Source organism: Musa acuminata, chromosome BXJ3-7 (genome assembly GCF_036884655.1).
Source record: "Musa acuminata AAA Group cultivar baxijiao chromosome BXJ3-7, Cavendish_Baxijiao_AAA, whole genome shotgun sequence".
NCBI lineage: Eukaryota > Viridiplantae > Streptophyta > Magnoliopsida > Zingiberales > Musaceae > Musa > Musa acuminata.
In genome coordinates, this window is record NC_088355.1 from 39856526 (window position 1) to 39971204 (window position 114679).

Genomic DNA, 114679 nt, shown 5'->3' on the forward strand with positions numbered 1-114679 from the left:
CCACTAGGACTATGGAATCGCTGTCTGACAATAAGGCATCATCAACCATCCAGCATTCCGTAAGCGGATCAATCAGTGAACTCATTCTCCAATGAGCACCTGTACTGTATCCCTAGTGTCCCTACACGAGCAGCTATGAGACCAGCTGCATCCATCATATGGACGGGTATACAGCACACCAGTCTATCCGGTTATCACGATGTCCCTCTCGAGTAACCTATGACCGGGATTATTTAGGATATGTATTTAAAGGTGAATCGATCTCATTATCGTGATCTCATCACGATCCGATTCCCATTGCACAAATCCAAGGACATCACAATATATATGCATTTATGCAATAGTTATAAAGTGATATACGCCAAAATATAATAAGCAAAAAGATTCTGTATCAAGTCACACGTGCCATCACTCACGTGATTGGCTTGCTGGGCACCTATGACTAGCAAGCTCGAGGCCGGCCATCCTCGAAAAAGGCCAAGGTTGCTGCCTCGAAGAAACCGACTCCCCCGAGGGCTTGGGCGTGTGAAGTGGCAGCGGAGCCGGGCTCGCGCGACCGGCGAAGGGGGCATGGCCGGGGCGAGGCCGGTCCGAGCAACGAGGGGGCGGGGAAAGCGCCCAGGGAGCCCTCAATTCGGGACTTGTGTCGTTTGCCCGCGGGGGCGTCGAACAAATCCTACCAGGCGCGCCTGATGGGCGAGCTTTCGGAGGGCCAACTCTCCGATCGGTTGGTGGCCCGTTGGGGGGGCTGACCCGCGAGACCCGGGTATGGGCTGACAGGGAAACTGTAGCCGCATTCATCCGAGGAGGGCTTCATCCAGATATGGCTCGCGAGCTGTACACCATGCCCTCGGATGTCTTGCTTGGTAAATCCATGAAGTCATTGCTGTGGGTAAGCGTCTCGCTATTGAATCCCGACTTCCAGTTTGTCCAAGAGTGGTCCTGACCTTTCTTCTGCAGGGCCAACACTATGCGATGGCGTTGGTGGATCGCGTGCGTGATGCGGGTCAGGCCCTAGGCATCCTGTGCGACCGGAATGCTGAGCTGGGCAAGCAGCTCGAGGAGGTCCGCGCGGGGGCAGCTCCGGAGGCGGTTGTAGCGGCCGAGCAGCGCTCTTCGGAGCTCGAGGCGGAGGTGATGCGCCTCCTCCAATCTGAGGCGGGGGCGATCGATCAGCGTATGTCGGCGCTGGAGGCTGAAGTCCTTCGCTTGAAGTCTAAGGCGAAGGCGGCTGAGGAGGAGAAGGAGGGTCTCCAGGGGCTCCTAAGGGTGACACAGAACGAGGCTCGCCTGGCCCGGAGCGAGGCGGTCACCCTGACTCAGAAGTTGGAGGGGGTCCTAGCTGAGGCGAAGGGGGCCTCAGAGGCTCTGGCTGTCGACCGGGATCGGCGGTCAGAAAAGGACAAAGAAATAATTGAAGCCTATAAGCAATCCTCAGGCTTCCAGCTCGGGCTGGTCCGGTCAGGGCAGGTCACCTATGAGTACGGGTACCGGATCGCCCTAGGTCGGTTCTAGACGCGCCATCCTGGGCTGGAAGTCGAGGTGGATCCTTTTTCCTCGCATCCCGAGGATTTAGACGTAGATATGCCGAATGAGGTTCCCTTCGAAGATAGCGTCGGGGGTTCCGACGGTTAGGGTAGAATTTTGAGGTCAGCTCGGCTGAGCTGGGGTCGAGTCCTGTAATCTATTTTTTGTAATCCTCGAGTCCTGTTACAGTCGAGTCTTGTAATTCCCTGTTTCTGAAATAAAGAAGACTTTTCTTCTCATACGTTGTTTAGCTTCAAAAAGCGAAAAGCTCCATACTCGGACGACAAACTTCCTCTTCTTTAGACGAAAAACTTCTTCCCTTAGGCGAAAAACTTCTTCTTTCTCAGACGAAAAACTTCTTAAGGTTCTGGACGTTCCATGTTCTCGGCAAAGAAGAACCGTTCATTGTCGCGAGCCTGTATGTACCCGGTCGGATTACCTCGACGGCCCGATAAGGTCCCTCCCATTTGGGGGCCAGCTTCCCCGTTGCTCGGGTCGGGTCGCTTACCTCGGTCTTGCGCAAGACTAGGTCGCTTAACTTGATTGGTCGGGGTCGTACCTTCCTGTTGTAGACCTTTGCGACGACCCTTTTATAAGAGAGGGCTTTTAAGTGTGCGTCGGCACGCTGCTCCTCCAGCAGGTCGAGGGCGGCTCGAAGTCCTTCGTTCGAGACTTCCTCGTCATAGCCTCCTATCCGAAGGGTGGCAATGGCTACCTCGGGCGGAAGGACAGCTTCGGTTCCGAACGTGAGGCTGTAGGGGAACTCTCCAGTCACGGTCTTCGGAGTGGTGCGTAGCAACCATAAGACGCTCGGGAGTTCGTCCGTCCAAGTCGATCGGGCTGCGGACACTCTTCTTTTGGGCCCGTCTAGAATGGACTGATTGGTCACCTCTGCTAGCCCGTTCGCCTGAGGGTAAGCCACCGAGCTGAACCTTAGCTGGATTCCGTGGTTCGCGCAGAACTCCCGGAACCTTCTACCGGCGAACTAGGGCCCGTTGTCTGTGATGATGGTTTTGGGCAAGCCAAACCGAGTCACCAGGTTCTTCCATACGAACTTTTCTATTTGTCGTTCCGTGATCGTCGCCAGTGGTTCAGCCTCGACCCACTTTGTGAAGTAATCCACGCCCACGACGATGTATTTTCGTTGTCCCGAGGCTGGGGGAAAAGGGCCGAGCAGGTCCAGACCCCATTGCGCGAATGACCATGCGCAGTCGATGGGGGTGAGCGGGACCGCGGGATGCCGGGCTGCGCGGGCATGTTCTTGGCACGAACTGCACCGTTGCACGTGGGCTTTCGCGTCCTGGCACATGGTCGGCCAGTAGTAACCTTGACGAAGTATTTTGTGTGCCAGGGTTCGCCCGCCGATGTGTTCCCCGCAGATTCCCTCATGGATCTCAGCCAGAACTGTTCGAGCTTCGTCGGGCTCCAAACACCGTAGGAGGGAGTATGTGAAGGACCGCTTGTAGAGCCGTCCACTCACCTCGGTATATCACGCGTATGTGCGACGCAAGTGCCGAGCCGCCGCTTCGTCGGGCGGAAGAGTCCCGTCCCGTTTGAAGCGCAGTAATTCTTGTACCCAGGTGGAAGGTGTGCTGCCCGAGGTTGCCGCTACGACTTCGATGGCACGGGCAGGGAGCTCCTCTACCTCGGGCCCGACTTCGGGGGCTGGCTTCGATGCTAGCTTAGCTAGCGTGTCGACTCGCTCGTTTTCTCCCCTCGGGACGTTGGATTACGTAAAATAAGGGAACTTGGCGGTCAGGTTCTTTACCTGTGCCAAGTACTTGGCCATGGTCGGGTCCCGAGTTTCGTATCCGCCGCTGAGTTGCTCGGCTACCAGCTGCAAGTCGGTGAGGACGCGGATGGCGACCACCTGCATCTCGAGGGCCAACCGGAGTCCTGCAAGAAGCACCTCGTATTCCGCCTCGTTGTTAGTGGCCTGGAACCCGAAGCGGAGGGAACGTTCGAACGACCGTCCGTCGGGAGATTGCAGCACCAGCCCCGCGCCGGCGCCTTTTGAGTTGGCTGATCCGTCGACGTGCAGGACCCAGGCCTCGGGAGGTTGTTCGGGATCCTCGTCTCCGACCTGGGTTAATTCTGCGATGAAGTCGGCCACTGATTGGGCTTTGATAGCGGTCCTGGGTACGTATTGTATGTCATGCTCGTCGAGCTCCACCGCTCATTTGAGGAGGCGTCCTGCAACATTATAAGATCTAACGAAGCAGCTGGTCAGTAATGACCTCCACCGGGTGAGCCTGGAAGTAGGGGCGTAGCTTCCGGGCTGACAGCACGAGCGCAAGCGCCAGCTTCTCGATTGGGGGGTATCGTTCCTCTGGCCCAGTCAGGACGTGGCTGGCGTAGTAGACCGGGAGCTGTTCGCCGGAATCTTCCTTGACCAGGACGGAACTGACTGCATGCTGGGAGGCAGTCAGGTAGAGGCCCAGCTTCTCCCTAGGAGAGACTGAGGCAAGTCGGGGGAGGTTGGCCAAGTGTTGCTTCACTTGCTTGAGGGCTTCATCGCACTCTGTCGTCCATTGAAAGTTCTTCGGGTTCTTCAACGCCCTGAAGAAGGGGAGGCAGCGATCACCTGATCTGGCAAGGAAACGGGACATGGCGACAAGTCTCCCGTTAAGGCGTTGTAGGTCTTTGATCGTCCGGGGTGGCTGCATATTGATGATCGCCCGGACTTTCTCCGGGTTGGCGTCGATTCCTCTTTCGTGTATGATGAACCCGAGGAACTTTCCTGAGATAACGCCGAAGGTGCACTTCGCGGGGTTAAGACTCATGCCGTACTTGCGCAGCGTGGCGAACGCCTCGGCCAGGTCGGCCAGGTGGGCACCCACCTCTTGGCTTTTGACAATCATGTCGTCGACGTAAACTTCCATGTTCCGCCTGATCTGGTGGGCGAACATCTTGTTTACTGTTCTCTGGTATGTGGCCTCGGCGTTCTTCAATCCGAAGGGCATTACCTTGTAGAAGTAGACCCCTTGATCGGTGAGGAAGGCCGTATGCTCTTGGTCTTCGGGTGCCATTCTGATCTGGTTGTACCCCGAGAAGGCATCCATAAACGAGAGGAGGGCGTGTCCGGCCGTAGCGTCGACTAACTGGTCGACTTTTGGAAGGGGGTAGCAATCCTTCGGGCATGCATTGTTGAGACTGGTGTAATCAACGCACATCCTCCAGCGTCCATTAGCTTTCTTGACGAGGACTACAATAGATAGCCATTGTGGGTATCTGGCTTCTTCTATGAAGTCCGCCTCTAGGAGCCGACCCACTTCTTCTCGTATGGCCAACTGTCGATCAGGGGCGTGTCGCCTGGGTTTTTGCTTTACTGGGCGGGCGTCGGGTGAAATACTGAGGTGATGCTGTGCGACCTCCGGGTCGACGCCCGTCATGTCAGATGGCGACCAGGCGAAGACGTCAACATTCTGCTGTAGGAGGCCGACGAGCTGTTTTCGTTTTTGCTCGGGTAGTTCCGACCCGATCTTAACCGTCTGCTCCGGCCGATCCTCTAGCAGCGGCACGTCGATGGTGGACCCCCTCGGCTCGGGATGGGGGGCTGGCTTCTTCGCCTCCCGGGGGTCTGCCAACGGTGGTTCGATCCTGGCCTTCTTGTGTAACGAAACGGCGGCCAGGTAGCAGCGCCTGGATTCTCGGGGACTTCCTGCGACCTCTCCGGTCCCAGCGTGGATCGGGAACTTCACAGTTTGGTACTAGGTCGAGACAACAGCTCTGATTTTGTTGAGGGTCGGGTGACCGAGAATGGCGTTATATGCAGCGGGAAGGTCGATCACCAGGAAGGTAGTCATCACCGTCTTCGACCTCGGCGGGGCTCCCAGGGTCAACGGTAAAGTGATCGCCCCCAGCGGCAAGATTGAGTCACCGGTAAATCCGGTGAGCGACGAGAATATTGGCTTCATGCTATCTCCGGGTAAGCCGAGCTTTTGGAAGGCGTCGAAGTAGAGGATGTCGGCCGAGCTCCCGGTATCGACCGTGATCCTCCTTACTTGTGCATTAGCTATTCTGGCCGATATCACGAGCGCGTCGTCGTGCTCGGTTTGTTCGGATGCCTCAGCCGGGAAGGTGACATTAGGCTCGGGCCCGTGCCTGGGAGCTTCGGCCGGAGCGGCTTTGGCGTATGCCTTTTGATAGGGGTAAAAACAGATTTGACGTAACACACCGGATTTGACGTAATTCACCACGACGTCAGCCACCCCTAGATGGCACACTACCCCAGGGGGCGAGCATTAACACCAGCGTAATGTGCACCCTCACTCACCGTACCCAGACGACCTCATCGTCTGGCCTCGCACAACCGGCCGAGGCAGGGGAAGGCGTCGACTGAGGCTCACCATACCCTGCGGTAGCTCGACCTTCCACGCAACGCCCACGACGACGGCAGACGCCATCAGAAGTACGACCCTGCCCCGACAGGATGGCACATCAAGTAACATCAAACTCACCTATAAATACCCGCTGGCTCCCAACGAATAGAGGAGACCACTTGATCCGAAAACTCCTCTCCGAATCACTGACTTGATCATCGGAGGGGTCAGGCCGAACCACCGACCCGACCTTTGTGCAGATACTCGACCGAAGCCGACCCTACCCGGCGCAGTGGACCTTTCCAGCCAAATCCCCCGCAATCGGCCGCCACAAGATCTCGTTAGGAGCCACGCCTGATCCCAGCCATCCGGACCCCCGAACCAGCCGCGTCGACCCCGAGGTCACGGCTAAAAAAGTTACTTACCGTAACACCTTTCTTCTGGTCATGGAATCCCCGCCAGATGCGGGGCCGTCAGCTATTACGTCGATGTGTCGTTCAATGGGACCCTCCGGGCGCGGTGAAAGTTCCTTGTCCGGTCGAAGGTACTGACCGAGGTGTCCCCTTCGAATGAGCTCCTCGATTTGCCTCTTAAGCTCCCGACACTGTTCAGTGTCATGCCCATGTTGCCAGTGGAAGCGGCAATACTTCGATTGGTCCGCTAGCGCCCGCGGATTCCTCATCGGGTAAGGTTCTTTGAGCAGTCCCTTTTCCCTTATGTGAAGGAATATTTCCGTTCGGGATGAGTTCAAGGTCGGGAGTGGGGACCTCGATGTTGGCGGGTCGGATCTGTCCAACCTACGTCGAGACGCAGCGGGCTGTTGCTGCCGGGGGGGCTCCGGCTTGATCCTCTTGTGCTCCTCGCGTCTCCCGACCATCCACTGTTAGGATCAAGAGCACTAAGAGGGGGGGGGGGGGGGGGGGGGGGGGGGGGTGAATTAGTGCAGCGGAAATTTTTCAGCGATTAAAACGAAAGCTGCGTTCGTTCGATAAAAACGATTTCGATGTGAAAGCCGATTCTAAGATTACTTTAACTTGAGATTAAGCGAGAAGACGTTAAAGTAGATCTACGAAGGCAGTTTGCAGTTTATGATGGAAAGCAGAATACAAGCGCAAACTAAAAAGCGACGTTTATACGATAAAAGCCGATTTACGTCTAAACGCAGATTTGGAAAGTTCTGAACTTAGAAACTTGTTCGTAAGATCGCAGAAGGCAGTAAACAATTATGATTGAAATCAAAACGTAAACGTAAACTGAAATATGATGATCGTACAGAAAAACGATTTACGTCTAAACGCATATTCGGAAAGTTCTGAACTTAGAAACTGGTTCGTAAAATCGCAGAAGGCAGTAAGCTATTGAGAAGTTTGCAGTGAAGGTAAAATGCTCAAAGGAAATGCAAACCGAGATTTAGAGTGGTTCGGTCAATCTTGACCTACTTCACTTTTGGCTTCGTCCATCAACGAGGTCATCGACGTCAACTAGAGGCCTTCCTTCAATAGGCGAAGGCCAACCACCCTTTAACAGATTCACTCCTTTTGACGGGCTTAGGAGACAACCCTTACAGAAGTTTTCTCTCCTCTCTTTACAACTCAAACTTTGAAGAACAGAAGGAGGAGAACTTTTGGTCTTTACAACAGTTCTGAGCTCTAAGAATCACAGAAAGATATCAAGATTTCGAGTGTAAGTTGCTACCTTTCAGTGCTGAATGGGTGGGGTATTTATAGGCCCCAACCCAGTTCAAATTTGGAGCTCAAAACTGTCAATTCCCGGAATTCCGGGATCAGGCGGTTGCACCTCCTGACTGGGGCGGTTGCACCGCCTGGCAGAGCTCGAAGACTGAGCCTCTGGGCGGTGCCACCTCTGTTAGGGGCGGTTGCACCTCTCTGCCAGAGCTCAAAGACCGAGCTCAGGCGGTTGCACCTCCTGACTGGGGCGGTTGCACCGCCTGGCAGAGCTCGAAACTTGAGCTCAGGCGGTGCCACCTCTTGTCAGGAGAGGTTGCACCGCCCAGTCTCGCTCGGAGACTGAGCCCAGGCGGTTGCACCTCCTGGCTGGGGCGATTGCACTGCCCAGTCTCCCTGTGAGACTTAGCCCAGGCGGTTGCACCTCCTGGCTTGGGCGGTTGCACCTCCCACAGTAACCAGGGTCCGAATGGGTTGATCCATTCGGCCCAATTTGGGTTTTTCAGGGGCCCAATTGCCCCAAGATTAAGCTAATGGGATCACCTCCCATTTTCAACTTAATCATTAGTGCTAACTACGATGAATCCTAAGACAATTTCTGCAGCTTGCTCCGGTGCGTCAATCGCATCTTCCGGCGAGTTTCCAGCGAACTTCCGTCGATCATCCGATGAACCCTTGGTGATTCTCCTGCGGACTTCCGGCAAACTCCTGGACTTGCGACGATCCACTTGGCAAGTTCCGACGAGCTTCTTTGGCAAGCTTCTGGACTCTTCTCGGATTTGTTCCCGCAGAACCTCCGACGACTGTCCGAACTTCCGTTGAGCTCTCGAACTCCCAACGTAATCATTGTCATGACTCCGGCGCAACTCCTGCTGCATGTCTTACTTTCATCGTAGTTAATCCTGCACACTTATCTCAACACAGATTAGACAACAAATGACAATTGACTTCATCATCAAAATCCGAGATTCAACATCCACGTCTCCGCGGCGACGAACTGGCTCGCCCGTTGGAGCATCTCGGGTACCGACGTGGGAGGTCGTTCCACCAAAGACTAGAAGAACCTGGAGGGCCGCAGGGCTATCATGAATGCCTGCATCAATAGAGAAGGGTGAGCGTCCGAGAGCCCTCGGATCTGCGTCGTAAAACGGTTCACGAAGTGGGAGAGGGTTCGCCAGAGTGGATCTACTGATCGCTCGACATTCGGGGCCCTCCTTCTAGCGCCAAAATGTTGTGGGAAACAACTGTAAGCCGTGGCCTCGGGGCTGACGCGACTTGGTTCGGGTCTGAATGCACGGGGATCCGGCGCGGCGCTCCTCGGGGCAGCCGGGGTGGCCAATCGCGGTGGCCCGGATGGAATGTGGAGTCGGGGAGGTGCGACCTCGCCTTCGTTCCTGCACGCAGGTCGGGTTGGAAGCTCGGTCCGACCCCTCCGATAATCAAGTCAGATGATGTGGAAGGGAGTTTTTCTAGTGAAGAAGTGTCCCCTCTTTTCGTTTAGAACTCGAGGGTATTTATAGAGTAGTTTAGCGTTACCTGATGTGCCTGCCTGCGGGAGGCAGGATCGTGCCTCTGATGTCGTCTAACATTGCTATTGACGTTGCGTGGAGAACCGAAGTGTCGCAGGGTATGGGCGAGGGTCGGTCGTCGTCCTCTTTTGCCTCGGTCAAGCGCGCGGGGTCAAACAACGATGAAGTCGTTGTCTGAGAGCGGGTGACGTCAGCGCATGTCGAGTCAGCATTATTGCCCTCCTCCTCGGACAGAGTGGCGCCTAGGTGAGGCCGACGTCGTGACACGTCATGTCGCCATTATTACCCCTATCAAGCATGATTAGAATACTATATTATCTCTTGAAGGATTGTTCTGTAGACTTCCAAATATGCATATTTTGATTCTAAAAAAAGATACATGATCATGGAGGAAGCCAATGCAAAATTGTTTTGCATATTAAACATGCTTTTAGATTCTAAATTACTGGCTGAGTCTAATGATCAGATGAGTCAGAGATCTGATTTCTTGGCCAGATCCCACAATATAATTAATTGGGACATTTGAATAGTTTATCCTAATAGATTATATTACATGCGATATTATTTTATAATTGTAGTGCCTCCAAATTCAAGATCCTGTTTAATATGGTGTCATGAATCTAAAACCATGTACATATAATACGCCATCGACCTAAGACGTTCGATGACACCTCCATAATGTACATTAACAAATAGTACGTAGGTCAGAGCCTTTTCCTTCCCCAGTAGTGCCCTCCGCCCACCTCCGAGCCGGATTTGGCGTCTCCTCCGAGACGCCAATCAGGAAAGAGCGCGTTTCCATTGGCTACGGAGGCTTGCTCGGCCAATGGGAAGGCAACCTTCGCTGATCGATGGCTCGGCCGACACAGATGAGCCGCACAGTAGACACCCGCGAGAACGGAGCGAGCTTGGCCGTCAGTCATCGCTCACCGACCCGCCTCGAACGGGGCAACCGCCGCGGTGCGGTGTGCGAGGAGGGGGAGAAGGAATAGAAAATGGGGATGCGGGCGTCTTAGACCCGTCTCTGCCGCCCCATTGCTTCCGTCTCAAACAGCTGGCCCTGGGAAAAAGGAGAAGTAGAGGGAAAGCCGCGGCATGGGAAACTTCACGCTCATCCTTCTCCTACACCTATTGAGCTCGAGTCAGTAACCATGTGCTCGACGCCACCGTCCCTATAAGATCTCGTCGTCCCCCTCTTCCTTCCTTAGAACCAACCAATGCTTGCTCTCTCCCTCTCCTGATCGAGAATTTCTTGAGCTGTTCATCTGTTCTTGTTCTTTGGGACGATGTGTAGGTAGAGATAAGATATCGGTCTGATAGCAGACTTTGTTTGCATCTTCTTCCATCTTCGGCACCGAGAGGAGGAGATGGGTAGCATGGATGACTACCCGAGGAAGCCGAGCCAGAGCCAGAGTCCGACGCGGTCCAAGCTCAAGATCCTGCTGGTGCTGGTGTTGACCAACCTCCTCTCCATCTACTTGTTCTCCGGCTCCTCCGGCCGCATCAATTGGCTGCCGCCGGCTACCCACCTCTGGGACTCCGGCGCGCTGCTCCGCGAGCTGAACGAGACCCAGGGTCTGCTCTCGGCCAGCCAGGCCGAGGTAATGCTGCTCAGCAGGCGGCTGTCCACCACCAACACCCTGCTCGAGACCCTCCTCACCGACGTCGGCAAGGCCCGGCGCGACGAGGCGGCGGAACAGGACCTGGAGGGGTGGGCGCACCAGCTCACCGGGGAGCTCAAGCTGGCGGTGGGGCCCCACAAGCTACCCCTAGGCTATACCCCCAACCTCGGCGCCGACGAGCTCTACCCGACGCTCGGCACGGCTTGCCGACGCTACCAGGAGGAGCTGACCCAGTACATGAGCTACGAGGTGGGCGGGGAGTGCCCGTCCGACGAGGCATTCGCGCAGCGGCTGATGCTGAAGGGGTGCGAGCCGCTCCCCCGACGCCGGTGCCACCCGAAGTCCCCGGTGGGCTACGTCGAGCCCACTCCGTTCCCGCAGAGCCTCTGGTCCATCCCGCCCGACGCCAGCATCACCTGGGACGCGTACACCTGCAAGAACTACGCGTGCTTGGTCCACCGCAAGATGGAGAGGGGGACCTACGACTGCAAGGACTGCTTCGACCTGAGCGGGCGGGAGAAGGACCGGTGGCTGTACGACAACGGAGAGCTGGACTACGGGATCGACGAGGTCCTGGAGGCGAAGCACGGCAGCGTCCGCATTGGGCTCGACATCGGCGGCGGCACGGGGTCGTTCGCGGCCAGGATGAGGGAGCGCAACGTGACCATCGTGACGAGCTCCATGAACTTCGACGGGCCCTTCAACAACTTCATCGCCTCGCGGGGGCTGCTGCCGCTGCACATCAGCGTCGCCCATCGCCTTCCCTTCTTCGACAACACCCTCGACATCGTCCACTCCATGCACGTCCTCAGCAACTGGATCCCGGACTCCATGCTGGAGTTCGCGCTCTTCGACATCCACCGCGTGCTGCGCCCCGGCGGTCTCTTCTGGCTCGACCACTTCTTCTGCCTCGGCACGCAGCTCAACGCCACCTACGTGCCCATGTTCCAACGCATCGGCTTCAAGAAGCTCCGATGGAGCGCCGGCCGCAAGCTGGACCGCGGTCTCGATAAGAACGAGTGGTACCTCTCTGCTCTGCTGGAGAAGCCCACGACATAGACCAGAGTCGACGAGCTGATGCCACAGTGCTTACCATGTGTTGCTTTCGACTGACATCCTTCATCTTGTTCTTGCATTGCTCCTCTTCATACATACATTATCTCTTCCTTTTGGCCCCCCTCGTCCGCATTCCTATCTCCATTCCTCTTAAATCTTGGTGACAAAAATGACATCCAGTTAGATCATAAGATTCCAAAAGATTAATGCACCAGAATAAATCTACGAACGATGAAACAAACAAGATCTTGCTCAAAGAATCTAGTCTAAATCATACGAACGATGAAACAAACAAGACTGTAACTCATGTGATGAAACCACTGGAAACATACAATGGCTTGACAATTGATTTCTTTGAATGTTAAATTAAAATATGTGACCAACTGAATCGATCTATACTGAACAACAGACACAATTGATCTACAACAAAATTCCAAAAAAATCAACTTTGTGATGTTGTTGAGAGAGAGAGAGAGAGAGAACAACAGGGACTTAAGAAGCTACTGCTATTTCCATATTCAGTATCCTCTCTGCCAACAAAAGATCATCTGGGGTTGTAACCTGCATCAAATACACGAAAAAGCACAGGCTTATAAGTCCATTTGCACATCTGAAGTGGAATCAGACGCTGTCACAAGCCACAATTTGCTTAAAAAACGCAATGTCAGAGAGCTGCCTTCATTGCCGGTTCAGATTAAGACACCTTATATTGAGAGCTATATGTCTGCACTGGACCAGTGTAGTAGCAGACTATTTTGTATCACAAACAAGCAAAGAGAACAAGTAAGCTACCTTGATGTTTGTATATGAACCTTCTGTTATAAAGACCGGATGCTGAAGGTGTTCCACGATGGAGACATCATCAGTGACTTCAAGACCATCCCTGTTTTGCGGTTACAAATTGCAAACAAAGGTCTATCAGTATCTGATTTATAGATACTCTTTTAGTGATTGCCAGCACTCACTAGCAATTCTTATAGAAAGACATCATGCATGCCAAATGCAATATTGATCTTGTACAGCGTCGACCCTGGTTCTATGACTATTCCGAACTAGGTTATTTCAAATACGCAAAACTAGGTAATATGACACAGATCAAGTGAAGAACTTGTGAGCCAAAATGGATATTTAAGTTCTTTGTTAAATATCTTATAAGAAAACACATGTTCGGAAGAGTTAAAGATATGTGAAAAAATTGTTGTTACTTTAATGCACTAAACACAGAAGAACATCAAATTCTAGTTACAAGAGCAGGCATGAAAACACTTGTCTATTCCTCATTTTTTCATTTTATCAACCAGTTAATATAAGTCCATCGGTACTACGATACTGGTACCTGTTCACAACCTCAAAGCCGCTTCTGAGCAATTCAGGCTTGATAACCTACAAAAGCAACAAAGATCTTCAGGAACAATCCAACTCGTATGTTAATATTTTTAACATTAACCAAGCTACCTGCGGAGTTTGCATTTCCCAGAGGGTTTTTCTATCAAGTGTTTTCACCACAAAGGAATCCTTGTTTGCCTGAAAATCATTTCATAAGGACCACAAAAACACTTATTCTGAAATAAGACTAGTTTCATGCCATGCACTCACCAACATTACAAAACAAATGAAAAAGAAAACATTTTTTCGGCAGCATATCATGCGATCATAGTTTCTGATACAGTCACAGGTTGAGAGAAAAGTAAAATACATAAACAATGAAATATGACAAGACAGCAGGGCCTGCAATCTCTACCTATTGCATCAGCACCACAAAACTTCAAGTCTTCACAGTTCTACATTGACAAATGTCTGCTGATTCAAAGGAGAATCTGGTGGCATATACCACTATACTTTTTATGAATGTATCGCTCGATTTTGGCAATATATGTCTACATTGCCATATGTTTGTAATATTATTAACACATAATTATCAATGTATTATACCCTTATTTACAAGCATCAAAAGGTATTGAAGCCTCAAACCAATATAAAAATTTCTGTACTCAGAAGGAACTTGAACAATCTTTCCTATAATCTTCTATTGAGTACAAGCTTTATGGTACCTCTTTTATGGTAGCTTTTACAGGAACTCCAAGAACAGCTGCACCTACCACCCAAGCATCTTGTACAACCTAGCAATTAGCAAAATACATCTTTAACTACGGCATTAGGCATAGACTTCTGTGGAAGAAAAAGCTGCAAGAGAATATTCAGTCAAAGACATCACAGTTTTAGCAAGTTACGTTGATGATGGCAAATAAGACCCAAAACATAAACTCCAGATGGTAATTTAAACTGGAATACTCCATGGCTTAACCAAACAGAATGAATCACAAAAATTTAAGATGCTCATTTAACCATGTAAATATTGAAGAAAAATCGTGTTACAGCATTACCCTCCAAATATGTCCTCTGTATGACTTGTGAAGTAGTAGAAGCTATAATTATGGCTTTTAGTTTGCAAATTCACTAAATAGAAGAAAATTTTTCTGCAGATAAGATTCCAAATACATACTTACATACCCTTTGGATTCCAAATACTCATTTCCTATTAGCCTTTGAGTTAAAGAGAAAGGTCATGACTCATGTCAATCAATGAAATTTTGGGAAATATGGCAGGCCTCTCTCATTATCAATTACCCAGAACTCTTATTCCACACTATAATCCTGTTTGTCAACACCGTAGATCAATGGTATCACAAGAAATGTACATCATGAAATAATATTCCACGTGGTCATGAGATCCAAGACAATTTCAATGAAACCTGGCTAAAATATTATATGGTTATAGTACTCATTCGAAGCGAGAAACCCTTTATTCGCACCATTCGTGTGTCCTGTTTCTTTTTCTAGGGATACCCTCTATTCCCTATTAGAAGTCCTTCATCCATGACAACGAACATGTCTTCAAACACTGCTAGCAACAGCTTTGACTTCTTATCGACCGCTGCCCCTGATCACTATCTGGGAGGAAGGGAGATTACATGAATGGAAGAAGCACGGAACAGTGGATTTCTGTACCACTTTTCAAACTGTAATAGTAACAGAAAAGGGTACTAGGATATTAAATTGGTTAGCAAGGCATACAAACAAAACATATAATGACTAACGTATCTTAGCATCCCAGATTGTACAGAAAAGATATGAAAACCTTCTTGATATCTCCAGATGAAACAAGTGGCCTAGCTGAATCATGTATGCAGACAAGTTCTGAACTTCCGTCAATTTCCTGTAAATTGCCAGAATCACTCTATAAATGAATATAAAACATAACACCTACAAAAACAAGCTGTTGATCATAGCAGATGGCTGACTATGTTTTAACTTTTAAAGTAATTATTTGACAAAGAATAATTAAACAAAGTGCAGCTTTCCAATTTAATGAAATTATAGTTATGAAGGAGAATGGCAGGACATGAAGAATCACTTTCTGATCTGAATGTTATAGTGGCTGGTAAAAAAGAACTGCAGTAAGATGATAAGAGAAGAAAAAAATAGTCTCTGATCTAAAAGGAGATGCTGTTATTTCAAATCTAAAAGGAGGCCTTCATTGGAAGTATAAAGATGAGATACGTAGCTACACACTGTATTTTAGCAGTCTAAAAGGAGACCTTCATTGGAAGTATAAAGATGAGATACATAGCTAAACACTGTATTTTAGCAGTATAATGACAGTAAAGAGATAGAAACTGCTTTCTGTGCTTCTAAAACCAAAAGACAGAACTAAGTCGGTGTATACCTGAAAACCACTGAAAACAGAATCTTGTCTCTCCTTCCCTGGAAGTGCAAACTTAAGATCTATGTTTAATTTTTCGCTAGCATCTGAAATAAAGAATAGCATTAATTTCCATTGCTCCCCAAAATGGGCATCAGAGTAGCTTATATCAAACTCAAAAGGTTTCAAAGTTTAAGAAGGGTGCCACGAGACTTTCAAACCTTCAAATACATCTTTGTATGATGGATCACACACTACAACTATTTCCTTAACTTCGGTCATCTGGGAGAAAGTATAGAAACTGAGAAAGAAAAAAGGCCACAGCTTGCTCATGTACCAGTAGGTAAGTGTAGAATTTGTATAAAAAACTACAAAGAAATTTCAAATGTAATGAACATAGTGTGGAACCTGTACAGTGCAATTGGTTGCCCTAAGAGGGGAAGGTATTGCTTTGGCATGCTTGCCTGTGGAATAAACAGAAAAGGGAAAAGATATCTATGTGACAAGCAAATCAAAGAATATAAATTACTTGGGATTCTATTCAAAGCATCACTTTAATTACAACAACAATAACAACATGGAATCTAGAACTTTATGATCAGCACCTAATCACGAAGCCTACTGACAGGGCCGATGACAGATTTCCTGATTAAGGCTGCTTGGAAAGTTTAGAAAATGTGTGAAATGCAATATGATGGTGAAATCACCTCTGGCACATGAATAAAAATAAATTTAATTGAATGATCCGATTGATCCTGTTATTTCTGGAATTCTTTTCTTCACCATGAATATGTTGCTGGAACCATCTAGATCATTTTATTAATGTGCAACATTCTATTTATTGCATTAAAAAATTCACTCGCATTATATACTTGTCAATATTGATGAGGCTTACACCAGTCTATCAGTCAATGACATGATCAGGTACACAAAATTGACAAGTCTATTTCATGACCAAGATCAGAATAGCAGCAGTATATAGTTCATAGAAAGTTGAATACAATGGTAATACATAAGTAGATGGCTAGTTTTCAGATAAATCATAAATTTATAACCGACTACTGATATCTGGGCATCCTTTTTGATGTTAATAAAGTTGAGAGTAAAAAAAAAAAGGTGAAAAGAAGGAAAATTTACTCCCATCCTCTTCCCCTGTCCTCCTGCCAAAAGAACCACTGAGACGCTCCTCTCTTTCACAGCTTCATTCTACCAGAAACAATTGCTTGAATCAAAACTCTAACACTAAACTGGGAAAAAGAACCAGATACCAAGAATTACTCCTTTTCAAGTTGGTAAACAGACTTGGCTTCTTCCATCGCCCTCTGCAATGCAATTAATCCGGCTTCGATTCAGGTCCTTGTTGAACCCGGCCTCTACGCCTGAAGAAAACGTGAGAAAGAAACGAAAGAAAGGATCTTTTCACCAAACCTTCACTCAGAGAACAAGCTTGGACAAAAAGAGGGCTCGCCTGCAACACGACGGCGGGTAGACCGAGGGGGCATCGAAATCGCCGGAAACGGAGGCGGTGGATTGGGTTTCGGGGATGAAGGGAGGCTGGCGAGGCGGCGGCAGAGCGGGATGTCGAATCGAAGCGCCATCTTGCTAGGGTTCCTGCAGCTCCGGATTGGCTCAAAGAATCGGGGGGAGACGCGGAAGCCCGAGCTTGAGCGAGCGAGAGAGGATGAGTCGGGGAGGAAGAACACTGTTGGGTGAGTGCATTCGGACGGTCTCATCTCCCAAACGAATCCGAGCCGTCCGTTGGCATCATTTGTCGTGACTGTTGACTGCTTGACCAGCTCTCGGCGTGGACGAGTACAAAATTATTTCGACACGTCCAAGTTACACTCAAAACACTTTCGTACCCTTCGAATTGCCAACCAGTGTGGTAGGACCGGACAATAAAGAAGAGACATTAGCCACAAAAAGGCGGGTAATGCAACGGGTATCACTTTAAAGTATCTGAAAGAACAGTGAGAATTAGATCGACTTCATGAACTCAACATCCACATAGTTACAGCTCAAGAGCTTTCGGAAATGCAAGAGTGATCGCTGCAACAAGTTATAGATAGCGTGTATGATACATAAACGAACACATAAGTAGCTCGATGCAGGAGGCTAATTTCCTGCATTGATCAGTTGACCCTGCGGCAGTCCCGGCGGACCTCTCCCCGACCGCCCTCCTTGACGTCGAGCAACCCCATCTTGAGAATGGCCTGCTGGAAGTCGAGGAAGAACATGGCGTCGTTCATGGCATAGGCGTTGACGACGGGCCGCGTGCGGGGGTCGGCGAAGAGGGCCTGGTCGGAGGAGAGCAGGCCCAGCCCCCGCCGCAATGCGTTGAAGTAGCCGCTGTCGAAGGTGTAGCTGCTGCGGTCGAACGGCACTCGGGATCCGTCCCCGGCGGCGCATGCCCTCCACAGCGTCCTGGCCATGTCGGTGTCCAGCGTCGGGTCCACGCCGTTGTCGGAGTCGAAATTGCTCAGCCTGTTCTTGAACGATGCGCAGCTTGCAGCCCCCAACGTGTGTGCCCCTCCAACACCCCCACATCATAAATTCTCAGATACTGACTGAGAATTATTATTATTATTATTATTACTGCATACCTGACAAAGCCACCAGCTCCTGTGCATCAAATCCATGCTGACCAAACATCTTGACGAGGACTGTGACGTTGAGGGTGGGTGCAGGAAGGTTGACGGTGTCTTCTATTTTGGATCTCCTGCCGTCCTTTCTGCCCTTTGGTATCTCATAAAATGGACCTCCGGCCTAAGAACCAAACGCGGTGTCAATGGCAGAGATGTTGGATGCTGGAGAAGACATGATGGTTATATTACCCAGAAGACGGCATCTCGAGCGGCCATCGCGACGATGTCGGCGCATGAAACAACTCCCGGACACTGATCCTCGATCAGCTGCTTGGCTCGATCGATGACCTCGTAACCACGTAAGCTCAGGTTTGCAGGAGAGTCCTTCTCCGCGGTGTTGTCCTCTGTGGAATCGATGAGAACCGACGCATCGCATCCCTGCATGCGTGCAGCCAGAAAAGCAAGTCAGGCTAATAAAGTGTGTTACGTTGGGTTATCGATCGAAGAGCAGTCTGTAAGAAACCTGGACGAAGCAATCATGGAAGTGCAACCTCAGAAGCGCCGCAGCAAGTGTGGGATCTCTGCGCAGGGCTTGATACACTGTGCTCCTCACCATCTGATCCATGAAGGGGCAGCTCATCATGTAGTAATCCATGCTCAAGGCATCTGCACCAAGCTTAGCTCCACACCTGAGCAACGCAATCAGCAAGAGCAACTTCGCCACATAAGAAGCAACCATCTTCTCTGATCCGGATTTCTAGCCACGAGAGCGGGAGGAGAACAGCAAGGAGCTACTGCAACTTCTGTGAACGAATGATCTGGGTGCGTGTATATATCTGCAACTTCTCCCCCAAGAGATCAATGCCGATATTGGGGATGAAGAAACCATACTCCACCAGAGGTCAACAGTGGTGCCACACTTCATCGGGCAGCCAACTTTGTGCGCACTCCACTTGTTTGCTCTCGACATGATCCAAGTAGAGTACCAGTAGCAGCGGTAGTGGGTACCAGCAAGACCACCAGAACTACATGACGCATTCTAGAATGGAGCACATCTGATATACGGGAAGCTTTTGGGATGAAGAACTTTAATAAAGAAAGGTTGCAGAGGGTTGAGTCGGCCCAAAAGTCAACATAAGTGGGGCAGCTGCTGCAGCTGGTTCCCATGTTCCCAATGCTCTTTTTCTCTCACCTTCTTTCTCATCGTCCTCTAAGGTATTGGAGTCACTCTTGTGAGCACCACAGGGGCCATGGCGATGCGTAATGATGACCAAACAGCAACTTGGAAGGCATGCCCACATATGAGTTCTGAACTCAGAGTTGCACTGTAGTCTTCACACTAAGCATGACATGCTTTATTACATCACACGAGAGGAGACTATATACCAGCAGACTTCGTTGCATGCTGTATAACCACAGCATGATGTAGCTTGTGAATGATGAGGAGATTTGGCATCGACCTTTTCGACCAGGAAAAAGGGAAACAGTATTCAGCTCATGCATCTTAGCATACTAAATCACCAGAACAACGATTAAAGAGTGAAACGATGGGGTAGTAGCCACTGGTTCGATACCTTTTATTGGCACAGTACAAATAGAGAAGCGTCTACGTACATTACAGAGTCAAGTAACAGCTCTCACACAGTCCTCTTAGGATTAAGCACGCGCAGGGTTACTAGCTACAGTCGTCACGAACCAGACATGCTCATATCATGTTCTTTGCAGCAGAACTGTCCTTCATTTCGTAACCAAGATGGAGGGCTGTCTGATCTTGATGGTGAGAGTAGTGGGACGCTGCCTCCAACATGTTGTTGACATGGTAATAGTTCCTCGAATCATAAGTTGGAAGAGCATCGAATTCGGCTCCGGTCGACACGATAACTTCTTGCTGCGCCCGCTCATTCTCTGCTACCTGAGAATTCCCAAAGTAAAAGATAGAAGACTGAATGGTACTCTCTGAAACTTAGGAAGAAGTGAGGGGGAGTTTCTAGGGTTCTTCTGCCGATGTTACCTTGGCTCTGAGGTAGATGTTGTCATTTTGAAGCTCGACTTCCTGCATTCCAGTGGGAGAAGCAATTAACAAGAGATCGAACGATTGGAATAACCGATAAGATCGCAAGAGCCTTTTACCCTTTTCTGCATGTACTCGATCTCTGCAAACAGCAGCTCATGCTGGGAAGAAAACTTGAACTCGTTAGGACAATAGAGAAGCTGCACTGAATGTTTGGCAGACAGATGGTTTACCTTCTTTGATCTGATCCTTGTGATGCCTCTTTCGAGTCTATTCTCCAGCTGCTTGAGCTCTTTCACGCTCAGAGAGCTCAGGGATTCACCCATCAAGTGCCTGAGGGTAAACATTTTATAGTCCATTTAGCCGCAAGCTTGAGATTGTAAGGCAGATATGAGGGTTTGAGTCAGACGACTCACTTGTTTGCATTTTGTAGAATCTGTATCTGGTGGCGCAGCTTTGCTGCTTCTTGCTGGTAGTATTGCTGCAATCACAGTCAAATTAAAGGGAAAGCAATGATGATTTCACTTGTGGTGACTCCACTGATGCAGTTAACAAAGATGAGGTATTCTTCTTCTTTTTTCCTTTCACTTTATCTTTTTGTTTTGCTTTTCTCTTTACTTCTCTGCTGGGGATTTCTGTACCATTCTGAAGCTATTGAAATGCATGAGCTTCTTCTTCTTTCTCAGGAAAAAGAGAGAGAAAAAAATGTGGAGGATCTACAGCTATCTTGTTTGCTGTGTTTTATGAGAGCTACTACAGTTTACATGATATATAAACACTAACAAGTTATAGTCTATTTGACTTTAAAAACAATTGAAATATCCTCAACTCTTCATTTATTGCCAAAGATATTTAAATTTTTTAAGGATATTTGAGTCTCTTTATTATAAAGGAGAAAAGAGAATGAAACTCAAATATATAAATATATTTTATTCTCACATATTCTCACATATTTGGTTCGATTCTAAATAGGATAACATGTCTGATCAAATGTAAATAGGTCAATTCAGACAAGTAGTACATATTGCTAAAAGCATACATATGTTCATGGGATATTGTCTTAAAAGAACTGATTGATAACTGAGGTGAAGTTGGAACTACATACCTGTGAATTGGTGTCTATAGTGCAGCTTGAATTGGAAGTGTTGGCATATGCTTTCTTGTACCTCTCGATGGTCGATTTAATGCTAAGCAGCAGCAGTTCAAAGATGGAGAGAGTTAGAATCTGATGATAGAGCTTCAGCATGATAGTATGAAACCATGAAATAGTAGGTGTTCAACATGAGAGAGAGTTTGGAAAGAGCTAAAAACCAACAACTTGCATTGTTGTCAAACCATGTTTTTTTATGTGCAAACTGACTCCTTTAATCACAAGACATGCAATCATAAACTTTTTCTAACATTTCAATGTGAGGCAATTTCAAGATATTACAATCTGTCATGACTGAAGCTCTAAAATGGATAAAAGTGCATGGTGGAATTTTTGAGAGAGAGTTTCTAACACTTGCATGTGGAATTTTGCTTTCCCTTTTGATCTTTCTAATATAATCAGCTGCTTGTACTCCTTTGGTTCATCTTTAATAAAATCTTCTATTTATTTATTTATTTATTTTTCTTAAATATTGAGATGAAAGATATAACACCTTTAAAACAAGGATGATAGAATGCCTCCAAAATGACCCGATGCTAAATAAATATATAATAAAGTCTTTATGTACCTAATAAGAGTGTAAAAGCAATAATAGGCTCCAAGTAATAAACTCGGATATTTCAAGTAAGAAGTAATTTCCGCGAGCCATCCACTATTATGTTCATATAACCCAAAGATTTGTGTTTTCGAGCATGATTCTTCATTCTAAAAATCCACAAAAAGAAACAAATACCACAAATATGTGTTCTATTCAATGGAATTACAAATGGTGCTAATCCATCAAATCAATTCTCATGGCAAAATGAGTTCCTTTTACATATTGCCATTCCATAAATCCATACAAGTATGTGCATGCACATCCCCACATCCAAGTTTAATCAGAATGCTACTTGCTAATGCAAATGTATGATGGGCTATGATATTGAGAAATCACAATCTGTGTAAAATGAAACATTGTAGTCATGTGTAATAACAAAGCAAATGTCCTCCATAAGGTAAAAACTTTATATTTTGTGTTCTTCAATTCCATTTACCTTTTAGAACATAGTGCAGATTGAGCAAGTCAGGATCAGAACTAAAATTAGCCTTTAAAAATATAAATATATGGGATTGGATTGGATTGGATATGCTAGAACGAATCGGCTCGGACGATCATCCGAAAAGAATCATGAGGCATTACTAGAGATCAAATAAGCAAACAAGAGTGAACATGATATTGAGGTCATGAAATAAATGAATGTTTAGATAGTGTGATGTGAAGATAGCATTAATGATTTTTTATATAGCATGAACGAAAACAAAAAATAAATTATTCTATAAGAACTGTGAAAATTGATATGCTTTGCTTGGAAATGATTAAATAGATGTGCTAGCATTATTAGTAACACATCTAACATCGCATCCGAATGCTTCATAAACTACTAAACAAGCGATCTCCCATGCTTGGTCGATTGAAATTATGAAACACTTTCAGTTTGCAAAGCATTTGCATTGCATCTAACATACCTAGATTAGACGTAACTTATTACTGTAATTAGTTTGCAACATGAGTTGTCTTCATAAAAATGAAAAGATACGCGTTTATACAAAATCATGTGGTTCATGCAAATTAGTAGACCCTAAATTCGCGTCGAGTCGTTGCTTAAGCATCAAATTTTAGGTATACATAACTTTATTAGATCAAGTGAATCCATAGATAGGATTTTTATTACAAGATAAAAAAAATTTATATTTTTTAATTATTAGTAATATTAACAAATTCTTTGTAGAGTCTTTAGTTTCCCTACCAAAAAATCGACATAGTTTAAAGACCATTTTTCACAATATTTTACATGCTCTTCTTGATATAAGACCAAATTTATTTGCAACATAAGTTGGTATTATTTTCTTCACTTTGTCAATCAACCAACTTCCAAATCTTAAAATGATTCCATAAAGTTTGATCCCAACCAAAGGTATTCCACATGATGGATGGCTTCCTAAACAACACAGTGTCATGTATAAATGCTGGATTGCAGGGAGGGAGATAGATAGCCGGCAGTTAAGTCGCATCAAAGGGCAGAATCTTTGAGTTGCTGACAAAGCATACATGGGAAGAAGACAAGACATGCTGGACACTGAAGCTAGAGGTAGCTTCTTGTTGTGGAAGTACAGAAAATTATGGTGTCCCTCTGGACCTGCCCAGATTCATGCTAAAAAATAAATTAGATGATGAAATTTCCAGCTCAGTGAGAAGAAAGCTTTTTTGCTCATCATGTTGGAGACAAGGATGAGAGAAAGCCTCGGAGGAAGTTTCAGGCAAACCTGATGATGTCAGGTGATCGAAAATAAAATAAAAAGGAGATCTTGGAACTGAGGCGAATGGATTGAACTAGTGTTCATAATGAAGCAAACATCTTAAAAGTAATAATAGTAATCATCATCATCATCATCATCATCATGCACACATGTCCCACTGGTGGCAAGCTAACTTCAATCAGGAAGGAGAACTTCAGGTTGGCAGCAATTTAACATCAAATAGGAATCAGGCAGGGAAAGGCCGTAGTTCCCATCCTACTGTCAGATGATGTTTAAAGGGAGTTCTTGGTCTCTCTCTCTCTCTCTCTCTCTATGTATATATATATGAACAGGTGATGTAAAGATAAGTTCCCCCTGGCAGAAACTAACACAAGAAAGAGGAGGCAAAGAGGCAGGAAAGGGAAGAAGAAAACCCTAAATCCGTCACACCCTAAGAAATGCCCTTTTTCGTTGGGCAAAAGATCATACCATGGCTCATCAGCAGGTCACCACTGGATTTTGTTGAAGACGGATATGCTGCTGCATGCAGAATGAGAATGGAGGAAGGACAACGTCAACTGGCAGGTTGAAAATGGAACGGGCATATAGGTCAACAAGGATGACTTTTCTATCAGGAGAATAATGAAAGAGTTGAGAGTTCATACTAGAAATTCTATATCATCGTGAAAAAGGAAGGGAGAAAAAGAGGGTGTATGCTTAGTTTGTCCCCTTGAATGATCCCTGTCAAATGATGTTGTGAATGAAGTTGTGTGCATGTACTGCCATCCACGAACGAGGTAGAAGGAAGACGAGAAAGATGCGTAGTTGCGTAATGGTGGAGAAAGAGGGGTGGGTGGGTTAACCGGAAAGAGACCTGTTGTTGGAGTACTCGTAGAGGCGGCCACGACTGGAGAAGACGATGAGCGCGATCTCGGCGTCGCAGAGGACGGACAATTCATAGGCTTTCTTGAGCAACCCGTTCCGGCGCTTGCAGAAGGTGACCTGGCGGCTCGTGTTGTTCTCGATCCGCTTGATCTCGATCTTTCCTCTCCCCATGTTTCCCTTCCTCTCCTTGCATCAACAAGAACCAACAGGGATGCATCAGCGAGGGTTACTCGATCTTTCTCTTAAGCTCAGATTAAACCCCACAATGTTAGGGTTAGAAGACAGCACACCGAGAAGAACAAGGGAAACCCTGCAGAGATTTGTTTCCGAGAAGAGTGCATAGATGTTCTGAGGTTCAAGAACACACGGCTACCTAATCCGTGTTGTAACAACAACTGCGGTCTGAGCTTCGCTTTCTCTTACTGAGAGTCCAGCTTCTTCCGTCGAATAACCAAGCATGCGCAACTCCACCAAGGAAAAGCCAGAAAGAAACAGATGTAGGGCAGAAGAAATGGGAAGAAACCATCAGAAAGTTCCCTTCTTTGCCTCAAAACAACGAGAGATTCGTAGCACAAGAAGCTGTTTTGCAAATCCAAGAACCGAAGAGCGCAGGCGACTTCAGATATCTTGCGGATCTACTTCAGACAAAGGAGGAAGGAAGTCCACGAAGACAGACCTGCAAGAAATAATCGGAAAAAGAAGGCAAGAAATCGGATTGTAGCATTACCACAGGCTGAGATCACCGGCAACGACGGGAAAAGACTCGCGAGTTCCGAGGCAACGAAGGGGGAAGGAAGGGGAGAGCTTGAGCTGGTGAGAACAATGGGAGAAGGAAATGGGCACTGCATGCGGTTGGCATCGGATCTTGTGGCTTTCCTCTTAAAGAAGCGGGCTCTCTGTTACCTTATCCCTGCGGATCTCCTTTATCACCGACCGCGCGCGGGTCTCCGCCCCCGCCCTGGGCGTAGAAGCCAAAAACGGAGCACGTTAGCCGCGGAAGAGGGCGATGGAGCGGATGCTTGTGACATCATCCCCGCCTCCTGTGACCTTTCGCACGTGACTTCGGTAAGAAGCGGGCTCTCCGTTAACTTATCCCCGCGGATCGCTTTTACCATCAACTGCGTGGTGGGTCTCCGCCGTGCTGTGACTGTCGAAAACAGCAGACCCATGGCGGGAACACGTTACGCCCGGACGAGGGCGACGGAGTGGATGCTTGTCAGATGGACCCCGCCTCCTCACACCTTTTGCACGTGACCTATTTCATGTGCTCAAATCTAATTCCAAGACCATTATATAGTAGCATGTTTTAATAAGCTATTATCAGTAATATATATATATATATATATATATATATATTAAAAATTAATGAAATTAATTATCTATCCTCTTAATGTTTTTTTTACAAGAATGGGTTCACAAAAACCACCAATCAATTGGGAAAAAAATTACTTATAATGCTTGCTAAATATATAAAAGGATATTTGTATTAGAACAAAGAGCTCATGACATTTTACTTTTACTTTAAGATCCACAAATTACAGCATATTTGTGTGACTAAAACTGTTTTGGACATGCATCTGATTTTTTTTAAAGAATACTATAACAATATCTTTGCATTATTATTATTATTTTTTGTTTACATTACTGGATGACACATATTGTAAAAATACAATATAATAGTGTACAGTGAGTTTATAATTGAGTCCTGAGTACAGTATGAGCTGTGGTGAAACATTGAGGTATATTGGAGTATTCTTGCATCATATTCTAACCATGCTCATCATATATGTATAAATTGACACAATATGTGAGCAAAGAGAAGCAAACAATCACTACCAACAAAATTCTCCAATTGCATTTTTATTTGCTGCAAATCTGAATATTCTTCAATTACCAAATACTATCCAAATATTTTTATACAATCTCTATGATCATACATAATTTCATATATAATCTTGTGAAGCATGAAATGTCATCTCTAAAATTCATTGAATGTCATAATAACATTAGAAATATTATGCATATACTTCCAAAGTTCATGTAAATATTCATATAAAAGGGGGGTGGGGAGGGGAGAAGGATGGATGATACAAAGAAGAAGTATGTGAAGAAGAATCCAATAACATCAACCGTGAACAAGCATCAAGTCATTGCCCAACTACATGACAACAATTATGTGCAGTGGTTCTTCCATCCCTATCAAGAACAGGACCACACCACCCATTTACCCATTTTGATGGACCACACACCCATTGCATTGGATGATGAGTAGGTGAACTGATATGTTGGGGTATGGGAATAAATCCACATGTTCCAACCATCCCAAACATAGTAGCAATTCCTATTTTTGGATGATGATCTATCTATGAACAATTTGGGGGACCAAAAGATTTGATCTCTCATGCAATGAAGCTTTTTTACACCAACCCAAAACTTGTAAACATGGATTTAGGGATTATGATATCATTCATTGACTCTGCAGTCTAGATGTCATTATACATATTATATATATATCTTGATGTTGATCAAAGTCATAATACATAAAACATAATTGGTCTTGACTTATTACTTTAAATTCTTTACTAACTAAGTTAGTTGTTGATTAATATATATGATTCCCCCACCATTAGCATTTAATGGAGATTGATGTAATCTACATTTCTAAACTCTTATGCTTACATGAATTAAAATCTTATGTTACAAAATCAAGAATCCATGCCAAATTATCAGTATAAACCTTGATTAAGGTTTCACATGATATTTATCTTTTCTGTCAAATAAAAAGATATAATTTTATCATCCTCATATTAAGTAAGCACCATGGGTTTAAATAAGATACATGAAAAATGACTCATAAAAATAATACAATCAAATTTTTTTTCCAAGTATAAACAAGTATAATACAAGTATTTGAGGACATATATATTTATAGGCAATTTTTTACCCCCAAGTCATGTGTAGATCAACCAAATTACTCCTTTCATGTTCCATGATACCATCTCTTTCTATTTAGGTTTGTGTGGGGGAGAAGCCCACAGACTATAAGTGGAAGTTAACCTTTGGGTGATGCAAGTCTCTTTTGTACAAGAGATCAAAAGGATCGAACCATGTGAAATGTTGTTTGGTTATGGTAAAGATCCAACTGTGTGAAATATTCTTTACTTGGTTACCACATTAGAAATATACCTTCCCATTTTCCAATTGACATTTGAGAGGCAAGTGATATTATTATAGATTTTTCTTCTTCTTTGTTTTTCTTTTCTCCAACAACTCTGTCCTTTAAAAATAATTTTGTATTGTTTTTTTTTTCTCTCTCCCTTCAATTCAAATAAGTCTGCACTTGGTTTATGTTGCATAATTTTGTCTCATTTAATTCAGATTTCATGCTAACATTGCCATTGTTGAAGAAATCAGCTACATCAAGCTTCTGCATTTGAAAAAAATTTAAGCATCTTGACCAAAATGTGGTACATTGGGCATGATTTATTTGAAACAAACCTTCATTCTGGTACATGGCAAATTTCACATATGTTCTGTTTTGTCATGTATTCAATCAAGCTACTGAACATGAGGTAAATATGAAGATGTCACAAGTCAAAAACATAGGAACCTCTTGCAGGCACAAGGCACAAGATCAAGTCAAAAATACAGGAAAGGAATTATACTTTCTTAACAGCAATCCATAAAAAAAATCAAGGTACAGGAACAGGAAGGATCTTGTGAATGAGAAATTCTCAATACAACATTTGATACAATAATAAGTTAGCAGGGTTTTCCGGTTCTTCCGTTTTCTTAGTCTGCCGACCATCTTTGGTTACATAAGTACAAGTGAAATGCTTCAATAGTAGCATGTTAGGTGATACCATCTACCTCTCATTTACATCATGACATGGATGGATCAAGTACATTGCTTCAGTATCCATCATGTGTCTACTTCAAAATGGCACAATCCTCTCTTATCGCACCTTTAATTAGAATCATCTAGCGATGACACTGGCTTAGGTTTCTACGGCACCTGCACATATCCAACCAGATTAAACAGGATTAGAGTACCTACCATTCAGGTTTTTGACGAGTGTGAATTGAAAAATAGGTATCCGAGTTGGATTTGAATTTGGAAACAGGTTGGTGAAGTTTATATCTCAGCTCCAACTTGGATACCTATTTTTCCATCTCAACTCATCGCAAACCTATTTAACGAATATTCTGATCATGCTTAAGCAGGTCGGGTAGGAGCAGGTACCTGAAAAGATATGGTCTGGTGCCATCCCTGAGAAAGAAAGATCAGATAGAAGAAGTGCAACACCAACAGGTTTAACATCCAACTCAGAACTCCCAACTCCATCCAGCATAGCAGGGGTTCATGTGTAGCACAATCAATGGAATAGATATTGGTAACAGCTGAAGCCATCCACCACCTGCAGGCAGTGAAAAGCTTGTTGTTGCAAGTCGACCTCAAGTTTCCAGGTTTACCAGTGCAGCAAATGCATCAGGCATGGGGCCATGGAGACCACAAAACCCAAAGAATGGCAAAAAGGCAGTTGTGATCATAAAAAGGATATTAATTGAAAGGGTAGTAGTGCCACTGGGACATGGACAGAGCCTCCCAAGCTGGAGAATGAAGACAGTGTGTTAGATTCCATGTGAGGTTACCATGGAAAATTTTCAGAGTACTGCCCTCCAATACAAGCAGCTTGACAAGTGCAGTCTGACTGTGCATTGATGAGGGATCTAAGAACACATGACAAAACCAGAAGAATTGTTATACGCTCTCCGCATATAAATCTGCAAAATTTAATGGATTACTGACCTGAAGAATGGTGATGGTGATCTCACCCGCTGACCTTATCCAACAGAATCAACCGGGTCTCAGGTGTTTGAAGAACTGGATCACAGATTTCGAGATTGACAGCGAGGAAAGAAAAACCATGAATTTTAAGTTTCATGGAGTTCAAGGTTCTTTAGTCACAAACTCTTGGACATGCATAGTGAGCAGAGAGGTATAGTCGTTCCCTACATCATCCAAGCTAAAACCATACAGCATAGAGTTATTTAAGGTGCATCTTTGTGAAATGATACAATGTTGAACTAAAATTAACCATGTACCATGGAGCCACTTTAATTATTTACTAAAATTAGGAAATTTTTTAAGGAGCAATAATTTATGTTATGCTTAAAGAACACTGTCCCAAAATACTTAATTCCCAGTTAATATAAAAGATTTATCCAACCTCATAAACCAACCAAATTCTCCTTCTGTATCTGATACGGAGATAAAGTAGATGTTGGATTTCCTCTTAGGATAAACTGTATAATCATAGTTTCTTAAATTCCTTCTTATCTTTTTTTGTATTAATAAAGAGATAGCTTAATACTAAAATTAATTAACCTAAAGTTTGCATAAATCCACTGTTCCTTGATTGTCGAATAAGGATTTGGTGAACACCTCCAAGGCAGTGCCTTTATAATGCAGAAGGCCACTTGCCTTTTTATTGAGCTGAGTGATATCATAGTTCAACAGAAAAAAAAAGTACTTATCAGACTCCAGATTCATATGATCTTCCATATGAAGGTCAGAGAAAGACTCTGTGCATTATCAGAAGTTCACAAGGAGAGAGGCACCATATTAGGTGATTGATATGAAATATTCTTATAAACTCCAAACCTAAATGGAGATAACCTAAAGAGTGAAGAAGTTCATGGAGATCAATGTTTCCCTTTACTCCTGAGCAATCATAACAGCACAAATGCAGGAGACCCTATCATAAGATTTCCTTCTAAATTTCAGCTGCGATATTTCCCTAAAAACTTCTTCTATAATATGCACTTTGAACCGGTTTCCTCCATTTCTTTAGATCTTGTGACCTCTTAAGTGTTTTGCCTTGGGGTTCAAGCAATTTCCTGGTTTTGGTTGGAAGGCTTTTGGAGCACCCTATAGATGTTGACAACTTGCTCCCTCCACCCTCAATTTGCAAAAAGAAGTTGGAACTCTATTGATGCACAGTGATACTATCTTTTGTTGAATGGTCCATAGCCATGGATGGAATCTCCCACAGTGGCAGGGCAGTGGGTTCTCAGTCCTGGAACAATCGATATGCCCCTTTTTCAGCTTCTTTTCTCCGTCTCTTAGAACTCGTCCACTTGTCCCAGCACATGATATAGTCAAAAAATTCTATCAGCAGAATTAGAATGGAGCATTATAAGAGTGTCTTTCATGCTACCTACAAAAGGAACTTGCATGTGGAATCCAACAGTTCTCCTACATGAACACACAAAAAAACATATGATGTGCTGTCAAAAATATGGCATCCATGTCTCATAGACATGAACATCATGCAGCAGAAGAGAATTCTGAAATTAATCTATTGTGAGATAACTGTGTTACATGTGCATCATGTACTCCTCCATTTGTGCATCAAAGACGGTATATGTTGACAGTGTATACAACATTTCTGGGTGACCCAAGTAAACACTTTAGGTTAATCTCAGTTTTTCACCATGGTTTTGATGATTTGCCAAAGCTTTGAGCAGGTCCATGGATCTAAACCAGTAGCCTGCAAATGAGTGATAGGCTAATCAACTGTCCATATATTAATCAAAGCTATGAATCACTCGAAGTGCTCAAATACTGGGATTAACTAAAAGATGCACCAACAAAGTTTGTTCCCTGAAACTGGACATAGGAATTATAGCTACAATTTTATTATAAAAGATATGTAACAAAGGAAATGAACTTCTCCAAATAACTACTTTCCAGGCAAGTTTCACTCTGTTAAGTAGGTTCAACATGCACCATACAAAGCAGCCTGACGGAATATCAGTTCCATTAATTTCCTTTGATTTCCCGTAGATGAGCATATACGTCACAAAATAAGGGAAAACATAGACAGGTAGGAAAAAATGGATGACTTCAGCAACAATTAGGAAGTAAATTTCTTCAGACCCAGCACACCTATTAGTCAGTACAAGCATAAGATAAACTAACAAAGCATAGAAAATGCAGGAAAGAAACAGAAAGTCAAAGTTTTGGACATCTGGTTCCAGGTAGATGCTTATACATGGCTCTATATATTACCCCATGTTCTATATCCAAATTTAGGGAAACCTTAAAAAGTTCTCTTATGGATGCATAAAAGATGATCATGCATGACAAACATATGAGGCGTCCTTGAGATCAACTTTTCGATATAACTGCAGGTCACATTGCATCCATTTGCCAAGAACTTTCATGTATTCATAAAATATCTCGCATGCATCAAGGACACAAATGTAACCAACACATTATAGTTGATCCAAGCCTTCTAAGACACCCATATTTCGAAATCCTGATATTAGAGTCTGTTTGCACCATGCATCTGATAAAGTCATAATGGAGTTCACTCACTCTTTTGACATATTAAACATATCTGTAAAGTCATGTCACCTATCAATCATAACAACAGCATCAACAAACAAACCATAATGCATCTAGAAATTATAAATTATCCAAAACCCGGGTAGCATATTGCATTGAACTTTTTAGCATTTCGTAGAAGATGTAGAACATAATGGTGAGAAAATGATAAAACACAGAAACAGTTCTCTAATCTTCCGACTTTGACCCAATACTGGTACTGATTCAGGCAAATTGGGCCAGATTTATAAATCTAGTCAACCTTGAGTCAGACCAAATGCAAGTCAGTTCAAATGCGGAAAAAATGAAAACTAGTAACCAACCCACTTAACTTGGTTATCTCAGTTCCACTTGCCTAAATCTTAATGCTGATAAAAAATACAAATGGCTAATTAAGGTCTTGTTTGTTCTTTGTAGCTATAATAAAAAAATAATGAACAACCGAAAAAGAACACACATTTAAAGATATAATATTGACAAGTAAATACTTGAAAGAAAGTTCAAACAAAAAGTAGAGAAAACAAACGAAATTTCATGATGTTTATACTTGGTATATGGAAACTAATCTGATTTCAAATCCCAGATATATTAATCTATACTATTTGAGCACCTTTATTATTGACTAATGAAATGATATATAAATTTGTTTTTTTTTTCGTTTTCAGTGAAAATGATGTCAGACAAAAAGTAAACAAATATATTACCAAGTAACAATCCTCAAAGTAACATATGCGAAAGAATATTATTAGCCTTTTCAAGTACTTTATCTAAAACAAAATAAGCCGACAAAAGCATCCTCTTTTCATTGCATCATTTCCCCGTTCCTCTCTTCACCTATGTTTACTCTTCTTTCTTTTTCTAGAACCCTTAAGCCTCCTATATATCTTCCCTTTTCTACATCCACACTCTCCCTTCAATTTTGTCCTGTTTTACACACCTACGACTCGGGAAGAGAGTGATTTCCTCTAACATGCAGACAAAACGCACCATTTACTGCACTACGACATCCTTAACACATTCCTTCTGCATATGCCACATTGACAAAACCAATCTATAGATTCCCAACCGAACAATCCAGCGTCGAAAGAAACGAAAACCTATGCAGTAATTAAGCATAGTAGAGATGTGACACAAAGGGGGCACCGATTATCGGCATCCGAACAAATCCCCCGCGACACGATATAATCAGATAAAATAGAGGAGAAATCATCAATCGCAATCGTCGAAGAAGAAAAGATCGGATCTTTACTTGTTTCCGAACCCATATTACGGAAGCATTCCAAGAGAACGATTAGAACAAGAACAAGACCAACAATCCCGGACCAAAAAAGCGAATAAGAATCGGACGAACAGAGACCGAGTAAAACCTGGGGGCCTCAGAACGGATCGAAGGCGTCGAACACTTCGACGTCGTCGTCGGTCCACATTCCTGCAGTGGTGAAAGAAGGCAAAGTTGCTCGTCGTGCCTTCCCAAGATCCCCATTCGACGACGAATCCGAGCCCTCCGCCGCCACCCCATTCCCACCCTCGTTGGATCTCCTCGTTGACGCGATGAACGACTAGAATACCATACCATTTGATGTCGGTGAAACCCACCGGTGGGGGCCACGGGAGTGAGCCGGTAAATATCGAAACCAAAAAATTCGGCCATATACAGTAAAATACGTGTAATTTCCAATTGGGATAAATATTAGGTTGAAAGATTTGGGTTATTAAATGTGAGTCATCATTAGGTTGTAGCGGTGTGGGGGTACGTAAGAGTAGCAGTGACCACCATGGCATTAAATGCACAACCTTCCTTAGAGATTGTATTGTTCTTTCTTATCGTTTTAATATATAATGACATAAGTACATCTCTTGATGATAGTAGAAAGGTCTGAATCAAGACATTCTCGTGCCTCTTATTCCAATCCTTCTCTGTCTCATATCCCACGTAATTAAACCTCTCTCTCTCTCTCTCTCTCTCTCTCTCTCTCTCTGTCCTCACCATCGATTTGTGAGTATATATCTTGCTGCTGCTTTGTTCCCACATGCTTCTCCTGCCTTCTGCATCAGCAGCGTGAGACAAATCTGAGAAAGGAAGGTAAGCTTTGTTACATCGCGTGCATGATCTCCTCCTTCCATACTATTACATGAGTCATCCTAGATCTGTCGACAACGAGAAGAAGAAAAGGAAGAAGAAGAAACCAAAGAACACAAAAGTTCTTTTGGTGTTGTCGTGCAGCTCGTTCTAGCAGTCTTGTCCTTCCCTGATTGCGCTTCTATGTGTGTCTTCTGCTGCATCTAAAAGCACTGAAAAGATCCGATCGTTTCATTTCCTTTTGTTAGAGCTTGGAAGAAGATATCGATCGGAGATGGTTTCAGTAGCGGCGTCGTCTTCACCGTCGACTGCAAGCTCGCCATGCGCGGCCTGCAAGTTCCTGCGGCGCAAGTGTCAGCCGGACTGCGTGTTCGCGCCCTACTTCCCGCCGGACCAGCCGCAGAAGTTCGTGCAGGTGCACCGCGTGTTCGGCGCCAGCAACGTCACGAAGCTGCTCAACGAGGTGAACCCCTACCAGCGCGAGGACGCCGTCAACTCCCTCGCCTACGAGGCCGACATGCGTCTTCGCGACCCCGTCTACGGCTGCGCCGGCGTCATCTCCGTCCTCCAGCACCAGCTCCGCCAGCTCCAGCTGGACCTCGCCTTCGCCATGTCCGAGCTCTCCAAGTACCAGTCCGCCGCAGCCGCCGCCGTCGGGCATAGATTCACGGATGTCAACCTCCCGATCGGGGCGGCGGGGTTAGGGTTCGGACTCGAACACTTCCTCCCGGTTACTACTCGGGACGCAAACCACCATCGACATACGATGGTGAGGAACTGCGACGCAGATACTTCGGTAGCGAAGCTGCGCGCAAGTGGTGGATACGTCGCAGGGCGTGCAGCGGCTTGGACTGCGTCCGCCTCGAGTCTCATGCCGCTTAATGGGCAGTCCACGAAGCCAAGCACGGCCGGCGTCGATGAGAGGCCGGCCATTGCGCCTCTGTAAGACTCCTTCTCGGTATACACCATTCTTGTTTCGATTACTACACCAATATTTGCTACAAAATCATCAAAACTAGAAACTCGTTCGCTAGCCTTCACCTATTCTAGCAGTGATCTTTCCATACTGTGTGTGTGTGTATATATATATATATATATATATATATATACGAGAGAGAGAGAGAGAGAGAGATCTTGTTACTGCATCCAGGTACGTGGTGCCTTCGTTGCTGAATGCTCTCCTCTTTCATGGGACTGCAGGTTAAGATTTGGAGAGTAGCTGACCGCAGAAGAAGAAAACAAGCTACAAAGAAGAGACTTGTGATCAATGTAATCCCAGTTCCTGGCTTTCTGTTTCTGTCGTGGCATTGTTCTTTTGCTGAAGTCGATCGATGGATGGGATCATGCCCTTGAATCCCTGGAGCTTGATATGCAGCAGTCCTTCCGGTTTCTGTCATTCCTGTAGACTCTTTACAGCAACTCACAAGCCTTGCTATTGAGCTTTGAGTTCTTGTTGTTCTATGGTCATCCTTTCAACAAAGAAAGAGAGAAGAGAAGCCAGACTACTCTTTTGTCAGCCTTTGGTGGCATCAATCTTAGTCTTTATCATGTTTGTTCCTTCAGGAATTAAATGGACCGCTTTACATGTTGATATAGGTGTGTTTAGTTGCATTTCATCATGTAAAACTGCAGCCTTTATCTACTAAATCCATTGGCTTGTGAGTCTGGACATTTGCTGTTGGAACCACAGAAGGTTAAGATATATAGCCTGGCAAAGCTGCAAAACATTTATGTAGAAAGCCTCTGATATTGATTGTATACTGCAACCCGTGGATCCTACTTTTGTAGCTGACCATCTTAGTGCAGTATTCTGTACAAGAAATTGGTGCAAACATTTGGTATTTATGGTCAAAACTCTCTCTCTCTCTCTCTCTCTCTCTCTCACGCGCAGGCACAGGAGTTTGGATTTGTTGTGACATGGGAGGTTGAGGAGGCAAAAGACATGTTGCAGAGGATTGCAGAAAGCAAGTCATCAGAGCCAATCGCCTTCTCAGTGAGCCATTAATGAAAGGGACCATCAAACATAACTCAAAATGCTAGAGAGAGAGAGAGTGTGTGTGTGTGTGTGTTTGTATTCAGCATTGAAACCATCAAAGCACAAAGGAAGAGAGCATTGCATCTCCCCCTTTCTGGTTCTCTGCAGGCTCAAGACGCAGTAAAAAACGCAACATGCCAATGGCAATGATGGCGTTCCTCAGCGGCGATGGCCCCGTCCTTAAATGCGTTCCTCTGCCCACATCTCCTCCTCTCTACCTCCACCCCCTCCGTATTCATGGATAAGTCCGTCTTCGACCTCATCTCTCTGTCTCCGTGCGCCCCATCAATAATGTCGACAATGCATGCACGGCTGGCTAAAGCTCTGTGGACTTGATGTAGGATTAGTGCTAGTGATGCAGATTTTACGAAGCCAATCGATCCAACAACGACCAGAGAGAAATCGGGGCCGTGTGTGCAGTGAAGAGAATTTCTCACTCTGCTAATGATCTGTAACATCACCATCGCACAACAATGGCAGCGTAGGGGAGACATAGTTCATGCATAAGAATCAAGTATAACAATGGTGTATCTTCATCTCTAAAGCAACATGGCCAAAAAATACACAAGTCGAGCATGCATAAGATCAATTCACCAACCATGGTTCGTGTCTTGAGCTTAGAGATGAGCTACTTCACTATTGAGATGTAGCCCTTTCAAGTGCAGCAACTGTAAGTTTTGCACAGCATATGGCTCCTAAAGAGCATACATCTTCTTGTACTCGCTGTTCAGTAACTCGGAGTCGGAGACCACCGACAAAGACCATGACCGTGACCTGCTCCCGGAGTTCCTCCTGATGTTCCTCAAGTTATTGGCTTCAATCCGGTGAACAATCACACAGTAGCACATCGATCCTAAAGTGGTCAGCATGATGGTGGTCCCAATGGCCATCGTTGCCCATGCAAGCCACCACTCGTGCCGGCCCACAACAACATATGTTAGGGAGATGAAGGACACGGAGATGAAGAGGCAAGCCAGCCACATCAGCTTGTTCATCACAAAAACCATCCTCCTCTTGGCTTTCTGCTCGACCACGATCAAGGAAGTCTGGACTACCACCACCGCCAGCGAGATGAACAAAGCCAGAGAGTCGAAGACCAAAAAGATGATGAATGCTGCGTTCCTTGCGATGTAGGCTTGTCCGGGACTATATCCATCCTGAGGGAGGTCAACGTACTGCCCGGGCAATTGGAATATGGCTGCAAAGGCGACGGTGGCTATGAGCACGGCCACCACGGTGTTGGAATTGATGGCATTGTTGAGACCTCCGATGTGGAGCTTCTGAAGTCGCTTCTTGATCTTCTGGACCTTCATTTCTGTTTGTCGGGTTTGTTTGAGTTGGGATTGAACATCATGTTTTATGTCACTGACTGTTTTCTTCAGTTGCTTGGCAGCAGTCATCGAATTTGCAGGTTCTTTCGCGACGACTGCACCAAATTCTCTTAGAATGGAAGCGATCTCTTCATTTGCAAATTTTTCCGCAATGCTGAGGGCAGTTTCTCCTGCTTTATTCACTGCATTGATATCGATTCCTCCCACCGATAACAAAGCCTGCAAAATCTGCAATGCCAAAAGTTGGAAAAGACATCAATCAACAGGAACGATACAGATGATGCATGCATTCCTATGATCAAGAAAGACTATGCCAAACCATGATGTGCTTCAGGCAGGAGCTACTTCATGCTAAAGGATAATAGAAGATAAAACTACAACTTATATGGCTTATTAGGATGATTCTGCAAACAACAGATGACAAATACAATGATGGCAAACAGGAAGTCACCGATAAACTTTACAAAGCAGCACACACCAAAGTTCATGTCGGAGAGGTGACTTGAGGCATGACTTATAAGAGCGACTTCCGATAGAGCAAAAAGGATATTTGAAACAATTCAGCTCATATTTGGCAAATAATGAGATCTAGCATTTGAATTATAGAAGTTGCTGAACCAGAAGATTATAGTTTAGTCGACAGAGTAAAGAAGTTGTCTTTTAAGAAATTTTGACTTGCCTTTGGATTGCCCTTCCTAGTAGCAATATGCAATGGTCTGTTCCCCTTACTATCTTCTAGATTGATGATTGATACATCAGGTTTCAGCAATTCCAGCACCATCTCCACATTTTGGCCCTTTACAGCCATGTGAAATGCTGTTTGCCCCTTCTTATCGGTCCTTAAACCAATGCTGGGATCCTGATCTAATAGGGATTTCACCACTTCGACATGGCCCATTCTTGCTGCCGAATGTAGAACAGTTTTACCATTATTCCTTGCAATTTTAGCAAGGCTTGCATCCGTTTCTAGCAGTAGATTGACTATTTCGATGTGACCTTGAGTTGCAGCAGTATCCAAGGCTGTAGAATTTAATGAGTTTGTAGTCATAGCCAATGCAGGGAAAGAATGCAAGAGGTCCTTCAGCACTTCTGCATATCCCGAGATAAAAAGCAAAGGCAAATTAGTTCTCTGTTAACTGAACCAGACATTTCATTAGAGAAGAACAAAATCTAACCAGCAATCTAACACAAGATCGAACACAAATGAATGAGTCAATCAGATGGAGAAAAAAAAAGTTTTTGTTCTGCTTACAGGACATGCATTAACAAGTAAACCCTTCTCTGTTTTTGTTCCATTCTTTCAAGGAATTCCTCATCGATATTTCTTATGAACGCCATGACTAACTGAGTCTTATGAATGATCACATCCCAGTAAAGAATTTAACTTCTTACTAAGTTTGGGATTGGCTATATAGATCTTTTTGCCACCATTGACCTCCATAGAAAAACCGTGTCTTTAGTTAAATCAAGACTCATCGAATCCTTATTTATAATTTCTAATAAATTCTTTTCATGTCTCCCTCGATCTCTCCTAATACTGACTGTTTCATCACTTCAAAACCACACCTAACTGTTCAGCTGCGAGCGGACCACTGGAAATAAGATAAAGGAGCCTTCTGATATTAAGCTACATTTCCATTGCTACTTCCTCCTAATTATCGAACTTGAAACTCGTGATTACTTACTGAAAAAAAATAATGCTTTTGGTCAAACAAGTCTATGCATTAATTCATGACATATCATTAATCCATGACCTACTAATCTCAAGAAGCTGAAAGGCATAGAAATCTAGTTTAACTGAAACAACACGAGTTTAGGTGGCACAAAATTCTTCTCTGGAAGTACAATTCATGATGAAGCGAAGAATCAACGCCATCTAAACGCACTTTTCCTATCAAAGAATGCACAAAGTAGTCATCTAAATTCCTGTTCTAATCAATAGGCTACATAAGAACAACAACACCGGTAACAAAAAACATGTTCAGCAGTGATCGAAAGCTGCTCACCGAGGTGGCCCTGCTTAGCGGCAATATGGAATGCATCGTAGCTGTTATGGGCCTTGATGGCTGCCGATTGAACGTCGGAAACTTTCAGTATCTCTGGAACAGCCGCCACATGACCCATTTCTGCAGCAACATACAAGGCTGTCTCCCCATCCTGGTTCTGCTTGCAGACCAAATCCTTCAGCTCGCTCTCGCTGCTGCACTCTGAGACTATCTTGCGTATGTGCGCCGCGTTGCCAGCCCTGGCGGCGAGATGGAGCTCTGTATCCCCTCGTTTGCCAGGGCTCTCTTTGTTCTTCCTTTCCTTGAAGCTTTGCTGTCCGCCTCCCAGTCGAAAGCTCCTTTGCTTATCCATCCGAAAGCTCTTCTGCTTCTCCATCACCCCCAGCCGAAAGCTATGCAGCTTCTCCAAGGCGGCTCCCATTCGAGAGCCTTGCTGTTTCTCCATTTCTCCTGCTCAAGCTATAAATTCCGCTCTCCAGAAAAAAAGAAGTGACCCTCCCTCCTCGTTCTTCTATTTCTCGGCCGACAACATCACTGACATTGAGAATTCTTCTCCAAAAAGAATCGAAATCCAGATGTCGGAACAAGGAAAGAACTCACCAGATCACTCGGCTCATACAAAGATATCAGAAAATTTTCCTCGACCTTCCCGAATCAGGACCTGAAATCGGCGTCTTTTACAGCAACAGATTCCGGGAACCCCTCATTCGATCACAGAAAGGGGAAAAACTCTTGTTTTGGATCAAACCAGATAAAAAAACGCATCCTTTCTTCCGAACGCAGGACTTCGAAGATAAGCCCCAGAAGAAGGCACCTCTTCACCGCTTATCTAGCGAGTTCCAATCTCAGGAGAGCAGCCACCCACCACCACAAAAAAAACCCGACACACTCAACAAGCTAAGCCGAGCATCTTCGGGCAAGGAGAGACCTTTATGTATGCAATTCGTAGAACCAACCTAATCGGAGCCAAAAATCCAATCTTTTTCCGGATTTCTAGCAGAAAAAAGCACGCTGTCCTCTCAGCAGCCAGAAAGCTGAAGCAGGAGGTGCGAGGAAGACTCGCGGTGGGGCATCCAAAACCTCTTTATTCCAGAAGCTCCGGGACCACCGAGATGCCTTCCGATCCATCCTTGCGTTCAACGAGCAAAACGATTGCTTTGCTTTGTGCCTAATAATTACGCACGACGGCCGCGAGGTTCGTGCCACCACTCGGGTAAAGTGGAATTTGAGCCTGTGCGTGGATAGACAAGAGTTCAGACGATGGCGGCCGTGGCCGTCAACATCAGGGAGTGGGAAGATGGATTGGGTGTGGGTGGGAACCTTGCGGACGCAACACTCCAAAGCACGCAGCGGGAAAGATGAAGGCACATGGTTGCTCGGTACGAAATGCGGGTGGCGTTCACAGTGTTAGCACATTGCGAAATCTATTTTAACCCCACCCACTTGTGCACCCGGTCAACATTCTTACCTTCTTTGATATGACCAATTTCCTCTTCTTAATCATCCCCTAATTATCGTATTTTCCCTACCATTTATGAGCATAAAGATGCTTACAAGCATTCATCTTGACCGGTCAAACATGTTCATTGTTACTATTTATTGTCATATAAATATTATTTAATCTTAACCTTTTTATGTTAATTAGAGGGTCTATTCTCTAATAACAACACATTTCTTATAGTGGTGAATTTTAGGCATGTGTTTGGCACGTGAGGGTGAGGCAGGCAGACCAAATCCATTAGTGCCACTGAAAGATGTTTAGCTCTTTCATTAGACATATATATTTTATATATAGAAGCAAATTGGGTGCTAAATGTCCTCTTTCCTTCTTTGATACATGATTGTTTAATCAGCCTAAAAATATAATTTGAGCTCATGGTTGTCACATGACTCACCTACAACTTTGTTATCAAAGTATACTATGTTTTCATCCAATCATTAAATGATATATATATATATATATATATATATATATTATATGATATTCAAAGCAAAATGAAACAAAAAAGTGTTCTTACCTATACTCCAACAACTATGTATTCAATTCACTAGAAGGATTAGGGTTTGACTATTATACCAGTGAGAACATGGTTTAGAACAAATAAGTGAAACTTGTTCTTTATTATTTTTGCCTATCAAAAACTTAAAAATTAATTTAAAACATTGTTGTAGTGATAATATATCTGACTCACCTGTAAAGTTTTATCTTATATTGGACACATTACCATAAAGAAAAGGTATTAATTCTTTTTATTGCATTATCATTTTGAAACTTCTAATCTCCATCAACAACTCATCTATAAATTTCAATGATCATGATATGATCTATTACTACTCATGGTTTGGAGTCATCAATCCCATCACCCAACCTATTCAACTTGAGGAGGCATTTGGGAGCCAAAGCTTTCAGCTGTTGTCTCACAGTTAAAGAGCTTGCAACCATCACAATCTGCAGTCCATCATCATCCACGACAGCGTGCATGAAACGCAATATTTTGACCCAGTAGAACTGATGATGCCATGAGCATCTTGTTTTCTTGTTCTAACTTGCAGAAACTTACAACAAGAAAAGGAGGCTGAGGAATCAAATTTGACCAGTTGTGGTGTCATAAACGTTTCTCATATTTGCTTAATATTTATGCTTATAGATTTCACATCTCTTTCAATGCTGCCATTAATTTGTCTATTCCAAAGCTTGACTGTTTCTTTCACAATTTCTTTCCCTAGAAAAAAAAAAGATAATTTTATACATAACAAATAAAAATGTATAAATCATAAAGTCCCCAATGCCACTTAGCTTTGATGGCTAAAAGTTTACCTAACCTTTTAGGTTTAAGGATGTGGCAAAGCATTATTATTACCCACATTATTATACTGAAAGATTGAACTCTTAGATGATGTACAGCATTTTCCATACTTGAAACTCTATATGTTGGAAGTAGGAGAAATCATTAAAGATAATAGAAATGATTAAATCATGTTGTATCTATTGGATTAAGCTTTTAGATATAGATGAATTGATGCTGTTGACAAGTTGCCAACTATGATGGAAAGAAAAAGCAAATATGCATAAAAAGCTTGGAAAACACTGAACTGTATGTATATATATGCTCATGTTTGGGTGATGACATCCATATTTTATGTGGGACACTGTGTTCCACCACAATGCATGTGACCGACACATGCATGCATGCTTTATGTTAGTGGACGTAATGGGGACAATATTTTAAAGGTGCACAAGATACTGACAAGGAATCATTCATGTCATGCATTGATTAGGTTAAAGGTTGGTGAGATCACAAGGTTCATTGCATGCTTCGTTTCTCTATTCCACCAAGCAATCTGAGTAGTTAATTCTATTATATTTTGACGCTCAATGTGTCCTGCACTTTGGCACGTAGCTTAATGCTGTCGAGAGTATTCAACGTCGGATACTCGATGAATAGTTATTGTGCGAACTTGTGAAGAGTATTGAACGTCTGACACTAACCAGTAATTCCTTACGGATTTATAATTTTTCGTTCAATCTTTTATTTTATTTTTTCTTACATTATAAGGGTTCGTTGAATTACTTGTAAAGCTTTCTTCTTTACGAGACGTCATGACAATTAACGTAAGAGTACTTCGGGATTTAGACAATTCTAACTAAATTTATGATATTATGGATTAAAAATAAAATACACATTATTAGTTGATAAATCGATAATGATGCATGGATGATTAAACATATATGATTATTATTATCAATATTGAAGCCTAATATGCTCGTTCAACTCTAATACCAACCACGATAATAGATTCATGAATCTTTGAACTTTAAATATAGAAAACTATAATCTAGAATACACTCGAAACAAATTTTATAGATCGATTCGCCATCGTAAGGTCAAGAATATGAAAGTCCTACAAAAGTTGAGAGGTTGACAAAAATTGGAACAATAACAAAGCCTCGTAAAATGCTTCTTTTCCACAATGTGATGCTTAATTCTCCATCATATGCCTCCCTCCTTTGCTCTTCTTCTCATGAACCCGAAGAAGATAGACAGATGAAGACGTATTCCATTATTTGATTCCAATACATCCGAGGAGAAAGAATGCTACCACGGTTGAACTGTTGTAATGTGATTCCTTCCAATGGCTTTGTCCTGTTAGTCATGGCAGGCTATGCAAATGGACAATCTAGCTTTAAATCATCATTTAGTCCATTCCTTTGGTCAATACTGACATGACATTGATAATTATAGCTGATGATATGCTTTCCGAGAAGAGGAATGAATCATTAAGTATCTTATTTATTCACAAGAATATAAACTATTAATGAGATATTTTTTCTATCTCAATTGTCGATAATAATAATTTTTATTTTGATTGCTGATTTTATTGATTACTAAGAAACACAAACAAGAAGTACGAATTAGGGTTATGGAATGAATGGATGAGTGATGTGGTGTCCATCCACGAAAACGTGAAGCATATGGCTCGAGTACGTATAGCGCGTGGAAGTCCAAACCTAACTCGAGTCAAAGGAGCGTCACATCGATGCGTACGTCCAAGTCAAAAGTGGAAGCTATCTCGTTAATGGTCAAACCCAAAGACCAGTGTTTTGTCCCTCCCTTTGACCAACCCTTTCCAATCTATTCCATGTGGGACATGTGACACACGCTGACTTTATGTTGACAATTTCTCCGCAATAAATCTTATATATATATATACACATATTTCCTATCAATTTTATGTGGAAAAGGATATCTTTTTCAATACAATTATTTGGATGATAAGATCCAATTAAATAATTTTGGATAAGATCCAATTAGATAAGTGGATGAGATCCAACCGAATAATTGTGGATAGAGATTCGAGGATAAAATCCATTAAGGGTTAAGAAACTTCATGGTTCATAGGCTAGAGTTATCTATGTGGTTGCCTCTCATATTATCCTCAGTCTTCTCTCATTCTTCCTAATTCTGACAACCTCATAGCGTAGGTGGAGAGAGAGATATGTTAGAAAGTTGTCATCGAAATATAAAATTATGATATTGATACATAGTTATTATGATAAAAAAATTAATTAAAAATTAAAAATTATGTATTTCAAGCAAAAAAATTAATTCTTTAGTCTGCTCCCAAAAAATATATCTTAGCATGCTTAAATTAGATTATGATATCTATTTTGATAAAAAGACATACACACAAATGATATTCCATCAAAGGCCCATAAATTAAAGTAGTTTTCTATACAATTTACGGGCTTTTGAAATCATCACATAGATAATTTATATAATAAATCATAGTATTAAATTGTCAATGCCGTATTTTTATATTAGCAGCATTCATAAGGATAATACAATATCTAATGAAAATATTAAATCCCAAAAAAATATTTGTTTTAATTTGATGAATCTAGTAATTTATTGGAGGGGATCCCACGGATCAATGTAGGTCTGAACGTTGGGATCGTCATACCGGATCCTATCCAACACCATTTTTATTTCGGATCTTCCAAATACGCGGTCACATCCAACCGCATCGTCTTCGTCGTGTCCATCTCGCGAAACCCTTCCCCTCCGCCCCTTCCATGAATCAGCATCTCACGACTCAGCAAATCTTGTTGTCGATGTTCTTGCGGGATTTGATTGTTTTGGTGGCTCTCCAGTGCTTCATCAATGCATATTGCGATTGGTTATAGATGCTTGTCGAAATGCCTGCATGTCTTGATATGTTTTAGTTTCTCTTTGAGCGGTCTTCGCTCTGTCATCCAAATGCAAATCGTGTTCTTTATTGGTAATAGGATAAAGAGTTGACGATGAAGAGATACATGTGAAGCAGTATCTTATCAGCGGCTGATGAACACAATGAGAAGAACAGGGCAAGGAACCTTCATGTAGCCACCAGCTGCTGATGAACACAATCATTCTCTGCTTTGGAGCAGTACTTGGCGATGAGTTCCACGATATTCTTGTCGGAGCTCCCGTTCTGGCCCACCGCCGCCTTGGCCAGCGCCCTCCACCTGGCCGCATTCCTCCGCATCTCGCTGCTCCTGCCGCCTTCCATCACCTCCCTCACGCACCTCTCCACCTCCACCCGCCTCACCAGTCCCTCCCCGTCCTCCCTCACCCTCACGCCCACCCCCCACACCTCCTCCACGTACATGGCGTTCGTCGGCTGGTCCGTCCACTGCGGCATCGCCACCATCGGCACCCCCAGGCCGAGGCCCTCCACCGTCGAGTTCCACCCGCAGTGCGTCAGGAAGCATCCGGTGGCCGGGTGCGCCAGGACCTCCAGCTGCGGGCTCCAGGGTACCACCAGCCCTCTGTCGCGGCACCCCTCCACGAAGCCTGGGGGCAACTTGTGGGCCTCCGACGACCTCACCACCCACAGAAAGTGCTTGCCGGTGGCGGAGAGGCCTTGGGCGAGTTCCTCCATCTGCTCCTGGCAGATCGCGGCCATGCTGCCGAAGGAGACGTAGACAACGGAGGCGGGCGGCTTGGAGTCGAGCCAGCTCATGCAGGGGGCCACGCTGGGTTCGAACAAGTGGAAGCCGTAGTGGGAGTCGGAGGGTAAGCGGCCGTCCAAGTGCCTGGAGGGGACGGTGGGGCCGATAGTCTTGGCCCCACTTTCCACCTTCAAGTACTCCGATTCCTACGTACGGTATCCAATGACAAACAACCAAGTGTGAGATCATCAGCAGTACATTTTAGATCTTCAAAGATCCATGTAGTGCTTTCTTCCTCACCATATTACCATATTGGTGGTGGTGATAGAGAGTTAAAAGAAATTAAGGGAAGAAACAAGAGAGATATTTAATTTTATTTTATTTTGCTCTTGATAAAACTCATATATTTATATGGTCATATATCAGAGTTGCAAAAGTTAAATGTTATGATTATATTCATATATTTTTAATATATGTAACATATCTAATTTATTCGTTCTTAATATATTCTAAAGATTATAATAGTTTTTCCCATGTGATCATGAAAGAGATTTAATTCCTTTCTTTTAATTAGGTTTAATTCTCTTAACACTCCCCTTAAACTTAATTTATTTTTTTTTACACATTTCAGGTAAAAATGTCTATAACTTATCATCGGATTTGATATAGTCCAATAAAACTTTCTTCTTCTTGATTTGATCTTACCAATAATTAATTTTGTTCAAGAGCTTTCTTAGTCATATAAGATGACATACACATGATGATTCCATTATAGATAACGTCATAATGGATTATTTCTTCAAATATCAAATTGTTTTGCTTTCTTAGTCATACATGATGATTCCATTATAGATAACGTCATAATGGATTATTTCTTCAAATATCAAATGAAAATAATGTCGCCCATGTAAAAAAGAAAATTAATTATCCTTTTTCGATCTTTTAGAACTCTATCAGAATCATTATCGAAATAATCAATAAGTCAAAAATCATTAGAAAACAAATATAGTAGACTATGAGTTATGATACTAGCATAAAATTTTTTTAATGGTTTTCATGTGCGTCGACTTTGGTTCATCTATAAATCCTTACTAATCCAGTTTTATATAAAATATTCAATCTCAATGCGAGTTAGGTATCTTAAGCTTCCTACTAAGTTTTTGAAATAAGTTGAATCAATCATATCACCAACAAGACATCATCTTGTTTTGAAAGTTTGATGTCATATTCAATTGATATACCAATTGGTTTACAATCTTTCGTCCTAAATTTTTTGAGAATTTCTTATATATATATATATATTTATGAAATCAAGATATTTTTTTAATTTATTAAGCTCTAGTTGTTTACATTAATTCATATAAAGTTTTTTAATTTTTTTTTTAGTTGAATCTCGTATTTTGATGATAAAACCACTTTATATATGTTTATGATTTAATTTGTGTTTTGAGTGATGCAGGATGCTTCGATCATGATGAGACAATTAAAACAGGAAAATCATGTTGTGCCGGAGGAACATATCAGAAGATTGTATGTCGGACCGGTGGATCGGTCAACGTATCGACAGAAGGCTTCGGACCGTGGACTCGGGCATCGGGCCAAGAAGAGCGGGTATTGTGCCAAGGATATCGGAGTTGCGGAGTCAACTGGCCAATTAGGCAATAGGTCGTCGCAGAGGAGTTTTTTTATCTTTCTTCCGAGGAAACTCTTAGCTCATCGTAAACATAACATCATCTTGAGGCTCTTCATAACTTCTCTCTACTACCTCCCATATGTCGTGTGATCCAAACAAGACTTTTATCAATATGCTCTAAATTCCATAATTATCTTTTATAAGGCTAGACACTTAAAGTTGCATGCTATTAGTCATTTTGACTTGGTTTGAGATTACTTTGATAAGGAAAACAAAAAATAAAATAGAGAGTTAGAGATGAAAGTTTGAAGGATGAAATAAGAGGTAAACTAAAATTTTTATTTCTTGTAAATAAGTCTCTACATTTTTTTAAATTTTTTTTATGATGAAACTCATCTATTTAAAGGGTCATAAATAAGAGTTACAAAATTTAATTATTAAGGTTATATTTATATGCAATCTATTTAATTTACTAGTAATTTATTATTTTTGATAAGAAAAAATATCGTTGACGCTCTTAGTCAAACCGATGTGCTCCAAACCCATATGCATAGAGTTATTTGAAATACCTCCAAGATGAAAACGTCAAACTTTCCACATGCTACTTATACGAAGATCGAGATCATAAGAGATTTCTCAATCTGATTCCTTTAACACTAACTTAAATAACCTAAGTCTTTGAACACGGATGAGTAATAAAAACAAAAAAAATACTTTCCTCGTTACGTTAAAGATATATTTTTATATATGATTATAAGGGTAAAATATTTCATAAAATATTTTACTAACGATTGAATATTTTGTGAAATATTTTTTAGACCCTTGTGCGGATGGGTCGGGTGAAAAGTGATTTGGACTCTATATTTCACGTTTCGTCTGCTTTAATTAAGTTTAATTCTTGGATGTGATGGCACAAATGTTTGGCCGACGAAGACGACATCGAGTGCAACATCTCAGCAAGAAAGAAGAAAAGGGAGGAGAGAGAGAGAGAGAGAGAGAGAGAGAGAGTACCTGAGGTTCTAGTTCGTAGAAGGTGTTGACGAGGACCTCGTCCGCCTTCTCCAGGTTCTTGAACTGATTCAGCACCAGCTGCAGGTAAGCGGGGTAGATGCTGTCCCGATCCGGCAAGAAGGACGGCAGGTCGCGGGGGCGCAGCCGCGGGAGACCCGGCAGGTCCAGCTCCGCCGCCTGCACCGGCACATGGAGCCGCCCCTCCCAGACGTGGAAGTAGAGGGCGTTGACGGCGCACGACTGCGTGAAGAACGCGGCGGTGGCGAGGCCAAGGCGCCGCCCGACGTCGCCCGCCCAGGGGAGGAAGGCGTCGAACACCAGGAGGCGGACCGGCCGGCCGGCGGCGGCCTCGGAGCGGAGCAGGCTTTCTAGGGTCTCCGAGCCGACCCGCTCGAGGCGGTCTAGGTAGTCGGGGATGGAGCTGACCTCGGCGTAGCCGGCGCGGTCGCAGCCGTCGGAGATGGCAGCGAGGTGGACGGGGCCTGGCTGGGGCCGGGTGGTGTTGAGGATGAAGCGGGTGGTGGCGAGGGTGGCGCTGGCGCCGTGAGCGGCGCAGCGCTTGCCGAACTGGAGCATGGGGTTGATGTGGCCTTGGCTTGGGTACGGAAGCAGGAGGATAAGGTCTGAGGTAGCCATCATTAACGAGGTGGCGCAGTGTGAGCGACTTGCAGTGCACGGCCTAAATACAGAAAGTGTGGACGTCATGGATGACCTATCAGTCCTTTGGATTCGTTTCGCTCTCCGTCATCTTCTTCTCACCGCTGCACCCGTCACTGTAGTACATGTACTGACCATGCGTTAGCCGTCGAAGGATATTTTGCCGTAATAGAACATGATGGAGATTGTGGTCTACGTTGGATTAACACCACAGCCTCACATTTGATCTCATCATCACTCGATCATTCCCGAAATAATATCTCCGTCCCATCTGTAGTTCTCTGTTCGTTTATGGAATTCTCAGTTGATTTGATTCTCAAGTCAGTCACAAATATGAGATATTCGAGAATAAAGAATATTAATTTTTGTCCCAAAAAAATATGGCTTTTGGCTCAAAGAACATAATCTACCACACCTTCAGACATCCAAATCTGATAATTATAGAGATCTGGTCATCCAATCTCAAAAGAATGTGATTTCTTAACTGTACCTTTATCCCATAGATTTGTCCGAACCAAGTAAGAGGAAGCTAACCTTAGTTTCCACTACCTAGACTTTCTTTGTGTATGTATATATAGGAGCAAATTAACAGTTAGACAAAAAAAGGCAATTACATTAATATTCTACTAATACAAAAAAATATATATCGAATGATCTGGAACTAATTTCATTTCTTGGGGAATTCCAGCTGATAACTCCCACCTCGAGTGTGGAAATTGTAGGCATCGATCGCTCTACGACGACAATGAGCTCTCATCCTCATCAGAGCCTTCTGGTCTCAATGCATGAAACCTTGGGAACACAGGTGGTAGGGTTGGGTTCACTGGCACCGGAAACTGCTGTGCCAAACTGATGATGGTGCGTTCGTTTATCCTTCCGACCTCCTTGCAGACACGATCAAGCACGGCCAGAAAATCTCTGACCACCATGAAAATCCTGAAGGGATGTGCTTCTTCCTTGGCGGAGTTACCATGGAAATACTCGGTTATCTCCTTCACCAGAGACAGTGCCACGCTCTCTTGAGCCTGCACTTTTATAATGTCATCCTCTGCCCTCGTTAGAAACCGGTCCATGGCGTCATGGAATCTCTGGCTGTCGTCCTTAGAGTCAGATGCTTTATTCAATCTCAACACCTCGTTGATCTTCCCGATCCCTCCAGCGAGCTTAGAGACGTAGCTGCTGAGTATGTCAGAATCCATTGCAGCTGCCTTCTTAACATTGCTGAGTTCACCTCCTAAGCCGGCGACGACTCGGAGACCAAGCTTTCTGCACTCGAGGCCATCTTGTAGAGTGTTGGTTTGAGTTTTGGCAGCCGAATTATTGGTGGCAGAAAGACGGGAACCTTCTGCTCTAATAATCTCCTGGACGACAAAGTGCAGAAGTGTAGTCTTGCCATCAGTGCCTTTGACATCAACTAGTTTAAGCAACGTGTCAAGCTTGAAAGCATGTGCATCGCCTCGATTTGTACCGACATTCATTCGGTTCCCAGTCTTCAGGACAGCCTCTAGAAGCTTGATGAACAACCTGCTGCTCCTCAGCTCTTCACAAGCAGCCTGCTAATTGCAAATCTAGTTAAAAGGCCAGAAGATGACTTTATTATATAAAACACAAGAAGTTAATTAACATTCTGCATCAGTAACTATGATATTTGTTTTAGCTGTTAGCTTATAAAGCGATAATAATGTAGTGCTTATGGAATTTATAATATGGCAGGTGTGACAAAACTAAATGAAAGATCAGAAATGAGTTCTTTCCTCTGTTACAGGCAGATGAAATAGACAGTGAAGTGAAGAACAAGCTCCAAGTAAATGGAAGCCGGTTTACATTGAAAATAAACCAAAATGGCAATACAAGCTGGGAAGTCATGCATATTTCAGTTGCAAAACACTGATCTAGTTAGTAATCAAGCAGGCCATATTTTGTTGCTAGTTATTCTACAAAGCAAACTACATAGATTTGTATGGAATTTTCAGTTATATTTTTCCAAGCAACTCCTGGACTTAAAGACATTTAAAGAGTCAAACAAGATATAGGTTTCAAGATTTTATTATTGGAAGTATATGTCATACGGAATAATGGCTTCCTTAGATTTAAACCCATGTTTCATCAATCATGTTAACGAATTGTATCATATGAACATCTAGCAGCAGCTACTTTACTGGAGGAAAGAAACAACCATGAGATTTTAGTAGCTTACCTCCAGAGTTTCAAAGGACTTCTTAAGAAAATTGACCTCTGAATCGAAATTGGCAATGTAAAGCATTGCGTCAACTCTTTTAAATGCAAATGGTACGTCCAGCAATGCTTTAAGAAACTTCTCCGCTGGGCCAAGCTTGAATGGGGAATCATCTTTGTATTCTTTCAATTTGCGCTCTTCTTCTTTGCTAGGAGCCATCTTTAGTAAGGTCTCCAGCAGTTCAGTTCCTAAGCTATCAGCATTACCTGCTTTCAGCAATTATGATTATAAACAAAATGAAATAGGTGTTAAAACATGGGATAACAAACAAGCAACACACAACACCCTGAAATTCTGATTGAGAGCTGTTGCCAATTAATGGGGTCAAAAAGACTCCGAGGAAGATGCTAATGACAAAGTTAATTCTCTGACCTTTTGGATCAGGATACAAATGCACTTATTCTTGCTAGATGACCAAATGAAAGGAAACAAAGTTGAAACACGGATGGTTCAAATCTTCAAGTTGCTTGCATTGAGTTCACCCAAAGTAAGAGTGCATCAGATATAAAATGCACCAAGTGTCTCAGATAACAATGTTTTAGAACTGGAAAGCATGCATAATTTTATGTTCGATCATAAGACTACTTGTAACCGGAGGTTTTAACATCTTTATCTTATGTTGAACTAATTGTCATCTCTCTCTGTATCTACCTATTCAGTAACCAAGGTGTCTGCATAGGCATGGTTGAGCCCAAGGTTCGCTGTATCATGGCATACCACGCAGTATAAGCGGTATGTATTGATCCGAGAGAGGATTGGTAAAGGCAGTACATACTAGTTTATTAGTATATTCCATCATACCATGTGTCAGTATATTGGTATGATTTGGTATATACCGTACCAATGGCCAGTCGATACACTGGTATAGATCGGTAAGATGAACCATGGTTGAGCATAAGCCAAATCTACATATAGAAAATGATTTATTACTCTTAAGAACACAGAGATGTTATTTATATCAGTTGCAGCACATAGTGAAACTTGCTCCACAGATTAATTCTGACACTCTTATTGACATGAAAGGATGTTATCCTAAAAAGTTTCTTTGACCACAGATTAGGATGAGCTTTTGGTCATAGATTCTACACAGAGATTCTTGTCTCGTTAGTCTTTAGATATGATTGGGTGAGATCATCTTAGCATCAAAAGATGGATCTTTTTGCTTAAAGCTGTTACTTCATCCGATACTTCGAAGAAATTAGTATGCCTGATAATGCAACACACTAAAAGTGTCGATATGATTGACCACAACAGGAAAAAATAGGCATCCATGCTACATCAATGTAAGAACTTCAAATGTAAATGTAGTTTTTCTTTAAGAAGGCACTGATTCACTCTTTTAAGAAATGGTGGACAGCTTTGTCGGCGTACTTAATGTACATCTACTGCAACTAATCAAAATCAAAGTTAACTAAATTTATGTTCTTTTCCTGAAATAGGGATGCACAGGCATCAACAAGTGATGCTTTCTCAATACAAATATGGTACAGTTGTGAACACTATGACATCTGAATGGATCGTTCTTGAGAACATTGGCCGAGACACTAACGAGGAACAAGAACTTGATAGAATACTACTTATGCTGACAATCATACTTGCACAGTAAGGACCAATTCAGGCAAAAAAAAAAGGGAATATTAGCATCAGAAGTCATATGCTGCTGAAGAACAACAGATGTAGAGACCAAATTTAAATTAAGGTTAAATATTTCACCTTCCAGTAGTGCTTCACAGACTTCCTCCTTGGTCACATTCAATGCCCTCAGTAGAATAGCAATGTTTTGCGACTTCTTTGGATCGAGCACCTTGTTCTCTTGAGTCGGCAATGGAAGGACCTGCCACTTGGTGGTCTCCTTAGGTTTTGCATTTGTTGCCTTGGAAATAAACAGAGTCTCGATCATTTCCTCGTTCACCCTGCAGATTCATCAATTCTACAACTCAGTGAAAAGGAAAAAGATGGAACATGGAATAACTCTGTTCAGAATCTCACTGGAAGGAGCTGGATTTCAACTGATCCCACACCATTGCTCGGTTTGAGCTCGCCTGAACCTTATCCCAGTGCAAAGGCTTCAACTTTGGCCGAGGCGTATCCTCCGTCTTCTCCATTTCATCCGAATTCTCCCTCGGATCTGTGGTGTAGTCCACCGCCGAGGAAGTCTTCACTCCAACTGGTAGGTGTTTTCCCTGTGGCTTTCGAACCTGGCTCTCCCAGTATCCAACTGGTGGTGGTGGTGGGGGTGGAGGCGGTGGCGACGGAGGCTGTCTCTGTGGTATTCCTAGCTGCTTGCTGACAACAAATGGATTGCCAGAGAAGTGCCCAGCTGTCATGGACGGCCTCAGACTTTGTCCCGCCAGATCAGAAGTTTCCACCTTTCTTTCAGATTCTTTCTGCGCCGGGGAAGAAGGTGGCGAAGGCGACGGGGGTTTCCGCTTAGGAGGTGACGGTGTTAGAGGCCGAAGGGGAGGCGGCGGGGGAGGTGGTGGAGGCGGCGGTGGAGACGCGAATACAAGACTTCCCGCCCGACTCCTTTCAGATCTGGACTTCAAAGATCCGCCGCTCGAATGGCCGGGGCTGGATCCGGCGCGACACGATGAAGCCACCGGCGATGACGGAGGGGATGAGGCCACGATCGACGACGGGTACGACGGCGTGCTCAGCGTCGAATTCCGAGACCCACATTTTTCTACTGCCGCCGGATACGTCCGCCGGGAGCTCGACAACCGCTCGCCCGCCAGCCTTCCAGAGCTTCCCTTCTCCGTCGACGACAACCGCGGCGAATAGAACTCCTCCTCCGACGAGCCCCCCATCTCCCCTTTTTCATGCCCATGCCGGAACTGACGCGGCAGCGGGGGGAGCGGCAGGAGCTCCGGCGACCCCAGCTTCGGGTCGAGCGATCCGCTTAACGGGTCAGCAGCGAGGTGGCCACCATCTTCGCCGTAGACGCCGCGGCGGGCGTCAACGAGGGTCCCGGGGTAGAGGAATTCGGATGACGCAGCTGCGGAAGGGGACAGCTTGGGGTCGCCGCCGTCGGAAGCGGCGGAGTCGGCGGGGAAGAGGCGGTCGGAGTCGGAGCGGGAGTCGTCCTTGTCGGAGTAATGCCCGCGGAGAAGACGCCGGCGACGTCGGCGAAGGAAGAGCACGGCGGCGGCGGCAAGGAGACCAAGGGCGAGGAGGGGGAGGAGGACGGCGGCGACGACCGCAGAGCTATGGCGGGGGGGAGGGGCGGAGCGGGAGCCTGGAAAGGTGAGGGAGGATATGTTGGCGGGGAAGGTGGGATGCCCGGAGGCGGGCGTGGGTGGCGGCGGCGGCGGGGGCGGGGTGGAGGGGTAGAACGGGAAGAAGGGGGTGGCCGAGGAGGGGTATTTTGGGAAGCCGGAAGGTGACTCCGCCGGAGGAGTGGAAGGAAGCGGGAAAAAAGGAACGTGGAGTGCTCTTCTGCTGTGCATGGGAACGGGCGGTGATGTTGCTGCTGGCGTTGCTGATGATGAAGTGGATGGCACTGATGGCATTGTGGTGAGAGAATTGGGAGAAAGAGAAGGAAGAAGAAGTGAAGCAAAAGCAAGGAAGAATTGTGGGAAGTAAGAAGACAGGAGGAGTGCTTTGTGTATGACTTTTGCCTCAAATGCAATGTCTTTGTTTACAGTAGAGAGCAAAAACGAGTGACAGGTGTGTGTGAAAGAAGACAGAAAGAGAAGAGAAGAAGAAGATGAGAAGCTCAGTCAAGAGAGATAGGTAGAGAGAGAGAGGAAATGGACAAGGAATAAAATTAGCTGCTGCAGCAGCAGCAGCAATGGAGATGGAAGAGTGGTGTAGAAAGCCCGGCTGGACTCTGAGAAGGGGAGAAGAGTGGAAAAGGTTAGAATGTCTGGTTCAGATGATGCAGAAACAACACACACAGACAAACCATAGTTGGCTTGCATATTGCCATGCTTTTCACATAGGAAAAGTTAAATGCCTTACAATTGTAGGTGAGAAGTCACAGCTGCAGAGAGAGAGAGAGAGAGAGAGAGAGAGAGAGGCAAGACTGAGGTGGTCTACTCTCTCTCTCTCTGTGCATAATTCATGTGGTCTGCCATGGTCATCTCCTCCATCTTTTCTAATGCAACTCTCTCTTAAACCATGTTCAAATGCTGTCATTTATAACAAGCCAAATAGAGCCTCATCAGCCATCACATCCTCTTTATGCATACCATTGCAGCCAACCTTGTAACAACTCCACTTGATCAACACATCATAGGAACACTTAGATATCCACTTCAATCTTCCACAAAGAGCTTTCATAGAACTTTCTTCTTGATAGGTTGATGCAATGCATGTCACCAACCTGTTACATATACATATTCTCATGGTAATTAGTCTTTACTTTGCATGACTTCTTTGTGGTTTAAGCTATGAGAACAATCCACAATTTAGTCTCAATAATCTGTTGTAGCACATCACCTGATTGGTGAGATGAGCCAATCAAGTAGACCACAAATGACACTGACACCTCTATAAAGGTTCAGTTGGGGGTTTCTTTGTAGGTTTCAGGTTGGTAGCAAATCCCTGTCACAAAGAACACAATCAATGGAGGATTCAAGGAAATGTATAATTGCCCACAAATAATTGCAGTTTCATATATAAAGAGGATCCCATCTGCTCCACAACATAGTAGAATTTTAAGAAGATTGATGAAGTTCTTCATGCCATGCATAGACTCTTAAGCTCTTTTAAGAAGATGATATCACTTGGAACAAAAGACTTGACTCTGATTACAGATTTCATGTGCCATCCATCATGCATGAGAATACTAAAAAGTAGCAAAGTTTGACCTGAGTGTAGACCATTGCCGACACCCTGAAAACATTATCATCACCACTCATAGCTGTTCTTCTGCAAAATGCATTTGAAAATGGCTGTCCTTTGTTTAATCTATTAACATACTTGGTTATATATGATGCATCCTTCCAGAACACAGATGCTATTAGGTCAGGTATTTTTGTCTGCTATTAGATCAAATTTGTACCCCTACTCGTGAACCCCATGCATTTTTTCCCATCTAAATTGTTTCCTAGCTTTGATGGCACATAACATTAGTAAGATTGTTGTCAATCTGCTGCAATACAAAGCAAATTTCAGATTGGACTTTGAACTGTTCATCTTCTATTTAGTCTTTTTGCACTTCATCTTGTTATTTGATCTGTCATTAAGCTGTATGTACTCGTCAGAATGATGCCCATGCAGTTGTCAACATGATTAAGATAAATCCATTCCACTTTATACTACTCACAACCTTACTTGTTCCCTGACAGATACTTCAGCTTGGTGGACCTAAATCATTGAGGATCCTTGAGAACACACACACATGGGGTGTATATATAACAAATGTCAAGAATGAGTCACTCTGAATGATAGAAAAAGGAACTGACAGACAACATAAGCTGACTCAGTAATAACTATGGAGGCAAGGAGGAGGAGGAGGAGGAAGAGGAGCAATGCATTCATGCTTCAGAGAGTATAAACTATTCCAGAAACACACACAGTGTTGAGAACATTCCACATGGACAGTTTGTTCAGGTTTTCTTATTAATGGTTCCATACAAACAACAACTGAGCTTGCAGATGCAGTCTTCCAACCACTGAGCACTTCACTGTCATGACATGAAATGAGGATTTGCACAGGAGCAAAGAGCAAAGAGTTTGGTACTCATCATCAACCTTAACAATGTATTTAAGTTCTAAGTGCTGCTCACAGAACTTTGCTTGTTCTCCAAAGAGTAGAAGGATTCTTATGGCCGACACAAAGGCTAAAGGAGATCATTTTTTCTGTGATCTGCTACCTTTGGTCTTTTATCACTTCCTTTTTTTGCAGGATCACAAGAATAAGATTTATGGGCCACTGAGCATGAAGCATCTGCAAGGAAACAAATCTCTTCAGATGCATTGATGCTCACAAACTATGAATAAATGGCAACTTTTTTCTATGAGAAGTGTACAGTAATTGCACTGTGACATGTGGATTATGACAACAGTACAAAGGAACTGCTCTTCCTTTTTCCTCCTCTTTCTTTCTTGGAGGAGAACAACAAAGTCCCTCATCATTAGTTTTGCAGTCCAACCTTGATCTAAGTATGTGTGGATCCATTTGTTTTGGAGTTGCTGCTGCTGGTGATGGAGATGAAGATTTAGAACAGCCTGCTAGAAAAAAAAAAAGATTACATTTTTCTGATGCAAGCACACCCTGTTCTTTATCAGGTAGGATGAGGTTATATGCTCTGCTGCATGCAGGAACTGGTTCTTATCATCTTACACCTGTATGATTCATTTCATCTCCAAAGGATTCTTGCCAGTCTTGTTGTTCTATGATGGCCCCAGACTTCAAAACTACAAGTTGATTTCCCTTATTAAAGCTTGTAAATATATTAGATAATTTTCAGGTGATTTAAGTTTTATGGATTATCGTTCATCCAATAAAAATATATTTATAATGGTATCAAAGCATATCATAAGTTCAGATGAGGTTATTGATCATCTAATCAAAATCTTTATTAGATATTTAGTGTTATATATTAGATAGTAATTGGGGGAAAGTATACTATTTCCGACAACCGACCTACCTTGGGAAGAAGCTGCGTCATGAGTGGAGCCCACCGGGACCCTGCTGTTTCTTCCGATATAAAGTAGGTATGGAACGGGTATCTGATCGCATCTTTGGTTTCCATTGTTATGGTGCAGACACTGAGTGATAACTGGGGCCCATCTGGCTCGTCGGCTTCATCCAATCACAAAGCAGGTAAATCCGCAACAAAACTTACGAAAGTATGTCTCCGAGGTAACAACGCGTTGCCACGGAAAGAAGCCGCGTCATAACCGGGCCCATCGGATTTCGTCCAGTCATAAAGCAGGTATATTTTCGGAGAAACTAAAATGCGTCTTTATTCTCGGGGCACTTTCTATTCGATTGTTTGGTACAGTAGATAGTCGTCATCTACCTGTCTTCGTACGCGGCTTTTGTTTGGGCCCCGCGCCTTCTTCCAATCACGAAGCAGGTATGGAAGGCAACACACAACTATACCGCAAGTCTATTGGAGCTTTCTTCTATTCTGATCTATTATAACTAATTCCCGTATTAGGGGAGCCCAATCAGCCGTCGAACCATTGGGAGAAAGACGAGAGAGAGAGAGAGAGAGAGAGAGAGAGAGGCGATGGCGTGTGTGATGAGGCTTCTCGGTCTCCTCTTCGTCCTCGTCTGCTCGCTTTCGCTTCCCCTCCCTTCTTTCCACAGTGTCGTGGCAACGGGGCAACGGGAGTTCGATTACTTCGTGCTGGCGCTGCTGTGGCCGGGCACCATCTGCCAGGCCACCCACCATTGCTGCTCCTCCAACGCCTGCTGCAGGTGATCCGTTCGGTTATCCCTCTTTGAGAATTGATCGGCCGATTTGGCCTTTCTTTCCAATTCTTGGTTTGAGAGTTCGGTCGATCATGCTATGATCCTTGATTGTTTGTGTTTTCGCCGCCATCTTGATCTGTTGGGGTTTCTTGATCTTGTTGCCGTCCAGATTAGATTATTTCTTTATGTCGAATTCTTTATTCTGTTTCATGTTTGAAAGACGGGAAGAATATTGCGCTGATTGCATCTTTATCTTGATTTTGCAGATCAAACCCTTTGCCCGAGTTTACGATCCGTAAGTATTTGCTTCTCTTGGTGACTTTCTTTCATTAGTCTTCCTTCTTGATTTCTTGAGTGTTTCTTCTTTTGGTAATCGAACGAAGGGTTTAGCCTTTGTTCACTCATCAACCTCCAAATTATTTATGAGGGTGTCTGGTGCATGACGAGGATGAGCTAATACTATCATGTAGGAAGCTGTCACGAATTGCCTTCGGTCATTAATTGAGAAATGTTGCAAGAATGAAATGAAATATGCTCGATGACTTCTAATGCAGCTGGAAGTGGCCAATGGGTGTTTAAATTTCCACTATCTTTATACCTTTTTTCCCCTCTTGTCTGTTTGTAGGACAATTTGAAGTAGATCTTTGTTCTGAAGGGGGCTTAATGAGGTGAATATGGTGAAAATACTACTGTCTTACTTGTGCAGTCATTCAAGATTAGATGCTCAGTAGATGATGTAATATGTGAAGTTCCTTATAACCATGAGTCTCTCTTTAGGGATGCATGATTGTTCCTCAATTTAGGATGTAGGATCTGTCCATCCCATGTGGTAATGAACTTAGCCAGAATACCCAACAAATGTTCATTGCTCCTTCACGTCAGCTTGACTCTCTTCAAAACAAGTAGACCCATCTTGGAGACCGAGGGTTATTTTGGTCATCTCCTCTGATGAATTTAAAGTATACCTGGTTTATAGAAAAGGACTTTTACATGTATCCATTGAAGTTAGAGTTTACTGGATCTGTGGAGGAAAATCAAAGTACACATGATCAGATAGAATGACATAATGGACTTTGAATTATTGGGGGTGGAAGATTTTGTTGCTTCTAATGTTATTAGAACCAGATGGCATGAAAGGATTAATATAGTTTATCTTAAACCTGGGAATAAAAAGATTGTTTCTAAAGTTCTAATAGTCGAAAAATCAAGTTATCATCCTTGGTTTTCCTGCTCGCAATGTATTCTGGATTCCTTGATACATCAGGATGTTTGACCATGTCAATCTCCTGTACTTCACCTAGCCTCTGCTATCTTTGTTGGACAAAGGTTGTTGCACACTTTTTCCAAGTGCCATTGTTAAGGTTAATGAGCATACGAGTCAAGCTGATAGAGCCTGGTGATTTATGTTGCCCCACTGACATCTATCTGGTTCATGGTGAACCTTTGGTAACAACTATCTTTTGGACATCAGAAACCACTTGAATTTTTTATCATACACAACTTGCAGTTTAGTGTGACTGAAAATATATTCTGTTGCATATATTGAACTTTCCTACACCCTAGTTGGATGGAACCTCATGCACTAAGGCTCCGTTTTCATTGTGGAAGATGTTAGCCAAACCATTGTAGATTGCTGATGGGGTTTCTTAGGACAAAGTTTCTGTTATTATGAATTTATGTTGTTTTGTTTCAAATTTTTGGAGCTTATTGCTAAAATGAGATATCCCTAGGAAAGAAGTTAGGTCCGAGTTTTGGATGGAATCTCAATGGCTTTAGCTGAATTATTTATAAGTTACCATTATTGATGGTAGAAGCATCGTGAATATCTATTCCATGAGAGGGCTGGTGCTGATTACTAAATTAAACGTTGTTTTATTATTAAAATTGAGATGCAAATTATAAAGATTTCCTATTTGTTCATGAGGCTGGCATTGTATATCTACTACTAAATGGTAGTTTAGTTTAATTGAGAAGATAAGGAGGGAGAAGGAAAATGCATGGCTTGTGATCAGTAGGATGGAGATAATAACTAGAGTTGATCAGGCAAAATTTTTATTTAAATATTTCTGACCAGTCAATCATGATAACCTACTCTCTTCAGTATAGACTGCCCAAGTATGTTCATAGGGTGTATCATGATATGGTCATTACAACAATTATACTAGTCTTCTTTCATAATCTCTTTGTCCTATGCACTAATATTGCAATGCCCTATTACAATTATGTGGTCAAATAAATTTGATATTTATGACCAAAAACTGATCATTTCTTTATTTAACATCACAATTATCAGTTTTTAAATGATTTTTAATATTGTAATGATTGTCATGCCTTAAATGACTAAGATATTGATTAATCCATTCCTGATCAGAAAAAGAGACCCAACCTTGCAGTTATCATTTCAATTGTGAAATATGGTTCTTATCGTATTCTTCCACATATTTCATATGCACAAAAAGATACAGAAACACAACTTTTGCTTCGACTTATGAAGCAACACAAGGAATTGTTATATTGTATTATTATTATGAAGTAATTTTGCATTTGATATAATTTGGACTAGTTTGTTATTTTAAACCCTATGACAGATGGACTGTGGACTGACTATAATGATGGGAGCTGGCCGGCATGTTGCAGCCACTCTGATTTTGATATAAAAAAGGTGCTTAGATTCACTGTTTGTTGATATTCTGTATTTTAGAGCCAGTATTTCTCTTCCTCTATTTGGATTTAGCTATATGTATCATAGTTTATCTTTTTGTTCGGATAACACAGATTACCTCGTTGTTACCAACTCTTGAGAAGTATTGGCCATCCTTATACTGCAGTTCTTCATCTCTTTGCTTCGGTGGAAAGGGATTGTTTTGGGCACATGAGGTAGGAGCTATTTTCTGGAATTTGTAATTGATTCTTGCTAATTTTTACAGTGTATAACCTATATCCCTTTTTTTTCTGCATGTGCTTATTCATGTTTGGATCTGGACAGTGGGGTAAGATCCTTACTTTCTTTCTTCTTTAACCTTTGTTATCATAGACCAACTTCCTTACTAGGGAAGAAAATAATACAAATATTGTTGCATATATATATATATATATATTTCGAATACATGCAATTTAAACCAAATTGTCAGAGAGTTATATGCTCTTTCCTATCTCTGGATGTTATAACTTTAAAACTACGCAAAAAAACGGAGGTATTGGGAAACAAAAATAATATACGGAAAACTGCAATTATGAGGTGGGATTAAAAAAAGATTAATTTTCGAGAGAAGTTTCTTGGTGGCGATATAAAGATTTGGATAGCCCATTAAAATTGCAGCTTGGCCAAAATGTACATTTGGGTTGGGTCAATGTGCTGGGTAAATGAGGCCAAGCTGTACAAGAACTTTGGATCCTAACCACTTCAAGTTGGTTCCAAGTCAAGCATCCCATTCTAGTATTAAGCTAGGACCGATATTGGCTTAATACATGTGTTGCAAGAGTGGTCCAGACGCTTTGACCAATGCAAGGTCAGGAGAAGATAAATTTACTTAGTTTATCTCAATCAGAGAGGTTGTTTTTATGGCTAAACCCATGCCTCTATAATACATTATAGAAGTTATGTAAAGAACAGTTAGTATCTAAATTAAAATGGAATAAATTTCATAAGATCACTCTAGTCCAAGGTCATTATTTGTTGTTTTGCTTGCAGCCATTAATTTCTACAATGAGGGCACAATTGCCAATCCTTTTAGAGAAATCAAGAGCTAACTTCTGCAATTCTAGGGTCAGATCTTCAGATTCACTAGGTTCTAATGCTTGAAATTGCATGTGAAGAAAGCTAAAAGAAACTAGGGTGGAAAAGCATTTGGAGAGGATGAATGTACATAACCTTACCATAAATGAAAACATGATTTGGCTTTTCTATATGATCTAACATTATAGTTTGTGGTTGACAAAATGGTTTTTGTATATTATCTACAATTCTTTCATTCTTCCATATGCATTTGGTTTGCAGAGAAACATGGGACTTGTTCCTACCCCATAATACAGGATGAATACAGCTACTTCTCCACAGCTCTTGGTTTGTACTTCAAAAACAACATGACGGTAAGTATGTGGGATCTTGTAAAAACACAACTGCATCATGAGATCGAAAAGTTTTTTTTTTTTACTTACATTTTATATAAAATGAAACAAATTTGTGTACTGGATTTTTTTTTTCTTCCATTTGTTTCTTTTTTACATATATCAGAAGTCATAATTATGTTACTTATTCTCCTTTTTCATTATTTTCAAAATATGCTGTCTAAAGTTGAAATAACATAATTATCTTTATTTTGGTAAATCACACTTTGGCCTGCACCTAGTTTGGCAAACATCCCGCTCGTCACAAGCCCTTTCTTAAGGAACTTTTATTTGAAATATATGCTATGGAAATTCATTTAGTAAGTGGTACGTTTGCTTTGGCAGGAGGTTCTTAATAATGCTGGTATTCTGGCAACCAACGGAGAAAAATATCCATTAGGGGATGTTGTAGCCACCATTAAAAGGGCCTTTGGAGCAACACCATTGCTGGTCTGCAAGCATGGTTCACTGGAAGAACTCAGATTGTGCTTTTACAAGGATTACAAGGTACGTACGTACGCATGCCAAACCGTGTTTACCTACCTACCACATATATATTTAGATAAATTGTCTTCTTTGTTGATACCTTTTTCAGCCTAGGGACTGTGTGACCGGGTCTGACATCTTGAATGGCATGCCACACTCGAGAAACTCCTGCCCTCGATATATTACCTTACCAACATATACTCCTCTTGGTGTGCCAACAATTTCTTCTTATATCAGCTTGTACGATCGATCGTAGGCCATATCTAACTCGTTTGCCCTTTGATTCAATTCGCAGGGCTTGCTGATAGCAGTAAAATGACGTTGGAAGAATTTGACGCACTCACTGTGGCTTAGAGGGTATGTATGTATATTTTTCACATAGGAAGAAAGTTGAAACAATAATGCGATATGAAAGGCGCATATGATATAAAATGTTCAAATACCGATAATATTGAAAGACGCATTTTGCTTGAAGTATTCAAAGTCCCCCACTCTGCAACGGCAAAAAAAAATATGGAAAGGCTGTTGTGGCACAACCCAGCAGCATGCCATTCACCTTTAAACTTTCTGCATGTTGTTTTGGAGGATGAGTAGGCACACACAATGGTTGTATAGCCCTCGAAATAATGAACGTACAAACCCGCTAGACACCGGTCATTTGTCAGAAGGATTCCAAATGACCAAATTCCCATCCCTCACGTAGATGATTATATTCGACCTAAATACAAATAACGAGATGTTACGGGGAATACCCGAAGAGTATGTCGTCTAGAGATTTAACCAATTTAAATGACAAATGGACTCAGCGCAAAGCAAATCACCTGCACACCGAAATTGACAGTCCATGAACACCGTCATCGTTGAATTTAAATGACAGACGGACTCCGCGCAAAGCAAATCACCTGCATAACAAAATTGACCGTCCGTGAATGCGGCACGCTGCTTGCCAAAATTGACCTGCAAAATAAATCTAAAGCTGTAGGAAGAAAGGAACCAAGAAAGAAAAGAATCTCTAAAATTTGATTGTGTGTGCCTACTCATCACTTTGTAACCCAACATCTAAAATTTGATTTTTAACACTGGAAGATCAACACTTGGAGTAAATCCACTTCGTCCAGGTTTTAAAGCAGTGCCTAGAGAGATGCTCAGGCAAATCAGCCTGCATGACAAGCATAAACCAAAAATAAGATAAACATGAAAACAATGAAATGCAAAATTCAAACAAAGATCAACAATAACATAAGACCTCTTTTGATGATTGGTCAAAATTAACATCAAAACTGTGAACCTTCAAAGGATGGATCTGCGTATACAAAACTATAAAACAAAAGTAACTTGCAATGGACCAGATATATTGATAGCTCGAATCAAATTGTATATATCGACAGCAAATAACACACACCATAACAGATGCCAATTGTATTTTGCAACAATCAAACAGGAAAAAAAAAAACCTTCTCAAATTGAGCTTCCTACTTTTCTTTAATTGCTCTGTTGATCTGTTTATACTGTATTCTATACCAAATAGGTAATACTGCATTGAATAAGCCAAGCAAAAAAATATTTAACAATTATCAATTATTTAAAAATTATTTGATCAAGGTATCGAAAAGGTCATGATGGAAAACTATTTCACAATTATCAATTATTTAGCTATTTCACATGACACCAAAATGAAAAAGAACATAATATGGGCTTCTGAGTAACCAGACAAGAAAAAATTATGCAATAACCATGACATCTTGAGCAGAATACATAATATTATAATTGTTGGTGATTCACCAGATATTGCATGTGAAATAGGAGGATAAAACACAATAAGAGTTTTGGTATGATCAAGGCAGTAGAATGATTGTGATGCAAAAATAAGCATGAGAATATACCACTCTTAACTCAAATTAGACACCCCAATTATGTCTGGCTGCATGTTTTACTAGGCTGGCCAGAATGGCATTGTAATCAGCCTTGTAAAGTATTATACCATGGGTCAACCCTAGCGATAGGCCAACTTGCCAAAACATGGGATCCGGATGACCTACCAGTGCTAGGTCAGCAGGCAATCAACTTCAAATTTGCCAGGACAGCAGCTGCACTGATTTGGAAGGTTCTACAGATAGAATTCAACTTCAAAAAAGGAATCCTGCACATGATAGAAAAGTGTGCAACCCTGTTGGACATTGGATTAGACCGGAAGGCTGAATAAAACAAGGAAAGCAACTCCGCCTTTGAAAGGAGGGGAAGATAGAACAAGAAACCAATCCTTATCAAACAAGACCCTATTGGCAGAGAAACACGAGTCAGCAGCTGTTGTGCGAAAGCTGGAACAAGAGGCCCCTGAGGTTTCATGTCTCTCATCTCCGTGGAATTCTACAAATGGGACTATAGGCACAACTCAGGGTTTGATCAAATTAAAAGAAAGGATGGAATCAGAAGCTCTATTCTGTGTTCCAAGAGAGATTGTATCTTTTCATGCATTAACATAATCTCTCTCCATCTCCTGCATCAGTTTCTCCATATCTATGATAAGCCACATGCCACATGCCACTCTCCACCTAACATCCAGTTTGCTAATCAGGAATTTCAACCCACAAACTAGTTTTCATTTCATCAAGGATGATCAACAATCGCCCCTCATCAGCCTCAAAGATTAGGCAAGAATCAAGGAAAATAGACTTGAATGTGTGTATCTAACATGGGATAGGTGGAAAACAACATCAGACATAGACAAACAACCACAATGATTCCAGGATGGTTCCAAATGTTTGAGGGTTCTATAAAATGTGACTACAATTTATTAAAATAAGGTTCAAAAGAAAGTTATTCAAAAGCATTGCCCACTAATTAGTGAGGGGAAAACACAGAGAAAAAATAACAAACCAGAAACACATGACTTCAGTTATGCTTTCAGATCTACTTTTCCCGTAAGGTATGGCAGCATAAGGCAAACTGAACATAATACTGACTGTTAAGAGTAACTAAATAAAATTTCTGACCCCTAAAATGAAAATTTTACATGTTATGATTTTGTCAAGTCATGAGAGTTTGAACCAACTTCACTATAATCTGATAACACACAATTTGAATTCCACTATCTATAAATTTGAAAACTGTTCGGAAACCATGAAGGACTAAACAGTGTTAGCAGCAAACTGTCTAATATATCATTGTGGATTGAAGAAAACATTGATAAAGCCTACTATTTAAATGAAAGAAAGTTAAATATACATACAATATTCCATGCACAAGAAAAGCCATCTGTTGAAAGAAACCAACTCCTTCCTGCCTGCAAACCTTGCCATGCGTTGGTTTGTTCAATCTCAATCTCATCCGAACTGTTATAATCACGATGATACTTTTTCCTCCTTTTCTTCCTGTCCCTCCTACACTTTTTTTTACCACCACTTGCCCAACCTTCAACATCACTATCAAGATTAGATTCTCTAATTCCATCAGCTTGTATCAAAGAATAGTCATCAGCCTTCTGAAAATGTATTCCATTAGTTTTAAATAGAATTTCCCATGATTGTGCTGTCATGCATTCTCTCGCCAACAAATAGTGAAGAACCCAAGACAGCTGCCCAACCACTTTTATAGCCACCTGCTGCTTCATATTTACACATTCTTTTATAAGAGCCCAATGGTCTGCGTCACTAAGGGTCACTTTGGATTTCAAAATTGTGTCTACCTTTCCCTTCTCTTCCTCATGTTCTTCATCAGCCAAAAGGCGTACAAGCTGCCTGCCCTTACCAATAACAGCATTTAATAAGAGAAGTTCATCAAGAGATATTTGGTCATCGCATGTTGCCAAAAGATTCTCGAGCCAACAAGATGCGTATCCAAAATCCTGGCACTGACCACTCAAATGAATGCATTTTCTGATGGATTTCAAGAACAATAGGAGCCTATCTTCATCAAGCAGAATGAGAAGATTTTGTGAAAGTGAGGAGAAATTCTCCTCCAGTATAAACTCTTCAATTGCTGCCCATATATCTTCTAAATCTTCTTTGTACATCAATCCTACAAACTGTTCTACAAAATATTTGGAATCAAGCTTCAGGATCTCACCATCTTTAACTGACTCCGCAAGTTCACTGGAGGACCAAAAATCAGGAACATACTCAAGAAAATTCTCTATGGTCTGCAGAATATCCAGATCCTGGAAGTAATGAGGCTTTGTGGCAACAACCGCAGGTGATTGCCCATGCTTTCCCTTCCACTCAAGCTCCTCCCAGCAAACATCCCGATTTGCAAAAGCATACAGGGACAGTGCCCTAGCTCCTTTTTGATGTCCTGATTCACCGACGCCAGCGAAATTATCAAACCAGAGGAAGATGCGCCTCGGGTTTCCTGTGTATTGTAAAACCGCATACAAGAGTAAATCAGACACCAATATCAGATTTATCATAACTGCTATCAAATATAAGCCAATGAGATAAAAGTCAGTGCAGTATCAGATTGTTATTTTAATCAGACAAAATATCCCAAAGTCAATATTTTGAGCCTATGAGAATACCACCGTAGTCCATTTATTACATGAATGCACTATATAACCCGAACAAGAAGTGAATTTTATGACAAAGATGAAACAAAATGTGAGATCACCAGATACAGGGAACTATTACCTTGAAAGAACTTCTCCAGCAAGTAGCACCGCTTCGCGAGGATACGCCCGGCCTTCTGTGGCCGCTTCTCAAAGATCATCTGCAGAAGCCGAGAAGCCACATCCAGCTTGGACCGCTCGGATCTGAGGAGTTCCATGAATAGGTGGAGCTGGTCCCTTGCGGCGATGGAGTGGATAGAGGAGACGGTGTTGCAGAGCCAGAGGCGGGCCTCGTACCGGCCGCAGGAGGAGATAACTGACCAAAGAACCGACTCGATGTTCCGGAGGAGAGAGAGCGTCGCCTCCACGGCGTCTCTGTTACCCCCACCAACGCCATCGTCACCGTCCGATGGTGGCGGCGGTGGCTTCTGCAAGAACAATCGAAGCATCGCCAGATCAGGAACTCCGATTTCTTGAACCCAACAAAGAAAGAAGTTCTTGGCGTGCCCTAACGGAGAAGTGGGGGTATGAAGGGGAACCAAGACCTCAAGTTTCAAGTAGAATCTTTTGGAGGGAGGTAGAAATAAGGGGAAAAAAGGAACTCCGCGATGGCGGATGGCGGCGGAGGCTCCCGCAAGAACCTTCGATTTCTTGAACCCTACGAAGAAGTTTTTGCCGTACCCTAATGGAGGAAGGGGGACCTAAACCTCAAGTTTCAAGTAGAATCTGTTGGACGGAGGTAACAAGAAGAGAGGAACGGAGCTCCGAGGTGGCGGATGGCAGCGGCGGTGGATTCTGCAAATCGAAGCATCACCAGATCAGGAACTCCAATTTCTTGAACCCAATGAAGAAATTCGCGGCGCGGAGGAAAGGGGGAAAAGAAGGGAGACCAAAACCTCAAGTTTAAGTAGAGTCTTCTCGAGGGAGGCAGAAATAAGGGAGAAAACGAAATTCGGTATGGCGGATGGCAGCAGCGGTGGCTTCTGAAAGAACAATCGAAGCATCGCCAGATCAGGAACCCAACAAAAACTATGCTCACGCCGTCGAGGAAGGGGGAGATAAGTATTCAACGGAGATATAAAGAACGGAGGAAAGAAAGGGAAGGGGAAGGGGAAGGCGGGGGGAGAGGACGGAGGCGGTGCTCATGTGCCTCCGACGCGTCAATAAACCAGAAAAAGAGTTTCTTGTCCGAATCGCATATCTGCAATCACAGCCGTCTAAACACGTCTAGATACGCGCATCAGATTCATGATGATCATAATTAACTGTTGGTTAGATCCCGATGGGAACTGACCGTACGAGGACCCGAGTCGAATCCCCTCAAGCGCAGCGTTCGTATGCCATGAGATCAACCCAGCAGCCGTTGGAGTATCTGAAAGGATACGATACCGAAACCAAGAAGCAGCATAAAAAGGAACCAGCGATCATCCCACAGCACAGAAGATAGTTTTTCAAGGTTGACAATTTCCGACAACAACATACTAAACCAGATTAGAGTCCGATTGTCAATTGTACGTTCGGGGGAATGTGGATTAAACCAACAAAACTTTGCTCAACACCAGAGAGTCGTATGCAACAAGACGAGTATGGATGACCGCAGCTACGATACAAAGATAGCACTTCAATAAATAAAAAAAAAAAGTTCACTAGTCATCTTCCTCATCATCGTCAGAATCAGCACCGGCAGATGCATTAAGGGCGTTCAATCGTTCAATAAGTTTAGCCTTCCTTTCCTCGTAAGTGAGCTTCTTCAGGTTATATCTGCAAAAGCAACCCAAATTGATCAGGATGAAGTTGAGTGTGTCCTAAAAGCGATGATATTTTGTTAACCGAATGTGACTAGTTAGTGTCTACCGCTTATGCTCCTTTGGTGGTGGTTTTGTGGATTTGACTGCTGTTGGATCTGCACGAATGGCAGCATGAACTTTCTTGTACATCTCTTCCATGTCATCAGGATCAATTCCTTTCTTGATATATTCACTGAAGTGTGCCTGGTACTTTTCTGGCTCATCCTCCACTAATGTCTAAGACAGGAAGGAATAAAAAGTCAAGATAAGTAACAATCACCAATGATAAAACATCCACTGAGAATCTGTCATATGCTTCGAAGCAACACATTTAAAAATTTTAGAAACGCAGAGAGAATAAACAAGGACCAGTAGATATGTTTCCAAGAATGAACCATATCTCCTGAACGAACGAAGAGAGAAAGAGTGTGTTTGTGTGTACACATGGATGCCTGGGCATGTGTAACATGCATCGTTAGTATTAGCATGAGTATCACATTAATTTAAATTCACAGGCCAAAATAACAGGGCAGCGAAAAGTATCCAACCTTCATGTATGAAGCAACATGACCACCAAAGATGTATTTCCTGTGAACCTCTGCATCAAGTTGTTTCTCATCCTTCTTAAAACCTGCAAACCTCTTGTCACTATGAGGGATATCAAGTCCACCATCCAATGCTCCCTACACAAATACAATGAATCCATAAAATATTAGTATCACCTATCAATCACTAACAGTAGAAAATTACTATAAAAGAAAAAGAAGAGGAACCAAAAGTCACATACTTTTGGAAACTTATTGGCACTGTGAATAAATCCCAAGCCAAATAAAGATGAAGACACAAAAATAATTGACAACATATGTCATGCATTTGCTTCCAATTTGTCATGCTAAGAATTGAATGAAAATGAATAGGAAGCAAGAACATAACATGGAAGATCATATGCATTGAAGAGGCCAAAGCAAAAGCAAGGTAAGACTTATTCTCGATGGACATAAAAGAAGAAGCACATAATGATATTTTTCATATAATGAAAACAAAGTGGAAATAGTTACAATTGTACATATGCCGGCCATGGTACCAAGAAAATTATGGTAACACAAGTAGGTGCAATACAAATCCCAAATAGGTTATAAGTAACTGATTTGAACATGCACAGGACTGCAGTGCAGATTTTAATCACATTGCAGCAACAAGACGACTTCAAATTCACCTATGTGATCAGTTTTCATATAAAGTCACCCGGTTTTGCAATGGTGCCCAATCAATATCAGCATCATTGCTACCAAGGATTATGCTTCATTGTATATCAGCCACATTGGACAAGAAATTCATGCTGATGAAGAAAAGTGACCAATTCATGGGTATCTAGATTTAAGTACTTGCAAGAAATTTATCAAGAAACTATCAACAAAACCTAGGGAGTACAAAAAGGAGGCTGCAAGGAAGGGTTTAAGAATCCAAAAAAAAAAACCATGACTAAGAAGGGGCAGCAGCAGCAACTCCTCTTAACCAGACAAGAGGCCCAAGGGGTTCAAGGCTTCAACTTATGGAAACCATGGCCTTAATATTTAGGTTTTGAAACCTTCAATAGAGTCTTGGCTCACAACTAAAACATTGACCATGACCACAGCTTCACAGATGTAAAACAAGAGAGGAGAGTCCAGATTAGATATCTTTTTTTTTAACATAAAATAACAATTTCTTTCATTATCATGACACAAGTCACACAACAGTATTGTATCAAACAAAACAGATAGATGGACATAATGTCACATGCAGCACTCAAGTCTATGAACAATTATGAGTTATCAAAGCAAAGAAGCATCCTATGGTAGGAAAAAAAACAGAAGTTTAGAAGCTTAAAAGCACATTAAAATTTACAAAATACTAAAGCTAAAAGAACTTAACATTGAAAAAGCAATATACCTTAAGAGCACCAAATACTCGGTTGCCTGTTGTTGTCCTCAGAAGGCCAACATCAAGTAGAGCACGAAAAGGCCTTCTGCTCTCACCAGGTTCAACAGAAAAGTCCTCTCCAGTGGCCTGACAAAGACATACAAGTTATGCAGAAGATGTCCATCAAAAGTGGCAAAACGATATCACCATAAAATACAGAAGTAGTACCACTACATTTCCCTGGTATTCTTCATCCATTTCAAGCATCTTCAGAACGCGTCGTGCCAAGAGAAGTCCAGTGCAATAGGCTAACCAGCAGAAAAAATGATTTTTCACCAATAAAGTACATTCTTAAACAAGAAACAAGCCAGTAGAGAATTACCTGCAGCATAATTAGTAAGACCAGCTTCAAGCCCATAGTGGGGGAGTTCATGAGCATATGCAGATGCAAGAACCAGATCACCAGCAATGCTTGCAGATATTATTTGTGCAGCAATATCTTTGTTAGTCTAGCCACATATCTTATTAAGCATCAAACAAAAATTGCCACTGATAAGTTTAAGAAAAGGCAAAAAGAAATATTAGCAACAACTTCCTAGGATACAAATCGAACAACAAATCGGTATTTAGGTGTGTTGTATTTGTTCTTGTCCTGGTTAATAAGCCTGATCCTTGCACGATAATCAGTTTTCCCCACTGCACACTCGAGAAATATATATTAACTAACCAACAGCAGTCTGATAAGCAAAAAATATAGGAATATAAAATAATACCTCTTCTTCTCTTGTACTTAACTTGATAACGCTTGAAGTAAGCCTTGGTCTTCTGACTTTTGACGAAGGCCTGAAAAAATAAAAATATTGTTGTACTCAGTTAACAGATTTAAAGCCCTTCACTAACAAACAAAACATTAAATAATTCAACCAGAATTATGTAAAAACCAGTAAAACTATTTAAAACTATAAAGAGAATATCAAACAACCTAGAAGTCCAAGTAACAGAAGATGAGGAATAAGAATATAGAAAACCTAGTGAAATCAAAAGGTAAATGAAAGAATATATTGAGACAACAAGACATGAAGTTAGGGGTTAAATCCTACAATATAACCTCTTGCATCATGCAGTATAAGAAAACTGCTCGCAATCTTTTTTTTTTTTCACCAACAAGATAAATAAGTAAAACTATGAAGCTACCATAAACTTGGATTGGCCTTCTATGACAAAAAAAATTAGCAATGATAACAGCAGTTCATCATCGAATAGGTAAAAAAAAGAAACAGAACAATTTACCGTGGTAGCTGTGGTGCGGAGTTTCAAAAGCTTATGGCTCACAGGTCAAAAAAGAGCCAATAGTGGTATAGTAAGCTTTGTATAAACATAACAACCATGATTCCTACAAACTAATTATGGTGATACACATAGCAGAGAACACCACAAGTTTTTACTAGAATCACGAGAAATAATTTTTCGATGCCTAACAACCGAATAGAATACAGTATATAAAAAGTAGCCATATGAGATATTAAAAAGAAAATTCATAGCAAATTTGAACTGAACTTCACTATTCATAAACAATTTTTAGTATATCCATCACCTACGAAAGTCACCCAGCGTTTTACTGGTATAACCAGAACAGGAATCATAAATAATCAAAATCAACCATATCTTGTGAAGAACGGGCCAAAGATTAAAACAGCAATCACTTGCATCCTTCCAAATACAAATGCAGAGACAAAACATGCCATACAGAGGACCATAGAGGCTCACTTGTAAGAGAAAATAGACTACGGAACTGTACCATAGTAAATGAACAACATAGACCAATCTCTTCCCCCAAAAGATTTCGAGACTTATAATCCAAGAAAGCGAATTACGATCAGCAAAGCTAAGAGATGGGAGCGACAGAGATAGACATCCAGCAGCCTGACGCACAAAGTTGACGCAATTGCACGAGCAAATACAAATCGCCAATGAACTACTGAAAGCCCTACAACCGATCGCGATGTGGGGACTGCTAACGCATCGAAGAAAAATAGCCAAATAGTTCCCGTTCGAGATCTCCAATGTTCGGAACAAAGTCACGGATCTAGGGAGAAATAGCGACGAAGGTGGACCGAAAGGATTGAGATCGATTCTAGGTGAGTAGATCCATGACCGTAGACAAAGTGGAAGAAGAGTTGAGGCCATCTCACCATCCCAACCGCACGCCTCCTCCCTCGCTGCTGTGGGTGTGCTCGCGGCGTCGAAGCGGAGCGAAGGGTTTATAGGGAGGTCGCCTTTTGGGTTCATTAGCAACCCTAGCAGTAACCCGCGTCTAGCGGATCCCAAGATCCGACGCCCGAGATCGTTCGGCCTGGTCCTCCGGAGCCGTCGCTGATCACAAAGAGAAAAGGATCGATGCGGGTTCGGGTCTTCGATATTAAATATATAAAAAATCTGAGTTAAATATATAAAAATTCTGAGTTAAATATTTAAAAAAGAACTTTGATAGATCAAAATTCACTGTCAATTACCCAACTAATGAAGAATGTTAATAGAAATCCAACCAAGTTTTTTTAGTCCTTTCATCAATGAACCTCTTACTGACAAGTACAAAAATTTTGTAGTGTTATCTCAAGATCTCTTGGTAGCTTCATAATAGAATGAAATATCATCAACATACATCATTTGCACCATAAATCACCTTATCACCTAACAAGAACTTGGAAGCCTTGTAATGATGTTGCTAATCCAAAGGGGAAGACATAAACACATAAATCCATTCACATACTTACACGCACTCTTTTGATGTGTCAATACATTTAAACTTGATTAATCCTCTATAATAGTTTGCTACCAGAAAAATAAAACATCTAATATAAAAATGCTCCATGCTACTATTGTATGCAAGATAATACATTTTCATCTCCCTAAACAAACTCTGAAAAATGCAGAGGTTACAAATAATAGTTTTGCACCGATTACACCCATGGAGATGAGGACCAAAAATGCATCTCATACTGCTCAACAAAGTTTCACATGAGCAAAATAATAGATGACAAATTACAGAACATCTAATATAAAAAGAGAGTACCAACAGTTAACAGCTAAAGATTTGAGTTTGTGCTCCAGTGCATCTGCTAATATTCAAATCCTTTGCCCTTCGTGCACTTGAAGGAAATTGAGGCACAGAAACTGACAATAATAACTCTACGAGAATTGAATATATAAAATAATGGACATGAGAAACAAGGCAATTAGCTCGAAATAAGGGTCAGATGAGAAACAGGAAAAGTTGCTGTAAACTGGAAAGTATTTCATAACCGTCTTTGCCAAATACTTAAGATAACTATAAGAACCAAAGCTGTGCTGCACTATTGTCTATTGAATTTATAAAAGTTAGCCTGTAAATGTTCTCAACCTTTTCTTTCTTATTTTAGTATATACATATAATTTTCCTGATAAATATGTGAAATTAAAGAATATTTGCAAATGCAGAATCAATTTACAAAATTAAAGCATCCATTATGACCTTTTTTTACTACAAAAAAGATCTGTGTTGAAACTGCAGAGTTTGTATTGCCAGGATTTCCTAATTTATCAGCTAGCTGACTCTTAAAGCTTCTTTAGACATTCATTTGTCATAATGTCATGCCACCTTGGTTCATTGATTCTGCTTTCACCGTCTTAGTTAGGGATGACAACTTATTTTCTCCATGGTGAAAGTCATTTTGATGCATTGCGCACCAAACAATCTCATTCCTTCTCAGCGATAACAACAAAAACATCTTCAGCTGACCACTTATGTCGCACATTTTTATCTGGTGGATTAATGATTGCTCGTTCTGAATTTGCAAGGCGATAACCAATGACAATCTCTTTCCTCTGTCGGGCCCGTAGAATTATTTCAAAGAAATTCATTTCTTCCTCTTCACGAACATAAAGATCAGCAGAACGAATTTGCATTTCATTACCCTGATACATAATTCATTAATTGCTCAAACCATAGTTAAACCAATGCAAGAATTAACAACTTAACAATCACAATTAATGAAAAGTTAAGCTTCTCGAAAATTTGAAATTACCTATTCAGGTGATATAACTTCATGAAGCATTACAAAAACTGATCAAAGTAAAATGATACTTTAGAACATAATTTGTCTTACTGATCCGCATCGATGTACTAACCAACTATCAGTACGATACATACCGAGCGTACTAACACATGGTACATGGGGGGTATATCGATATACCACCTATACTAATCCCTTGTCAGACTAGTATGTATCGCTTGTACCGAGCGGTATGCCGTGATATAATGAACCTTACTTCAGAATATATCTCTAGCCATCATGTGAGCTTAAGCATTTTTAGTCCCCCCAATTATATTCAAGCTTATCTATATGCACAGATATGCTAATGTATGTGTGCATGTGTCAACACAAAAAGAACTAGGAATGCACCAACAAGAGATCATAATGTCCCGACTCCCAACCATTTGGAATTAGCTACATGGATCTATACCCAACCTTGAGCTCTGTAAATAAGGGAATATCCTTTTGTTAAATAAACAACAATCATATTTTTTATAGTTATATAGTTTCCCCTTGTCTATTTAGAGCATCTATCCATTTCATTTAAACGTGTATATTGTTATAAACAATTTTCTCCATTTTGTAGCCTATCAAGGCAATACCTAATTGTTTGCAAATAAGAAATTGATTTTTTTTTCATAATCCCATGAATCAACCTCAACATTATCATAATGGCTAAACAAATTTTTTGTCATCTATCTTATAAAATCTCAACGCCACATCTCAACCTTAATCACTCTGCTTTTACTTAACAAACAATATCTACATCAATCATAAATCCAAATTACCCAAAACTTCTACTTCAAAGAATTTTTACCATCCATATGAACTACACCCTCACTTCTCTTTGAATTACTAATATCGCATTTCATTAATTCAGTCTTATTTTCCACCTAGTCTAAACCTTCAGTTTTAAATGTTTATATTTATGACTCAAGAACATAAATATAACAGATGAGCTTAAGTAAGCAAAATAAGAACAAAGAGCTCCATCAAAACAATTAGTTTGATGGCCTATAAATTAACAATGATTTCACGTACGAGCTAGACAACATTTAATCAAGAGCACTGATGAGTTACAAGATTATAACCTTGTGTGGTTTGAGTATTAATATCGACAAAATAAAATGACTTGAAATGAGAATAAGGTAAAAGTACTAACTTATGCTATCGTTTGGATATTGCTATCTGACCAAAACAGCCCTATGCTAGCTACATACTTTTTTCAAGCAGCTAGTAAAGTGTGAATAAAAATCTAGTAATCCTACCTTTTAAACTGAAAAGATTATTTCTTTAACTGTACTTTCTGGTTATGTAATAGTAACTCTGGTAAGTGGTGAGTGTTTCAGAACTTCTGCTGATATAATTCCTTATTTAATAACACTTATACAAATGGAGCTTATTTCAGGACCAGATTGAGGATACTCAATTGCAGACAACTTTAACAGAACCAATTTTGCTTATAAGCTGAGATCTTCACAAAAAGAAACCAATATTGTCTCACTTCTAGAACTTAAAAGTTCAAAATAATTGTACCTCTTCAGCAAAAAGTTCTTCCAGCACATCATTTATTTGGCGGTCTTCTGCGACCATTGCCAGTGCCATGCTCACCAGTTCATTTGACAAAACATAATCACTTATCTTCGACACGGACAGTAGATTCTTGGTCCTAGGATCAAGGATTTCACTAATAATGACAGATTTATTCGATGCTTGCTGCATATCACCAATCCAAGTACCATGAGAGAAGCTTCCTCTTGAAACATGAGAGACTATGGCTTCTTTATAAGGAAGCCGCTTTGCCTAGAGATAACAATGCAAAGATAAGAAGGCTAATGACTGAAAACTACAGACAATTCCTGCCAAAAACTAAATGAAATTTCAATCCTCAACCTGAATATCTCTGATTAAAAGTAATGTTGCAAGAGATCTTGAATCAGCTTGTATTGCTGAGTCTTCTACTGATTCATCAGCCAAAATCAAGATCTGTAGAATATGTCAAAATTGAGATTGATGCAATAGTTTAGCTTTCATCAATGTAAGATCCTTCATGCTCTAATTATAATCTCATAAAGCACAAAAAAGAAAACAAGTTAGCATTTCAATTTAACTTACAGAATCAAATGATTCCAGCGGAAGGCTCTCTAAGTGACGTCGAATGACAGCGTTTCCTTCACGGTTAACCAGAGATATATTCTCCAATCGATTGAAATCCAGACCACCATCTATAAGCTTTTTCTCCCTCTCATTCTCAGGAACATCATTGAACATCCACAACTCTGATCCGAGTGCTAGAAAAGCATCCAACACCTGTAGGTATTTTCAAAACTATATTAACACCAAAATTTGCTGCAAGTAAGACCTTCTGGAGCCTGCCAAAATCTCTAGTTGACAAAGAACATTGAATACACTGAGCTCTGTCCCGACAAGACTAAGAATGACATAAAGTAAATATTATTCTTCAAAATAAATTACCAATAATAATAATAGAACGCAGTAGCTAAATGCAAGACTATTTTACTTGTGATATAACCAAAGCTAGTATGTCAACTACGGATAACCTAGCAATGAAAACACTTAAAACTGCAGTTTAATCATAATTGGAGATTTAACTGCTAAAGAGTAAATAGAATAATGATTGAAAAAGTTAAGACAAAACTATGCGCAAAAGGGTCACCAGAACAAACTAGCTAGGTGATCAAGCTAATGGTTGTAATTTTGTTTCAAACAGCATTTTGAGTGTTGCTAGTAATGACACAATTTATTATTTTGAAAAGAAAACAATATATGGAAATAGATATTATAACATAAAATATGGAAAAAAAACTATCTCTCAGCAAAACCACGTTCTAGTTTTAAACTTAAACCACAAATGGAATCAAAGGTCTACCAGCAAATGATATTCACCCCAGAAATCTGTGAAGAAGTCCTCAAAAGCTAGAAAAAGAATACACATCTGCAAACTAATGCATACATTTGTACAAAGTAGTACTTAAATAATGCATACATATACATAAAAGCACATCACAAATAGAAACAGAGGAATTAGCAAGCTGTACAGAGTCGGGGCAAGTTCAAATAGTTCTTAGTTCTACCAAAATTCTTGTGGTAGCTGTGACTTGACTATGTCTATAGAAGATAATGAACAAGGTAATCAAAAGAAAAAGGTCAAATTTTTGTTTCTGTCGCTGATATTTGAAACCTGTATGGAATACCAGCCATTTTATGAACAATTATATTTATGAATCCCCTTTACTTCAAACGTGACATAGAAAGTCATGTATCTATACATCAGAAGCTACATCAATGTAGGCAAAAAGATTACAAAAAGCACATCTAGGACAGGAAAGCATGAAAAAGGTCTGCAACCAGCATAAAATGATCTTTAATAAGAAAGGACTGTTTCCAGAGACATCTGCATTAATTTGTTATATTGGACTAATGATACGATGAGGGTCAGTTCAAATATATCCAAATTAGCAGCAGTCAGCAAATTTAAGAAAATAATTTCGTAACTACCAAAAACTTCTAACGATAGGGTGATTAGCTCACAGAGAAATATGAAAGGAGGATTAAAAACATAATTTGGAGCAGAAGGTCAGTTGGGTTTATTTTCCACACATAATATGTTTTCTCCTTAAGATAAATAAGTAAAGAAAATATGAAATCTGATATGCAACACAATGTAGAAGCTTATTTAAATGGATGTAGTGAGAATCCGATATGCAACACAACATAGAAGAGCTTATTCAAACAAACACGATCAACTAAGTGCAAATATCTGTAACAGTGCATGACACTAACTGAAAAAATGTTTGACCATAAGAAAACAAATTTTCTAGAGGAATCTGCAAAATACAATAGATATGTTAAATCCCTTGTAGAAATTCTAGAAATAGCCATCTAGTTAAACAATATTACTTCAGCCAGAGTTGGTACAGTTAAAAGTTGAAACGATGTGAATACTTACTCTGTTCCATAACTGCCAATATTATCTTGTTTGGAAAATCAAATAAGTACACTTTTATTCTGTGATTGCTACACAAGGTTCCCTCAAAAGTCAAAATTCTAAAATAAACTACCTGAGGTACCTATAAACCACATGCTTGTCCACATAATGGTTGAAATATCATTTTTGATTCCTTGTAATTTACCATAATCATGTCTTCTATATCTCGCCGCCAACCACAAAACAGTATTCTTTCTGGAGACTTTGGCACAATGAAGTCTTTGGGTAGATATCCTCTCCGAACCTGCATGAGTAATAGAAAAAGAAAAGATTATGGCTCCGAAGAATAAACTTACCACTATCATATCATCTATATTTTGTCACCAGCCACATGGTAGTATCTTCTGTGGCTTTTTATAAGACCAGATAATGTCTATGTACACTGCCTCTTTGATCAGAATTTATGAGAGTTCTTATTGTGTTTCCTTCAAGGCAGTTAAACTTTCTGCTGTGTTAAACTGACATATGAGATTCCTGAACACCTTTATCTAGACAAGTCTACTGAATCCTTTTTCTGTCTTATTTGAGTTAACTGTACATCTCATGCTGCAACATTTTGTAGAACAGTGTACTAGATCTTACAAAGAATTAAAAAATATTAAAAGGTTATTTTTATTTTTTTTTGCTGCTTGCAACTTTATATGCCCGCTAAAAAATTTTCGGTTAGTCTGATAAAAACATGATGTTCCTTTCTTTTTTCTCTGTAAGTATAGTAATTTGCCTTCGGTCGCAATACGCCACAAAAAGAATGCACTACAAAATCTCATCATTGTATATACTCAGCTATAGATAAGATACACATCAACTAGTGAGAAACAACATGGAAACTCAACTGCTTGCACAAGTTTAGCTCTAAACAATGCTGAAGAAGAAAAACACTGTTGTGAATTAATAGATGAATATGGGAAATGAAGCAGAACAAGGCGCTTGGACAATTTGCCTTGAGGAAAATACACTGTAACTTCCTGTTGTGACATGGCCACATCTGTAGAAATCTTCTAAATCATAAAAGCTGTCCAGTGAAAAATTTTATAAGTATTCCAAACAAATAATAGATATAAACAAGAGAAGGAATTCACCATAGGTAGTTCTGCTGGGGTATAGGTGTCATCATCCTCTGCAATTACAAGGACTTCATCACCCTCCTGCAGAATGTATGAATCATCGGGGTTCAATATGATTTTTCCACCACAAGATGCCATTTTTATTCCACAGGGTATAGCATCAGGAAAACTGATAAGTACATCTTCAAATTGCATCCCATCCAACTGAGGCCATCTTTTGATGTAAAACTCGCAATTTTCAAACCCAAGGATATCTTCCCAGATCTGTCCAAACCCGATAAACTCTAAGCACAAGGATTAATTGCAAGTTCACAACTGAAACATCAAAAAAGGAAAGTGATAGGAATAAACTATCACTTTATACCACTCGACATAAATTTTTTTAGCAATACCATGCTCCTGGAGAATGGAAGGGATAGAACAGGATCCAAAAATGAAGGTAGGTGGAGTCCTATATGTACAGCAAACTAGGGTCCATGTCAGCACAAAGGTTTACTTTGAAAAGAAGAAAAAAGAATATGTTTTGTTATATCTCTTGGAAAAATTGCAGAGAGAAAATAAAGGACCATACCCAGTGCACGAGGCTCCCGCTAATGCGGGGTCTGGGGATGGAAATTTCTAACTGTCTATAGTCTATACTAGAGCACATAATATCCAGCATCAAGCACGACACATATGTACAAGGGTAAAGACAAGATTTAAATTCAGGCAGAGCAAATTGCTAAATACTAGTTGAAGGATCACATGATCTTGATTTAAAGCAGCAGTCATAGCCTATACTGATTAAAACGATCACTACAAAGTAACTGGAGAAGGATGCATTGCATGACAGTTAAATAAGACTTGACAGTTCTAGCTAAACAGCAAGAATAGGTATCCGGAATAATATCTATTTGTGTCAGTATGATTGGAATGAAATTGAAAATGAAAGCATTGTGAACATAATTTATAGCATCATACAACTCTTAAAAAGACAATGATAAACATCCATTTCAGTTGGATTAATGCTCAAGCATGAGCATCGGAGGTTCCCGTAAGTAACAAAAAACTAAATGAAAAAAATCAAGCCACGAAGGAAAACAAAAAGAAAAGCATGATTCACAACTAACCTGTGCAAGACCAGGCTGGCGAGCACATTGAATCATTAAGCGGCCAATTACATCATGAGCAACAACAGTTTCAACAAGGTCTCCACCAACAAGTTTAACAAGGACTTCATTATCTAGATCACTGAGTTCAACCACTATATGACCTCTTAACCCTTCTTTGACTCCAGTTAAGCTTAATACCGTCCGTAATGCTCGTGCATCACTCTGCAGTTAAAGACATTCAATAATTTGTCCCATAAAGTATGACAACTCTAACAACTGATAAATGTTACCTGATCAGCATTCCCATCTTCAGCTAGGACTACAACTGCACGGGCCTTAGAAACAGAAACCTGCAAACAGATTTAAAAGAAAGCAAGCAAGTAAATATAGCAGAATAACAGAAAGCAATAGTCACCAACTAGCCATGTCCAAGTAATTATTACAAAACATGACAAAGAAAAGTAACTCAAGAGAAGATAAAGTTTGATGACTAAGATCCTCTAGGAAAGATGTATTGTGAGAATTCAAGTGGACCTTTTTCAAGTCAGCAAGAATCAAAGGACTCCCACTTCTGCAAATGACTGATGTTCCCTTAAAGTCAAATTCCATTTTTGCAATATCTAGTTCCATTTCCTCTTTGTCCCTCTCAGCCATCACTACCACGGTGCCACCACCCAAACTCTTGTTGGCTATAGCCAGTTGATTCAATAGGGAACCCTGTAGCCAAAACTAAATTGTTTCACTAATGGAATAGCAAAAATTGCAGATATATACATATAATACACAAAAAGTTAGTAGTATTTGCTGCCCAAATACAAGAAAAATAAGACAGCACAATATCCCTGCCTTATTAAGCTTGAAACCTCTGATGTCAATAATGACATTAGGACCATGATTCTTGATGGGTAAGTTTCAACTCGTCTACAACAACCACATGGGCAAAATCTCAACATAGAATTAATTCAGAAATGTCTTATGTAAATTATGAAGTAGGTGGTTCACTATATTAATCACATGAATAACTTCAGCTGAGGTTACATCAATAGGACGACTAGATTAAAAAATTTGAATTACATTTGGAGAATAGTTTACTTCCTGATAAAGGAAAGGGTGGCTCTCATCAATAAGGAAACAAATAATAACGCAAAAAGTTTTACATTAGCAGGAAGGCATAATCCACATCTAAAGACATAAGTTCTACCTTCTAGATAAATGAGTAACTTTTACGAGTGTACCGCATGATTCCTAATGACTGTTGATCAATGAATAAAATAGAAGCTGTCACAACAGTCCAATTGAATTTCTGTATGACTACAGTATCACTCACACATACATTTTTTTTGGAGTGTCTAATGGTAGTATAATTGCAATTCAGTGGTCCAATTAGTCCCACAATATGATCACCACCTACCTCAAAATAGCAATCTTTGAAGTGCTCCTTATTCAAAGTTTAGCTCATATGGTTTTCAGGCTCGAGTTATGACATATATGGTATCAGAGTGACCATCGCTCGTGGCTTGTGAGCCACATAGAGATATACTATACACCCCAATGAATCTCTAATCCAATAGAGATGAACACCAGGTATAACGGCAGCAGCATGGCGAGCCACATTGCCTTCATAAAGAAAATGACCAAAAAAATAGAGGCAACTAAACTCCATGAAGAACCAAATGGAATGTGTCATCGTTTTCTACAAAATATGAAGGCTCTTCTGCAAGAATACTAAATTCTTCTATGCATTGGGAGGTTTAAAAATTTTGAACAAGGATATTAGCTAGGTTGTAAAAGAAGACGATGGGGGTCAATCAAAATCAAATCTAAGAAGCTGAAAAACTTGATCCAATTTAAAGCCAATAATCCAACAGTTTAATTCATATATGATCTGATTAATAATCATACCTCTAACAAGGAAACCCAGTCTAACCTGACTAAATCCCAACATACATCGGACCAGATCGCTACCATAAAATCAAGATATAAAACTATTTGTGCATACAATTTTATATTGTTATTATAGTATAAATACAAATATAAACATTAAATTAAAGCAATGATTGAAATTTCATACCATACCGAAGTTTCGAGATTCGCTCGGTACGGTACGATACTATATACCGAGTGGTACATTTCGATATACCGCTCAATATATATATATATATATAGTAAAAAAAAAAAGAAGGCTGACTGCCTTGTCACCCTTTTTGGCGCGTGGGACGAAGAATCCTCACGTGTATATGTATGTATGTATGTATGTATGTATGTATGTATGTATGTATGTATGTATATGTATATATGTATATATATGTGTATATATATATGTATATATGTATATGTACATACATATATACATATACATATATGTATACATATATACGAAGGCGACGTCGCCTTCGTTTTTCTGCCCGTGTGGGGTTTCTTCTCCCAATGTGCCCTTTTTTTTACTTATATATATATACATATATATGTATATATATATACATACACACACACACATACATATATATATATATATATATATATATATATATATATATATATATATATATATATGTATGTATGTATGTATGTATGTATGTATATATATATATGTATATATAAGTAAAAAAAAGGGCGCATTGGGAGAAGAAACCCCACACGGGCAGAAAAACGAAGGCGATGTCGCCTCTCTTTTCCCCACGACGCCGACGATTCTTCTCCCTGCGCAAATGAGGAGAAGTCGCCGACAGACGAGGGCGGAGAGCAGCGCCAATCTCTAGGTTCTCCTATTCTTCTCCCTTTTCTTTCTTCTCTCGGTTAATACCACCCTTCTCCCTCTTCTTTCTTCTTTCTTCTTCCTCAGTCACCACTCGATTTAGGATGGTAACAGAGTGGAAACAGCCCCAATCGACGGTATCACCCGGTAGCGGCCGGTCTACTGACAGACCGGTACGCACCGTCCGGTACGAGCGGTATTATTCGAAATTAAAATCCTTGGGTTAAAGTTCCATCTATATTTTATATTACCAAGAATATATTCTGAGTAGGTAATGATAGAATCGTTGGATTAGAATCATAACCCTTACCTAGAATACATCTAATTGGCTCTCGAGCCAGCATCAGAGTAGGCATCATAAAACCAATTCAAATGGCTGTTTTACGAATTATGTTTCTGATTCCTAGCAAGCATGATAAATTGGCTATTTACTTGATAATGTCATCCATGATAGCAATACTGACAGTTTTGCTACCAGATTATTCTAAAAGGGTTGATAATCAACCATATAGAAATTACTTAAAGCTGAATTTACTAAAGTCAACTAAATGAACAAGATGTCTATCAGAAAATGACTCCAAGGACTTTGCGTGTCACCAAAGCCTTGGATAAAAAGAACCTGAGCAAATACTGACACTAATGTTTTGAAATTAAAAACGCATAAATATGTTAATCTGTATTCTCATTCAAGGCTAGACTGAGGTCACTGTTACCCACCTTCAAACACACAAAACCAAACAATTTTCACAACCAAATGAGACTGATGGCTGAGATTTAGAGAATTACACATGCCAATTAGCAAGAAAATAAAGGATATGTAAAATTCAATGAAAATATAAGGAGTGGGATGCAGTTTACCAACTTGTCACTCCAACCAAGTACCAGCGTATGATTTTCCTCTATCACTTCACTTCGGCCTTTTCTCAATGAGTCAAACTTCTCTGAGATAGCATCAGAGACGAGCCCAAGCATCATGGCAAATATAAGCATTCCACCAAAACTTATAGAAAGTGAAACTAACTTGGGACCAAAGCCAACTGAATTGGCATGATTCCCTGAATCAGCTATGTAAGTCCACGACAACCACAGACAATCTGCCAAGGTATCATCAGTCACTCCATAAAGTGACAATCCACCAAGGCCTATCAACAGCAAAGTTGCAAGAAGTAGAACCAATGGCTTAGCGTAGGGATAGACTGATAAAAATACATCAACACGGTATGCTAACTGCTTGCTGAGAGAAACTGCTTCAGAATCCGTTGATCTTCTTAATTTTGACACATAATCAATGTACTTGAAAGCAATAAATGGAATGGAGAGTATTGCAACTGAAGCAAATAGTGCAGAACTTTTATGGCTTCTACTTAGTATCTTATCACTCTCTTCTGGTATAATATTTGCTAGAACCAATGGAGCAGACACACCACATGCTCGAACTCTAGAATCAAGAATAAACAGCTGATCCTGAAAAATAAAATGAATTAAAACTATAAAAACAAAGAAACCATATTACATAATGGATGGATAAACAATACATCTACGATTGTACTGGACCATTAGAAACTCTTATTTATATTCTATATGAAAACTAAGCCTAAAGAAAAGGCGTATCCAGTGCATGAGACTATCATCAATCCAGGGTTTGAGGAGGGTCAATGGACACAGACTTCCTTCTAAATATAGAGATTAGAGAGTTTGTTTATGTGACCCGAATCCTGATCTCTACCTCTAAATATAGTGTTGCAAAGATGATGTTATTGAGACATGTTCTATTGCTAGCGATAAAATATGAAATGTTTGAAATAACCAAAAATTAAGTATTAACTAAGCATAAATCAACAAAACCATGTAAGATTATTTAAACATGTTAACAAATCTTACAAACGTGCTGATAAAGCTAGGTCAGTTAACACTTACTACAATTAAAGTCATGAGAGATAGATGAAGACCAATGATAGACTTACTAAAAAAAATTTTAAAAATTGTGTTCCTCAAGTAAATAAAAATATTTTTATTAAAGGAGCTGAATGGAAGCAAGGATCCACACAGCGGCAAAAAGTTGAAGATGAATGCAGAAAGATCCTATGCTAATATAAACAAATTACGACATAAATCCTCCATGCCATGTATATGCAAGTTACAATGGCAACCAACTAAATTCTATAAACAAATATGAATGTTCATGCTTGCTAACCTGTAAAAGTAAAACTTCATCGTATAGTAAAAAGTTCTTGCGAATAAGGGAGCATAAGATTGTGATAACAACCTGCAAGCACCAATTTGAATGTTAAACAACAAGTATACAATTTGCAAATGCTACGGCAAATAAGCCATTGCACTCAGTCTGTACTTTTGGATTAAGTGTCCAATAGATGGATTTCTTAAACAACAAGATAAGCAAATTTGTATATATCTATTTCAAATACTAATAAAAGGTTATGTAATTTTCAGTCAATTTGTATGTTAGGAGTTATGGTTAACGACAATATACTAGACCAATCGCCCATGAAATTCTGTTCCCGTGCTCACATGTTAATTTAATAATTCCGTTCCCCCATTACCTCCTTCCAACAACCTCCTCCCAACAGAAAGGGAAAAGAAAGAAGATGGCATGTGTAGGTGGTGGAGGAAGCTTTTCTCAAGCAGTAACTCAGTCCAAGGTTAACTGCCGAAGTAATACCAGGTTTTAGCTTTTGTCCAATCCCACTGCATTTGAAATAAAGTAGTCTTTGCAGAATTCTTCCTTATTACCTTTCTGCTTTTGTTTTAAGTTCCCTTCACAATAGGATAATCGGCGAATATAGACAACAGTTGGGACTTTTCACATTGATGCCAGCTGAACACCAGTTGGTGAGAACACTAGCTTAGTTAATTCGTTTTAGCTATAAATAATGCCATGGTTTCTTGGTGATTCATTGAGTATTTGTTCTGTCTACTGATGATGAGCAGAGGAAGCCAAGAAAATACAACAGTAGGTTGCCTGTCACACCATGACAAGAAGCTTTCATCTTCCTTTCGGCATGACACGGCTTCTGTTAAAAGTCCCTGTATTCAAAAGAGAAAATTCAAGGAGGCCTTGAGGTGAGACCGTATCCTCTCATGGTATCCACTAAATTTGTGTCCTTTTCATATCAAGTCATCTTAACAGAAGATGTGACGGAGAAATTAATTTTACCAAATCCCAAAAAACCAACGAAAAGAAACAGCTTACCAATTAACTATTTATTGCCTAATTATTACAGTATATTTAAAGAAACCGACAAGTAACCAAGGAAATCAACCAACCGCGACGAAAACCGACAAGGACCAGCGGCTCTTGATCCGACCACCGGGAGAACCCGCGCCGCTATCAGTAATCGCCGCCGTTCTGAGACCCGGAGCGGCTTTCCGCCCCTCCATTCTCGCCGCGTCTTTCGCCCTCGGCGCATCGAAGCAGACCTTCCGGCGGATCCCGGCGTACCTGGAGTCCCCGCGTGCGACAAAGGATTGCAGCGGCGACGGCGACGACGACGAAGGGGCGGACGAAGAACCAGACGACGAGGGGAAACTTCTCGTGGTCATCGGCGGCCTGGATCGACCGAGATAGGGTTTGGGGTTCCTTCGGGTGGACGGAAAGAGCGGGGGCCGCCTAGGGTTTGCGGGTTTGGACGAGGACGATGAGGAGGAGGCGGCGGTGTGGAGAAAGGGGGCGGCGGACGGGAAGAACCAGTCGCGGTGGACGAGCGGCGGGGGTGGCGCCGCCTCCCCGTCGACGGACATCTTCGTAACCGACCCTATCGGAGGGGCATTATCGGAGTTTGCGCTACATATGTTTCTGTGTACTGTAATTGTCTGATATAAGCAGACCAATGGACTGATAACAGTAATAAAGCGTGTTTTAGGTACTCAAATTATTAATATTTATTATTAGTAGTTTACTTGAGTATATTATTATTATTATTATTATTATTATTATTATTATTATTATATAAATATATATAATGTGAGTTCGAAAATAGTTTAATCATCGACTATAATTGATATATTTAAAAATTATTAATTTAAGATTTTGTTAGAGATGAGATTTATAATAACAAAAAAATGATATAAATTTAAAAATTTAAATTAATAGTAAAAAATCTTCTAAAATAATTTTTATTTTAAGAAAATTCTCCTTCTCATTATAAAAATATTCTTTTATCTCACATGAGATTTAGTTTTCTTTTGTAAATACTAAATGAGATTGGATTAGGATTTGCAAATAATTTTGACACTAACAATGTTTAATAATGGGATAAGATTAAGTTTTATTCAGATAACTGACATGGTTTTAATTATTAGTATGATAAATTCCCACATGAACCCTAATTAAGCATCACACCAATAGGAGCAGCTGCACTGGTGGATGTTCTCCGGGGGACAATAGCCACCTCCATGATCGTAATTGCTGCTACAGAATTTGTTGCAACGCTCAGGTGAGCATTCGGCCCTCGAGAACATGTCTTTCCTGCATGTCTTCTTCTTCTTCTCTCCCTCTAGTCCTGATTTCCATTAATTTAAATTATAAGTCTTAAGTGACAGTAAATCCAACGATGAAAAGCATAGTATACGATCGAGATAAAAAGATAAAGATTATTTATCTACGATCAGTTATACTTGTTCGATCGACCATTATCGATATACAAGCAATGTTACGAAAATAAATTCTAAATAAAATATTTTGATTCGATCGATAGGAGGGGCAGGCAAAAAGCAAAATATCAATTAGTGAGTTAGAATAATTAATATAAAATTATAAAAGAATATCGAAGAAAAAATGATATGATCAATTCATAGTAGACATATTTTTCGTAGATAATATAAAATTATCTATAAAATAAATCTCAAGTTATAAAAAAATCGCAACCGTTATTGCTTTCAATAATCGATGATAAAAAAATTTGATAATATAAATGTTTAAAAAATGAATAAAAAATTATTAAAGATAACAAAACTGTCATATAAAATACAAAAAAAAGTGTGTCGATATATTATCATAGCATGAAATTTCACGTTAATATAATATGTAAAGACAAAAAGTGACATAAATATGTCAAAACCGAAAACAAATGACAAAAATATAAAAATTAGTATTGTGAATTCTCCGTCTTGCAGAGATTTGATCATATAATCGTAGAGAAACGATAAATGATAAAACAAGAAATAAAGAACATCATAATATATATATATATATGTGATGAAGTTGAAGATGATAAGAGGAACGAGGAGAAGAGAACCTTCGGTGATATTAAGAAGGAGGAGAGCGATGAACAAGAACACCCAAATCGACTTCATTTCCTTTTCCTCGGATCAACAATTTAGAGAGATCCTAATTCTTTTTGGTGCTCACAACAATCTATCATGGAAATTTATAGAGATCCATACTCGAGCCTTAGCGTTTATTTCCTTAAAAACGTAACAATTAAATAGCGCATTTATGAGAAGATATTATTACTTCATTGTTTCCCATAACAAAGTAAAGGAATATGGAAGGTTTTATATATCGACAAATTCATATATCAAACATTCTTATTATTTTTATATATCAACAAAGATATTTGTTTTATTATATTTGTTATATTCATTGTGTTATGTCAAATACTAATCCAAGACACAATTTGGAGATATTATTCCATGTTTATCTACCCAATCGATTACATCCCATACAAAGAAACTCCAATGAAATTAAAATACCAAAAAAAAGAGTCACATATCCCAAGTCGTTGCCTTTCTCTCTCTCTCTCTTGTCAAGATATAAATCAAGTCAATTTGATTGCATAAAAATAAATTTGACATTAACAATGTTTAATAACAGGGTAGCTTAAGTTTCATTATTAAAACACTACACTCCAACATGAACCCTAATTAAGCATCACACCAATAGAAGCAGCTGCATTCATTGATGTTCTCCGGAGGACAATAGCCAACTCCATGATCGTAACTGTGTGCATACGTCCCTCGAGAACGTGTCTTTCCTGCATGTCTTATTCTTCTCTCCCTTCTCTCGTCCTGACTTCCATTAAACTAAATTATAAATCATAATAAATTTTTTTTTCTTATTTTCAATAATTTAAATTAAAAATAAATCTTATGTGATAGCAAATCCAACATGTAAATTATTTATCTGCTATTAATTATAGTGCACCATTATCAATATAATTGAATGTCGAGAAAATAAATAACAAATTATATTTCAATCATCAATGTGTCTCAATAGAAAGACACTATAATGATGACACATTAAATACACCTCCACGCATTCATATTGGCTTTCTTGTTTGACAAAAATAAAAAAAAAAAAACTATATTTTGAAGTAAATATTAATTTCATGGTAAAACATTTAATTTTACTCTTGAGACCAAATTATGATAGTCGAAATTTATACAAGACTAAGCATATCAAATATTAAAATTATTTAATTATATAAATATTTAAAAGATAAATAAATACTATTAAATATCACAGAAATTAATAGAGATCCAATGGGGTATATAAAGAGCTCCAAACATACTCGAGCCTTAGCTTTTATTTCCTTAAAAGAGTAATAATTATTCTAAAATTGCTTCGTTGTTTCCCATAACAAAAGAAAACAATATGGAAGATTGTAAAAGAGATAATTATTCTGCTTATTTATGAGAAGAAAATTGCTTCATTGTTTAGGAAAACAAAACAAAAGAATGTTGTAGAAGTGGCTTCATTCATATATTGTTTGTTGATCAAAATGCTTGAATATTATATTTTTGAAAAGTTATTAATTTTTTATATATCACCAAAGATATTTTGTTTTATTATATTTGTTATATTCATCGTGTCACATCCCGAAGAAGTAATTTGGATATATTATTCTATTCATATGTCCGAAACTATCTTAATTCTTAAGTGCCTATCTACCTCGTGTATAAAGTAAAGACTTCATTCCTATAATGTTCGTCGATCAAAATGATTGAATATTATATTTTTGAAAATTTTCTTAATTTTTAATATATCACCAAACATATTTATTTTATTATATTTGTTATATTAATTATGTTATATCCCATACTAATATAAGATATAATTTAGATATATTATTCTATTAATTTGTTCGAAACCATTTTAATGAAAAAAATCTCTGTCCGGAGTTGCGCTTTGAGTGAATCATTCATCCTTAAAATGCAAAAAATCTTATTATACGTCGTCCAAGCACTAATTCTCTGCACGGAGTTACGCTTTGAGTGAATGCTTCGCTGAATCATTAGAAATATAGGACGACATCGAATGAGCAATGAAAGAACAAAAAATAAAATTATCAAATTTTCATAAAAAATAGTTTCTTATCATCGTGCGAAGATTAGTGTGTAAAAACTTGTAAAATAAAAAAATCACACATATTAAGGGATATATGTTACATAAGAAGATCGTATATCTCTGAAATCATGCAAATCTATAAGAGAGGATAAAGGAGGTTAACTATTATCCTCTCTAGCAGTAATCCATATGATAGGAGCTATGAAAACGCTTCTCAAATCATTACACAAATATTCTCTTCATGTGCACTACGAGATCAAGAAGGGACCAACCTTTATTGCTATCCACATACCCCAAACAGGGGGTTGCTGGCTGAGGAGGAAAGAGGGAGAGGAGAATAATAAGTGATAGTAAAAAAGTGTTTAGCATATGGCTCTTTTGTTCTCTTCTATTTATACAAGTCCTTTATCAACTTAATCTTAATGAGTCCTGCCTTATTGGGTATTTAATTTCTAACCAACTATCCAAACCTCTTAGATTAGTGGATCTGTACCCAATAATCTTTTATTGGCTCTTATTGGATCTTATTTATAAGATTCAATAATTTATGGGTTTATTGGATATCCAATAAGATATGAGCTCTAACGGATATCTCATATCTGAATATCTACTTGTCGTAACACATACAATATGTGTGTGACCCTCTAAGCCCAATATTAAGCTGATCATGAGTTATACCTATTAGAATTCCTTCTCTCTCGATGAATTATTATCTCCATAATAATTTACTTGACTCATCGACTACGAATGTACAAGGCCACTACGCCGTAGTTCCTAAACAATACAGGAGAATCCAATCCATTAGACCTATTTATTCTCAGTTGTCATATATTTATAATCCTTCATTCTTGTAATATCTCAGAGATTGTATACTATGCATGGTGCTGTTAAGCCCATATGAGATCTACTTAAATCTCGCTCTAATAGGATTCTCCCGAAGAACTCTTTTCTCTCTCAATATGAATAATCATAGCTAAAGATTTGTCTAAGCAAGAACATATAGGATATTTCTCTCATGACACAGAAAGTGATTGAGCCTTTATCGATACTTAATAGCTCTCGTAATGTTGGTTGATACTCTCGATGACCGATTATGCTAAATATGAAATTTATAGGCCTATAAGTCTGAAATCAAATATTGTAATACTCATACAAGATATCCTTAGTATCTCAAGTTTAAGGACTATATATACTACTAGGATGATAAAATCATTATATGAAAATGAGGTATCATAAACCATCCCGCATTTTGTGAGCGGATCGATCAGTGAACTCATTCTCTAATTAGCACATGTACTATATCTCTAGTATCTCCACATGAGCAACTATGAGACCAGCCACCTCCCTCATATAGATATGTATATAATATACCAATCTATTCGGTTATCTCGATGTCCCTCTCGAGTAACTTATGACCGAGATTATTTAATATCTATATTTAAAGGCAAATCGGTCTTATTATCATATCTTATCACGATCTGATTCTCATTGCACATATCAATGAACATTATAATATATGTAACATGTAATATGAAGTAAAAAAAATATTAAATAAATAATATGCACTATGCCCGGTATATAGTCTATAAGATATTAGATTGATGAGAGACTATAGATACATAACAATTGAGGACAAACATGTTCAATGGATTGGATTCTCCTGTATTATCTCGAGATTATAACATAGTGATATAGTACATCCGTAGTCGATGAGTCAAATGAAAGATAATAATTCACTGAGTTAGAAGGAGTTTTGATAGGTATGACTCATGGCCAACTCGATATTGGGCTTATAGGGTCACACGTGTTATAATGAGTAGATGTTCGAATATGAGATATCCGTTCGATCCACTATCTTATTAAATATCTAAGAAGCATTTGAATTATTGGATCTTATGAATAAGATCTAATAAGAGCCAATGAGAGTTTATTGGGTAGAGATCCACTAATCTAAGAGGCTTGGGTAATTGGATGAATATTAAGTAACCAATAGTGTAGGATCATAGGAGGGAACCAAAGGACCATAGGCTAGACTCTTTTTGGCTGTCACATTCCATTCTCATCTTTCCCTCTCCTCCTCAACCAACAGCCCCTATTTGGGGTGTGTGAATAGTAAGAAGGGTCGTCTCCTTCTTGATTGCATGGTGCGTACAATGAGAAGATTAGAGCAGCAATTTGAGGAGCGTCTTCGTAACCCCTACTGTGTGGATTACCGCTATAGAGGAGGATAATTGACCTCCTTCATCTTCTCTCATAGATTTGTAAGTTTTCAGGAATATACGATCTCCCTAGGTAACACATCTTTCTTATATGTGTAGTTTTCAATTTCGCGGGTTTTTGCAAACTAATCTTCTCACGACGACAAGAGACTTTTTTTTGTGAAAATCTAAGATTTTTTGTTTCTATTTTTCTGTTATGCATATGATATTGCCCCAAGTTTCCCAATAGATGCATCATCTATTAGGGTAGGAGCATGCATGAAATGGATAAAGGATGTAGATTAACGTCAGGTGCTCGAAGAGTCAGGCCATGTTGTCCAAAATTAATGCTCTTTGTAGTTAAGTGTGTGACCCCTTCTGAGATCATTATCAAGGGCGACGGATCATTGGTGATCGACGGTATGATCGAGGGGAAGTTGAGAGAACGAGTCTAGTTACCATATACCGATAGCGTGACTTCTCCAGGGATCATGTTATGATTGGCGACTGCATGAGAGGACAATGCAAGCTTATGTGCGTGACGATTCTAAGTGATGGCTTATGATTAGGCAATTCAGCAAAGCAATGCTCGTGCCATTGCTTTCTCTATCAAGCCTCATTGGCATTTTTCCGGGGTCAAGACAAGCAACGGCTAGTAGATCATTTCTATGAGTTGCTTATATCCTTGCTTATGTGGCTTCTTCATCCTAGGTGGCAGGATGAGTTGGCAGTGTCGTTATTTTTTCTATCACCAATAAAATCAAGATAGTGAAAAACCAGAAGAGTGACCTACCAAAAAGGCTGTGGTAAAAGATGCTTCATTTCTATAATATTTTTTTAACAAATGCTTGAATATTATATTTTTTGAAAACGTTCTTAATTTTTGATATATCACGAAAGATATTTGTTTTATTATATTAGTTATATTCATCTAATCAAAGATGCAATTTGATATGCTTCAAATTGTTTAGGGTTGGAATATTCTCCAGCACTGAAACATTAACCATCCTAAGCATCTCTTGTATGTTATGGCTTCTCTTGTACGTTAGAATATCTGATAAAGGAATGCGATGATACATCATATTGTGACAGATCTCTCGTTCGTCCACACATTAGACTTACACAATGGGAAGAGATGACAAAAGAGTATGATAAGTGAACGACATGATGACATATCATAGTATGACAGATCCCTCGGTCTGACATGTTGGGCTAACAAATTGTCCAACGTCAACATCAATGCAATACCAACCATTCGATAGACACTCACTCATCTCAACACTTTAGGACCTCCTCATTTAGTTAACATGAGCTAATGCTAGACAACCATAACACACGACTTAATAATATTTGATGATTTTACATAATTATCCCACATATCAACACTCCATCTAGCTCGGATGATTATCTAAAACCAAATCAAGATAAAGAAATATTATCACTACTTAATGTGTTACAAAGGAATAAAACGAAATCTGGAAGCCGAAAAACTACCGTTACATAATCCGATCCGTTGCTCTCTCTCTCTCTCTCTCTCTCTCTGATTCTAGAAGTGTACAAAAGGAAAACGAAATCAAGAAATAAAATATTACCGTTACTTTCCAAGCCGTTGCTCTCTCTCTCTCGTCTTCGGCATGGCGATCGTCGACTCCGGGTCGCCTCCGATCGGTCCGGATCCGACGGCCTGCACGGTAATGTTTGGCAAGTCCACATACCTCGGCCGATCCCTCGTCTCCGCCCTCATCAAATCCGGCGGCTGGGCCGTCCGGGTCGCTGACACCCTCCCTCCTCCCTCTCTCGGCCCGATCCAGTCAGACCTGGCCGCCTACTTCCACGTCGATGTCGCCGACCGCTCCAGCCTCCGCTCCGCCGTCGCTGGATCCGCTGTTGTCTTCCTCGTCGATCCCCTCCCGCCGTTCGCCTCGCCGCTGGTGGGCGGGGACTTCCCTCGCCTCCACGCTCTCGCCGTCGTCGGCGCCAAGAACGTCGTCGCCGCATGCCGGGAGGCCGGCGTCCTGCGGCTTGTGTACACCGGGTCGGCTGACGTGGTCTTCGACGGGAAGAACGACATCCGCGACGCCGACGAGTCTTTGCCCTACCCTCATAGGGTTTGTCCCTTTGATCCTTTGGAATTTTCTTGATTTCTTTACTATGTAGGGTTTTGGTGGATCTTTTCTGCGATATTCTACCGTTTAGTGGGGTTTGCTGTTCTTGTGCAGTATGAGGATCCCCTGAATGAACTGAGGATGCAAGTGGAGGTATTGGTGTTGAGTGCTAACGGAAAGGATGGCCTGTTGACTTGTGCTTTGCGGTCGGGCAATATTTTTGGGCCAGGGGATCCACATCTAGTGCCTTTTCTGGTGCAGGAAGCTAGATCCAAAAGAGCTAAGGTTTGGATAGTCCGGATTGTTAATTACTTCTCTCAGATTGTAGATTTTTATTTGGTATGAAGATTTTTTGGAATAATTTTTTTAGAATTGAACTGCTAGATTAATATTGTAGGAAAGAAATATGATTATGTATATCATCACTGGACTGTAGTTGTGCCTCCTTTTATATAACTAATTAAATTGGACGTATGTTTCTTTCTTCCTCGATCATGTTTGATCTAACTGAAACAGGCAAATCTTATACCCTCTTGGTAAAAAATTGGCTTTTATAATCTCTCATGTACAGCTGTTCTTATTTTGCATGAAAACTTGGTTTGAGGTAGAATTACACAAAAGTAGTGGGATATGTACCCAATATACATTGATTGAGTGAACACTGATGGAATAGGGCAGCCAGCTGAAACAATCTAGCTACTGAACTCAATTGAAAGGGACTGACCCAAATTTGAATCATGAGTCTATGTTAAAATAAAATATTTTACAGAGTATTAATGGTGATTGAAATGCAAACGTTGAACTTTTTTGCAAAACCCACCAACCAGGATCAGGAATAAAATTTTGCATCCTTCCGCATCCTTCAATAAAGGTTTGTTCTTTGAAATGTACTCATCTTTAGATCCACATTCTTTTTTGCCTTTGTTTGTGATTAACTTGATGCTGATAATGGAATTCACAATTTATTTTGATGTCCTATTTGGTAACTCAAGAATGATATGTTCTCTGCTGTCTTATTAATGCTTGGAATTTCCTCTCAGGATGGTTGCTGTGCCATGCAGCACCAACTGGTTACAACTGGAAGGCTTTATTTATAACCCAAGACAACACTTCAAATGTTAATGGAAATATATTTTTCAACATATTTCTTATTCCAGCTCAAAATATCTTACAAGATTTGAATATACTTTCCTGTCAATCAGGTTGTTAGGTCATCCATATTGGTGTTAGTCTAAGAATGTCAAAGGATCAGCATATTGAAGCTTTTCCTGATCCTGGTGCAAGTTTAAATTTAAGTAACCAAACAAGAATGAGCCTGGTTTATAGTGTTCTTCTATATGTGTTAGTTTTTGGTCTAACTTACTGCCATTAACTGAGCTTGAATTGTGACCAAATTCGAGTCTACTGGTTGGCTTCAATTCAGATTTGAGTCAGTTATAGACTTCTTGCTATAAGTTTTTTCAGTTGGTTGACAGCTTATCAAACGAAGAAGTGGATCTGCAATTGCTTTAACTCCATCTTTCAACATTCCTTATAAGTTGACCTCAAGTTTCATTCTAGCAATTTGCTCCATCAAGCGTAGGATGCTCCTTTATATTTTGCTAAGATCTTTAATCTTGTGATTCCTGTCCTACAAAGCAAAACATATGCTAGTAGCTTACAGCTCAATCATTAAACACTTGAGAGTTCATGCCTTCATTGGCAACCAGAAGCCATAACAATTTAGGTACCAAAGGTAAAGAAATTATAGGTTTCTATTTGATGCCTAAAATATATGAAAATGGTTGGTAAAGTCTATAGACTGGCCACTAAAGCCTAAATTTAAAAGCTAAATCATAGGCAAAATTAACTTATTGATGCTAAATCAAGGTTCGCATTACCAGTTCGTACTAGTGTATTGACCAATCGTCGGTATGGTACGTACCAATGTGTATCGATATACCATATGTCGATACACTTGGGTGTATCAATGATATAGTAAACTTACCAAAAATAGCTCCAAAAATATCTAAAAAAAAAGGATTATGATTTTTAAATTAGAAATAAATATATATTTAGTATAATTTTAGCAAAATAATCTAAATTAGGAAAGAATATTGATATATCTTTTCTGGGCTTTGTGGAGTAAATTTACGATACGTTCCAGACCTTCATTTCGTTAATACTAAATTATATATAAACAAATGATTTGAATTGTTAAATTATTTTTTAAACAACTTAAAGTTTAAGATTCAAATGAATCAAGTAATCAATCGATAGATATACTTGATTCTACCACAAAAAAGAATGATAGGACTTCACGAGCGGTGGATCGGGATCCTTGATCCTATATATATGTATATCAATTTGATATGTTTGTTAGACTCAATCTTGAAAATGATCCTACGACATAGTATACTGATACATCGTATGCCATTAGTGCATCGATGTGGTGATGGTCGTAGTCTGATCGTCGTGAACTACATGTGTCCGAGGCAGCTCCTAAGGTAAGGACGATTGTGGCATGTATTGATGTGAAGCATGAAGAATATCAGAATTCTACTTTCGTCATTGATCTGTTGTTTCGTATCATAAGATCAACCATCGTACTATTGCTCGAAGAAGTATGACTAACTATTACTGTGCTGTTGTTGATCGTAAGATTCTCCATAATACGACAATTATGAATACGATGAGCTTCGCTCTATGTCTATGTCGTGTAGGCCTTATCACATCTGCTCAAAATCATCTATTACTTTCTCCTTCCCTTTCTATGTATAAACTTGACCAATACCTCATCTAGCTTCATGATCTGAATCTTAGGTAGCATGTGTAAAATATTGCTCTTTGGTCCATGCACCACCCTCAAATTATGTAAATGGGACCATTGACTCCCCGATATCATCGCCATCATCGATCGAGGTACTGCTGTTCATATCGTTGTCATGTCTCTGGATCGAGCAAGTTGTTGAATGTGATCGATAAGGTGTCTCATCGCCTGACTTGGTTCTTTCCAACGGTGCTGCTGATGTTACTGTTTTCCTCTTTGTCTTTGCCTTTGCACGTTGGGCGGATGATTGTAGCGGAGGAAAGGGTTTAAAAACCCTTACCTATAGTTTAAATGATCAAATTGATTGTTTGAAATAGGATTGTCAGAGCCCTTGATATGTAATGGTTGAAATCCGACCGTTATCGATCGATATACGTCAGTAACAGTTAGATTTCGACCGTTACCGACCAGTGCAGACCCCATATCGCTCAATACAAGGTGGTCATGTAACAGGTTCAGTTTTATGGTCTCAGTGCATCGCTTGATCACCGGTACCATTGCAGCCTTTGATCACATCTCTAATAGTAAATTTGAATAGCATTTTGACATCTAATCATGATGGTTGCTAGCTGTTTGGCAGACAGATGCAGTTGAATTTGATGCATGAGATGGGCTGAAACAAATTGATCAGGATTTTGCCTTTTAAAACCGGCATATTTTCTTTTAAAAGTTGCAATAATATGGTGATTATGACAAGCAATATTTAACATATATTTCTTGATCATACATGTGCTATATATAATTCATTCAACATTTCCATATGGCAGAGATGTGGTTTGCTGAACTAGGGTGCATTCACTGATCTTGGGTGGATGTGCTTGTTAGTGGCACTTTGCGTCAACCTACCGTCTAATCTTAGGATACTTGTTGCTGTAAGTTTGGTAACACGATCTATTCTTTGAATGGTAAGCAAGTGGCAGAAAACACTATTATAGATAATAAACTATGAGGTTGACTTGTGATAGGGCTGTGAATGGCAGTCATAAATAGGTGAATATTTGAGGAGAACAGGAACTTCCATTGTTTGACAAAAAAGTCCATATTTCCTGAGTTCAAATATCTGATAAATCTATTGAAAATGATTAATTGACATAGTCAAGCGGACAAAGTGTCCAAAGAGGTCTATTTAGAGGCGGATCACAAAGATATACATATGATAAAGATGGTCAGGAGACATATAAATGCTTTGTTGTCTTTAAGAAAAGGTTTTGGAAAATGTTGTAAGTTAAGGTTAGAGCTTTTCAGTTTGGTCCTATTTTTAATTTCAATTGACAGTATTCTTCAAGATTCCTATTTCTGTTTCATTTGAAACTTCGACCAGGCCAATAAATCTATTTTTTTTAGTTTCATATAGCAGCAAATATTATGAATACAGTTGCAACTCAGTAATCAACTATTTTCTGTTGCAGTTTGTCATTGGAAGTGGTAAAAACATGTGTGATTTAGTTTATGTGGAAAATGTGGTGCATGCCAACTTTTCTGCAGAACATGCTCTTAGTGTGGCTCCAGCTTCTGTTGCTGGAAAGGTATTATTCTCATACTGTAGCATGGTATTTGTCACATGCTGTTTTCTTACATAATTGCTCCTAAAGCTGACATACTATTTTTTGTCACTACTTTATTGCAGCCATTTTTTATTACAAATGACAAACCAGTGAAGCTTTGGGAGTTCATTTCAAACATATTAGAGAATTTGGGATATCGAAGGTAACTTTAGAGGATAGTTGTAAATTTTACTTGTGTTTATTGCATTTCTTTAGACAGTGAAGTGCATAATTTTTAAATGGTTTTGGTTAAGCATGATTGTGCATAGATTCACTCAAAGTCTCAAATATGCATGTTTGGCCCCTTGTTCCCTAATCATATTACTAACAAATCACAATATTTCTTTGTTGTCTTCTATATGATAGTTCATCGTTCAAACTATTGATAGAGATTCTGTGAATTTTTCTCATCATTCTCATTGTTTTTAATGTTTGAATATTAACTAGTTCTCTGCTGTAGTTGATTGTTTTTCTCATGGCTTTACAGTTTCTAGGATTGTGAATCCATGTTAAAGATGAAGCTTTTAAACTATATGTGATCATCATCCTTCTTGTTTATATATTGAAAATAATTGCTGATTTATTGCCTTATAATTTTCACTTTAATGAGTATAGACTTACCAATATAAAGTTTTAATGGGTCGTTGATGCTCTTCATTTAGAACTGCTTTTATTGGCTACTTAAGGTATTCCAATATTTTGAAATGATTGAGGTCTTCTTTCCCAATTGCAAAAGAAAGGGTGAAAAGATGAACATCTTGGGTTGTGAATCCATGTTAAAGATGAAGCTTTTAAACTATATGTGATCATCATCCTTCTTGTTTATACATTGAAAATAATTGCTGATTTATTGCCCTATATTTTTCACTTTAATGAGTATAGACTTACCAATATAAAGTTTTAATGGGTCGTTGATGGCATGCTCTTCATTTAGAACTGCTTATATTGGCTACTTAAAGTGTTCCAATATTTTGAAATGATTGAGGACTTCTTTCCCAATTGCAAAAGAAAGGGTGAAAAGATAAACATTTATGATTCATTTTTATCTAGGTCTTTAGGTTGCATCTGGGAATACAATTGCATTTTTAATATGTAACTGGAAAAAAGGATTTAAGTGAATGTGCAGTTGTGGAATGCTTTGAATACTTGGTAAACAATAGATAAAAACTATTTTTTAAATATGCATTGGGTAAAAGTTGTTTAGTAAAATTGTATTTGAAAAGTCCATTACATATTTTATAACAAATATACTCTTCTAATATTTTTAAAATTTATTCAAAAGTGAATGATATATTTCATTTAAATTAAAAAGTAAATAAATAAAATGAATCTATGTAATATTATAATTTTTTTAAAATATATACCAAATAAATATAATCATATAAATAAATATAAAAGAACCTTTGAAAATAAATAAATGAAATTTCATCTTATAGAAAATATAAATCATGTTGGTTCTCACCAAATCATTTTGACAATCTTGTAATTTTAGATAATTTTATAGGATACTTTGGAAACCTGAAAAATTACATTAGCATTCTCCAAATGCTGAAATGCTAATGCTACTATGAGGTAGCATCAATATTTGAACATTTCCAATGAAGCATCTAGGTTAGATACGATTTGAAAAAAATTACTTAACACCGATTCACATTTGTGATGTGCATTGAGGGCCCAATGCACATTTCAAATGTGTTCCTAAATGCACCCTTAGACCTTGTCAACTCTTGGTTTTGATGAATAATTTACTCAAGAAAATCTTGTTTGAATTTTCAATAAATTGCAATTGGTGCATAATAATGATCTAAATGAGACTTATATGTAATGTAAGTTGTGGTAGAAAAAATTTAAATGCATATTAATACTACCTTATCAAATGGTAAGTACATTAATATGATATATCACTTCTAGTAACAGGAAACAATAGGTGCATATACATTTGTCCATTGTTGTACTTTTGGATAAACATGATGTTTTAACTAGCATCATAGGTTGCAGCAACACACAAGCAAAAAATCTCTTTCAGGTTAGAGGAAAGGGAGGTTACAGTACAAAGAAAGAGAAGAGATACTTCCTCTCAAGTATCCGAATACTGGTCCGATGGGATGAACCAGTTGGTATATATCCATTCGAACAAGGTCCTGTATGGATCTCTACAATCAGTATTTCATTTCTTTATCTTTTTTGTATCAGTACAAGCCAGTATATCACCTGATATATCATCATTATTCTCATCAGACTAGTTACCGAAATTGGTATCAAATTGAAATTTAAAACCTTGCTTCCTCTTAATATTGTTTCATTATCTTTCTTTTGTCTATGTACATTCTTCTCTCTTCACTGTCATTCACTGACCTCAGCTCTCTCCATATGTTGATCATTAATGATCCACATCCAAAACCAACACAATTTGTAGATACAAAGCGATCTACCTTAGAGGTGAATAAAAAAAATGAAAACAAGTCATTCATTTTTTCCCTTGTTGACTTCATTTCCAGCTCCACATTTACCTCAAGCATAAATTGATGAGTGTCATCAGCAAAGATTCTGACAAACTTATACAACCGTTTAATCCTACTTCTAGTGATAATTAATATGCAATTTTGATATAATATTTAGATTCTGACAACCAAGTTCTTTGAGGATAAAGCTTGGGATGATGTTAAGGTTGCTTCATTGCGACCTATGTCACCATGGTTCTGGTTAGGGAAACAACTACTTTGCTTACATTGACTTCTCTAGACCCTGATGGGAGCCATATGCACTGGGTTCAGCTTCTTTTCAAATGATCGTCCTATGCTTTGGGACTTCTTCTCTGCCACGACTTTCATTATATGATTTGTGGCCTTTAGGAAGGTACATTGAACACACAGGTGGCACAAAATGGACTCATTCAACCAGGTTATCATGGCTTGGATGTTTAAGAAGATTATAATATCATTAGGGTTATTATATATGTTCGATCACATGTTGGTAGGACACTATGAGTTTGCAATTAAATTAATGGTTTAGATTTATATTTTTCTTAATGTTTATGGTCAATGTGCCATTATACATTAGTCAAGAAGTAATTTTCAAGAGACAATACTTGATCCTGCAGAGGATTTTTGTTTTTGTTTTTTGTTCTTTTCTTATATATTATTTTTTTATTATACAATTTTCCTTTGTATCTCAATCTCCTTGGTTATTTCATGATATTGATACTTTATATGCTGCCTAAATTTCAAACAACTCATATTGTTTAACTGGTATAGCAGACTTATCCAGATCTCATGTCCACTCTTTTGGGTCATGTCAGTTGTCTAATATATTTCTGAATTTGAAATATAACATTTTGTTGAACACATAAATTATTTGATAGAATATTGTGAATACCAAGTGAGACAAGCAAAGCTTTTGGTTTTGAAGGTTCCTATGAATCCATCTTGTAGAATTTTGCATTCTCTTCATATCCTGTCAAATATGGAATGTTTTCATTTTTGAATTATGAAATCTTTTCAAAGGTAATTTGTAAAGCTTCCACTCGATCTAGATATTTCTATTTTCTGCTCAAATAATTCTTTTAATTTTAATTTCTTAAGTTGAATTTCATTCTCTTTCAAGGAGTTGATGATGTATGAAAAATTTCAGGCCTAGTATACATCTTCCTATCAACCTTGCTATGATAGTTATCTTGCTTGCGAAGCTGGCCGGTGACAAGTTGAGAGTTTGTAGATTGTCCAATTCAGTTTTTTCACCTTCCACTGTTTATTCCCTCTCATGCTCAAGGACTTTTGATTGTTCTAAAGCTAAGACACTACTTGGTTACTCACCAATTGTGTCATTTCAGGTATTTCCTATATTGTTGCTATCTTAAACATTGATGTTGTGATTTATTTCCATTGGCATAGTTCACTGATGTACATAGAAATTAGCTATCAGTGAAACTAACCCTCCTGCTATAAGAATTTTTGTAAATAAAGAGAAAAACGAAGAAATTCTGGAAGAATTTATGTAAATATGTTTAATTTTTATTTCTGGAATCAGACTTTTTAAAATAAAATGCAAATTAGGTGCTCAGAGGAAGGAAGGAATTTCTTGGCTGGGTAACAGCACTGAAACTATACAGGTGCTGAAAGATGGGTCACATTTTCATTTTCCTTCTATCTTTCAAAATTTTAGAAGTAAAAGCTCTGTTCGAAATCTTTCATATTCTTTAAAAGAGTCAAACAAAGTAAACATTACTAAATATGTTTTTACCTCCATTTCCTAGTAGTAATTACATTTAGAGCTCAAAATGGAACTAATGTCCTAAGTTTTTGCTGTTAGCTGTAGAAGCTATCATGGTCGTTTAACAAGCTTGACAATCCTGACATAACATCCCATTTGCTGTTTCTACATCATTGTTGTTGATATCATTACTCATTATGCAAGAAAGGTTTTGGAGCTTAGGACAGTGTGCAGACAAGTTTACTGGAATTTGCTCGAAGTGTAACCACAGGGAACTTATGATACTAGTAATAGTAATAATGAACTATCAAAACATCAAATGGAAACCTGGATTTCAAAAATATGCAAAGAGTAATTATGTCTTACCTTTGTCTATTATATATTGCATGAAACCTCGTTCCACTCATCTTGTGTGACTGCAGTTCTTATTCTTAATGGTGACAGGAAGGCATTGAGTTAACTGTGGAATCATTCTCACAATTGGCAAAAGGCTCAGGCCATGCACTAGAGCGAGATTGGACCATCACATCAAAGGCGGATAGAATGTTAGGCAGTGGAGTAGGTTGTTTCAGCAACTTCATCTAACTTTTTCATTTTAAATTTGCCTCGTATAGTTTAGGCCAAGATGGAGCATACAGTCATGTATGCTTACTTGGATCTAACAGTAATCCATTTCTCTTATGCTTTGTGTAATGATTTATCACCCTCTTTTAGTTGCATTGCTGCTTCTTTTGATTTATTTCTGCTTATATACTTTCAATATTGAAATTTGGAACTCATATTTTATGCAGTTGCTGACATACTTCTGTGGAGAGATGAAAAGAAAACTTTTGCTTTGGTACTTTCATCATTTGTGCTCTTCTATTGGTTCTTCCTTTCTGGAAGAACTTTTGTTACATCTGGTGCTAAAATCCTGATGGTGATTTGTCTCTCGCTTTTTATCCAAGGAATTCTACCTACAAAAATGTAAGTATCATACTGTATTGCATGACACTGAGCACTACAGTTATTTAATATTACATTTCATTTTTTAACTAAATATGAGGTATATAATTTTGTGATGGTAAACTTAGTGTACCAAGTATCAGAGTGTTGTGTTTAACTTCGAACATGAGCAATATTATTTCTACTTTACTGCCAAGTACTGGTAAATAATGTATTCAAAAGCAATATTACTTATGTTCAAAAGATTGAGGTTGGATGGCAAACTCAAGTAAGATTGAGGTTAACCATTTTCTCTTTTTCGTTCGTTGACATTCACATCCTCATTCAAGATCATTTCTTACAGGTTTGGTTCAAATATCGAGAAGATACCTCCCTCTTGCTTTGAAATCTCAGAATCAACCATGAGAGATGCTTTTTTTGCTCTGGCATCTTTATGGAACGAAGGCATTTCAACAATGAAGTTACTAGCCCAAGGTGATGACTGGAGTATCTTCTTCAAGGTTAGACACATTACTGAGATCCTTTGACATGTTCCCGGAATGAGCTACTTTCACATGCAAGATTGTACGTAAATATATATTGGTTTTACACAAGTATAGATATATTTTACAAAAACACAGCTCTTCAAGGGCACTATAAGATCAACTGTCCTAGGTGTAGCATGACTCCAAGTATGCATGGTAGCCATGCAATTTGAAGTTCTCAAACATCCAAATTAAATCATGCTCCTTGTTCTTCCAGCTTGTGACCTGTCTGAGTTCATGAAACAAACCTTTAAAATGTTTCAATTTTTATCAGTAGCTTTTTGGTTTCTCAGATCTACATATGTGCATATGAGCTTCATTTCTACAGATGCAACCTACAAATGAGCATACTCTATTCTTGATGTTCTTTAAGTCTGACCTTTTTTCAAGTGCTGGTTGAAGACTCATACCACTCCCTGGCCATGCTGGTACACATCCCCATATGCAGGACGTGAGAAAGAGGGGGAGAGAAGAGGGGAGGAGAGGAGGAAGTGGATAAGATGGACCGACATTGCTGTGGTTGCGCCATGTCAAAAGCAGCTTCCCTGAGAACCTTTTTCTTAATTTTTTTTACCATCTAAAGACCTGTTTTTGACATCTGTAAACAGTTGTCAACAATTGTTCTCAGCTATCCAATAAAAAAAAAATAAAGAACCCCATTTTGACTAGGGCGAAATCGCCTCCAGTCACTTACCACTCTGATCTAAATCTTCTTTGTTTGCTCTGTTGCTGGCACCTGCTTCATCTGTCTATTTTCATTTGCTCTTCTGCAACAACATAATCCAAATATATAGGAGGCAAATGCTGATAAAAAAAATAAAAAAATAACGAACCCCGTTTTGACCGGGGCCAAATCGCCTCCAGTCACCTACCATTCTGATCTATCTTTTTAGTTTGCTCTGTTGCTGGCACCTGCTTCATCTGCCTATTTTCATCTGCTTTTCAACCACATAATCCAAATATATAGGAGGCAAATGCTGATCATGATGATTTGCAATCATACATTATGACTCCAATGACCATTTTTTTTGGAACAGTGATAAATAACACTAGAAATTTCTTGACTCACATGTGCAACCCATAAAAAATGTTGAACTTTTTTAACCCGCCTCCATGATTTAAACACCAATTCGTTAGCTACTTAACTCTGTGCACCACCATCACAGCAACTTAACTGATCATCATTCTAGTTAACTCACACTTGTATTTTCTATTGTATCAGTTGGTAATTTCTTGTTAAACAAACAGTTGAGAATGAGTTTTTGGTGTAAATTTCACTTGATGCAGATCTTGTGACTTAATAACTACTTAATTGATGCAGGCAGCAGGTTGTCTCTATTTAGTCAAGTTGTTGCTGCATATTCCTATCTCAGTATTGGTTGGCCTTGGTAAAGAACCAACTCAACACTTCCACTATAATCTTGGTACAGTAAATTTTCTTTCATGCTAATGTTTGTCTTCCCATCCATTGCAGGATTGGCATCTCTGTTTACTGTCTTCATTGTATATGAACAATGTGAGGAGGAAGTTGACGATCTAAAAAAAGCAGCTGTTGTTGGACTTGAAAAATTAAAGGAACCATTGATTGCCAGACTTCCAAAGTTCTTGATAAATAATTCCTGATAAAGAAAACAGTGGTCAGGATAAGAATCAGGCCTTCAATAAATTATGTTAAGGCTTGATGTTTTCCTCATCCTAAGCAATCAGCTCTTGTTTCTTCGGAGTCACAACAAATACCGTGCCAAAAGATGTGACTTGCTGTTTAACAAGGTATTATGGATTTAGAAGTCATTTTCTCTTCACATCATGTATGTCGAGTTTACACGCTCAGTTAGCTTCCATATGTTGCCATCTGTCAGTCGAAATGAGAGAGAGGGTGTTCATCTTTATATGGGTGTGATGGAAGAGTAGTCGCTTGAGATCTCATCTATGTAAAACTTGATTGATCTTAACACTGTCTACAGATTGCTTCGAGTGATCAGAGTTAAAATACGAGTACATGAAATGAAAGCATGATGTTTTTCTTGATTCTAATGTCCTCTGCCTTTAGGATACATGTGTCATCATAGGCTTTAATACATGTCTTTATGTACCGAGTGCTTGTGTGCTTTTCTCATGATGCTCGAGTTTAATAAGGCAAGACGAAGTCTCTGCTTGCTTTGGTATCATTGTAATCGCAGCCACAAACAGAAAGTGGTTTTGTTGCGACTTGTTATCTTATCTACTATTTTATCATGCACATGGATAAAACATCAAAAGAGAAAATTGAGGTAGTTATAGGCTTGTCGCCTCCCCGACCAGGTATAAAAGTTAATCCTAAGCATTATACTAGAGGATACTTTTTTTTCGTAAAGAAGCCTAAACCCTAAGCATTGAAGGGATTATGTCAGAAAACTTTTTTCGATATTAGTCTTGATGCATGTGCCACCTTGGAGTCACTCAAGAACCACTCGGGAACTACCTCAAAACCAGTTCCCTCAAAACCACTTAAGAACCACTTCGGAACCATACAAGATTGCCATCGAGGTCACGTTGAATGCTCTTATGCCCTTAGACTCAGACCATGTTGGGTCAACTCCGACATCAGAGATGAATTCCCCTAACATTTTGGCACTAGAGAGAGGGCTTTGATGTCATATAAATATTCATCTATCAATCCTCTCAATGAACACTCCAACAAGGAGGCCATGCCTCTGACCCACAATACTTTTACTTAAGAGGGACAATCTTTGTCCTTCCTGCACGTTGACCAGTTCAATGTAATCGTTGATGTAGTACTGACTTCTGTTCAATGACTTAGGCCTCTCGCCCTTGAGAATAAATTCAAACAACTTGCTCGTCCTCATCGAGGTGTTCCTAAACCTCACTTATCAAGTGTAGGCACTCGTAGGTATGTGTTAGGAACGAGTCGGCACTAAGAGGGGGGGGGGGGGTTGAATTAGTGCAGCGGTAAAAACGTCGGTTCTGAAAATTTCGTTTCGTATGAAAAAATCGATTTTGGAAGATGTTAACTTGAAAGCGTATTTGTAAACGTATTGAAAGCAGTAAGCAAGTAAGGAGGTTTGCAGTAAGATAAATTGCATAAAAGAAAAGGCAAACCAGATTTTTATAGTGGTTCGGTCAGGCTATTGCCCCACTCTTGCCGCTAACTTAACAAGCAACACCACTATCTTAGCTATAATCGACACCTCAACCACCATTGCCACCGACACCTATCAGAATCCTCCCAACCAATATGGTTCTAGCATTTTAGGATCCCCCGAGCCTTCTGGGGCCCCAACCAAAGGAGCACCCCACTCCCCAATGGTGGAGGTCAGTGCATCATCGCACCACTGCCTTCTCCTGCCCGAGTCCAAGACTTAATCGACGGATTCAATGGATGACTCTCTAAGGATCGAACTGTGCAAAATAGACCAATGCCTATATGAGATACGATGGGAGTTCCAATAGTCCAAGGGGGAGAACCCAATCATTCCCACCTAGGGTTGCTCCCCATTCACCTAGAGCATTTGAGAAGAATTGATTCTGACTAACTTCTGCCTTCCATTATTGGAAGTCTTTGATGGCAATGCCAACCCAATTGATCACACTGATGCCTTTCGTGCTCAAATATCTCTCAACAACACTTCAGACGCTTTGATGTGCCATGCATTCTCGATGATGTTGAGGGGCTCGGTGAGTGGTACACTTATCTAAAGCCACTCTAAGTTGGCTCATTCACTCAGCTTGTAAAGGAGTTTGAACTTTACTTCCTTAGTAATATGCGCCCAAGGTAATCGACAATGATGTTGCTTCGGCTCACACAAGGGGAGGAAAAGACACTCCCTAACTTCGTTGCTTGGTTCACCAACGAGCTCCGAGATATGCAGGAGGCACGAGGAGACGTACAAAAGACTGTGATAAGAGCGACCACTATTGACTCCGACCCTAAGACCACCTCGACGAGAAAAACAAGAATAACCTGAGCCACATCATCGGAGACCCATGCTAATCCCCCTTGACATGAAGAGAACATAAGTCCTCTTACAAATAAAGAAAAAATGGTTCTTAAATGATCCTCAACCAATAAGATACCATTGGAAAGGAGGGACAAATCCAAATATTTCCACTTCCACCGTAACTATGACCATGACACAAAAGACTATCATGATTTGAAGGAATAAATTGAAAAGCTCATTTGTTGGGGGCACCTCGAGAGATTCATCCGGATGTCTTGGGAACCTTCTCCTTGACCACAGGGCTGAGTAGAAAGATAGATCGATGTCATCGTCGATGGACCTACCTCAAGAGGTAACAACACCTCGAGCCGCAAAACATATTCCCGAGCCACCATCATAAAGCATTCGAGGAAGGAAATAATCTTCATAGAAGAAGAGACGGAGTACTTTGACCCAAACCATGATGGCATCCTAGTGGTTTCAGTAAAGATGACTAGCGCTTGAGGGAAGAGAGTCACAAACCATGATGGCATCCTAGTGGTTTCAGTAAAGATGACTAGCGCTTGAGGGAAGAGAGTCACAATCAGGTAGCTCCACCGATATACTTTACTTTGATACTTTTCAAAGATTGGGGCTCTCCGCTAATGATCTTATTCCCATGACTCCATTGATGGGGTTCATAGGTGACTCATCTACTCCCTCATGACCATGAGCCTACATGTTATGTTCGGTGATAAACCCTGCTCTAAGACGGTAATGACCAAATTTATGGTGGTCGACATCCCCTCAACGTACAATACAATCATAGGCCGACTCACACTCAATAGGTTGAGAGCTGTGGTATCAACCTATCATATGGTGATGAAGTTCCTAATAAGAATCGATGTTAAGGAGTTGATAAGTGATCCGAAGGAGTCCCGCTAGTGCTATCTTATGGTTGTCTCCTTGCTGAAGAAGGCCTGGCCCGAGGCACCATTGTTGGACCCTTAAGATTTCACCAAGCCCCTCCCACATCCAAAGCCAATGGAGTTGATGATCGAGGAACCTATGGACAAGGCATGTCTTAATCAGGTCGTTAAAGTCAAGGCGACACTCCTGGAGGAGAAGCAAGTGCAACTTGTCAATTTCCTCAAAGAAAATGCCAAGATGTTAGCTTGGTCACTAAGGGATTTGCTAGGAATAGACCTCGATATAGCCCAATACCACCTGAACATCTCTCCCAAAGTCCGACCTATAAAGTAAAAACCTTGCAAGTTGGGCCCCGAGTGTCAGCAAGCGATTAGTAACGAAATGGGCATGAGTAGAGTTTCTTGCCGAAGTACAATACCTCCAATGGCTCGCCAATGTTGTATCAATTAAAAAATCTAAAAGAAAGATAAATCCGTTATGACAGGGCACGAGGCTAAAGGCGCTAGAGGCATGTGAGTCGTGAAAACTAACCCACGCCAAGATAAATCTACTATAGTAGAGACGCAAGGCCAAATGTACTCGAGGTGTATAAGTCAGGAAACTTGGTCTGCCGCTAAATAAATTTGTTACGGTGGAGGCAAAGGGCCAAACATGCTTGAGGCATGTGAGTCAAAAATCTCGACCCGCATACAGATAAATTTGCTACGACAAAGGCATAGGGCCAAACATGTGCAAGGAATGTGAGTCGAGAAACTTGACCCATGCCAAGATAAACTCACTATGGTGGAGACTTAGGGCCAAACGTGACCGAGGCATGTGAGTTAGGAAACTTGACCCACGCCAAGATAAATATGCTATAGTAAAGGAGCAAGGCCAAAGGTGCCCGAGTCATGTGAGTCAGGAAACTTGACCCGCACCAAGATAAATATACTACGGTGGAGACATAGGGCCAAACATGCTCGAAGCCTGTAAGTCGAGAAACACGACCTACACCAAGATAAATAAATTATAATAAAGAGGGCCAAACATGCCCAAGGCATGTGAGTTGGGAAACTCGACCCACACCATAATAAATCCACTATGGTGGAGACGTGGGGCCAAACATGCTCGAGGAGTGTGAATCGGGAAACTAGAATTATGCTAGGAATAAATTTGCTATGATGGAGGCGTATGACCAAATGCGTTCGAGGCATGTGAGTTGAGAAACCCGATCGACATCAAGACAAATCAACGGTAAAGACACAAGGCTAAACGCGCCCAAGGCGTATGAGTTGAGGAACCTAACCTGCACCAAGATAAATCTGCTATGGTGGAGTCATGGAGCTAAACATGCCTAAGGTTTATTAGTCGGGAAACCTGACCTATGCCAAGATAAATTTGCTATAATGCAAGCATGGGGCCAAACATGCCTGAGGCATGGCATGTGAATTAGAAAACTCGACTCATGCTAAGATAAATCCACTATGGCAGAGCTGCACGACTAAACATGCACGAAGCGTGTGAGTCAGGAAAACCAACCTGTGCCAAAATAAATCTGCTTCAATGAAGGCATACGACCAAACGCGCTTAAGCTATGTGAGTCTAGAAACCCGACCTGCACTAAGATAAATTCGCTATGACGGAGGTGCCAGGTCAAACATGCTCGAGACGTATGAGTCAGGAAACCTGACTTGCGTTAAAATAAATCTACTACGGCGGAGTCGTAGGGCCAAACACACATAAAGCGTGTGAGTTTGAAAACCCAACCCATGCTAAGAGATATTTGCTATGGTGGAAGTGCAGAGCCAAATGGTCCCGAGGTATATGAGTTAGGAAATCTGACCCGCATTAAGATAAATCAGCTACGGCGGAGGTGCGGGGCCAAATGTGCCCAAGGTGTGTGAGTCAAGAAACCTGACCCGTACCAAGATAAATTTGCTAAAATGAAAGCGTAGGACCAGACGTGCTGGAGACATGTGAGTTGAGAAACCCAAACCTTGCCAAAATAAATTCGCTATGGCAGAGATGTAGGGCCAAACATGACTAAGGCATGTGAGTTAGGAAACTCGACTCACGCTAAAATAAATACACTATAGTGGAGAAGCGGGGCCAAAGGTGCTCAAGGTGTGTGAGTCAAGAAACTCAACTTGTATCAAGATAAATCTGCTACAATGGAGACACAGGGCCAAACGTACCCGAGGCATGTGAGTCAAGAAACTCGACTTGCGCTAAAATAAATCAGTTATGATGAAAGCGTAGGGCCAAACATGCACAAGGCATATGAGTCGAGAAACCTGACACCATGATAAATCCACTACAATGAAGGCATGGGACCAAACATGCCCGAGGAGTGTGAATCGGGAAACTCGACCTGTGCCTAGATAAATTTGCTACAATGGAGGTGTACGGCTAAATACGTCCGAGATATGTGAGTCGGAAAATCCGACCTGTGCCAAGACAAATCAACTATGGCAGAGGCGCAAGGCCAAATGCGCCCAAGGCATATGAGTTGGAGAACCTAACTCGCACTAAGATAAATCCGCTATAGCGGAGTCACGGAGCCAAATGTGGCCGAGGTGTGTTAGTCGAGAAACTCGACCTACACTAAGATAAATCTACTACAATAGATGCACGGGGCCAAACATGCCCAAAGGGTGTGAGTTGGGAAACCACAACCGCACCAAGATAAATATGCTCCGACAAAAGTGTAGGGCTAAACACGCCCAAGACATATGAGTTGGGAAACTCAAGTCGTGCCAAGATAAATACACTATAACATAGGTGCTATGCCAAATACGCTCAAGGTATGTGAATTGGGAAACCCGACCTGTGCCAAGATAAATCTGATATGGTAGAGGCACGGGTCAAATGATCCCGAGATGTGTGAGTCAAAAAACCCAACCTATACTAAAATAAATTCGTTACAATGGAGATATTAAGGTCAAACGTGCCAAAGGCATGGGGCGAAAGGTGTCCCAAGTATATAAGTCAAAAAATTTGACTAGCACCAATATAAATCTACTATGACGAAGGCGTGGGCCAAACATACCTAAAGTGTGAGTCGGGAAACCAACCCGCACCAAGATAGTTCTGCTATGGTGGAGGCGCACGACCAAACGTGACCGAGGCATGTGATTCGGGAAACCTAACCAATACTAAGATGAATCCACCATGGCGAAGGTGTAAGGCTTTATGTTCTTGAGGTGCATGAGTCAAGAAACTCGATCCGCACCAAGATAAATCAATTACAACGGAGGCGTAAGGCCAAATGTGCCCAATGTGTATGAGTCGGAGAAACCTAACCCCCCATTAAGATAAATCTGTTATAACGAAGGCACAGGCCAAACATGCCTGAGGCATATGAGTTGGGAAACCCAACCGACGCTAAGATAAATCCACTATGATGAAGGCACATGGCTAAACATGCACGAGACATGTGAGTCAAGAAAACTTACCCGTGCTAAGATAAATCCGCTTTGGCAAATACACAGGGCCAAACACGCTTGAGATATGCTTGAGATATGTGAGTCGAGAAACTTGACCTGCACCAAGATAAATTCACTATGGTAGAGGTGCCTAGCCAAATGTGCTTGAGACATATGAGTCAGGAAACCCAACTCATGCTAAAATAAATCCACTACGATCGAGACACAAGGCTAAATGCACCTAAAGCGTATAAGTCGAGAGACTCGACCAATGATAAGAGATATCTGCTATGGTAGAAATGCAGAGACAAATAGGCACAAGGCATGTAAGTCAAAAACCTAACCTTGCATTAAGATAAATCAGTTATGGTGGAGGTGCAGAGCTAAACGTGCTCAAGGCATGTGAGTCAAAAAACCTAACTGTACTAAGATAACTCT

General features: G+C 40.5%; 14 protein-coding genes and 1 long non-coding RNA gene across 30 annotated transcripts; 4 read left to right on the forward strand and 11 right to left on the reverse strand.

Annotated features, from left to right (window-relative positions):
* Positions 1 to 1870: 1870 nt before the first annotated feature.
* Positions 1871 to 6531, reverse strand: LOC135642962 (uncharacterized). Its single transcript, XM_065159442.1, has 6 exons — positions 6275 to 6531; positions 5877 to 5946; positions 5319 to 5666; positions 3743 to 5222; positions 3296 to 3639; positions 1871 to 2512 (listed from the first exon to the last, which is right to left on the reverse strand). Exons 1-6 carry the CDS (start codon positions 6529 to 6531, stop codon positions 1871 to 1873), a joined length of 3141 nt encoding a protein of 1046 aa, XP_065015514.1.
* Positions 6532 to 10204: 3673 nt separating this feature from the next.
* Positions 10205 to 11855, forward strand: LOC135643423 (probable methyltransferase At1g29790). The gene has a single exon (XM_065160343.1). It carries the CDS (start codon positions 10431 to 10433, stop codon positions 11742 to 11744), a length of 1314 nt encoding a protein of 437 aa, XP_065016415.1. The 5' UTR covers positions 10205 to 10430; the 3' UTR covers positions 11745 to 11855.
* Positions 11856 to 12053: 198 nt separating this feature from the next.
* LOC103992656 (2-C-methyl-D-erythritol 4-phosphate cytidylyltransferase, chloroplastic) lies at positions 12054 to 17170 on the reverse strand. Its single transcript, XM_009412452.3, has 12 exons — positions 16913 to 17170; positions 16747 to 16823; positions 16582 to 16650; positions 15853 to 15908; positions 15666 to 15745; positions 15469 to 15551; positions 14881 to 14958; positions 13793 to 13861; positions 13197 to 13265; positions 13078 to 13124; positions 12534 to 12624; positions 12054 to 12302 (listed from the first exon to the last, which is right to left on the reverse strand). The coding sequence occupies exons 1-12, from the start codon at positions 17040 to 17042 to the stop codon at positions 12234 to 12236; spliced, it is 918 nt and encodes a 305-aa protein (XP_009410727.3). The 5' UTR covers positions 17043 to 17170; the 3' UTR covers positions 12054 to 12233.
* A 205-nt stretch (positions 17171 to 17375) lies between these two features.
* On the reverse strand, positions 17376 to 19015 carry LOC135643424 (peroxidase 47-like). The gene is made up of 4 exons (XM_065160344.1): positions 18553 to 19015; positions 18279 to 18467; positions 18048 to 18210; positions 17376 to 17974 (listed from the first exon to the last, which is right to left on the reverse strand). The coding sequence occupies exons 1-4, from the start codon at positions 18766 to 18768 to the stop codon at positions 17577 to 17579; spliced, it is 966 nt and encodes a 321-aa protein (XP_065016416.1). The 5' UTR covers positions 18769 to 19015; the 3' UTR covers positions 17376 to 17576.
* Positions 19016 to 19561: 546 nt separating this feature from the next.
* On the reverse strand, positions 19562 to 25208 carry LOC135643134 (agamous-like MADS-box protein AGL11). Of its 4 annotated transcripts, none has more exons than XM_065159749.1 (8): positions 25080 to 25208; positions 24342 to 24538; positions 21146 to 21227; positions 20457 to 20521; positions 20274 to 20373; positions 20160 to 20201; positions 20041 to 20082; positions 19562 to 19941 (listed from the first exon to the last, which is right to left on the reverse strand). In XM_065159749.1, the coding sequence occupies exons 2-8, from the start codon at positions 24521 to 24523 to the stop codon at positions 19735 to 19737; spliced, it is 720 nt and encodes a 239-aa protein (XP_065015821.1). In that variant the 5' UTR covers positions 24524 to 24538; positions 25080 to 25208; the 3' UTR covers positions 19562 to 19734. The 4 variants fall into 4 exon arrangements, with proteins under 4 accessions (XP_065015821.1, XP_065015820.1, XP_065015818.1 ...); XM_065159748.1 differs by adding an exon at positions 24726 to 24817 and having other exon boundaries at positions 20160 to 20373; positions 25080 to 25174; XM_065159746.1 differs by having other exon boundaries at positions 20160 to 20373.
* A 2790-nt stretch (positions 25209 to 27998) lies between these two features.
* On the reverse strand, positions 27999 to 33276 carry LOC135643370 (uncharacterized). Of its 5 annotated transcripts, none has more exons than XR_010498225.1 (4): positions 33113 to 33276; positions 30738 to 30906; positions 28596 to 30492; positions 27999 to 28367 (listed from the first exon to the last, which is right to left on the reverse strand). It is a non-coding gene; the product is annotated as an uncharacterized LOC135643370 (long non-coding RNA). The 5 variants fall into 5 exon arrangements; XR_010498222.1 differs by having other exon boundaries at positions 28596 to 30611; XR_010498223.1 differs by having other exon boundaries at positions 28596 to 29083; positions 29163 to 30906.
* Positions 33277 to 34082: 806 nt separating this feature from the next.
* On the forward strand, positions 34083 to 34851 carry LOC135643369 (protein ASYMMETRIC LEAVES 2-like). The gene has a single exon (XM_065160219.1). The coding sequence runs from the start codon at positions 34100 to 34102 to the stop codon at positions 34769 to 34771; it is 672 nt and encodes a 223-aa protein (XP_065016291.1). The 5' UTR covers positions 34083 to 34099; the 3' UTR covers positions 34772 to 34851.
* Positions 34852 to 36375: 1524 nt separating this feature from the next.
* On the reverse strand, positions 36376 to 40309 carry LOC135643426 (ankyrin repeat-containing protein At5g02620-like). Of its 2 annotated transcripts, XM_065160347.1 has the most exons (4): positions 39798 to 40309; positions 39198 to 39708; positions 37871 to 38280; positions 36376 to 37419 (listed from the first exon to the last, which is right to left on the reverse strand). In XM_065160347.1, exons 2-4 carry the CDS (start codon positions 39640 to 39642, stop codon positions 36556 to 36558), a joined length of 1719 nt encoding a protein of 572 aa, XP_065016419.1. In that variant the 5' UTR covers positions 39643 to 39708; positions 39798 to 40309; the 3' UTR covers positions 36376 to 36555. The 2 variants fall into 2 exon arrangements, with proteins under 2 accessions (XP_065016419.1, XP_065016418.1); XM_065160346.1 differs by having other exon boundaries at positions 39198 to 40309.
* A 4637-nt stretch (positions 40310 to 44946) lies between these two features.
* On the reverse strand, positions 44947 to 48998 carry LOC135642508 (crocetin glucosyltransferase 2-like). Its single transcript, XM_065158716.1, has 2 exons — positions 48275 to 48998; positions 44947 to 45836 (listed from the first exon to the last, which is right to left on the reverse strand). Exons 1-2 carry the CDS (start codon positions 48977 to 48979, stop codon positions 45075 to 45077), a joined length of 1467 nt encoding a protein of 488 aa, XP_065014788.1. The 5' UTR covers positions 48980 to 48998; the 3' UTR covers positions 44947 to 45074.
* Positions 48999 to 49355: 357 nt separating this feature from the next.
* LOC135642507 (formin-like protein 1) lies at positions 49356 to 54909 on the reverse strand. Its single transcript, XM_065158714.1, has 4 exons — positions 53157 to 54909; positions 52881 to 53080; positions 51129 to 51373; positions 49356 to 50484 (listed from the first exon to the last, which is right to left on the reverse strand). Exons 1-4 carry the CDS (start codon positions 54674 to 54676, stop codon positions 49666 to 49668), a joined length of 2784 nt encoding a protein of 927 aa, XP_065014786.1. The 5' UTR covers positions 54677 to 54909; the 3' UTR covers positions 49356 to 49665.
* A 3377-nt stretch (positions 54910 to 58286) lies between these two features.
* Positions 58287 to 63603, forward strand: LOC135643539 (ribonuclease 2-like). The gene is made up of 7 exons (XM_065160605.1): positions 58287 to 58542; positions 58803 to 58831; positions 61125 to 61198; positions 61312 to 61413; positions 62989 to 63150; positions 63239 to 63338; positions 63425 to 63603. Exons 1-7 carry the CDS (start codon positions 58352 to 58354, stop codon positions 63481 to 63483), a joined length of 717 nt encoding a protein of 238 aa, XP_065016677.1. The 5' UTR covers positions 58287 to 58351; the 3' UTR covers positions 63484 to 63603.
* Positions 63537 to 68842, reverse strand: LOC135643538 (uncharacterized). 5 transcript variants are annotated; one of them, XM_065160600.1, is made up of 7 exons: positions 68566 to 68842; positions 67752 to 68097; positions 66359 to 67476; positions 64376 to 64446; positions 64167 to 64288; positions 63951 to 64086; positions 63537 to 63847 (listed from the first exon to the last, which is right to left on the reverse strand). In XM_065160600.1, the coding sequence occupies exons 1-4, from the start codon at positions 68671 to 68673 to the stop codon at positions 64420 to 64422; spliced, it is 1599 nt and encodes a 532-aa protein (XP_065016672.1). In that variant the 5' UTR covers positions 68674 to 68842; the 3' UTR covers positions 63537 to 63847; positions 63951 to 64086; positions 64167 to 64288; positions 64376 to 64419. The 5 variants fall into 5 exon arrangements, with proteins under 5 accessions (XP_065016672.1, XP_065016671.1, XP_065016670.1 ...); XM_065160599.1 differs by lacking the exon at positions 64376 to 64446 and having other exon boundaries at positions 63951 to 64031; XM_065160598.1 differs by lacking the exon at positions 64376 to 64446 and having other exon boundaries at positions 68566 to 68841.
* A 329-nt stretch (positions 68843 to 69171) lies between these two features.
* On the reverse strand, positions 69172 to 73726 carry LOC103992666 (large ribosomal subunit protein uL18). Of its 2 annotated transcripts, none has more exons than XM_009412464.3 (9): positions 73551 to 73726; positions 72132 to 72201; positions 71963 to 72054; positions 71741 to 71867; positions 71587 to 71666; positions 71389 to 71505; positions 70005 to 70139; positions 69524 to 69693; positions 69172 to 69430 (listed from the first exon to the last, which is right to left on the reverse strand). In XM_009412464.3, exons 1-9 carry the CDS (start codon positions 73551 to 73553, stop codon positions 69316 to 69318), a joined length of 909 nt encoding a protein of 302 aa, XP_009410739.2. In that variant the 5' UTR covers positions 73554 to 73726; the 3' UTR covers positions 69172 to 69315. The 2 variants fall into 2 exon arrangements, with proteins under 2 accessions (XP_009410739.2, XP_065016676.1); XM_065160604.1 differs by lacking the exon at positions 73551 to 73726 and adding an exon at positions 73157 to 73181.
* Positions 73727 to 74533: 807 nt separating this feature from the next.
* LOC135643537 (probable ion channel CASTOR) lies at positions 74534 to 88204 on the reverse strand. Its single transcript, XM_065160597.1, has 12 exons — positions 87636 to 88204; positions 86545 to 86616; positions 85209 to 85814; positions 82130 to 82312; positions 81886 to 81945; positions 81614 to 81817; positions 80520 to 80768; positions 79586 to 79684; positions 77547 to 77741; positions 77325 to 77417; positions 76968 to 77234; positions 74534 to 75312 (listed from the first exon to the last, which is right to left on the reverse strand). Exons 1-12 carry the CDS (start codon positions 88107 to 88109, stop codon positions 75094 to 75096), a joined length of 2721 nt encoding a protein of 906 aa, XP_065016669.1. The 5' UTR covers positions 88110 to 88204; the 3' UTR covers positions 74534 to 75093.
* Positions 88205 to 95442: 7238 nt separating this feature from the next.
* Positions 95443 to 108018, forward strand: LOC135585262 (3beta-hydroxysteroid-dehydrogenase/decarboxylase-like). Of its 3 annotated transcripts, XM_065160856.1 has the most exons (10): positions 95444 to 95962; positions 96074 to 96244; positions 100178 to 100294; positions 100396 to 100475; positions 103943 to 104141; positions 104966 to 105083; positions 105313 to 105487; positions 105810 to 105966; positions 107312 to 107378; positions 107465 to 108018. In XM_065160856.1, the coding sequence occupies exons 1-10, from the start codon at positions 95489 to 95491 to the stop codon at positions 107611 to 107613; spliced, it is 1707 nt and encodes a 568-aa protein (XP_065016928.1). In that variant the 5' UTR covers positions 95444 to 95488; the 3' UTR covers positions 107614 to 108018. The 3 variants fall into 3 exon arrangements, with proteins under 3 accessions (XP_065016929.1, XP_065016928.1, XP_065016930.1); XM_065160857.1 differs by lacking the exons at positions 107312 to 107378; positions 107465 to 108018 and adding an exon at positions 106381 to 106686 and having other exon boundaries at positions 95443 to 95962; XM_065160858.1 differs by lacking the exons at positions 107312 to 107378; positions 107465 to 108018 and adding an exon at positions 106439 to 106686.
* Positions 108019 to 114679: the final 6661 nt, after the last annotated feature.

Coding starts and splice junctions, on each gene's coding strand:
- LOC135643537 (XM_065160597.1), bottom strand. CDS start 88,109: ATGTCCGTCGACGGGGAGGCGGCGCCACCCCCGCCGCTCGTCCACCGC. Junction 82,313..85,208: donor TTGGTTGGAGTGACAAGTTG/GTAAACTGCATC, acceptor TTTTGGCTACAG/GGTTCCCTATTGAATCAACT. Junction 77,742..79,585: donor ATATAGAAGACATGATTATG/GTAAATTACAAG, acceptor AAATACCTACAG/GTGTTGGATGCTTTTCTAGC.
- LOC135643423 (XM_065160343.1), top strand. CDS start 10,431: ATGGGTAGCATGGATGACTACCCGAGGAAGCCGAGCCAGAGCCAGAGT.
- LOC135643369 (XM_065160219.1), top strand. CDS start 34,100: ATGGTTTCAGTAGCGGCGTCGTCTTCACCGTCGACTGCAAGCTCGCCA.
- LOC135643424 (XM_065160344.1), bottom strand. CDS start 18,768: ATGGTTGCTTCTTATGTGGCGAAGTTGCTCTTGCTGATTGCGTTGCTC. Junction 18,211..18,278: donor CTCGAGATGCCGTCTTCTGG/GTAATATAACCA, acceptor TTTGGTTCTTAG/GCCGGAGGTCCATTTTATGA. Junction 17,975..18,047: donor GGAGCTGGTGGCTTTGTCAG/GTATGCAGTAAT, acceptor GGGGTGTTGGAG/GGGCACACACGTTGGGGGCT.
- LOC135643539 (XM_065160605.1), top strand. CDS start 58,352: ATGGCGTGTGTGATGAGGCTTCTCGGTCTCCTCTTCGTCCTCGTCTGC. Junction 58,543..58,802: donor TCCTCCAACGCCTGCTGCAG/GTGATCCGTTCG, acceptor TTGATTTTGCAG/ATCAAACCCTTTGCCCGAGT. Junction 63,151..63,238: donor GCTTTTACAAGGATTACAAG/GTACGTACGTAC, acceptor TACCTTTTTCAG/CCTAGGGACTGTGTGACCGG.
- LOC135643426 (XM_065160347.1), bottom strand. CDS start 39,642: ATGGAGAAACAGCAAGGCTCTCGAATGGGAGCCGCCTTGGAGAAGCTG. Junction 38,281..39,197: donor CGCTAAGCAGGGCCACCTCG/GTGAGCAGCTTT, acceptor CGGGATATGCAG/AAGTGCTGAAGGACCTCTTG. Junction 37,420..37,870: donor CTAGGAAGGGCAATCCAAAG/GCAAGTCAAAAT, acceptor TTGGCATTGCAG/ATTTTGCAGGCTTTGTTATC.
- LOC135642508 (XM_065158716.1), bottom strand. CDS start 48,979: ATGACGTCCACACTTTCTGTATTTAGGCCGTGCACTGCAAGTCGCTCA. Junction 45,837..48,274: donor TCTACGAACTAGAACCTCAG/GTACTCTCTCTC, acceptor TACCGTACGTAG/GAATCGGAGTACTTGAAGGT.
- LOC135642507 (XM_065158714.1), bottom strand. CDS start 54,676: ATGCCATCAGTGCCATCCACTTCATCATCAGCAACGCCAGCAGCAACA. Junction 53,081..53,156: donor TTGAAATCCAGCTCCTTCCA/GTGAGATTCTGA, acceptor ATGAATCTGCAG/GGTGAACGAGGAAATGATCG. Junction 50,485..51,128: donor AGTCCTTTGAAACTCTGGAG/GTAAGCTACTAA, acceptor TGCAATTAGCAG/GCTGCTTGTGAAGAGCTGAG.
- LOC135643134 (XM_065159746.1), bottom strand. CDS start 24,523: ATGGGGAGAGGAAAGATCGAGATCAAGCGGATCGAGAACAACACGAGC. Junction 21,228..24,341: donor TACGAGTACTCCAACAACAG/GTCTCTTTCCGG, acceptor GCTGCTGCTTAG/CATTAAATCGACCATCGAGA. Junction 19,942..20,040: donor ACATCTACCTCAGAGCCAAG/GTAACATCGGCA, acceptor GGGAATTCTCAG/GTAGCAGAGAATGAGCGGGC.
- LOC135643538 (XM_065160599.1), bottom strand. CDS start 68,673: ATGCTTCGATTGTTCTTTCAGAAGCCACCGCTGCTGCCATCCGCCATA. Junction 68,098..68,565: donor AGACTCTACTTAAACTTGAG/GTTTTGGTCTCC, acceptor TTGTTCTTGCAG/AAGCCACCGCCGCCACCATC. Junction 64,289..66,358: donor TTTCTTGTGCATGGAATATT/GTATGTATATTT, acceptor CTTGTCATGCAG/GCTGATTTGCCTGAGCATCT.
- LOC103992666 (XM_009412464.3), bottom strand. Junction 70,140..71,388: donor GAGTATTTGGTGCTCTTAAG/GTATATTGCTTT, acceptor GTATTTGTGTAG/GGAGCATTGGATGGTGGACT. Junction 69,694..70,004: donor ATGTTGCTTCATACATGAAG/GTTGGATACTTT, acceptor TTCCTGTCTTAG/ACATTAGTGGAGGATGAGCC.
- LOC135585262 (XM_065160856.1), top strand. CDS start 95,489: ATGGCGATCGTCGACTCCGGGTCGCCTCCGATCGGTCCGGATCCGACG. Junction 105,488..105,809: donor GGAATTCTACCTACAAAAAT/GTAAGTATCATA, acceptor CATTTCTTACAG/GTTTGGTTCAAATATCGAGA. Junction 105,967..107,311: donor ACTGGAGTATCTTCTTCAAG/GTTAGACACATT, acceptor TAATTGATGCAG/GCAGCAGGTTGTCTCTATTT.
- LOC135642962 (XM_065159442.1), bottom strand. CDS start 6,531: ATGAGGAATCCGCGGGCGCTAGCGGACCAATCGAAGTATTGCCGCTTC. Junction 3,640..3,742: donor CATTACTGACCAGCTGCTTC/GTTAGATCTTAT, acceptor AAGCCCAATCAG/TGGCCGACTTCATCGCAGAA. Junction 2,513..3,295: donor TGGCCAAGTACTTGGCACAG/GTAAAGAACCTG, acceptor AACGGGCCCTAG/TTCGCCGGTAGAAGGTTCCG.
- LOC103992656 (XM_009412452.3), bottom strand. CDS start 17,042: ATGGCGCTTCGATTCGACATCCCGCTCTGCCGCCGCCTCGCCAGCCTC. Junction 14,959..15,468: donor CTGTTTTCAGTGGTTTTCAG/GTATACACCGAC, acceptor GGCAATTTACAG/GAAATTGACGGAAGTTCAGA. Junction 13,125..13,196: donor GGGAAATGCAAACTCCGCAG/GTAGCTTGGTTA, acceptor TTGCTTTTGTAG/GTTATCAAGCCTGAATTGCT.